This window comes from Scyliorhinus torazame, chromosome 2 (assembly GCF_047496885.1).
Source record: "Scyliorhinus torazame isolate Kashiwa2021f chromosome 2, sScyTor2.1, whole genome shotgun sequence".
NCBI lineage: Eukaryota > Metazoa > Chordata > Chondrichthyes > Carcharhiniformes > Scyliorhinidae > Scyliorhinus > Scyliorhinus torazame.
In genome coordinates, this window is record NC_092708.1 from 19,747,722 (window position 1) to 19,867,195 (window position 119,474).

The 119,474-nt window shown below is 49.7% G+C and overlaps 1 protein-coding gene across 1 annotated transcript; it reads right to left on the reverse strand.

The window, feature by feature from the left end:
- Nucleotides 1–28,394: 28,394 nt before the first annotated feature.
- On the reverse strand, nt 28,395–118,004 carry LOC140386686 (tubulin alpha-3 chain-like). The gene is made up of 4 exons (XM_072469248.1): nt 117,947–118,004; nt 74,715–74,937; nt 50,851–50,999; nt 28,395–29,428 (listed from the first exon to the last, which is right to left on the reverse strand). Exons 1-4 carry the CDS (start codon nt 117,947–117,949, stop codon nt 28,460–28,462), a joined length of 1,344 nt encoding a protein of 447 aa, XP_072325349.1. The 5' UTR covers nt 117,950–118,004; the 3' UTR covers nt 28,395–28,459.
- Nucleotides 118,005–119,474: the final 1,470 nt, after the last annotated feature.

The window sequence follows — 119,474 nt, forward strand, 5'->3', positions numbered from 1 at the left end:
AGCCTTTCCTCATAAGATCTTCCCTCCATACCAGGCAACATTCTGGTAAATCTCCTCTGCACCCTTTCCAAATCTTCCACATCCTTCCTATAATGCGGCGACCAGAATTGCATGCAATACTCCAAATGCGGCCGCACCAGAATGTTATATAGCTGCAACATGACCTCATGGCTCCGAAACTCAATCCCTCTACCAATAAAAGCTAACACACCGTACGCCTTCTTAACAACCCTCTCAACCTGGGTGGCACCTTTCAGGGATCTATGTACATGGACACCGAGATCTCTCTGCTCATCCACACTGCCAAGAATCTTACCTTTTGTACAATGTGCTAAGCCCCCTCGTTATTGAGGATGGGAATATTTGTGGAGTCTCCTCCTCCAATTAAGTGTTTAATTGCCCACCATTCACAACTGGTTGTGGCAGGACTGAAGAGCTTAGGTCTGATCTATTAGTTGTGGGATCACTAAACTCGATCTCTCGCTTGCTGCTTCCACTATTTGGCACATAAGAGGTCCTGTCTTGTAGCTTCACCAGGTTGATACCTAGACATGTCCCTAGCCAAGCTGTTCCAGTACAGCTACAACACTGACATCTACTCAGCAATGTGGAAAATTACCCAGGTGTGTCCTGTACACGAAAAGCAGGACAAATCCAATCTGGCCAATTACTACATCATCAGCAAAGTGATGGAAGGAGTCATTGACAGTGCTATCAAGTGGCACTTACCCAGTAATAACTCACTGATGGGCAGCATGTGGCACAGTGGTTAGCACTGGGACTGCGGCGCTGAGGACCCGGGTTCAAATCTCGGTCCTGGGTCACTGTCCGTATGGAGTTTGCACATTCTCCTCATGTCTGCGTGGGTTTCACCCTCACAACCCAAAGATGTGCAGGTTGGGTGGATTGGCCACGCTAAATTGCTCCTTAATTGGAAAAAAAAATAATTGGGGACTCTAAATTTATATATAAAAAAATAACTCACTGACGCTCAGCTTGGGTTCCGCCAGGGTCACTCAGCTCCTGACCTCATTACAGCCTTGGTTCAAACATGGACAAAAGAGCTGAATGCCAGAGGTGAGGTGAGAGTGACTGCACTTGACACCAAGGTAGCATTTGATCGAGTGTGGCATCAAGGAGCCCTCGCTAAACTGGAGTCAATGGGAATCAGGGGGAAAACTCTCCGCTGGTTGGAGTCATACCTGACACACAGGCAGATGGGTTGCGGCTGTTGGATGTCAATCATCTCAGCTCCAGGACATCACTGCAAGAGTTCCTCAGGGTAATGTTCTAGGCCTAACCATCTTTAGCTGCTTCATCAATGACCAATGTGTATATTCCTTGTACACACATGACTGCGTGGCAAAATTTGGTTCCAACTCCATCTACAAGTTTGCTGACAATACGACAATAGTGGGGGCTGGATCTCGAATAACTACGAGGCAGAATACAGGAGGGAGATAGAGAACCTAGTGGAGTGGTGTAGCGACACCAATCGCTCCCTCAATGCCAGCAAAACTAAAGAGCTGGTCATTGACTTCAGGAAGCAAAGTATTGTACACACCCCTGTCAGCATCAACGGGGCCGAGGTGGAGATGGTTAGCAGTTTCAAATTCCTAGGGGTACACATCTCCAAAAATCTGTCCTGATCCACCCACGTCGACGCTACCACCAAGAAAGCACAACAGCGCCTATACTTCCTCAGGAAACTAAGGAAATTCGGCATGCCCACATTAACTCTTACCAACTTTTACAGATGCACCATAGAAAGCATCCTATCTGGCTGCATCACAGCCTGGTATGGCAACTGCTCAGCCCAAGACCGCAAGAAACTTCGGAGAGTCGTGAACATAGCCCAGTCCATCACACAAACCTGCCTCCCATCCATTGACTCCATCTACACCTCCCGCTGCCTGGGGAAAGCGGGCAGCATAATCAAAGACCCCTCCCACCCGGTTTACTCACTCTTCCAACTTCTTCCATCGGGCAGGAGATAAAAAAGTCTGAGAACACGCACGAACAGACTCAAAAATAGCTTCTTCCCCGGTGCTTGATCAGGTGAAGCATACAGGGGTGAAGTGTTAATGAGGTCAGTCCATAGGAGGGTCTTCCCCGCTGTTACTAGACTCCTAAATGACCCTCTTATGGACTGACCTCATTAACACTACACCCTGTATGCTTCATCCGATGCCGGTGTTTATGTAGTTACATTGTGTACCTTGTGTTGTCCTATTATGTATTTCTTTTATTTCCTTTTCTTTCCATGTACTTAATGATCTGTTGAGCTGCTCGCAGAAAAATACTTTTCACTGTCCCTCGGTACACGTGACAATAAACAAATCCAATCCAATCCTTCCCTCAATAATAAGGTGAGCAGTGGGGATGGTCGCACAATGTTCAGCACTATTCACAACATCTCAAATACTAAAACAGTCCATGCCATATGCAGCAAGACCTGGACAACAATCAGGCTTGGGCCACACCGCCAACAACAGATCAACTCGATTCCATTGTGCTCAGAACTCCTTTGAACTTAACTTTTCCAAAATATCAAAATTGTTGATTTTTTTCCTACAGCCCCACTTTTGGGATCAAATAACATTTAATAACCTTCCCTTGTTTACTTATGAAACCTTTGCATGCCATAAAAGCCTTTTACTTCCCTTTGAAGTTTAACGACTGAAAAAAGCTCCTGCTGTATCTCTTAATGCAAATTTCTGAACCGATCCTATTTAATCATAGAATTTACAGTGCAGAAGGAGGCCATTCGGCCCATCGAGTCTGCACCGGCTCTTCGAAAGAGCACCCTACCCAAGTCCACACCTCCACCCTATCCCCATAACCCAGTAACCCCACCCAGCACTAAGGGCAATTTTGGACACTAAGGGCAATTTATCATGGCCAATCCACCTAACCTGCACATCTTTGGACTGTGGGAGGAAACCGGAGCACCCGGAGGAAACCCACGCAGACACGGGGAGAACGTGCAGACTCCGCACAGACAGTGACCCAGCGGGGAATCAAACTTGGGACCCTGGAGCTGTGAAGCAATTGTGCTAACACTTATAAATCACTTGACCGGGGAAGTCTTATTACAAATTCATGCATCTAGTACCTTTACTCGTTTTCCCTTAACTCTTCCCGTCAAAAATTTACCCCAGCTTAATTAAATAATTTATACACACCCACACAGCCTTCTTTACAGAACATAATATTCCCCAAAACATTTTTTAAAATCCATTCTCACATGACCAAATGCCTTTGAAAGTCACTATTAAATCTGACGCCTTTGCCTTTTCAAGTAGGTTCTTCCAGATCTTAAAAGGCCTTAAGTTTCCGCACTGCGCTTCCGGTTGCGGCGATGTGGAGCTAAGCCGCACATTTCGGCAGCTCCCGCTAGAACGGACTTTTGGGCTCTCCGGAGGAGCCCCAACGGAACTTTTTTGATCTAATCCCGTGTGGGAAGGTGAAGTAAGGTCCCCCTTCCGTCGTATATGGAGGGGACTAGCAGTGGAGGGACAAAGAAAGAGGCTTTGGAGCAGCGGCAGAAATGAGGGGGAGAAAACAAGATGGAGGAGGGCGGAGATCGAGCAGCATGGGGGCTGGACCAGCAGGAGTTTCTCAGGCGCTGCGTGGAGGAGCTTAAAAAGGAGGTGCTGGCGCCAATGCTATTGGCGATCGAGGGGCTGAAGGCAACCCAGAAGGCCCAGGCGATAGAGCTCCGAGAGGTGAAGGAAAAAACTAATGAGAACGAGGACAAGATCTTGGGCCTGGCGGTGAAGGTGGAGGTGCACGAGGCGCTGCACAAGCGGTGGGCCGAGAGATTCGAAGTCCTGGAGAACAGGTCGCGGAGGAAGAATCTCCGGATTCTGGGTCTCCCCGAAGGAGTGGAGGGGGCTGATGCCGGGACGTATGTGAGCACGATGCTCCATTCGCTGATGGGTGCGGAGGCCTCTCCGAGCCCCCTGGAGCTAGAAGGGGCTCACCGGGTCCTGGCGAGGAGACCCAAGGCTGGTGAGCCGCCAAGGGCGATAGTGGTGAGGTTCCATCGATTCGCGGACAGAGAGAGTGTCCTGAGATGGGCCAAGAAGGAGCGGAGCAGTAGATGGGAGAATGCGGTGATCCGAGTCTACCAGGATTGGAGCGCGGAGGTGGCAAAGAGGAGAGCTGGCTTCAACCGGGCCAAGGCGGTGCTGCATAAAAAAAGGGTGAGATTCGGAATGATGCAGCCAGCGCAACTGTGGGTCACGTATCAGGACCGACACCACTATTTTGAAACGCCAGAAGAGGCTTGGACCTTTATCAAAACGGAAAAATTGGACTCGAACTGAGGGGCTGTGGTAGTGGGGGAGATGTTGACTGTATACAGGGTTGTAAATATGGGTAAAGATATGGGTAAAGAATGTTCTACGGATGGGACGATGGATGGGGATGGGGGAAGAGTGTTTGAAGGGGGGACAGTGAGGAATGTGGGCGTCGGTGCTGGAGGGAGGTGAGACTCGGGGATGGGGGAATTAGGATAAGGCCGCAACAGGAGCTGCGCCACAGGGGGTGGGGCTGGCTCAGGAAAGCTCGGGCTTTTTCCCACACTCGGGAGGGGGGGGGGGGGGGGTGGAGGATCGCAAGGAGGAGGAGGGATTCCCACACGGGGGGGGGGGGTGTCAAAGGGAAGGCGGGGGAAGCCGGGGTCAGCAGGAGTCAGCTGACTTACGGAAGTATTATGGGGGGAGCAAAAGAGCTAGATTTGGATCTAGCGGGAAGGGGGGTGGGGAGTGGGGGAGAGGGGAGGACAATAGGGTTGCTGCTGCAATGGCCGAGGGGGAACTGAAAATGGAAGAGGTGGTCGGGGCGGGGGTTCCCCGTCTGGGGGACTGGAGGATGCGGGAGACGCGGGTACGGGACTGGTCTAAAATAGGAGATGGCTAGTCAGCAGGGGGAGGGGGGGTGAGTAGCCCCCAATCCGGCTGATCACGTGGAATGAGAGAGGCTTAAATGGGCCGGTTAAGAGGGCCCGAGTGTTCGCGCACTTAAAGGGACTGAAGGCAGACGTGGTCATTCTTCAGGAGACACATCTGAAGGTGGCAGATCAGGTCAGGTTAAGGAAAGGATGGGTAGGACAGGTGTTCCATTCGGGGCTGGATGCGAAGAATAGAGGGGTGGCAATACTGGTGGGGAAGCGGGTGTCGTTTGAAGCCAAGAACATAGTGGTGGACAATGGAGGCCGATACGTGATGGTGAGTGGTAGGTTGCAAGGGACAGGAGTGCCATTGGTAAATGTATACGCCCCGAATTGGGACGACGCTGGATTCATGAAACGTATGTTGGGGCGTATTCCGGACTTGGAGGTAGGAAGTTTGATAATGGGTGGGGACTTCAACACGGTATTTGACCCAGCACTGGATCGCTCCAGTTCCAGGACCGGAAAGAGGCCGGCTGCGGCCAAGGTGCTCAGGGGGTTTATGGACCAGATGGGGGGAGTAGATCCGTGGAGATTTGCCAGGCCTTTGGCTAGAGAATTCTCTTTTTTCTCCCATGTACACAAGGCCTACTCCCGGATAGATTTTTTTGTTCTGGGCAGGGCATTGATCTCGAAAGTGGAGGGGACGGAGTATTCGGCCATAGCCATTTCAGACCACGCCTCGCACTGGGTGGAATTAGAGCTGGGGGAGGAGAGGGACCAACGCCCGCTGTGGCGGTTGGATGTGGGACTGTTGGCAGACGAGGAAGTGTACGGGAGGGTGCGGGGGTGCATCGAAAGGTATCTGGAGGCCAACGACAACGGGGAGGTGCAGGTGGGAGTAGTATGGGAGGCGCTGAAGGCGGTGGTTAGGGGAGAGTTAATCTCCATCGGGGCTCATAGGGAGAAGAGAGAGGGCAGGGAAAGGGAGAGGTCAGTGGGGGAGATTTTAAGAGTGGACAGGAGATATGTAGAGGCTCCTGATGAGGGACTACTCAGGGAGAGATGAAGTCTCCAGACGGAGTTCGACCTGTTGACCACAGGGAAGGCAGAGGCACAGTGGAGGAAGGCACAGGGGGCGATGTATGAATATGGGGAGAAGGCGAGTCGGATGCTGGCACATCAGCTCCGTAAGAGGATGGCAGAGAGGGAAATAGGCGGAGTCAAGGATGGAAGGGGAACTACGATGCGGAGTGCGGTGAAAGTGAATGAGGCGTTCAAGGCCTTCTATGAGGAGCTGTATAGGTCCCAGCCCCTAGGGGGAAAAGAGGGGATGCGATGATTCTTGGACCAACTGAGGTTCCTGAGGGTGGAGGAGCAGGAGGTGGCTGGTTTGGGGATGCTAATTGGGGTGGAGGAGCTGGTTAAAGGACTGGGGAGCATGCAGACAGGGAAGGCCCCGGGACCGGATGGGTTCGCGGTTGAGTTCTATAGGAAGTACGTAGACCTGTTAGCCCCATTGCTGGTAAGGACTTTAAATGAGGCAAGGGAGGGGGGGACAATGTCGGAGGCAACGATCTCTTTGATCCTGAAGCGGGATAAGGACCCACTGCAATGCGGGTTGTATAGGCAGATATCGCTCCTCTACGTAGATGCTAAGTTGCTGGCAAAAGTGTTAGCTACGAGGATTGAGGACTGTGTCCCGGGGGTGATTCACGAGGACCAGACGGGTTTGTAAAGGGCAGGCAGCTAAATACCAATGTGCGGAGGCTACTGAATGTGATTATGATGTCATCGTTGAAGGGGGGGACGATGATAGTGGCAGCTATGGACGCGGAGAAGGCCTTTGACCGAATAGAGTGGGAGTATCTCTGGGAAGTGTTGAGGAGGTTTGGGTTCGGGGGAGGGTTTATTAGTTGGGTTAAGCTCCTGTATAAAGCCCCGGTGGCGAGTGTGGTCACGAACCGGCGGAGGTCGGAGTATTTCCGGCTGTATCGAGGGACGAGGCAGGGGTGCCCCCTGTACCCCCTGCTGTTTGCATTAGCAATTGAACCTTTGGCCATGGCGTTAAGGGAGTCGGGGAAATGGAGGGGGGTGGTCCGAGGGGGAGAGGAGCATCGAGTGTCGCTGTACGCAGACAACCTGTTGCTGTATGTGGCGGATCCAGTGGAGGGGATGGTTGAGGTCATGCAGATCCTAAGGGAGTTTGGGGACTTCTCGGGCTATAATCTCAATGTGGGAAAGAGTGAGCTCTTTGTGGTGCATCCGGGGGATCAGGGAAGAGGGATAGATGGCCTACCGTTGAGGAGGGCGGAGAGGAGCTTTCGATACTTGGGGATCCAGGGAGCTAGGAGCTGGGGGCACTGCACAAACTTAATTTGACGCGGCTGGAACAGATGGAGGAGGACTTTAAAAGGTGGGACATGTTGCCACTCTCGCTAGCGGGCAGGGTACAGTCGATTAAAATGGTGGTCCTCCCGAGGTTTCTTTTTGTATTCCAATGCCTCCCAATTGTGTTTACCAAGGCCTTTTTTAAAAGGGTACGCAGGAGCATTATGGGATTTGTGTGGGCGAGCAAGACCCCGAGGGTAAGGAGGGGATTCCTGGAGCGTAGTAGAGATAGAGGAGGGCTGGCGTTGCCAAATCTGGGTGGCTACTACTGGGCAGCCAACGTGGCGATGATCCGTAAGTGGGTGATGGAGGGAGAGGGGGCGGCATGGAAGAGGTTGGAGATGGCGTCCTGCAAAGGACCGAGCCTGGGGGTGCTGGTGACGGCACCACTGCCGCTCTCGCCGACAAGGTACACCACGTGTCCGGTGGTGGCGGCAACGCTAAAGATCTGGGGGCAGTGGAGACGACATAGGGGCGCGATGGGAGCCTCGGTGTGGTCCCCGATCAGAGATAACCATTGGTTTGTCCCAGGAACGATGGACGGGGGGTTTCAGAGCTGGTACCGGGCAGGGATTAGAAGAATGGGGGACCTGTTCATCGATGGGACGTTTGTGAGCTTAGGGGCACTGGAGGATAAATTTGGACTACCCCCGGGAAATGCCTTCAGGTACATGCAAGTGAGGGCGTTTGTGAGGCGGCAGGTGAGGGTATTCCCGCTGCTCCCGGCACAGGGGATTCAAGACAGGGTGATTTCGGGCGTATGGGTCAGAGAGGGCAAGGTGTCGGCGATATACCAGGAGATGAAAGAAGAGGGACTTTGGTAGAGGAGCTGAAGGGTAAATGGGAAGAGGAGCTGGGGGAGGAGATTGAGGAGGGTCTATGGGCTGATGCCCTAAGTAGGGTTAATTCCTCTTCCTCGTGTGCCAGGCTTAGCCTGATACAATTTAAGGTAGTTCACAGAGCGCGTATGACGGGGGCGAGGCTGAGTAGGTTCTTTGGGGTGGAGGACAGATGCGGAAGGCGCTCAGGAAGCCCGGCGAACCATGTCCATATGTTTTGGTCATGCCTGGCACTGGATGGGTTCTGGAGGGGAGTTGCAAGAACAGTATCTAAGGTGGTGAAAGTCCAGGTCAAGCCAAGCTGGGGGCTAGCACTATTTGGAGTAGCGGACGAGCTGGGAGTGCAGGAGGCGAAAGAGGCCGGAATTCTGGCCTTTGGGTCCCTGGTAGCCCGGTGAAGGATCTTGTTAGGGTGGAAAGATGCGAAGCCCCCAGCGTAGAAGCCTGGATAAATGATATGGCAGGGTTTCTCAGGTTGGAAAGGATAAAGTTTGCCTTGAGAGGGTCTGTGCAGGGGTTCTCCAGGCGGTGGCAACCGGTCCTAGACTATCTCGCGGAGCGTTAGATGGAGTTCAGTCGTCAGCAGCAGCAACACGGGGGGGAGGGAGAGGAGGGGAGGGGGACATCTCTTTCTGGGGGGGGGGGGGAAGAGGGAGGGATAGGGAAAGGGGGTTCTTCGGGGGGGGGGCATCTGAGCAAGAAAAACATAAATGATCCGGAAACTGATATGTCCGGGAGGAATCCAATGTACAAAGTTCTGTATCATATTGATTTGCCATGTTTATGACTTGCTATGCGAGTTTTTTTCTTCTTTTTGTTATGGGGGGGGGGGGGGTTTGTTTATATGGTTGAAAATTCTGTTGCAAATTCTTAATAAACATTTTTTTTTAAAAAAAAGTTTCCGCACTGTTTTGAAATAGGTTTCGTTATATGGAGACCAGAGGCAGGTACATACTCACAAGCAAGAACTAGCCAGGATTCTGGGTAAGTTTAATATTCATTTCTTTGAAACCAAACTTTTGCGGTGAGAGTACTACGGTATATGGGGCTTTGCCAAAACAGCAGTCTATAGATCTAGGATGGACAGGACTTTGCGGTTACTCTGGACCCCCTAGTCTCTTCTGCTGCCTTGCCTGTGACCACCTGGTCCATGCAATGCCCACCAGAAATCTCCAGGTATTCTGCCACTGTAGGGCAATGCAGTGAATAGAGTGTCTAATTGACACTTACAACGATATTATAATTTTAATGAAGGATGAGGAACTATTTATTTATTTAGTGTGGCCATAGTCAGAGATCCTGCCTTGAGAAACTGCAATTCATTTTCAATTGGACACTTTACAACCTTCCAGGCCTCAACATCGATTTCAATCATTTCAGATCACAGCCTGCTTTTCCAGACAGCGGCATGTGATTCTGGCTGTTGCAATTCACACCTCCTCCAGACCTCATGCCTTTAATTATTCAATCTGTCTTGCCTCTAGCCGATCACAGATGTTCCCCTTTGTTCTTTGCTCCCCTCCCCGGTTATGTTTGTAACCTTTTCCAGTTCTGAAGCAGGGTCGTGGATATGAAATACGGGCCGAGATTTTACCAGCCCACTGAGGATGGACTGGATGCAGGAGGGGGGGGGGGGGGGGGGGAGGTGTAGAATGACAGCGGAAGGTATTATCAGTGTGTCTGTAGGAAGGGGGAGTCATGGAATATTCCTAAAGACAAAAATGTCAGTGGCTTGGCTGTTCATATTGGAGGTGGGTGGTTAATAAAGGAAACTAACTGGCCTCTTAGCTGCCATTTGACAACTCTCCCATTGTACAGACATCGGAACCTCCTCCGCCATGTGGCCAGTCTGCTAATACACTGAGGGACTGTGGCTCCCAGAAAGGGGGTTGTCCTTCCTTTCCTGAGGCTCCGTGAGCCACAGAGGGGCTGCTCCCACAGCTCCGATGCCAGCACTGGAGTGTCTACCCTCTCCAATCATGAACATGTCCAAAACACTTACCGTTCTGTTGAGGGTGCCGTAACATGAAGTCACCCGCTCCTTCTCCTTGCAGTCTCAGCATTGGCCACCTCTATCAGTGGTGCTGTGGTGGCTGCAGAGTTGATGGCCTTCTGATTGGCCAGCAGATTGGGGGGGGGGGGGGGGGGGGGGAGTACCACCGGCCTTAATTGGGCAGTGGTCCCAAGGCAGCCCCTTAACTGGGCGGCACAGGTAAAATTGCCACTGCCGGGTCCCATCCTCCATCCGTATTGGCCCGGTACCCAAGGTGTCCTAGTAAAATCCTGGCCAGTAACTTCCTTTTCACAGATACTTTTTCCATCATTTTCCCATTTAAATTTATAGAAATGCATGAAATATATTTGCAAGCTGTTGCGGTAATAAACATAGCTATTATGGTAGTAGTTTTCTCAAGTACTTGTCCCTTTATGATTCTGTCTGGCTACACAGGCACAACTTGGAGTCATCCCAAACATTGTCCAAAAAGAGACATAACTGTGCAGGTACAAAATATTGTCTATTTCAGCAAATGTTAAGCATTGAAACTGGGACACTCCTGGTATTTTATGGAACTGAGTTCATCGACTGAACCCATCCAGAGAGACTCTGCAGCTCCATCTGTTTGAGCAGGTTTGTAATCTGTCACTTGTGAATGCAGCTATTATCAGATCAGTGGGGGTATAGCTGCCTTGGCAATTCTCCCTCTCATCACCCCCCCCCCCCCCCCCCCCCACCCCAACGCCCACATGAGTGCCGAAGATAACTCACCCAGCTCAGTGCCGTAAAAGGAGCAACTGAACAGGGGTCGGCCGGGCCTCGCTTTTGAGTCAGGAGACTGCGTCCCGATACCACCCCACAGACCAGAGGACAAAATGTAGACTGGCAGCCCTTGTGTGGTGCTGAGGGAGAGCTGCACCACCACAGATGACACATTTAAATAAAGGCCCCGTCTTTTTTTTTCTTTATTCGTTCTTGGGGTGTGGGCGTCGCAGGCAAGGCCAGGATTTGTTGTCCATTCCTAATTGCCCTTGAACCGACTGGCATTTTAAGAGTCATAGATATCATAGAATTTACAGTGCTGAAGGAGTCCATTCAGCCCATCGAGTCTACACCGGCCCCTGAAAGAACACCCTACCCAAGCCCACAATACCTCCACCCCTATCCCCGTAACCCAACAACCCCATCTAACCTTTGGACACTACGGGGCAATTTAGCCATGACCAATCCACCTAACCCGTATATCTTTGGACTGTGGGAGGAAACCGGAGCAAACCCACGCAGACACGGGGAGAACGTGCAGACTCCGCAAACGCAGTGACCCAAGCCTGGAATCAAACCCGGGTCCCTGGCGCTGTGAAGCAACAGTGCTAACCACTGTGCGTGTCGCCCTTTGCTGTGGATCTGGAGTCACATGTAGGCCAGACCAGGTAAGGACGGCAAATTTCCCTCCCTAAGGCACATTAGCAAACTAGATGGGTTTGTACGGTAATCGACAATGTTTTTTTTCTTTTCTAAAATAAATTTAGTGTACCCAATTCATTTTTCCAATTAAGGGGCAATGTAACGTGGCCAATCCACCCATGCTGCACATCTTTTGGGCTGTGGGGGCGAAACCCACACAAACACGGGGAGAATGTGCAAACTCCACATGGACAGTGACCCAGAGCGGGGATCGAACCTGGGACCTCAGCGCCGTGAGGCAGCAGTGCTAACCACTGCACCACCGTGCCACCCTGTAATCGACAATGGTTTCATGGTCATCTTTAGACTTTTAATTCCAGATTTTTTATTGAATTCAAATTTCACCATCTGCCGTGGGGAGATTAGAATGCGGGTCTCCAGGGCATTATCCTCGGTGCCTGGATTACTAGTCCAATGACATTACCACCGCCTCCCAGTCTGCCCTGTGCTGCAAGTTTCTGATGTTATGTTCAGTTCGAAGAGTTGCAGACTGGTTGAAAGCACAGGGTGAGAGAGGATCTTGGCTGGGAATGGGAAGAGATGAATAATATGTAGAATTTGCAGCATAAAACCTTGCCACTTGGCCCAACAGGTTTAAAATTCAGTTACGAACCAAATGACTAATTGTTAAAATCTAACTTGGTTGTATAATGGGAGAACTTAATGCGAGTGTAGAAAATATATTAAGGTATGGGGATTCTGGGAGTTTATGTTAAGTTTTGCTGCTCCAGCAACATAAAGCACAGACCTTGAAGGCTGCCTGTGAGAAATTATTTGTGTGAGAATGGAATGTAGATGATAAGAAGGTATGGTATGCAAAAGCATTGAGGTCACAAAATCACAGAATTGTTACAGCACAGAAGGAGGCCATTCGGCCCATCATGTCTGCACCAGCTCTTCGCAAGAGCGTTTTGCCCGGTGCCATTTTCTCGCCTTCTCCCCATAACCCTGCGCATTCTTTCCTTTCAAAAAACTATCTAATTCCCTCTTCCATCCCTCGATTGAAGCTGAGTCACTCACCTGAGGAAGGAGCTGCGCTCCGAAAGCTAATGATTCGAAACAAACCTGTTGGACTTTAACCTGGTGTTGTAAGACTCCTTACAGTGCTATGAACAGTGTGATTGATTCACCTTCTTGTTGGTTCTGTTTATGGAACCTGGACCTCTTGGCGATGACCAAAGGTTTAGGTGAGAAGTGGCCTTGCAATATCTGAACAATCTCATCATACGTTTTCGAGAATTTTTTGGGACTGCACCAGACTTTGTCATACAGCTCCACAAATTCCTGCCATTGTTACGATGGAAAGGGCTTGCGTGAGTGCGATGCGCCATGAAATATTTAGGACCACCTCGCTTCTTTTTCCAACAAGGAACCCCTGAGCTCAGTCTGATTCCTTCCATGTTTTGGAACACCCTCCAGCTCTAAACTATTGTGCAGGGTGCTCGCTACTCCACTCCCGGTATTGTTCCAGATCTTTCTGGGCAGAGCACGTGGTCAGCTTCTTTTTGATGCTGTTTCATAGAAACATACTGTTATAATCTGCCAGGATCCTATTGGCTGGGGACAATTGGTTACCCCATGTTCCTTGGGGAATACGAGCTCCCCCAATGAGGGGCGGCGGGGCAATTGTTAGCAGTGCAGCTGTATAAATAAGGTTAATAATCTTTATTGTCACAAGTAGGCTTACATTAACACTGCAATGAAGTTACTGTGAAAAGCCCCTCGTTGCCACACTCCAGCGCCTGTTCGGGTACACAGAGGGAGAATTCAAAATTCTCAGCTGGTACGGGAATTGAACCCGTGCTGCTGGCCTTGTTCTGCATCACAAACCAGCTGTCTAGCCCACTGAACTGAACCAGTAACTAAGAGCTGGCCAGTGTGGTACCTAGAGAGTAGTAAACTACTCCTGCTGTGTACATATGGGGCGAAATTCTCCCGAAACGGCGCGATGTCCGCCGACTGGCGCCCAAAACGGCGCCAATCAGACGGGCATCGCGCCGCCCCAAAGGTGCGGAATGCTCCGCATCTTTGGGGGCCGAGCCCCAACATTGCAGGGCTAGGCAGACGCCAGAGGAATTTCCGCCCCGCCAGCTGGCGGAAACGGCCTTTGTTGCCCCGCCAGCTGGCGCGGAAATGACATCTCTGGGCGGCGCATGTGCGGGAGCGTCAGCGGCCGCTGACAGTTTCCCACGCATGCGCAGTGGAGGGAGTCTCTTCCGCCTCCGCCATGGTGGAGACCATGGCGGAGGCGGAAGGGAAAGAGTGCCCCCACGGCACAGGCTCGCCCACGGATCGGTGGGCCCCGATCGCGGGCCAGGCCACCGTGGGGGCACCCCCCCGGGGCCAGATCGCCCCGCGCCCCCCCAAGGACCCCGGAGCCCGCCCACGCCGCCTTGTCCCGCCGTTCAAAAGGTGGTTTCATCCACGCCGGCGGGACAGGCAATTTATCGGCGAGACTTCGGCCCATTCGGGCCAGGGAATCGCGGGGGGTGGCCCGCCAACTGGCGCGCCGCGATTCCCGCCCCCGCCGAATATCCGGTGCCGGAGACTTCGGCAACCGGCGGGGGCGAGATTCACGCCAGCCCCCGGCGATTCTCTACCCGGTGGTTGGAAATAAAGTTACTTTCTGTTTGACTCTACAAACTCCTGCTGGATTCTTCGTGGCCCTCACAAACCATACATAGAAAATAGAAGCAGGAGGAGGCCATTCAGCCCTTCGTGTCTGCTCCACAATTCATACAATCATAGAATTTACAGTGCAGAAGGAGGCCGTTCGGCCCATCGAGTCTGCACCGGCTCTTGGAAAGAGCACCCTACTTAAGCCCACACCTCCACCCTATCCCAGCAACCCAAGATAACTGTTTTGGACACTAAGGACAATTTATCATTTCCAATCCACTTAACCTGCACATCTTTGGACTGTGGGAGGAAACCGGAGCACCCGGAGGAAACTCACGCAGACACGGGGAGAACGTGCAGACTCCGCATAGACAGTGAGCCAATCCGGGAATCGAACCTGGGACCTTGGAGCTGTGAAGCAACTGTGTTAACCACTGTGCTACCGAGCTGCCCAAATATGGCTGATCATCAAGTTCAATACCCTGATCCTCCCATATCTCTTGATTCTTTTAGCTCCAAGAGGTACATCTAATTCCTTCTTGAAATTACAGAATGTTTTGGCCTCAACTACTTTCTGTGGAAATAAATTCCACAGATTCACCACTCTCTGGGTGAATCCTCACCTCACTCCTAAAAGGTTTACCCCTTAGCCTCAAGCTATGACCCCTAATTTGGACTATCGTTAACATTATTTCTGAATCTACCCTGTCTAAACCTGTTAAAACTTTATGTTTATAAGTTTCTATGAGATCCCCCCTCACTCCTCCGAAATCTACATATACGTTTGGATCCTTCAATGACTGCTTCTGGTATTTGGCACCCAACGTCGCCAGCTTTGGTGTCGTGAAGTTTTTAACTTCTTAATCCTTTTCGGATGTCTGCGCGTGGATTGACGATTTTAATATGTTTTTTGTTACTTCTCCGGGGGCCAGCCAACATGATTGTGACGTCCTCGTCGCCAGTTTTCTTTGCGGTATTTTTAAAGGATAGGCTTGCAGACCGTGAAGGTGAAAACAAACAAGTGCTTTATTGGAAATGTCTTTATTCTATAGGCTGTTAGAATAGACCTCCCACTTTCCCACGCAAACGGCCGATGATATCATCAGTACATCACATGATCAGACTCTTAAAGCGACCTTGTTCCAACTACGAACAAACATGAATACAGACCGAATAGGGTCCCAGTTTTCTTCAATCTTTCCCGGTAGTTATAACAGTTTCATGAATGATCCCTGGAATGAAGAGCTTGTCATATGAGCAACAGTTGAGGACTCTGAGTCTGTACTCGTTGGGGTTTAGAAGGATGAAGGGGGATCTTATTGAAACTTACAGGATACTGCGAGGCCTGGATAGAGTTTTGATTTGATTTGATTTATTATTGTCACATGTATTCATATACAGTGAAGAGTGGACGAGGAGAGGATGTTTCCACTTGTCGGAAAAACTAGAAGCAGAGGACACAATCTCAGAGTAATGGGACGATGCTTTAAAACAGAGATGAGAAGGAATTTCTTCAGCCAGAGGGTGGTGAATCTGAGGAACTCTTTGCCGCAGAAGGCTGTGGAGGCCAAATCACTGAGTGTCTTTAAGACTGAGATAGATAGGCTCTTGTTTAAGGCCATAAGACCATAAGACATAGGAGCGGAAGTAAGACCATTCGGCCCATCGAGTCCACTCCACCATTCAATCATGGCTGATTTCAACTCCATTTACCCGCTCTCCATAGCCCTTAATTCCTCGAGAAATCAAGAATTTATCAACTTCTGTCTCAAAGACACTCAACGTCCCGGCCTCCACCGCCCTCTGTGGCAATGAATTCCAGACCCACCACTCTCTGGCTGAAGAAATTGCTCCTCATCTCTGTTCTAAAGTGACTCCCTTTTATTCTAAGGCTGTGCCCCCGGGTCCTAGTCTCCCCTGCTAATGGAAACAACTTCCCTACGTCCACCCTATCTAAGCCATTCATTATCTTGTAAGTTTCTATTAGATCTCCCCTCAACCTCCTAAACTCCAATGTATATAATCCCAGGGTCCTCAGACGTTCATCGTATGTTAGGCCTACCATTCCTGGGATCGTCTGTGTGAATCTCCGCTGGACCTGCTCCAGTGCCAGTATGTCCTTCCTGAGGTGTGGGGCCCAAAATTGCTCACAGTATTCTAAATGGGGCCTAACTAGTGCTTTATAAAGCTTCAGAAGTACATCCCTGCTTTTATATTCCAAGCCTCTTGAGATAAATGACAACATTGCATTTGTTTTCTTAATTACAGACTCAACCTGCAAGTTTACCTTTAGAGAATCCTGGACTCGGCTCCCAAGTCCCTTTGCACTTCAGCATTATGAATTTTGTCACCGTTTAGAAAATAGGCCATGCCTCTATTCTTTTTTCCAAAGTGCAAGACCTTGCACTTGCCCACGTTGAATTTCATCAGCCATTTCTTGGACCACTCTCCTAAACTGTCCAAATCTTTCTGCAGCCTCCCCACCTCCTCAATACTACCTGCCCCTCCACCTATCTTTGTATCATTGGCAAACGTAGCCAGAATGCCCCCAGTCCCGTCATCTAGATCGTTAATATATAAAGAGAACAGCTGTGGCCCCAACACTGAACCCTGCGAGACACCATTCGTCACCGGTTGCCATTCCGAAAAAGAACCTTTTATCCCAACTTTCTGCCTTCTGCCTGACAGCCAATCGTCAATCCATGTTAGTACCTTGCCTCGAATTCCATGGGCCCTTATTTTACTCAGCAGTCTCCCGTGAGGCAACTTATCAAAGGCCTTTTGGAAGTCAAGATAGATAACATCCATTGGCTTTCCTTGGTCTAACCTATTTGTTATCTCTTCAAAGAACTCTAACAGGTTTGTCAGGCATGACCTCCCCTTACTAAATCCATGCTGACTTGTCCTAATCTGACCCTGCTCTTCCAAGAATTTAGAAATCTCATCCTTAACGATGGATTCTAGAATCTTGCCAACAACTGAGGTTAGGCTAATTGGCCTATAATTTTCCATCTTGTTTCTTGTTCCCTTCTTGAACAGGGGGGTTACAACAGTGATTTTCCAATCCTCCAGTGACTTTTGAAAGATCATAACTAACGCCTCCACTATTTCTTCAGCTATCTCCTTTAGAACTCTAGGATGTAGCCCATCTGGGCCCGGAGATTTATCAATTTTTAGACCTCTTAGTTTCTCTTACACTTTCTCCTTTGTGATGGCTACTATATTCAACTCTGCCCCCTGACTCCCCTGAATTGTTGGGATATTATTCATGTCTTCTACTGTGAAGACTGACGCAAAGTACTTATTTAGTTCCTCAGCTATTTCCTTGTCTCCCATCACTAGATTACCAGTGTCATTTTGGAGCGGCCCAATGTCTACTTTTGCCTCCCGTTTGTTTTTAATGTATTTAAAGAAACTTTTACTATCATTCCTAATGTTACTGGCTAGCCTACCTTCATATTTGATCCTCTCTTTCCTTATTTCTCTCTTTGTTATCCTCTGTTTGTTTTTGTAGCCTTCCCAATCTTCTGACTTCCAACTACTCTTTGCCACATTATAGGCTTTCTCTTTTGCTTTGATGCATTCCTTTGTCAGCCATGGCTGCCTAATCCCCCCTCTGATAACCTTTCTTTTCTTTGGGATGAACCTCTGTACTGTGTCCTCAATTACTCCCAGAAACTCCTGCCATTGCTGTTCTACTGTCTTTCCCACTAGGCTCTGCTCCCAGTCGATTTTCATCAGTTCCTCCCTCATGCCCCTGTAGTTACCTTTATTTAACTGTAACACCTTTACATCTGATTCTACCTTCTTTCTTTCAAATTGCAGACTGAATTCTACCATATTATGATCACTGCCTCCTAAGTGTTCCCTTACTTTAAGATCTTTTATCAAGTCTGGCTCATTACATAACACTAAGTCCAGAATGGCCTGTTCCCTCGTGGGCTCCATCACAAGCTGTTCCATCACAAGCTGTTACCTGCCTGACTTGCAGTCACACCCTGCTGTCCCTGGCCACTGGCAGGATTTAAACTACTTACTCTGACAGGTGTGACTGCCCCCTGAAACACAGTGTCCAGGTAAGTCTCCCCTTCCCGGATGAATCTCAGTGTTTGAAGCTCAGACTCCAGCTCATCAACTCTGAGCCGGAGCTCTTCGAGCAGCCAACACTTACTGCTGATGTGGTCGATGCAGTCGCAATGGGACCTGCCAGCTCCCACATCAAGCGGCTCAAGCACATCACCTGTCCAGCCATCTCTAATTAATTAATTAGTTTAATTTAAGTTTACGAGTTTAGCTGTGTTTTAAAAAAAATTGGGGGCAGATTTTCTATCAACCAATCAGATCACAGCTTCCCTCTGACGTCACTTTTGGGAAAAAAAGTGGAAAACAGGAAGTTATCGTTTGGTTTTTATACTCACACAGAGACTGCTCCTCCTCCTCCGAACGGCTTCTGAAACTAGGTCTGAAGAAAGAGAGAGACCAAAACAGTCGGGAAAAAGCACCTTCTCCCACTCTGCACCAAATTACCTCACTGCACCAAATTACCAAGTTTCAAATTCCCACTCTGGATGTGTCTCACTCACTCAGGCTGTGTCTCTTTGACCTGCGCAACGCTTCTAATAAGGGGATTAATAAGGGGATCAGGGGTTATGGGGAGAAGGTAGGAGATTGAGGCTGAGAAAAATATCAGCCATGATTGAATGGTGGAGCAGAGTCAATGGGCCGAGTGGTCTAATTCTGCTGCTATGTCTTATGGTCTTCTGCTCTCATCCTTGTAAATCAATTTTTCACTTTTTGCATTGCCCCTATTATCCTTTTTAATGACATGCAGGCATGCACACTCTGGGCAGAGTGCTCAAAGTATGATCCAGTCAAGGTTCGTTTGAGGTCAGGACTGGCAGCCCAAGGTATTGAGCTCAGAGTTTCACCGCAGCAAGTTAGGAGTTTGCACACTAATCTCAGAAAATGACCATAAAAGTTTCATTTTGTTGCAAAAGCCCAAATGGTTCACCAATGGCGGTCGGAAATGGAAGCCAAGCAGTTGGGCTTGTGGCGCAACAGTAGTGCATCTGACTCCAGGGGCAGGATTCTCCCCTACCCGGTGGGGCGGGGGGTCCCGGCGGGATGGAGTGGCGTGAACCACTCCGGCGTCGGGCCGCCCCAAAGGTGTGGATTTCTCCGCACCTTTAGGGGCCAAGCCCTGACCTTTAGGGGCTAGGCCCGCGCCGGAGTGGTTGTCGTCCCGCCTTTGGCGCCACGCCAGCCGGGGCCGAAGGGACTCCGCTGGCCGGCGGAAGTCCGCGCATGCGCGGGAGCATCAGCGGCTGCTGACGTCATCCCCGTGCATGCGCAGTGGGGGGAGGGGGGTCACCTACGCGTCTGCCATCGCGGAGACCTACACGGCCGACACATAGTAAAAGAGTGCCCCCACAGCACTGGCCATCCCGCGGATTGGTGGGCCCCGATTGCGGGCCAGGCCACCGTGGGGGCCTCCCCAGGACCCGGAGCCCGCTCGCGCCGCCTGGTCCCGCCAGTGAGGGAGGTGGTTTAATTCACGCCGGCAGGACTGGCATTACAGCAGCAGGACTTTGGCCCATCGCGGGCCGGAGAATCGCCGGGCGGGGGCCCGGCGACTGGCGCGATTCCTGCCCCCACCGAATCTCCGGTGCCAGAGAATTCAGCGGCCGGCGGGGGCGGAATTCACACCGCCCCCCCCGGCGATTCTCCAACCCGGCGGGGGGTTGGAGAATCCCGCCCCAGATCACAAATGGAAGCCTGCCTGTCCCAAGCCATTTGGTTCCCCTTCATTTCCGGCAGCGGGAGAGAGAGAGGGAGCCGGAGTACAGCTTGGGAATCAGGTAGGTTCTTAAACGTATCCCCAGGTTCCAGCGGCCTTCATTTCCGGGAGCGGGAGAGAGGGAGCCGGAGTACAGCTTGGGAATCAGATAGGTTCTTAAACTTACCCCCAGGTTCCAGCGGCCTTCATTTCTGGGAGAGAGAGAGAGAGGGAGCTGGAGTACAGCTTGGGAATCAGGTAGATGCTTGAACTTACTCCCAGGTTCCAAAGGCCTTCATTTCCGGGAGCGGGAGAGAGTTGTTCCTTTAGTTGTTTTTGTAAGGGCCCCGAAGAATCCAGCACGAGTTTTAAGGATACAAAATAATAGTGTTTATTTACTATAACAATATATACATAACAGTAGCAGTAACTTCCCTTGCTACCTTCTCCTTCCTCCTGGTTCCTGGACTGGCCAGCTTATTTATAGTAGGAGTTTCTCCGCCCCCCTCATTGGGGAAGTTCATACTCCCCTAGGATTGTGGGATAGTCATTAGTCCCCAGCCAATCGTCAGTAGGCAGGTTATAACATCCCATCCTCGTCGCCAGTTTTGTAAGGGCCCCGAAGAATCCAGCACGAGTTTTAAGGATACAAAATAATAGCGTTTATTTACTATAACAATATATACATAACAGTAGCAGTAACTTCCCTTGCTACCTTCTCCTTCCTCCTGGTTCCTGGACTGGCCAGCTTATTTATAGTAGGAGTTTCTCCGCCCCCCTCATTGGGGAAGTTCATACTCCCATAGGATTGTGGGATAGTCATTAGTCCCCAGCCAATCGTCAGTAGGCAGGTTATAACAGTTGTTCAGCGGTAGCAGCGAGAGCAGTAACCAGGGGGCTGTCGGGAAGGTAAGTTTCCGTTTTTAAAAACTTACCTTACAGGAGCGGTGAGAGGGAGAAGCTGAGTGGGAGCGGTCGAATTGCGCTCTGGGAAGGTGAGTGAACTGATATATTTGGGCAGCGGCTGAACCCGAGACACTACACGTGTAGTGTCTCCCACCCGCCCTCCTCCTCTAACTAAAAAAAAGACTGTGGTGTGTTGATAAGGTAAGGTTTTTCTATTTCTATTTTTATCGTGTGATTGGTAACAACTTTTCTTTTTTTTTCCTTTTTCATTTATCTATTATTTGATATTATAGTTGGACTAAGTTAAGCTTAAGATTAAAAATGGTAGGAGATCTCAGACCCGTGTTATGTTCCTCCTGCTCAATGTGGGAGCTCAGGGACGCGGCCGATGCCCCTGACTCCTTCATGTGCGGGAAGTGTGTCCAGCTGCAGCTCCTGTTAGACCGCATGACGGCTCTGGAGCTGCGGATGGACTCACTTTGGAGCATCTGCGATGCTGAGGAGGTCATGGATAGCACGTTTAGCGAATTGGTCACACCACAGATTAGGATTGCTGAGGGAGAAAGGGAATGGGTGACCAAACAGCAGAGAAAAAGCAGGAAGGCAGTGCAGGTGTCCCCTCCGGTCATCTCCCTCCAAAACAGGTATACCGTTTTGGATACTGTTGGGGGAGATGGCTCACCAGGGGAAGGCAGCAGTAGCCAGGTTCATGGCACCATGGCTGGCTCTGCTGTACAGAAGGGCGGGAAAAAGAGTGGAAGGGCTATAGTCATAGGGGATTCAATTGTAAGGGGAGTAGATAGGCGGTTCTGTGGTCGAAAACGAGACTCCCGAATGGTATGTTGCCTCCCAGGTGCACGGGTCAGGGATGTCTCAGATCGGCTGCATGACATACTGAAGGGGGAGGGTGAACAGCCAGTTGTCGTAGTGCATAAAGGTACCAATGATATAGGTAAAAACGGGATGAGATTCTACAAGCAGAATTAAAGGAGTTAGGAGCCAAGTTAAAAAGTCGGACCTCAGAGGTAGTAATCTCAGGATTGCTACCAGTGCCACATGGTAGTCAGAGTAGAAATGAAAGAATAGGCAGGATGAATGCGTGGCTTGAGAGATGGTGCAGGAGGGAGGGGTTCAGATTTTTGGGACATTGGGACCAGTTCTGGGGGCTTGGGGAAAATTGATGTGCAGAGAGATCTGGGTGTTCAGGTCCATTGTACCCTGAAGGTGGCTGCGCAGGTCGATAGTGGTCAAGAAGGCATACGGCAAGCTTTCCTTCATCGGAAGGTGTATTGAGTACAAGAGTTGGCAGGTCACGTTACAGTTGTATAAGACTTTGGTTCGGCCACATTTGGAATACTGCGTGCAGTTCTGGTCGCCACATTATCAAAAGGATGTGGATGCTTTGGAGAGGGTGCAGAGGAGGTTCACCAGGATGTTGCCTGGTATGGAGGGTGCTAGCTGTGAAGAGAGGTTGAGTAGATTAGGATAATTTACATTAGAAAGACGCAGGTTGAGGGCTACAAAATCATGAGAGGTATAGACAGGGTGGGTAGCAAGAAGCTTTTCCCCAGAGTGGGTGACTCAATTACTAGGGGTCACGAGTTCAAGGTGAGAGGGGAAAAGTTTCAGGGAGATGTGCGTGGAAAGTTCTTTACGCAGAGGGTGGTGGATGCCTGGAGCGCATTGCCGGCGGAGGTGGTAGAGGCGGGCACGATAGCGTAATTTAAGATGTATCTAGACAGATACATGAATGGGCAGGGAGCAGAAGGATACAGATCCTTAGAAAATAGGCAACAGTTTTAGATAGAGGATCTGGATCGGTGCAGGCTTGGAGGGCCGAAGGGCCTGTTCCTGTGCTGTAATATTTCTTTGTTCTTTGAAACAATTGCTACAATATGGCACGACCACCTTCTCAGCAGAATTTGGGCAAGTTCTGCCAGCATTGTTCACCTCCTGGAAATGTGCTGAAAAGAAAAATGAATGAGAACTTAGTTATAAGACCATAAGACCATAAGGCATAGGAGCAGAATTAGGCCACTCAGCCCATCGAGTCTGCTCCGACGTTCAATCATGGCTGATATTTTCTCATCCCCATTCTCCTGCCTTCTCCCCATAACCCCTGATCCCTTATTAATCAAGAACCTATCTATCTCTGTCTTAAAGACACTCAGTGATTTGGCCTCCACAGCCTTCTGCGGCAAAGAGTTCCACAGATTCACCACCCGCTGGCTGAAAAAATTCCTCCTCATCTCTGTTTTAAAGGATTGTCCCTTTAGTCTGAGAGTGTGTCCTCTGGATCCCCTCTCATCCTTCTAAACTCCCAACGAGCACAGACCCAGAGTCCTCAACCGTTCCTCATACAACAAGCTCTTCATTCCAGGGATCATTCCTGTGAACCTCCTCTGGACCCTTTCCAATGCCAACACATCCTTCCTTAGATACGGGGCCCAAAACTGCTCACAATACTCCAAATGGCGGCTGACCAGAGCCTTATACAGCCTCAGAAGTACATCCCTCGCCCTCTTGACATGAATGCTAACATTGCATTTGCCTTCTTAACTGCCGACTGAATCTGCACGTTAGCCTTAAGAGAATCATGAACAAGGACTCCCAAGTCCCTTTGTGCTTCTGATTTCCTCAACATTTCCCCATTTAGAAAATAGTCTATGCTTCCATTGCTCCTTCCAAAGTGCATAACCACACACTTTTCCACATTGTATTCCATCTGCCACTTCTTTGCCCACTCTCCTAGCCTGTTCAAGTCCTTCTGCAGCCCGCCTGTTTCCTCAATACTACCTTTGAGAAGCAGTTTCGAAGTGTAGTTACCTTTGTAAGTTAAAAAGCACACAGCAGCTAATTTGTGCACCAATTCATATGAACAGCAGTGAAGTAAGGGCAGGTTTTTGGTGCTGTTGGTTGAGGGAGAGATGTTGGCCTGGACACCTAGGGCAAACTGGGATGGTGCCAACTTTATGAGGCGTATGTTAGGACGTATCCCAGACCTAGAGGTGGGGAAGTTGGTAATGGGTGGAGATTTTAATACGGTGCTGGACCCAGGGCTGGACAGATCGAGGTCCAGGACCAGAAGGAGGCCAGCTGCAGCTAGGGTGCTTAAGGACTTTATGGAGCAGATGGGAGGAGTAGACCCCTGGAGATTTAGTAGACCTAGGAGTAAGGAGTTTTCGTTTTTCTCCTATGTCCACAAAGTTTATTCACGGATAGACTTTTTTGTTTTGGGAAGGGCACTGATCCCGAAGGTGACGGGGACGGAGTACACGGCTATAGCTATTTCGGATCACGCTCCACATTGGGTGGACCTGAAGATAGGGGAGGAAAAAGAACAGCGTCCACCCTGGAGAATGGACATGGGATTATTGGCAGATGAGGGGGTGTGTTTAAGGGTGAGGGGGTGTATTGAAAGGTACATGAAACTCAATGATAATGGGGAGGTCCAGGTGGGAGTGGTCTGGGAGGCGCTGAACGCAGTGGTTAGAGGGGAGATGATATCTATTAAGGCACATAAAGGAAAGCAGGAGGGTAGGGAAAGGGAGCGGTTGTTGAAAGAACTTCTGAGGGTGGACAGACAATATGCGGAGGCACCGGAGGAGGGACTGTACAGGGAAAGGCAAAGGCTACATGTAGAATTTGACTTGTTGACTACGGGTAATGCAGAGGCACAATGGAGGAAGGCACAGGGTGTACAGTACGAATATGGGGAGAAGGCGAGCAGGTTGCTGGCCCACCAACTGAGGAAAAGGGGAGCAGCGAGGGAGATAGGGGGGGTGAGAGATGAGGAGGGAGAGATGGAGCAGGGAGCGGAGAGAGTGAATGGAGTGTTCAAGGCATTTTATGAAAGATTATATGAAGCTCAGCCCCCGGAGGGAAGGAGAGAATGATGTGCTTTCTGGATCGGCTGGAATTCCCTCAGGTGGAGGAGCAGGAGAGGGCGGGACTGGGAGCACAGATTGAGACGGAGGAAGTAGTGAAAGGGATTGGGAGCATGCAGGCGGGGAAGGCCCCGGGACCAGACGGATTCCCAGTTGAATTCTATAGGAAATATATGGACTTGCTGGCCCTGCTACTGATGAGAACCTTTAATGAGGCGAGGGAAAGGGGGCAGCTGCCCCCAACTATGTCAGAGGCAACGATATTGCTCCTCCTAAAGAAGGAAAAAGACCCGCTGCAATGCGGGTCCTATGGCCTATTTCCCTCCTGAATGTGGACGCTAAGATTCTGGCCAAGGTAATGGCAACGAGGATAGAGGATTGTGTCCCGGGGGTGGTTCATGAGGACCAAACTGGGTTTGTGAAGGGGAGACAGCTGAATACAAATGTACGGAGGCTGCTAGGGGTAATGATGATGCCCCCACCAGAGGGGGAAGCGGAGATAGTGGTGGCGATGGATGCCGAGAAAGCATTTGATAGAGTGGAGTGAGATTATTTGTGGGAGGTGCTGAGGAGATTTGGCTTTGGAGATGGGTATATCAGATGGGTACAGTTGCTGTAAAAGGCCCCGATGGCGAACGTGGTCACGAATGGACGGGGGTCTGATTATTTTCGGCTCCATAGAGGGACGAGGCAGGGATGTCCTCTGTCCCTGTTATTGTTTGCACTGGCGATTGAGTCCCTGGCCATAGCATTGAGGGGTTCCAGGAAGTGGAGGGGAGTACTCAGGGGAGGAGAAGAACACCGGGTATCTCTGTATGCGGATGATTTGTTGCTATATGTGGTGGACCCGGCGGAGGGGATGCCAGAGATAATGCGGATACTTGGGGAGTTTGGGGATTTTTCAGGGTATAAATTGAACATGGGGAAAAGTGAGTTGTTTGTGGTGCATCCAGGGGCGCAGAGCAGAGAAATAGAGGATTTACCGTTGAGGATGGTAACAAGGGACTTTCGGTACTTGGGGATCCAGATAGCCAAGAATTGGGGTACATTACATAGGCTTAATTTAACGCGGTTGGTGGAACAGATGGAGGAGGACTTTAAGAGATGGGACATGGTGTCCCTGTCACTGGCAGGTCGGGTGCAGGCGGTTAAAATGGTGGTCCTCCCGAGATTCCTTTTTATGTTTCAGTGCCTCCCGGTGGTGGTCACGAAGGCTTTTTTCAAAAGAATCGAGAAGAGTATTATGAGTTTTGTGTGGGCCAGGAAGACCCCGAGAGTGAGGAGGGGTTTTTTGCAGCGCAGTAGGGACAGGGGGGGGCTGGCACTACCGAGCCTAAGTGAGTACTACTGGGCCGCCAATATTTCAATGGTGTGTAAGTGGATGGGAGAAGAGGAGGGAGCGGCGTGGAAGAGATTGGAGAGGGCGTCCTGCAGGGGGACTAGCCTACAAGCTATGGTGACGGCACCATTGCCGTTCTCACCGAAGAAATACACCACAAGCCCGGTGGTGGTGGCTACATTGAAAATTTGGGGGCAGTGGAGACAGGAACCATATATATGGGAAGAAGAGCTGGGGGAGGAGATTGAGGAGGGGCTGTGGGCTGATGCCCTACGTAGGGTAAACTCATCGTCCTCGTGTGCCAGGCTAAGCCTGATACAATTTAAGGTGTTACACAGGGCGCATATGACTGGAGCACGGCTCAGTAAATTTTTTGGGGTAGAGGATAGGTGTGCGAGATGCTCGAGAAGCCCAGCGAATCACACCCACATGTTCTGGTCATGCCCGGCACTACAGGGGTTTTGGGTGGGGGTGGCAAAGGTGTTTTCGAAGGTGGTGGGGGTCCAGGTCGAACCAAGCTGGGGGTTGGCTATATTTGGGGTTGCAGAAGAGCCGGGAGTGCAGGAGGCGAGAGAGGCTGATGTTTTGGCCTTTGCGTCCCTAGTAGCCCGGCGCAGGATATTGTTAATGTGGAAGGAAGCCAAACCCCCGGGTGTGGAGACCTGGATAAACGACATGGCAGGGTTTATAAAGTTAGAACGGATTAAGTTCGTACTAAGGGGTTCGGCTCAAGGGTTCACCAGGCGGTGGCAACCGTTCGTCGACTACCTCACAGAAAGATAGAGGGAATGGAAAAGAAGAAGACAACAGCAGCAACCCAGGGGGAGGGGGGAGGGAGGAATCGGACGGACTCTCAGGGATGTTATTGTATATGTATAGGCACTTGTTTTAGGTAATGTATATTGGACTGTTGGATTGTATCTTTGGAGAGTATTTATTTTTGACAAGGCAGTTGCCATTTAGTTTGGTTTTTGTTTCTGTTCATATATTATTTATTTATTTGTTTAAAACTGGCCACTGTTATTTATATTGCTTTATTTCTAGTCGATTAAAGCCTTTAGTTATGTTACAACCTCGTCTTTGAGTTTAATTGATCGTGCATCACCAACGAAGGAGGTTGAATAGAGGAGAGCCAGTTTACCCCTTCTCACCTGGTCATACCAAAGGTGTTGTTACTGAGCCATCTGATACTGTTGAAAATAAGAACAGACAATGCTAGAAGCATACAGCGAATCAGGTAGCAACTGTGGAGATGGGGAAACAGGGTTAATGTTTCAGGAATAACCTTTTGTCCAAAGCCTCTTGTTAAAAAGAGTGAAAACATTTTTTGATGTGTTGCTTTAATGAATGGATGCATGCGTACTTTTCCACGAATGACTGACATATTACAAATAAAATCAATTACTTTATGTAAAAATTATTTTATTACAATGATAAAAAGACATACATGATTAAAAACAATGCATAATAGAAGACTCTTGTCCCCAAGGGATCAGGAAATAATTATTGCTCTGGCTTGATTTTAAGCTGAATGGTACAGAGGTACTTTTTGCTTCATAGAAAACTTTATAGTCAATCTCGTGGAAGTTGATTTATTTCCCAGTGCTATTACTGAAATAAAAACATTACAAGCGCATGAATCATGGTTTTTCTTTTCTCCTATAAACTTTCATTTCTCCTCCCAAAGGCACTGCCTGCTGACTGGGCTGTAATTCCAGAGGCCCCAAATGTTTTACTCACATGGAAGCTTTTGCAGTGATTGTCAACTGGCAAGTCAATCGCAAGATTCTTCAGAGCTGAGCTTTACCCTGCCCCGACCCGATGGGCACATTTCTGATGGAGAATCAGAAAAGGACACCCTTTATCATTCCACTCCAATTCTTTGTGGAGTGATTTGTTTAAACGAGTAGGACTACTTTTTAATTTGTTTTGTGCACGATGGTTCGTGCCTGGTGCTTTCAAGGGGCTGACCCATGTGTAGCCTGCATGAGGACTGTCGGATTGCCACGTGATTGTCCAGCTTAGAGACAACATTGATACCTTGATCAATTTGGCCAATCTGGTGTCACTGAGGTTAGTTGCAGAACACCTACTGATGCAGCACAAAGTGAACCAGGTGACTTCCTGGTCTTTTTCTCGCCCAGCTATACTCATGGTTTTAACCAGTAGGGCCATGAATATAGTCCTAGACAGCACCATTTTAACAAGTACAGTGTCAGTATTACCTCTATTTTTAAGTAAATAGTACAAGAAAAATGCTAGTGTGGAAAACCATAAAGACAAGGGAAACTAATCAGTTTATTAACCCCTGCTAATTTAATCTTTGGAACAAGGTTGCAGGTATTCTAATATTCCTCACGGTCAAGTTCGGCGCTGTCAATGCCAACCTCTTCATAATCTTTCTCCAAGGCTGCCAAATCATCACGGGCCTCTGAGAACTCCCCTTCCTCCATCCCCTCACCGACATACCAATGTACAAAGGCACGCTTGGCATACATCAGATCAAACTTGTGATTGAGACGAGCCCAGGCTTGAGCGATGGCCGTGCTGTTGCTCAGCATACACACAGCACGTAGCACCTTGGCCAAGTCCCCACCAGGCACCACAGTGGGAGGCTGGTAGTTGATGCCAACTTTGAAACCGGTTGGACACCAGTCAACAAATCTAATGGTGCGTTTGGTCTTAATGCTGGCGATAGAGGAATTTACATCTTTTGGCACCACATCACCACGATAAAGCATACTTACAGCCATGTACTTGCCGTTGCGAGGGTCACATTTGACCATTTGGTTGGCTGGCTCAAAGCAGGCACTGGTGAGCTGAGCCACTGAGAGCTGCTCATGATAAGCCTTCTCAGCTGAGATAATTGGTGCATAGGCAATCAAGGGAAAGTGGATGCGTGGATATGGAACCAAATTGGTCTGGAATTCTATCAGATCAACATTCAAAGCACCTTCAAATCGAAGGGAGCATGTAATGCAGGACACAACCTGGGCGAGAAGCCGGTTCAGGTTGGTGTAGGTTGGACGCTCAACGTCCAAGTTTCTGCGGCAGATATCATAAAGGGCTTCATTGTCTGCTATGAAGCAGCAGTCAGAATGCTCAAGGGTGGTGTGGGTAGTAAGGATGGCATTATAGGGTTCGACCACAGCTGTTGAGATTTGAGGAGCTGGATAGATGGTAAATTCAAACTTGGTTTTCTTGCCGTAGTCAACAGTGAGACACTGCATCAAAAGGGAAGTAAAACCAGAACCGGTGCCTCCACCAAAGCTGTGGAATATGAGGAAACCCTGGAGTCCTGTACAATCATCAACCTGTGAAAATAGAATATTTGCCAGATTAGCTAACCGTACTTTTATGTTCAGGATCAAAATTTTAAACAATTTTAAGTGTAAAGATAAGCATCTTGCTTAATTTCTTCTATTAGATAATGTTCTTAAAGAAGGCAGTAAATGTCAGGGGGAGAGGTCCATTGACAATATTTACCCTCAATTTTGAAAGGAAGAATGTCCTTGCCTTTCTACAGTATCGTTCTCCACCTCAGAATATCTCAGGTTTTTAGTTAATTAAGTGTTCTTTGACGTTTAGTTACCGTTGTGATGTGGGGAACACAGCAGCCAATTTGTGCACTGCAAGGGTAGGAATCCTACGGTGAGAAACTCACCTCCGGAACCCTCAAAGCTTGTCCACCAACTACAAGGCCACAAGTCAGGAGTGTGATGGAATATTCTCCACTTGCCTGGATGAGTGCAGCTCCAACAGCACTCAAGAAGCTTGACACTATCCAGGACATAGAACATAGAACAGTACAGCATAGAACAGGCCCTTCGGCCCTCGATGTTGTGCCGAGCATTGTCTGAAACCAAGATCAAGCTATCCCACTCCCTGTCATTCTGGTGTGCTCCATGTGCCTATCCAATAACCGCTTGAAAGTTCCTAAAGTGTTCGACTCCACTATCACAGCAGGCAGTCCATTCCACACCCTAACCACTCTCTGAGTAAAGAACCTACCTCGGACATCCCTCCTATATCTCCCACCCTGAATCTTATAGTTATGCCCCCTTGTAACAGCTACATCCACCCGAGGAAATAGTCTCTGATCGTCCACTCTATCTATCCCCCTCATCATCTTATAAACCTCTATTAAGTCGCCTCTCAACCTCCTCTGCTCCATAGAGAAAAGCCCTAGCTCCCTCAACCTTTCCTCATAAGAGCTATCCTGCAAACCAGGCAGAATCATGGTAAATCTCCTTTGCACCCTTTCCAATGCTTCCACATCCTTCCTATAGTGAGGTGACCAGAACTGCACACAATACTCCAAATGTGGTCTCACCAGGGTCCTGTACAGTTGCAGCATAACCCCGCGGCTCTTAAACTCAAGCCCCCTGTTAATAAACGCTAACACACCATAGGCCTTCTTCACGGCTCTATCCACTTGAGTGGCAACCTTCAGAGATTTGTGGACATGAACCCCAAGATCTCTCTGTTCCTCCACATTCCTCAGAACCCTGCCGTTGACCTTGTAATCCGCATTCAAATTTTTTCTACCAAAATGAATTGCCTCGCACTTATCAGGGTTAAACTCCATCTGCCATTTTTCGGCCCAGCTCTGCATCCTATCAATGTCTCTTTGCAGCCTACAACAGCCCTCCACCTCATCCACTACTCCACCAATCTTGGTGTCATCAGTAAATTTACTGACCCACCCTTCAGCCCCCTCCTCCAAGTCATTGATAAAAATCACAAATAGCGGAGGACCCAGCACTGATCCCTGTGGTACACCGCTGGTAACTGGTCTCCAGTCTGAAAATGTTCCATCCACCACCACCCTCTGTCTTCTATGTGATAGCCAGTTACTTATCCAATTGGCCAAATTTCTCTCTATCCCACACCTCCTTACTTTCTTCATAAGCCGACCATGGAAAATCTTATCAAACGCCTTACTAAAATCCATGTATACGACATCAACTGCTCTACCTTCATCTACACACTTAGTTACCTCCTCAAAGAATTCAATCAAATTTGTCAGGCAAGACTTACCCTTCACAAATCCATGTTGACTATCCCGGATTAAGCTGCATCTTTCCAAATGGTCATAAATCCTATCCTTCAGGACCTTTTCCATTAACTTACCGACCACCGAAGTAAGACTAACCGGCCTATAATTACCAGGGTCATTCCTATCCCCGTGGACAGTGAGGACCCAAAGATCAAAGCCAAAGGCTCTGCAATCTCATCCCTTGCCTCCCAAAGAATCCTTGGATATATCCCATCTGGCCCAGGGGACTTGTCGACCCTAAGGTTTTTCAAAATTGCTAATACATCCTTCCTCAGAACATCTACCTCCTCCAGCCTACCCGCCTGTATCACACTCTCATCCTCAAAAACATGGCTCCTCACCTTGGAGAACACTGAAGAAAAGTATTCATTCAATGCCTCTCTTATTTCTTCTGACTCCATGCACAAGTTCCCACTACTGTCCTTGACCGGCCCTAACCTCACCCTGGTCATTCTTTTATTTCTCACATAAGAGTAAAAAGCCTTGGAGTTTTCCTTGATCCGACCCGCCAAGGACTTCTCATGCCCCCTCCTAGCTCTCCTAAGCCCTTTTTTTTAGCTCATTCCTTGCTACCTTGTAACCCTCAAGCGACCTAACTGAACCTTGTTTTCTCATCCTTACATACGCTTCCTTTTTCCTCTTGACAAGACATTCAACCTCTTTTGTGAACCATGGTTCCCTCACACGGCCATTTCCTCCCTGCCTGACAGGGACATACCTATCAAGGACATGCAGTATTTGTTCCTTGAACAAGCTCCACTTTTCATTTGTGCCTTTCCCTGATAGTTTCTGTTCCCATCTTATGCTCCCTAATTCTTGCCTAATCGCATCATAATTACCCCTCCCCCAATTATAAACCTTGCCCTGCCGTATGGACCTATCACTCTCCATTGTAATAGTGAAAGACACCGAATTGTGGTCACTATCTCCAAAGTGCTCTCCCACAAACAAATCTAACACTTGGCCCGGTTCATTACCCAGTACCAAATCCAATGTGGCCCCCACTCTTATCGGCCTATCCACATATTGTGTCAGGAAACCCTCCTGCACACACTGTACAAAAACTGCCCCATCCAAACTGTTCGACCTGTAGAGGTTCCAATCAATATTTGGAAAGTTAAAGTCACCCATGACAACTACCCTGAGACCTCCACACCAATCCATAATCTGTTTTGCAATTTCTTCCTCCACATCTCTATTACTATTTGGGGGCCTATAGAAAACTCCTAACAACGTGACCGCACCTTTCCTATTTCTAACTTCGGCCCCTATTACCTCAGTAGGCAGATCCCCTTCGAGCTGCCTTTCTGCAGCCATTAAACTATCCTTGATTAACAATGCTACTCCTCCACCTCTTTTACCATCTTCCCTGCTCTTACTGAAACATCTATACCCCGGAACTTCCAACAACCATTCCTGTCCCTGTTCTAACCATGTCTCCGTAATGGCCACAACACCGTAGTCCCAGGTACCAATTCACGCTCCAAGTTCATCCACCTTATTCCGGATGCTCCTTGCATTGAAGTAGACACACTTCAACCCATCTTTCTGTCTGCCGGTACACTCCTGCGACTTGATACCCTCCTCAGTACCTCACTACTCTCAACGCTGGCTTCTAGACTACAGCTCGTTTTCCCATCCCCCTGACAAATTAGTTTAAACCCCCTCCCCCGAAGAGCCGTAGCAAATTTCCCTCCCAGGATATTGGTGCCCCTCTGGTTCAGGTGCAAACCTTCCTGTCTGTACAGGTCCCACCTTCCCCAGAATGTGCTCCAATTATCCACGTAACTGAAACCCTCCCTCTTACACCATCTCTGCAGCCACGTGTTAATCCACACTCTCTCCCTGTTCCTTACCTCGCTAGCACGTGGCACCGGCAACAAACCAGAGATGACAACATGGTTTGTCCTGGCTCTCAGCTTCCACCCTAGCTCCTTAAATTCCTGTTTTAAATCCCTGTTCCCTTCTCTTACCTATGTCGTTGGTACCGATGTGTACCATGACTTGTGACTGTTCCCCCTCCCTCTTAAGGATTCTGAAAACACGGTCCGAGACGTCACGGACACTGGCACCCGGGAGGCAACATACCATCCGAGTGTCTCTTTCGTTGCCACAGAACGGTCTATCTGACCCTCTGACTATCGAGTCCCCAATAACGATTGCTCTTAAGCTCTCCCTCCTTCCCTTCTGAGCCACAGGGACGGACTCAGTGCTGGAGATCCGTTCACCATGGCTTACCCCTGGTAGGTCGTCCCCCTCAACAGTATCCAAAGCGGTATACTTGTTACTGAGGGGAACGAACCCAGAGGATCCCTGCACTGACTGCTTCCTCCCAGCCCCTCTCACCTTCACCCATCTATCTTGATTCTTCGGAGTAACCGTCGATTTCGGCGGCGTGAGAGCAGCTGGTTAGTCAGTTTCAGCGGGAGCATTGCGGAAGGAGGTTGCTGGGAGGTAAGTCAACCTTTAAAAGCACTTCTCTTTGCAGGGGCAGGCCAGTCGATTTCGGTGGCGTGAGAGCAGCTGGTTAGTCAGTTTCAGCGGGAGCATTGCGGAAGGAGGTTGCTGGGAGGTAAGTCAACCTTTAAAAGCACTTCTCTTTGCAGGGGCAGGCCAGTCGATTTCGGCGGCGTGAGAGCAGCTGGTTAGTCAGTTTCAGCGGGAGCAATGCGGAAGGAGGTTGCTGGGAGGTAAGTCAACCTTTAAAAGCACTTCTCTTTGCAGGGGCAGGCCAGTCGATTTCGGCGGCGTGAGAGCAGCTGGTTAGTCAGTTTCAGCGGGAGCATTGCGGAAGGAGGTTGCTGGGAGGTAAGTCAACCTTTAAAAGCACTTCTCTTTGCAGGGGCAGGCCAGTCGATTTCGGTGGCGTGAGAGCAGCTGGTTAGTCAGTTTCAGCGGGAGCATTGCGGAAGGAGGTTGCTGGGAGGTAAGTCAACCTTTAAAAGCACTTCTCTTTGCAGGGGCAGGCCAGTCGATTTCGGTGGCGTGAGAGCAGCTGGTTAGTCAGTTTCAGCGGGAGCATTGCGGAAGGAGGTTGCTGGGAGGTAAGTCAACCTTTAAAAGCACTTCTCTTTGCAGGGGCAGGCCAGTCAATTTCGGCGGCGTGAGAGCAGCTGGTTAGTCAGTTTCAGCGGGAGCATTGCGGAAGGAGGTTGCTAGGAGGTAAGTCAACCTTTAAAAGCACTTCTCTTTGCAGGGGCAGGCCAGTCGATTTCGGTGGCGTGAGAGCAGCTGGTTAGTCAGTTTCAGCGGGAGCATTGCGGAAGGAGGTTGCTGGGAGGTAAGTCAACCTTTAAAAGCACTTCTCTTTGCAGGGGCAGGCCAGTCGATTTCGGTGGCGTGAGAGCAGCTGGTTAGTCAGTTTCAGCAGGAGCTGAGAATTTTTCTTTTTTTTTTTAAATTAGTTTTTTAGGCGGGAACAGGAAGTCGACCCGCGGACGTCTGGGAAGACCCTCACCAATAAATTCTGGTGGAGAGGAAACCCGAGACACTACACGTGTAGTGTCTCCCACCTGCCCTCCTCCTCTAACCTAATAATAAAACCCATTGGTCTGAGGTAAGTACCATATTTTTATTATATTATTATTATTTTTTATAAAAATTTAATTTAGTTGTTAGCCAGACCTTGGTAGAAAGTTAGAGGAATGGCAGGGAAGGGAGTGCAATGTTCCTCCTGCAGGATGTTTGAGGTGAGGGATGCAGTTAGTGTCCCTGCTGATTTTACCTGCAGGAAGTGCTGCCATCTCCAGCTCCTCCAAGACCGAGTTAGGGAACTGGAGCTGGAGTTGGAAGAACTTCGGATCATTCGGGAGGCAGAAGGGGTCATAGATAGCAGCTTCAGGGAATTAGTTACACCAAAGATTGGAGATAGGTGGGTAACTGTAAGAGGGACTGGGAAAAAACAGTCAGTGCAGGGATCCCCTGCGGTCGTTCCCCTGAGAAACAAGTATACCGCTTTGGATACTTGTGGGGGGGACGACTTACCAGGGGTAAGCCATGGGGTACGGGCCTCTGGCACGGAGTCTGTCCCTGTTGCTCAGAAGGGAAGGGGGGAGAGGAGCAGAGCATTAGTAATTGGGGACTCTATAGTCAGGGGCACAGATAGGAGATTTTGTGGGAGCGTGAGAGACTCACGTTTGGTATGTTGCCTCCCAGGTGCAAGGGTACGTGATGTCTCGGATCGTGTTTTCCGGGTCCTTAGGGGGAGGGGGAGCAGCCCCAAGTCGTGGTCCACATTGGCACCAACGACATAGGTAGGAAAGGGGACAAGGATGTCAGGCAGGCTTTCAGGGAGCTAGGATGGAAGCTCAGAACTAGAACAAACAGAGTTGTTATCTCTGGGTTGTTGCCCGTGCCACGTGATAGTGAGATGAGGAATAGGGAGAGAGAGCATTTAAACACGTGGCTACAGGGATGGTGCAGGCGGGAGGGTTTCAGATTTTTGGATAACTGGGGCTCTTTCTGGGGAAGGTGGGACCTCTACAGACAGGATGGTCTACATCTGAACCTGAGGGGCACAAATATCCTGGGGGGGAGATTTGTTAGTGCTCTTTGGGGGGGTTTAAACTAATGCAGCAGGGGCATGGGAACCTGGATTGTAGTTTTAGGGTAAGGGAGAATGAGAGTATAGAGGTCAGGAGCACAGATTTGACGTCGCAGGAGGGGGCCAGCGTTCAGGTAGGTGGTTTGAAGTGTGTCTACTTCAATGCCAGGAGTATACGAAACAAGGTAGGGGAACTGGCAGCGTGGGTTGGTACCTGGGACTTCGATGTTGTGGCCATTTCGGAGACATGGATAGAGCAGGGACAGGAATGGATGTTGCAGGTTCCGGGGTTTAGGTGTTTTAGTAAGCTCAGAGAAGGAGGCAAAAGAGGGGGAGGTGTGGCGCTGCTAGTCAAGAGCAGTATTACGGTGGCGGAGAGGATGCTAGATGGGGGCTTTGATTTTTATGTCATCATTGGCTACAGGAATAGTGCCAGAGGACTGGAGGACAGCAAATGTGGTCCCTTTGTTCAAAAAGGGGAGCAGAGACAACCCCGGCAACTATAGACCGGTGAGCCTCACGTCTGTAGTGGGTAAAGTCTTGGAGGGGATTATAAGGGACAAGATTTATAATCATCTAGATAGGAATAATATGATCAGGGATAGTCAGCATGGCTTTGTGAAGGGTAGGTCATGCCTCACAAACCTTATTGAGTTCTTTGAGAAGGTGACTGAACAGGTAGACGAGGGTAGAGCAGTTGATGTGGTGTATATGGATTTCAGCAAAGCGTTTGATAAGGTTCCCCACGGTAGGCTATTGCAAAAAATACGGAGGCTGGGGATTGAGGGTGTTTTAGAGATGTGGATCAGAAATTGGCTAGCTGAAAGAAGACAGAGGGTGGTGGTTGATGGGAAATGTTCAGAATGGAGTACAGTCACAAGTGGAGTACCACAAGGATCTGTTCTGGGGCCGTTGCTGTTTGTCATTTTTATCAATGACCTAGAGGAAGGCGCAGAAGGGTGGGTGAGTAAATTTGCAGACGATACTAAAGTCGGTGGTGTTGTCGATAGTGTGGAAGGATGTAGCAGGTTACAGAGGGATATAGATAAGCTGCAGAGCTGGGCTGAGAGGTGGCAAATGGAGTTTAATGTAGAGAAGTGTGAGGTGATTCACTTTGGAAGGAATAACAGGAATGCGGAATATTTGGCTAATGGTAAAGTTCTTGAAAGTGTGGATGAGCAGAGGGATCTAGGTGTCCATGTACATAGATCCCTGAAAGTTGCCACCCAGGTTGATAGGGTTGTGAAGAAGGCCTATGGAGTGTTGGCCTTTATTGGTAGAGGGATTGAGTTCCGGAGTCGGGAGGTCATGTTGCAGCTGTACAGAACTCTGGTACGGCCGCATTTGGAGTATTGCGTACAGTTCTGGTCACCGCATTATAGGAAGGACGTGGAGGCTTTGGAGCGGGTGCAGAGGAGATTTACCAGGATGTTGCCTGGTATGGAGGGAAAATCTTATGAGGAAAGGCTGACGGACTTGAGGTTGTTTTCGTTGGAGAGAAGAAGGTTAAGAGGAGACTTAATAGAGGCATACAAAATGATCAGGGGGTTGGATAGGGTGGACAGTGAGAGCCTTCTCCCGCGGATGGATATGGCTGGCACGAGGGGACATAACTTTAAACTGAGGGGTAATAGATATAGGACAGAGGTCAGAGGTAGGTTCTTTACGCAAAGAGTAGTGAGGCCGTGGAATGCCCTACCTGCAACAGTAGTGAACTCGCCAACATTGAGGGCTTTTAAAAGTTTATTGGATAAACATATGGATGATAATGGCATAGTGTAGGTTAGATGGCTTTTGTTTCGGTGCAACATCGTGGGCCGAAGGGCCTGTACTGCGCTGTATTGTTCTATGTTCTATGTTCTATGTAACCACATCCCTGAAGCTACTATCTATGACCACCTCTTCCTCCCGAATGATCGGAAGTTCATCCAGCTCCAGTTCCAGTTCCATAATACAGTTTCTGAGGAGCTGGAGATGGGTGCACTTCCCACAGGTGAAATCAGCAGGGACACTGACGGCGTCCCTCACCTCAAACATTCTGCAGGAGGAACATTGCACTGCCTTCCCTGTCATCCCCTCTAGATAAAACAAGAAAAAGAAAGAAAGAGCTTACCTGTTATTCACTCTACCCCTTAGGTTAGAGGAGGTGGAAGGGTGGGGGACACTAAAGTGTACTTTCTAGGGTTTAGGAACCGCAAACTTAAATACAGGTAAAAATAAAACTTAACCAGCAACCACTGCGCCCCGCATGAGAACAGCAATCAGCTGTTATGGGCCCACGCAAACAATTTAAATCTTTACTACTTACCCAGCAGTCACTCTGTCCTCACTCCGGCCAGATTCAGCTGGAAACTCCCAACAGTAAGTTTTTAAAAAATTTACTCCCCTTCTCAGCAAGCACTCACTCAGCAACCACTGCGCCCTGCATGAGAACAGCAATCAGCTGTTATGGGCCCGCGCAAACAATTTAAATCTTTACTACTTACCCAGCAGTCACTCTGTCCTCACCCGGACCGGATTCAGCTGGAAGCTCCCAACAGTAAGTTTAAAAAAAAATTTACTCCCCACATTTTGGATACAGTGACCGCAATGCATTGATGCAAATTTTCCCCGCAGCCCGCTTTATTGCTCCCCCTTCCACAAACATTCAAACCATCTATCACCGACAAACAGTGGCAACCATGTGTACCATCTACAAGATGTACTGCAGTAACTCACCATGTTTCCTCAGACACCACCTTCCAAACCCATGACCTCTACCATCTAGAAGGACAAGAGCAACAGAAACCTGCCAACCCCACCACCTGGAGGTTCCCCTCCAAATCACTCACCACCCTGACTTGGAAATATATCGCCGTTCCTTCACTGTCGCTGGGGCAACATCCTGGAACTCCCTTCCTAATAGCAGTGTGTGTACCTATACCTCAAGGACTGCAGTGGTTCAAGAAGGCAATTCATCACCACCATCTATCTGAAGGGCAACTCGGGATGGGCAATAAATACTGGCCTAACCAGCGACGCCCACATCCCGGAAATTAATTTTTTTTAAAGCTCCCAGAACTGACAATGACACAATGACCAGACCATTGGTTTTTTTTGAAGATATGTTTGTTCTATTCTAGATAGTCAGGTAGTGAAGGTAGAACTGGAGCCGAATCTTTACACACTTTTACTTATAGGTTTTTACTTGCAGAAAGACACATTACAAACATGCACCTCCAAAAACAACCACATTTTCAATCTGCTCCTATAAAAGTGAATCCCCAGCTAATGCTTATCACCTGACTACAATTAAACACTTAATTAATACACAATTTACAATATTAGCTAATGGATAAATATTGTTCACTTCTTAAAAAGAGTGACTGTGGAATATTCAGAGGAACATCATGTCCTCAGTTTAACGTATCATCTGAAAGACAACACCTCTGACAACGCAGCAGTCCCACTGCTTATGGGGCTGTTTAGCACAGGGCTAAATCGCTGGCTTTGAAAGCAGACCAAGGCAGGCCAGCAGCATGGTTCAATTCCCGTAACAGCCTCCCCGAACAGGCGCTGGAATGTGGCGACTAGGCGCTTTTCACAGTAACTTCATTTGAAGCCTACTCGTGACAATAAGCCATTTTCATTTCCATCAATACTGTGCCGAAGTGTCAGTGCTCATGTTTTTGGAGTGGGACTTGAATCCATGACCTGCTAACCCAGTGGTGAGAGCACTGTCACAAGCCAAGACTGAGAGCTTACACTGCCATCTCTGAAAATATTTGTGATTGAGGTAGTTCTTCGATTCCCAACGGAGACCAACTGTTTTAAGTACTTGGACTTTGTGCTCAGCTGACCTCAACTACATGACCATGAATCTCATAGACTGGTAGCCTTATCTGACCTGGATGTCAATCAGGAATCAGCCAAGCTGAATGCAATCAGTGAGGATGAGTTCAAATATTATTTTTAAATATAAATTTAGAGTACCTAATTATTTTTTTCCAATTAAGGGACAATTTAGCGTGGCCAATCCACGTGCATTGGCTAGGATAAGCTGGCAAAGAATACTTAAGGGTAGATAAGCAATGGCAGACATTTAAAGAACACATGGATGAACTTCAACAATTGTACATCCCAGTCTGGCACAAAAGTAAGACGGGGAAGGTGGCTCAACCATGACTAACAAGGGAAATCAGGGATAGTGTTAAAGCCAAAGAGGAGGCATATAAATTGGCCAGAAGCAAGCCTGAGGACAGGGAGAAATTTAAAATTCAGTAGAGGAGGACAAGGTTTAATTCTGAAGGGGAAAATAGAATACGAGAGTAAGCTTGCAGAAAACATAAAAACTGACGGCAAAAGCTTCTATAGATATGTAAAGAGGAAAAGACTGGTGAAGACAAATGTAGGTCCCTTACAGTTAAAATCAGGTGAATTCATAATGGGCAACAAAGAGACGGCAGACCAGTTGAATAATTACTTTGGATCTGTCTTCACTAAGGAGGACAGAAATAACCTTTCGGAAATACCAGGGGACAGAGGGTCTAGCATGAAGGAAGAACGAAAGGAAATCCTTATTAGTCAGGAAATTGTATTGGGGAAATTGATGGGATTAAAACCCGATAATTCCCCAGGACCTGATGCTCTGCATCCCAGAGTTAGAACATAGAACATAGAACGATACAGCGCAGTACAGGCCCTTCGGCCCACGATGTTGCACCGAAACAAAAGCCATCTAACCTACACTATGCCATTATCATCCATATGCTTATCCAATAAACTTTTAAATGCCCTCAATGTTGGCGAGTTCACTACTGTTGCAGGTACGGCATTCCACGGCCTCACCACTCTTTGCGTGAAGAACCTACCTCTGACCTCTGTCCTATATCTATTACCCCTCAGTTTGAAGCTATGTCCCCTCGTGCTAGCCATTTCCATCCGCGGGAGAAGGCTCTCATTGTCCACCCTATCTATTTTGTATGCCTCTATTAAGTCTCCTCTTAACCTTCTTCTCTCTAACGAAAACAACCTCAAGTCCATCAGCCTTTCCTCATAAGATTTTCCCTCCATACCCGGCAACATCCTGGTAAATCTCCTCTGCACCCGCTCCAAAGCTTCCACGTCCTTCCTATAATGCGGTGACCAGAACTGTACGCAATACTCCAAATGCGGCCGTACCAGAGTTTTGTACAGCTGCAACATGACCTCATGATTCCGGAACTCAATCCCTCTACCAATAAAGGCCAACACTCCGTAGGCCTTCTTCACAACCCTATCAACCTGGGTGGCAACTTTCAGGGATCTATGTACATGGACCCCTAGATCCCTCTGCTCATCCACACTTCCAAGAACTTTACCATTAGCCAAATATTCCGCATTCCTGTTATTCCTTCCAAAGTGAATCACCTCACACTTCTCTACATTAAACTCCATTTGCCACCTCTCAGCCCAGCTCTGCAGCTTATCTATGTCCCTCTGTAACCTGCTACATCCTTCCGCACTGTCGACAACACCACCGACTTTAGTGTCGTCTGCAAATTTACTCACCCACCCTTCTGCGCCCTCCTCTAGGTCATTTATAAAAATGACAAACAGCAACGGCCCCAGAACAGATCCTTGTGGTACGCCACTTGTAACTGAACTCCATTCTGAACATTTCCCATCAACCACCACCCTCTATCTTCTTTCAGCTAGCCAATTTCTGATCCACATCTCTAAATCACCCTCAATCCCCAGCCTCCGTATTTTCTGCAATAGCCTACCGTGGCGAACCTTATCAAACGCTTTGCTGAAATCCATATACACCACATCAACTGCTCTACCCTCGTCTACCTGTTCAGTCACCTTCTCAAAGAACTCGATAAGGTTTGTGAGGCATGACCTACCCTTCACAAAGCCATGCTGACTATCCCTGATCATATTATTCCTATCGAGATGATTATAAATCTTGTCTCTTATAATCCCCTCCAAGACGTTGCCCACAACAGACGTGAGGCTCAATTCTTAAGGAAGTGGTCCTAGAAATAGTAGATGAATTGGCGATCATTTTCCAGCATTCTATGGACTCTGGAAGAATTCCAATGGATTGGATGGTAGCTAATGGAACCCCACTTTTTTAAAAAGGAGAGAGAAAGTGGGGAATTATAGACCGGTTAGCCTAACACCAGTGGGGAAACTGCTGTAGCCAATTATTAAGGATGAAATAACTGAGCATTTGGAAAGTGGGGACAGGTTCGGTTCAAGTCGGGCAGCACGGTAGCATAGCGGTTAGCACAATTGCTTCACAGCTCCAGAGTCCCAGGTTCAATTCCCGGCTTGGGTCACGTTCTCCCCGTATGTGCGTGGGTTTCCTCTGGGTGCTCCGGTTTCCTCCCACAGTCCAAAGATGTGCAGATTAGGTGGATTGGCCATGCTAAATTGTCCTTAGTGTCCAAAATTGCCCTTAGTGTTGGATGGGGTCACTGGGTTATGGGGATAGGGTGGAGGTGTGGGCTTGGGTCGGGTGCTCTTTCAAAAAGAGCCGGTGCAGACTCGATGGGCCGAATAGCCTCCTTCTGCACTGTAAATTCTATGAAAGTCAGCATGGATTCACATGGGAATTCATGCTTGATAAATCTTGAATGAAATGAAATGAAAATCGCTTATTGTCACAAGTAGGCTTCAAATGAAGTTACTGTGAAAAGCCCCTAGAAATAGTGGATGGAAATCTTCTGGAGTTTTTTGAGGATATGACCAGTAGAGTGGACAAGGGTGAACCAGTGCTTGCTGTGTATCTGGACCTTCAAAAGGCTTTTGACAAGATCCCACGCAAGAGATTAGTGAGCAAAATTAAAGCTCGTGGTATTGGGGGGTAATGGGGCTGGTTTCGCACAGTGGGCTAAACAGTTGGCTTGTAATGCAGACAATGCCAGAAGTGCGGGTTCAATTCCCGTACCAGCCTCCCCGAACAGGCGCCGGAATGTGGCAACTAGGGGCTTTTCACAGTAACTTCATTGAAGCCTACTTGTGACAATAAGTGATTATTATTATTTTTTTTTTTTAATTAAATATTTTATTGAAAATTTTTGGTCAACCAACACAGTACAATGTGCATCCTTTACACAATATTATAACAACACAAATAACAATGACCTATTTTATAAACAAAAAATGAATAAATAATAAATAACAAAAATGAAAACTAGCCCTAATTGGCAACTGCCTTGTCACAAGTAACACTCTCCAAAAATATAATTTAACAGTCCAATATATAATTATCTGTAGCAACGACCTATACATACTATACAGTATATATTAACAACCCTGAGAGTCCTTCTGGTTCCTCCTCCCCCCCCCCCCCCCCCCCGCCCCACCCCTCCCCCCCCCCCCCGATCCTGGGCTGCTGCTGCTGCCTTCTTTTTCCCATTCCGTCTATCTTTCTGCGAGGTATTCGACGAACGGTTGCCACCGCCTGGTGAACCCTTGAGCCGACCCCCTTAGGACGAACTTAATCCGCTCTAGCTTTATAAACCCCGCCATGTCATTTATCCAGGTCTCCACCCCCGGGGGCTTGGCTTCTTTCCACATTAGCAATATCCTGCGCCGGGCTACTAGGGACGCAAAGGCCAAAACATCGGCCTCTCTCGCCTCCTGCACTCCCGGCTCTTGTGCAACCCCAAATATAGCCAACCCCCAGCTTGGTTCGACCCGGACTCCTACTACTTTTGAAAGCACCTTTGTCACCCCCATCCAAAACCCCTGTAGTGCCGGGCATGACCAAAACATATGGGTATGATTCGCTGGGCTTCTCGAGCACCTCGCACACCTATCCTCCACCCCAAAAAATTTACTGAGCCGTGCTCCAGTCATATGTGCCCTGTGTAATACCTTAAACTGAATCAGGCTTAGCCTGGCACACGAGGACAACGAGTTTACCCTGCTTAGGGCATCTGCCCACAGCCCCTCCTCGATCTCCTCCCCCAGCTCTTCTTCCCATTTCCCTTTTAGTCATCTACCATAGTCTCCCCTTCGTCCCTCATTTCCCTATATATATCTGACACCTTACCATCCCCCACCCATGTCTTTGAGATCACTCTGTCCTGCACCTCTTGTATCGGGAGCTGCGGGAATTCCCTCACCTGTTGCCTCGCAAAAGCCCTCAGTTGCATATACCTGAATGCATTCCCTTGGGGCAACCCATATTTCTCGGTCAGCGCTCCCAGACTCGCGAACTTCCCATCCACAAACAGATCTTTCAGTTGCGTTATTCCTGCTCTTTGCCACATTCCATATCCCCCATCCATTCCCCCCGGGGCAAACCTATGGTTGTTTCTTATCGGGGACCCCCCCAAGGCTCCAGTCTTTCCCCTATGCCGTCTCCACTGTCCCCAAATCTTCAGTGTAGCTACCACCACCGGGCTTGTGGTGTAGTTCCTCGGTGAGAACGGCAATGGGGCTGTCACCATAGCCTGCAGGCTAGTCCCCCTACAGGACGCCCTCTCTAATCTCTTCCACGCCGCTCCCTCCTCCTCTCCCATCCACTTACTCACCATTGAAATATTAGCGGCCCAATAATACTCACTTAGGCTCGGTAGTGCCAGCCCCCCCCTATCCCTGCTACGCTGTAAGAATCCCTTCCTCACTCTCGGGGTCTTCCCGGCCCACACAAAACCCAGGATGCTCTTTTCAATCCTTTTAAAAAAAGCCTTCGTGATCATCACCGGGAGGCACTGAAACACAAAGAGGAATCTCGGGAGGACCACCATCTTAACCGCCTGCACCCTCCTTGCCATTGACAGGGATACCATATCCCATCTCTTGAAATCCTCCTCCATCTGTTCCACCAACCGCGTTAAATTTAACCTATGCAATGTGCCCCAATTCTTAGCTATCTGGATCCCCAGGTAACGAAAGTCCCTTGTTACCTTCCTCAACGGTAGGTCCTCTATTTCTCTACTCTGCTCCCCTGGATGCACCACAAACAACTCACTTTTCCCCATGTTCAATTTATACCCTGAAAAATCCCCAAACTCCCCAAGTATCCGCATTATTTCTGGCATCCCCTTCGCCGGGTCCGCCACGTATAGTAGCAAATCGTCCGCATACAAAGATACCCGGTGCTCTTCTCCTCCCCTAAGTACTCCCCTCCACTTCTTGGAACCCCTCAACGCTATTGCCAGGGGCTCAATCGCCAGTGCAAACAATAATGGGGACAGAGGGCATCCCTGCCTTGTCCCTCTATGGAGCCGAAAATATGCAGATCCCCGTCCATTCGTGACCACGCTCGCCACTGGGGCCCTATACAACAGCTGCACCCATCTAACATACCCCTCTCCAAAACCAAATCTCCTCAACACCTCCCACAAATAATCCCACTCCACTCTATCAAATGCTTTCTCGGCATCCATCGCCACTACTATCTCCGTTTCTCCCTCTGGTGGGGCCATCATCATTACCCCTAACAACCTCCGTATATTCGTGTTCAGCTCTCTCCCCTTCACAAACCCAGTTTGGTCCTCGTGGACCACCCCCGGGACACATTCCTCTATTCTCATTGCCATTACCTTGGCCAGGACCTTGGCATCTACATTTAGGAGGGAAATAGGTCTATAGGGCCCGCATTGTAGCGGGTCCTTTTCCTTCTTTGAGATAAGCGATATCGTTGCTTCAGACATAGTCGGGGGCAGTTGTCCCCTTTCCTTTGCCTCATTAAAGGTCCTCGTCAGTACCGGGGCGAGCAAGTCCACATATTTTCTATAGAATTCGACTGGGAATCCATCCGGCCCCGGGGCCTTTCCCGCCTGCATGCTCCTAATTCCTTTCACCACTTCTTCTACCTCGATCTGTGCTCCCAGTCCCACCCTTTCCTGCTCTTCCACCTTGGGAAATTCCAGCCGACCCAAGAAGCCCATCATTCTCTCCCTCCCATCCGGGGATTGAGCTTCATATAATTTTTTATAAAATGTCTTGAACACTCCATTCACTCTCTCCGCTCCCCGCTCCATCTCTCCTTCCTCATCCCTCACTCCCCCTATTTCCCTCGCTGCTCCCCTTTTCCTCAATTGGTGTGCCAGCAACCTGCTCGCCTTCTCCCCATATTCGTACTGTACACCCTGTGCCTTCCTCCATTGTGCCTCTGCAGTGCCTGTAGTCAGCAAGTCAAATTCTACATGTAGCCTTTGCCTTTCCCTGTACAGTCCCTCCTCCGGTGCTTCCGCATATTGTCTGTCCACCCTCAAAAGTTCTTGCAGCAACCGCTCCCGTTCCTTACTCTCCTGCTTCCCTTTATGTGCCCTTATTGATATCAGCTCCCCTCTAACCACCGCCTTCAACGCCTCCCAGACCACTCCCACCTGGACCTCCCCATTATCATTGAGTTCCAAGTACTTTTCAATGCACCCCCTCACCCTTAGACACACACCCTCATCTGCCATTAGTCCCATGTCCATTCTCCAGGGTGGGCGCCCTCCTGTTTCCTCCCCTATCTCCAAGTCCACCCAGTGTGGAGCGTGATCCGAAATGGCTATAGCCGTATACTCCGTTCCCCTCACCTTCGGGATCAATGCCCTACCCAGCACAAAAAAGTCTATTCGCGAGTAGACTTTATGGACATAGGAGAAAAACGAGAACTCCTTACTCCGAGGTCTGCTAAATCTCCACGGGTCTACACCTCCCATCTGCTCCATAAAATCTTTAAGTACCTTGGCTGCTGCCGGCCTCCTTCCAGTCCTGGACTTCGACCTATCCAGCCCTGGTTCCAACACCGTATTAAAATCTCCCCCCATTATCAGCTTTCCCATCTCTAGGTCCGGAATGCGTCCTAGCATCCGCCTCATAAAATTGGCATCATCCCAGTTCGGGGCATATACGTTTACCAAAACCACCGTCTCCCCCTGTAGTTTGCCACTCACCATCACGTATCTGCCCCCGTTATCCGCCACTATAGTCTTTGCCTCAAACATTACCCGCTTCCCCACTAATATAGCCACCCCCCTGTTTTTCGCATCTAGCCCCGAATGGAACACCTGCCCCACCCATCCTTTGCGTAGCCTAACCTGGTCTATCAGTTTCAGGTGCGTTTCCTGTAACATAACCACATCTGCCTTAAGTTTCTTAAGGTGTGCGAGCACCCGTGCCCTCTTTATCGGCCCGTTCAGCCCTCTCACGTTCCACGTGATCAGCCGAGTTGGGGGGCTTCCTACGCCCCCCCCCCTTGTCGATTAGCCATCACCTTTTTCCAGCTCCTCACCCGGTTCCCACGCAGCTGTATCTCCCCCAGGCGGTGCACCCCCGCCCATCCTCTCCCATACCAGCTCCCCCCTCTCCCCAGCAGCAGCAACCCAGTAATTCCCCCCTCCCACCCCCCCCCCGCTAGATCCCCCGCTAGCGTAATTACTCCCCCCAAGTTGCTCCCAGAAGTCAGCAAACTCTGGCTGACCTCGGCTTCCCCCCGTGACCTCGGCTCGCACCGTGCGACGCCCCCTCCTTCCTGCTTCTCTATTCCTGCCATGATTATCATAGCGCGGGAACCAAGCCCGCGCTTCTCCCTTGGCCCCGCCCCCAATGGCCAACGCCCCATCACCTCCACCCCCCCTCCTCCCCCCATCACCACCTGTGGGAGAGAGAAAAGTTACCACATCGCAGGATTAGTACATAAAACCCCTCTTTGCCCCCCATATTCGCCCCACCACTTTGTTCGAACGTTCTTTTTAATAACCCGCTCATTCCAGTTTTTCTTCCACAATAAAAGTCCACGCTTCATCCGCCGTCTCAAAGTAGTGGTGCCTCCCTCGATATGTGACCCACAGTCTTGCCGGTTGCAGCATTCCAAATTTTATCTTCTTTTTATGAAGCACCGCCTTGGCCCGATTAAAGCTCGCCCTCCTTCTCGCCACCTCCGCATTCCAGTCTTGATAAACGCGGATCACCGCGTTCTCCCATTTAATGCTCCGAGTTTTCTTAGCCCATCTAAGGACCATTTCTCTATCCTTAAAACGGAGGAATCTCACCACTATGGCTCTGGGAATTTCTCCTGCTCTCGGTCCTCGCGCCATCACTCGGTATGCTCCCTCCACCTCCAACGGACCCGCCGGGGCCTCCGCTCCTATTAACGAGTGCAGCATCGTGCTCACATATGCCCCGACGTCCGCTCCCTCCACACCTTCAGGAAGACCAAGAATCCTCAGGTTGTTCCTCCTTGCGTTGTTTTCCAGTGCCTCCAACCTTTCCACACATCGTTTCTGATGTGCCTCCTGCGTCTCCGTCTTCACCACCAGGCCCTGTATATCGTCCTCATTCTCGGCTGCCTTTGCCTTCACGACCCGAAGCTCCCGCTCCTGGGTCTTTTGTTCCTCCTTTAGCCCTTCGATCGCCTGTAGTATCGGGGCCAACAGCTCTTTCTTCATTTCCTTTTTGATCTCTTCCACACAGCATTTCAAGAACTCTTGTTGTTCAGGGCCCCATGTTAAACTGCCACCTTCCGACGCCATCTTGGTTTTTGCTTGCCTTCCATGCCGCTGTTCTAAAGGATCCACTGCAATCTGGCCACTCTCTCCTCCTTTTTCCATCCGTATCCAGGGGGGATTCCCTTCTGGTTTACCGCACAGTGTTTTTAGCCGTCAAAATTGCCGTTGGCGCTCCTATCAAGAGCCCAAAAGTCCGTTTCACAGGGAGCTGCCGAAACGTGCGACTCAGCTGGTCATCGCCGCACCCGGAAGTCAGTGATTATTATTATGTATTGACATGGATTGGGAACTGGTTGACAGACAGGAAGCAGAGTGTGGGAATAAACAGGTCCTTTTCAGAGTGGCAGGAAGTGACGATATTGCAGGGTATTGCAGAGTTCAGTGCAGGGACCCCAGGTGTTCACAATATATACTAATGATTTGTCCAAAGGAATTGCAGGCAATGGGCGCGATCTTCCGGCCACGCTGCACCAGAAAAGCATCTCACTGCAGCGCAATGTGGCCGGTGAAAGCAGGGAGACCCGGCTCCCGGGATATGCCCGGCTCGCAACACCTCTTGAGATTCCATGCAATCTCGCGAGACGTTGCAAGGAGATACCCGCCTATCACTTTTTGGCAAATCTGCAAATTAGAGCGAGGCAGTAAGCCTTACTCTAATGTGCAGACTTCCAAGGTACTTGAGGCTTTGGGATTCAATCCCTTCACCTTGGGGACCTCAGGTGAGTGCCGTTTGGTGCTGGTCTCCACATATGGGAACCAGATGGAATGGCACGGCACTCATGGGGGTTCCCAAGGGGATCGGAGGCCCCCGGCTGCATGCCCTTTAGGCAGGACGGTGTCCTGGCACTGCTGGTGCCACCTGGGTACTTTGGCAGTGCCACCTGAGTGCCATCCTGACACTGCCAATGTGCCCAGGTGGTGCTGGCAGGGTGGTGCCAGGTTGGCATTTTATGTGTGTGTGTGATCAGGCCGGGTTTGCTGGGGGACCCTCCCATGGTGTGTTCGGGCTGGGGGGAGGGCAGGTTTTTTTTCGGGATGCCATTGGAGCACCCCGTTGTAAAAAACAAGTAGTGTTGAATAGACACGTGTTTCTCAGCACTGCGAGTGCCGGGAAACACGTGGCGCGCTCACTAGGTAACTTTGTTCCTTTTGGGAAGATCGTGCCCAATATCTCTAAATTTACAGACCACACTAAGCTGGGTAGCGGTGTGCGCTGTGAGCAGGATGCAAAGAGGTTGCAGGGTGTCTTGGACAGGCTGGCTGAGTGGGCAAATACTTGGCAAGTGCAATTAAATGTGAGGTTTCCACTTTGTGGCAAAAACAGGAAGGCAGATTATTATCTGAATGGTAGCTGTTTAGGAACAGAGGAAGTGCAACGAGACCTGGGTGTCACAGTGGAACAGGGGCTGGTTTAGCACAGCTAAATAGCTGGCTTACATTGCAGAACAATGTCAGCAGCGCGGGTTCAATTCCCGTAGCGGCGTTCCCGAGCAGGCGTCAGAATGTGGTGACTAGGGGCTTTTCACAGTAACTTCATTGAAGCCTACTTGTGACAATAAGCGATTATTATTATTATGCTGAAGGTTGGCATGCAGGTACAGCAGGCGGTGAAGAAAGCTAATGGAATGCTGGCCTTCAGAGTATAGGAGTAGGGCCTTGATGAGGCCACACCTTGAGTATTGTGTGCAGTTTTGGTCTCCTAGTTTGAGGAAGGACATTCTTGCTATTGAGGGTGTCCAGCGAAGGTTCACCAGACTAATTCCCGGGATGGCAGGACTGACATAGAAAGACTGGATCAACAGGGCTTGTACTCACTGGAGTTTAGAAGAATGAGAGGGGATTTCATAGAAACATATAAAATCCTATTCGGACTGGACAGGCGAGATGTGGGAAGAATGTTTCCGATGTTGGGGATGTCCAAAGCTAGAGGTCACAGCCTAAGAATTAGGGGTAAGGTATTCAGGACTGAGAGGAGGAAGAACTTCTTCTCTCAGAGAGTTGTGACCTTGTGTAATTCTCTCCCACAGAAAGCTGTTGGGGCCGGTTTGTTGGATATATTCAAGAGGGAGCTGGACGTGGCCCTTGCGGCTAAAGGGATTAAGGGGTATGGAGAGAAAGCGGGAGTCGGATAATGAACTTGCATGCTCAGCCACGATCATATTTAATGGTGGTGCAGACTCGAAGGGCCGAATGGCCTACTCCTGCACCTATTTTCTATGTTTCTAAGTAATTAGCTGTAATGGCTTTGGGATGTCCTGAGGTCATGAAAGGCTCTGTAGAAATTCAAGGTCCTTCATTCTCATCACAACCATCAAAGAGTTTAAATTATTTCACAAAATGATGGAGTTAGTCAGTTACTCAGTTGAACATTTGTACAATGCAACGGCAGCTGACATTCACACTAAAACATTTTAACAAATGTCTCCATTCTCTTGCCTCCTATCAGGCTGCTACAAACAGCAGCCTGACTGAGAAGTCTGTCAGTACTGTCAGGATCAGAGTCCATGACAACACCATGGGCTGGTTCACACATCAATATGTCCTTCTTCCCGAAGAAACTTCTTCGCCTCTGCTCTCTCTTCTCCCTTACCCAGTGTGGCAGAGAACTTGCCTCTCGAGGAGGAATACTCCAAGGCCATTTAATTAAATTAATCTAGCGAGGTTGAACTGGAAATTTTGGGCCTCTGAATTCCACTTAAAAAATCTTACCAGTTTGCGTATTCTGTCCAGAGCCAGATCAACAATCTCTCTGCCGATGGTGTAGTGCCCACGAGCATAGTTGTTGGCAGCATCTTCCTTCCCAGTGATGAGCTGCTCCGGATGGAATAGTTGGCGATAGGTGCCAGTACGGACCTCATCTAGAAAGCAGAGTGATAGGTTTTCAGGAGCCAGCTTATCTTCTGTATATGCTGGCCCGAAAGCCAAGCCAAAAGTCCAGTATAAACATAGAAAATACAGCACAGAACAGGCCCTTCGGCCCACGATGTTGTGCCGAACCTTTGTCCTAGATTAATCATAGATTATCATTGAATCTACAGTGCAGAAGGAGGCCATTCGGCCCCGAGTCTGCACCAGCTCTTGGAAAGAGCACCCTACCCAAACTCAACACCTCCACCCAACACCAAGGGCAATTTGGACATTAAGGGCAATTTATCATTGGCCAATTCACCTAACCCGCACATCTTTGGACTGTGGGAGGAAACCGGAGCACCCGGAGGAAACCCACGCAGACACGGGGAGGACGTGCAGACTCCGCACAGACAATGACCCAAGCCGAAATCGAACCTGGGACCATGGATCTGTGAAGCAATTGTGCTATCCACAATGCTACCGTGCTGCCCTTAAGAACAAATAAATCTACACTATATAATTTTCCCGTAATCCATGTACCTATCCAACAGCTGCTTGAAGGTCACTAATGTTTCCGACTCAACTACTTCCACAGGCAGTGCATTCCATGCCCCCACTACTCTCTGGGTAAAGAACCTACCTCTGATATCCCTCCTATATCTTCCACCTTTCACCTTAAATTTATGTCCCCTTGTAATGGTGTGTTCCACCTGGGGAAAAAGTCTCTGACTGTCTACTCTATCTATTCCCCTGATCATCTTATAAACCTCTATCAAGTCGCCCCTCATCCTTCTCCGCTCTAATGAGAAAAGGCCTAGCACCCTCAACCTTTCCTCGTAAGACTTACTCTCCATTCCAGGCAACATCCTGGTAAATCTTTTTTGCACCTTTTCCAGAGCTTCCACATCCTTCCTAAAATGAGGCGACCAGAACTGTACACAGTACTCCAAATGTGGCCTTACCAAAGTTTTGTACAGCTGCATCATCACCTCACGGCTCTTAAATTCAATCCCTCTGTTAATGAACGCGAGCACACCATAGGCCTTCTTCACAGCTCTATCCACTTGAGTGGCAACTTTCAAAGATGTATGAACATAGACCCCAAGGTCTCTCTGCTCCTCCACAATGCCAAGAACTCTACCGTTAACCCTGTATTCCGCATTCATATTTGTCCTTCCAAAATGGACAACCTCACACTTTTCAGGGTTAAACTCCATCTGCCACTTCTCAGCCCAGCTCTGCATCCTATCTATGTCTCTTTGCAGCCGACAACAGCCCTCCTTACTATCCACAACTCCACCAATCTTCGTATCGTCTGCAAATTTACTGACCCACCCTTCAACTCCCTCATCCAAGTCATTAATGAAAATCACAAACAGCAGAGGACCCAGAACTGATCCCTGCGGTACACCACTGGTAACTGGGATCCAGGCTGAATATTTGCCATCCACCACCACTCTCTGACTTCTATCGGTTAGCCAGTTCGTTATCCAACTGGCCAAATTTCCCACTATCCCATGCCTCCTTACTTTGTGCAGAAGCCTACCATGGGGAACTTTATCAAATGCCTTACTAAGTGGAAGGAAGCAAAATACCTAAAGTTGTGAGTACTACTATCACTGTCATTAAGTACAGGACTCTCACCTTCTTATTTGACATGGCGTTCACCCAGCTCTAAACCCCTGGGCCAGAAAGTTTAAAGACTACAAGGCAGGACATAGGCTTAACTTTAGGGAATTCAAACCTAATCTGAGGCAGGTGAGAAAATAACCTTCTATTGGACCAGCATATTTTGATAATTTTCCAGTTTTTTTGTACATGTGCTGCATGTACATAATCCTGAACAGACCTTTTGTGGTAGAGACCATCTTTGGATCATAAGGAGTAGCATTGGCCGTTTGTCCATCAAATCTGATCCATCATTCAGAAAAATCATGGCATGAACAGCATTTTTCTGTCTGTCCCTCATAACCCTTGACTCCCTTGTCAATCAAAAATCTGTCTAAATCAGCTTTGAATATATTCAATGCCTCAAGCTTCATTGCTCTCTGGGAACAAGAGTTCCATAGACGAATGACACTTTGAGAGAAGAAATTCGCCCCTCCCACCCATCTCCAGGTTTAATGGGAGACCTCTAATCTTTAAACTGTCCCCCCAGTACTAAATTCCACAACATGCTCTCAGCGACATCCTCAAGCCACCTTAGAATCTTGTACATTTCAATAAGATCACCTCTTATTCTTTTAAACTTCAATGACTATAGGCCCAACCTTTCTTCAGAATACAACCCCTTCATCGAAGAACAAGTCTAATGTACTTTCTCTGAACTGCTTCCAATGCAAGTATATTCATCCATAAATACTGCAGGTCTCTCCGATGTCCTATACATTTGTAGCAAGGCTTCCCTACATTATACTCCTACCCCCTTGCAATAAAGTCTGAGATATAGGGAAGATGTGTCCCCAATATTTTGCCTATTTGTTCCAATTTATTATGATGCTCAACAGTTTTTTAAAAGAAATTAAAACTTGAAGACATGGATTGGGATTCTGAATATTGAAGGATAAGGACAAGAAGTGAGGAAAAGGTGGAGACATAGAATCGCTACAATGCGGAAGGAGGCCATTTGGCCCATCAAGTCTACGCCGACCCTCTGAAACAGCACCCGACCCAAGGTCACTTCCCCACCTTATCCCAATAACCCCGTAACCTAACCTACACATCCTTGGACGTTAAGGGGCAATTTAGCATGCCACCGTGCCGTGGAAGAGTGGCTCTGTTAGTTAATGACAGTATTAGAACAGAGAGGGATGAGCTAATTTCAGAAAGCCAGGATATGTAAATAATTTGGGTATAGATGAGAAATAGTAACGGCAAGGAGTCACTTTTGAGAGTTATGGACAAGCCCACCAGCGTGAAAGCTGAGCTGGCTAAAGTGATTTGGCAAATTATGTTAAAGGATAGGTCAATAGAGATACAGTGGCAACATTTACATGCATAGAAAATAGAAGCAGGAGGAGGCCATTCGGCCTTTCAAGCCTGCACCGCCATTCATTATGATCATGGCAGATCATCAAGTTCAATACCCTGATCCCACCTTCCCCCCCATATCCCTTGATCCCTTTAGCCCCAAGAGCTATATCTAATTCCTTCTTGAAATGACACAACATTTTGGCCGCAACTACTTTCTGTGGCAGTGAATTCCACAGATTCACCACTCTCTGGGTGAAGAAATTTCTCCTCACCTCAGTCCTATCCTCAAAACTTATCCTCAAAACTATGACCCCTAGTTCTGGACACCCCCACCATCGGGAACATTCTTTCTGAATCTACTGTCTAATCTTGTTAGAATTTTATACGTTTCTATGCAATCTCCTCTCACTCTTCTAAACTCCAATGAATATAATCCAAACCGTCTTAGTCTCTCCTCATATGACAGTCCTGCCACCCCAGGAATCAGCCTGGTAAACCTTCACTGCACTCCCTCCATGGCAAGAACATCCTTCCTCGGAAAAGGACACCAAAACTGCTCACAATACTCCAGGTGCGGCCTCACCATTGCCCTATGCAATTGCAGTACAGCATCCCTATTCCTATACTCAAATACCAACATACCATTTGCCTTCTTTCCTGCCTGCTTTACCTGTACTTACTTTCAGCGACTGATGCACGAGGGCACCAAGATCTCGCTGAGTATCCACCTCTCTCAATTTTCACCCATTCAAATAATAATCTGCCTTCCCATTTTTGCTACCACAGCGAATATCCTCACATTTTTACTCATTATACGGCATCTGCCATGCATATTTGAGGGGATATTTCAGAATGCACAGAACAGATATGTTCCAATGAATAATAAAAAGACCAACCATCCATGTTTAACTAGAAAGGTTAAAGATAGGATCAAACTTGAAGAAAAAGCATATCGTTGAGCAAAGACAAGTGGAAGGGCAGAAGATTAGACGGAATGTAGAACAAAGGTTGACTAAACGATGAATAAGGAGAGAAAATCAGAGCATGATAGAAAGCTAGCCAGAAATATAGGAAGATAGTAAGAGTTTCTATAAGTAGTTAAAAAAGAAATGAGTTAAGAAAGTGAGCGTTGGTGCTATAGTAAGTGAATCTGGAGAATTGATAATGGAAAATAAGGAGATGGCAGATGAGTTGAACAGATATTTTGTATCGGCCTTCGGGAGGAGAGTGCACCGTACCGGGACAGCCTTCTCGAGGCTCAGGAGCTGTTCAAACAGCGTGCTGGGGTTCAAGAAATAAAATCAACAGGGACAGCACAGGAAAGCGGTGAGCGGATTGGTTGGTGAGTATCTGATATTAGGGACAGTGTATAAATAGCTGTAACTGAAAGAACTGAAAAAGAGCTGAGAGAATAAAGAAGAAGTGACTCTGAATGCAGAACCAGGAAATAAAAAAGAGCTAATTGGCTAGGCAATATGGGTAGAGCTAAGAAATAGGAAGGGTGCAGTAACATTGTTGGGACTTTACTACAGGCCTCCCAAAAGCGAGCGTGAAGTAGAGGTACAAATAGGTAGACAGATTATAGAAAAATGTAGGAGCAATAGGGTGGTCGTGATGGGAGATTTTAACTTCCCCAACATTGAATGGGACTCATGTAGTGCTGGAGGCCTAAATGGAGCAGAATTTGTAAGCAGCATCCAGGAGAGTTTTTAGAGCAGTATGTAAATAGTCCAACTCAGGAAGGGGCCATACTGGACCTGGTATTGGGGAATGATCCCGGCCAGGTGGTTGATGTTTCAGTCAGTGGTTACTTTGGGAATAGCGAACACAATTCCGTAAGTTTTAGAATACTCATGGACAAAGACGAGAGTGGTCCTAACGGAAGAGTGCTAAATTGGCGAAAGGCCAAGTATACCAAAATTCAGCAGGAGCTAGGGAATGTGGATTGATAGCAGCTGTTTAAGGGTAAATCCACATTTGAAATGTGGGAGTCTTTTAAGGAAAGGTTGATTAGAGTGCAGGACAGACTGTCCCTGTGAAAATGAGGGATAGAAATGGCAAGATTAGGGAACCATGGATGACGGGTAGAACTGTGAGACTAGCTAAGATGAAAAAGGAAGCACACATAAGATCTAGGCGACTTAAAACTGATGAAGCTTTGGAGGGATATCGGGAAAGTAGGACAAATCTCAAACGCACAATAAAGAGGGCTAAAAGGGGTCATGAAATATCTTTGGCTAACAGGGTTAAGGAAAATCCCAAAGCCTTTCATTTCTATATAAGGAGCAAAAGGGTAACTAGAGAAAGGATTGGCCCACTCAAAGACAAAAGAGGGAATTTATGCGTGGAGTCAGAGGAAATGGATGAGATTCTTAATGTGTACTTTGCATCGGTATTCACCTAGGAGAGGGACATGACGGATGTTGAGGTTAGGGATGGATGTTTAAATACGTGAGGTCAAGTTGGCATAAGGGGGACGTTTTGGGTATTCTAAAAGGCATTAAGGTGGACAAGTCCCCAGGTCCGGATGTGATCTATCCCAGGTTACTGAGGGAAGCGAGGGACGAAATAGCTGGGGCCTTAAGAGATATCTTTGCAGCATCCTTGAGCACGGGTGAGGTCCAGGAGGACTGGAGAATTGCTAATGTTGTCCCTTTGTTTAAGAAGGGTAGCAGGGATAATCCAGGGAATTATAGACCTGTGAACTTGACATCAGTGGTAGGCAAACTGTTGGAGAAGATACGGAGGGATAGGATCTATTCACATTTGGAAGAAAATAGATTTATCAGTGATAGACAGCATGGTTTTGTGCAGGGAAGGTCATGTCTTACAAACCTAATAGAATTCTTTGAGGCAGTGACAAAGTTAATTGATGAGAGAAGGGCTGTAGATGTCATATACATGGACTTCAGTAAGGCGTTTGATAAAGTTTCCCATGGCAGGTTGATGGAAAATGTGAAGTCGAATGGGGTTCAGGGTGTACTAGCTAGATGGATAAAGAACTGGCTGGGCAACAGGAGACAGAGAGTAGTGGTGGAAGGGAGTGTCTCAAAATGGAGAAGGGTGACTAGTGGTGTTCCACAGGGATCCGTGCTCGGACCACTGTTGTTTGTGATATACATAAATGATCTGTACGAAGGTATAGGTGGTCTGATTAGCAAGGTTGCAGATGATACTAAGATTGGTGGAGTTGCAGATAGCGAGGAAGACTGTCAGAGAATACAGCAAAATATAGACAGATTGGAGTTGGGCAGAGAAATGGTAGATGGAGTTCAATCCAAGCAATTGCGAGATGATGCATTTTGGAAGATCCAATTCAAGAGCGGACTATACGGTCAATGGAAGAGTCCTGGGGGAAATTGATATACAGAGAGATCTGGAAGTTCAGGTCCATTGTACCCTGAAGGTGGCAACGCAGGTCGATAGAGTGGTCAAGATGGCATACAGCATGCTTGCCTTCATCGGACTGGGTATTGAGTACAAGAGTCGGCAGGTCATGTTACAGTTGTATAGGACTTTGGTTCGGCCACATTTGGAATACTGCGTGCAGTTCTGGTCGCCACATTACCAGAAGGATGTGGATGCTTTAGAGAGGGTGCAGAGGAGGTTCATCAAATTCATCGCTTAAAATTTAGTTGGGACTAAAAATAATAAATAAATAAAAAGGAGTATTATAATAATAGCGTATTGTCACAAGTAGACTTCAATGAAGTTATTGTGAAAAGCCCGTAGTCGCCACATTCCGGCACCTGTTCGGGGAGGCCGGTACGGGAATTGAACCTACGCTGCTGTCTTGTTCTGCATTACAAGCCAGCTGCTAAGCCCACTGTGCTAAACCAGTATAGATTAGGACCGTAAAATCACAATAGAAGTGTCAAGTAAGAAACAAGGGGCTGGGTTCTCCCAAAATGGGGCTATATCCCCATGTCGGCGTAAAAACTTCCGAGTTTCCTCAAACAAATACAAGCTGATTCACTTACTTTCACGTGGCTAGCAGGGATCCGGAGTGCTTCACACAGCTTTTGCTTCTGAAGTAGGCCATTTTCCAAGACCATATTTTTATCTCATCTCATCAAACATTCTTCGTTTATGAAACTGTTTTATTGGACTGATTGGCACCGTTTAACATTTGTTGGACTGTTTTATTGGACTGATTGGCTCCGTTTATAATATAATGTGCCCACAATGCAGAAGGGGACACCCGGATGGACATTCGTTTAAATCCCCTTCTGCACTGATGGAAGACACTTGTTCTGCCCAGCAATAGCACGAAGCTGCATCTTAAAACGGCCCCATGGCCAGGAGATCGGGATGTCTGCGAGTCAAGACCCTGGCAGTGGGATATATGGCACAACTGTATGGCAAAGACTTATGAAAGAATGAAATAAGGCAGGCAAAGAAACCAGAATAGAAGGAATAAAAGAAATGTATAGATTCGATTAGCGTCCCCCACACACACAGCAGGACAAAAATGACATTAACACCTCATCTAGCAAAGACGGAAACAAAAGCATAGCACAGCCACAGACATCGGAGGTCGATTTAGTTAAGGAGACACATCAGCGAGATAATGGGAAACACATTAGAGAAGGGAAGGACACCGCAGCAAGCACAGATAATCTCATCAACACGAACACACTACATACAGATGCAAATTGACAAGGGAGGGACACCGGAGCGAGCACAGATAATCTCATCAACACGGACACACACCATACAGATGCAAATCGACAAAGATGCATATTCTCAGTTTAAACCTGTCTGAGAGATCTAAATCAAAACTACCCTTTAACTATTATGTATGAGCAAATGTTCCCGCTCGAATTTGGATTCCTATAAAAATCCAGAGCGAATGTGTAATTGTTTTTTTTTTTTAAATAATATTTTATTGAAAATTTTTGGTCAACCAACACAGTGCATTGTGCATCCTTTACACAACATTGTAACAATACAGATAATAATGACCTTTTTAAATTTAAACAAAAACAACAACAAATAAATATTAAATAACAAAAAATAAAAACTAGCCCTAATTGGCAACTGCCTTGTCTCAGGCCACACACCCCCATCCCTCCCCCCCCCCCCCCCCAAGTCCTGGGCCGCTGCTGCTGCCTTCTTTGTTCTCCCCTATCTATCTTTCCGCAAGATATTCGACGAACGGTTGCCACCGCCTCGTAAACCCTTGAGCCGACCCCCTTAGGACGAACTTAATCCGCTCTAACTTTATGAACCCCGCCATATCATTTATCCAGGTCTCCACCCCCGGGGGCTTGGCTTCTTTCCACATTAGCAATATTCTGCGCCGGGCTACTAGGGACGCAAAGGCCAAAACATCGGCCTCTTTCGCCTCTTGCACTCCCGGCTCTTGTGCAACCCCAAATATAGCCAACCCCCAGCTTGGTTCGACCCGGACTCCTACTACTTTCGAAAGCACCTTTGTCACCCCCATCCAAAACCCCTGTAGTGCCGGGCATGACCAAAACATATGGGTATGATTCGCTGGGCTTCTCGAGCACCTCGCACACCTATCCTCTACCCCAAAAAATTTACTGAGCCGTGTTCCAGTCATATGTGCCCTGTGTAATACCTTAAACTGAATCAGGCTTAGCCTGGCGCACGAGGACGACGAGTTTACCCTGTTTAGGGCATCTGCCCACATCCCCTCCTCAATCTCCTCCCCTAGCTCTTCTTCCCATTTCCCTTTTAGTTCGTCCTTCATAGTCTCCCCTTCGTCTCTCATTTCCCTATATATATCCGACACCTTACCGTCCCCCACCCATTTCTTTGAGATGACTCTGTCCTGCACCTCTTGTGTTGGGAGCTGCGGGAATTCCCTCACCTGTTGCCTCGCAAAAGCCCTCAATTGCATGTACCTGAATGCATTCCCTTGGGGCAACCCATATTTCTCGGTCAGCGCTCCCAGACTCGCAAACTTCCCATCCACAAATAGATCTTTCAATTGCGTTATACCTGCTCTTTGCCACATTCCATATCCCCCATCCATTCCCCCCGGGGCAAACCTATGGTTGTTTCTTATTGGGGACCCCCCCAGTGCTCCGGTCTTTCCCCTATGTCGTCTCCACTGTCCCCAAATCTTCAGTGTAGCTACCACCACCGGACTCGTGGTATAGTTCCTTGGTGAGAACGGCAATGGGGCTGTCACCATAGCCTGCAGGCTGGTCCCCCTACAGGACGCCCTCTCTAATCTCTTCCACGCCGCTCCTTCCTCCTCTCCCATCCACTTACTCACCATTGAAATATTAGCGGCCCAATAATACTCACTTAGGCTCGGTAGTGCCAGCCCCCCCCCTATCCCTACTACGCTGTAAGAATCCCTTCCTCACTTTCGGAGTCCTCCCGGCCCAAACAAAACCCACGATACTCTTTTCTATCCTTTTGAAAAAAGCCTTCGTGATCACCACCGGGAGACACCGAAACACAAAGAGGAATCTCGGGAGGACCACCATCTTAACCGCCTGCACCCTCCCTGCCATTGACAATGCTACCATATCCCATCTCTTGAAATCCTCCTCCATCCGCTCCACCAACCGCGTCAAATTTAGCCTGTGCAATGTGCCCCAATTCTTAGCTATCTGGATCCCCAGGTAACGAAAGTCTCTTGTTACCTTCCTCAACGGTAGGTCTTCTATTTCTCTACTCTGCTCCCCTGGATGCACCACAAACAGCTCACTCTTCCCCATGTTCAATTTATACCCTGAAAAATCCCCAAACTCCCCAAGTATCCGCATTATTTCTGGCATCCCCTCCGCTGGATCCGCCACATATAGTAGCAGATCATCCGCATATAAAGATACCCGGTGTTCTTCTCCTCCCCTAAGTATTCCCCTCCATCCCTTGGAACCTCTCAGCGCTATCGCCAGGGGCTCAATCGCCAGTGCAAACAGTAATGGGGACAGAGGACATCCCTGCCTTGTCCCTCTATGGAGCCGAAAATATGCCGATCCCCGTCCATTCGTGACCACACTCGCCACTGGGGCCCTATACAACAGCTGCACCCATCTAACATACCCCTCTCCGAACCCAAATCTCCTCAACACCTCCCACAGATAATCCCACTCCACTCTATCAAATGCTTTCTCGGCATCCATCGCCACTACTATCTCCGTTTCACCCTCTGGTGGGGCCATCATCATTACCCCTAACAACCTCCGTATGTTCGTGTTCAGCTGTCTCCCCTTCACAAACCCAGTTTGGTCCTCATGAACCACCCCCGGGGCACATTCCTCTATTCTCATTGCCATTACCTTGGCCAAGACCTTGGCATCTACATTGAGGAGGGAGATTGGTCTGTAGGACCCGCATTGTAGTGGATCCTTTTCCTTCTTTAAAAGAAGCGATATCGTTGCTTCTGACATAGTCGGGGGCAGTTGTCCCCTTTCCTTTGCCTCGTTAAAGGTCCTCGTCAGTAGCGGGGCGAGCAAGTCCAAATATTTTCTGTAAAATTCAACTGGGAATCCGTCCGGTCCCGGGGCCTTTCCCGTCTGCATGTTCCTAATTCCTTTCACCACTTCTTCTACCGTGATCTGTGCTCCCAATCCCATCCTTTCCTGCTCTTCCACCTTGGGAATTTCCAGCCGATCCAAAAACTCCATCATTCTCTCCCTCCCATCCGGGGGTTGAGCTTCATACAATTTTTTATAAAATGTCTTAAACACTTCATTCACTCTCTCCGCTCCCCGCTCCGTCTCTCCATCTTCGTCTCTCACCCCCCCTATTTCCCTCGCTGCTCCCCTTTTCCTCAATTGGAGTGCCAGCAATCTGCTCGCCTTCTCTCCATATTCATACTGTACACCCTGCGCCTTCCTCCATTGTGCCTCTGCAGTGCCTGTGGTCAGCAAGTCAAATTCCACATGCAGCCTTTGCCTTTCCCTATACAGTCCCTCCTCCGGTGCTTCCGCATACTGTCTGTCCACCCTCAAAAGTTCTTGCAACAGCCGCTCCCGTTCCTTACTCTCCTGCTTCCCTTTATGTGTCCTTATTGATATCAGCTCCCCCCTAACCACCGCCTTCAACGCCTCCCAGACCACTCCCACCTGAACCTCCCCATTGTCATTGAGTTCCAAGTACTTTTCAATGCATCCCCTCATCCTTAAGCACACCCCCTCATCCGCCATTAGTCCCATGTCCATTCTCCAGGGTGGACGCCCTCGTTTCCTCCCCTATCTCCAAGTCTACCCAGTGTGGGGCATGATCCGAAATGGCTATAGCCGTATATTCCGTTCCCCTCACCCTCGGGATCAATGCCCTACCCAACACAAAAAAGTCTATGCGTGAATAGACTTTATGGACATAGGAGAAAAACGAGAACTCCTTACTCCTAGGTCTACTGAATCTCCACGGGTCCACCCCTCCCATCTGCTCCATAAAATCCTTAAGCACCTTGGCTGCTGCCGGCCTCCTACCAGTCCTGGACTTCGACCTATCCAGCCTTGGTTCCAACACCGTGTTAAAGTCTCCCCCCATTATCAGCTTTCCGGTCTCTAGGTCTGGGATGCGTCCTAGCATTCGCCTCATAAAATTGGCATCGTCCCAATTCGGGGCATACACGTTTACCAACACCACCATCTCTCCCTGTAATTTGCCACTCACCATCACGTATCTGCCCCCGTTATCCGCCACTATAGTCTTTGCCTCGAACATTACCCGCTTCCCCACTAATATAGCCACCCCCCTGTTTTTCGCATCCAGCCCCGAATGGAACACCTGCCCTACCCATCCTTTGCGCAACCTAACCTGATCTATCAGTTTCAGGTGCGTTTCCTGTAACATGACCACATCTGCTTTAAGTTTCTGAAGGTGTGCGAGTACTCGTGCCCTCTTTATCGGCCCGTTAAGCCCCCTCACGTTCCACGTGATCAGCCGAGTTGGGGGGCTTCCCACCCCCCCCCCCCTTGCCGGTTAGCCATCATCTTTTTCCAGCTTCTCGCCCAGTTCCCACGCAGCTGTATTTCTCCCAGACGGTGCCCCCCCGCCCATCCTTTCCCGTACCCACTCCCCCCTTTCCCCAGCAGCAGCAACCCAGTAATTCCCCCCTCCCCCCCCCCCCCCCGCTAGCGTAATTACTCCCCCCATGTTGCTCCCAGAAGTCAGCAAACTCTGGCTGACCTCGGCTTCCCCCCGTGATCACGGCTCGCCCCGTGCGGCGCCCCCTCCTTCCTGCTTCTCTATTCCCGCCATAATTATCATAGCGCGGGAACCAAGCCCGCGCCTCTCCCTCGGCCCCGCCTCCCATGGCCAACGCCCCATCTCCTCTCCCTCCCCACCTCCCCCCATCACCACCTGTGGGAGAAAGAAAAGTTACCATACCGCAGGATTAATCATACAATCCCTCTTCGCCCCTCCCCCCCCCACTCGACCCACCACTTTGTCCAAACGTTCATTTTCGTAGTCCAATCATTCCAATTTTTCTTCTACAATAAAAGTCCACGCTTCATCCGCCGTCTCAAAGTAGTGGTGCCTCCCTTGATATGTGACCCACAGTCTTGCCGGTTGCAGCATTCCAAACTTTATCTTTTTTTTTTTTACTACACCGAGTTTTCTTCGCCCATCTAAGGACCATTTCTCTATCCTTAAAACGGAGAAATCTCACCACTATGGCTCTGGGAGCTTCTCCTGCTCTCGATCCTCGCACCATAACTCGGTATGCTCCCTCCACCTCCAACGGACCCGTCGGGGCCTCCACTCCCATTAACGAGTGCAGCATCGTGCTCACATATGCCCCGACGTCCGCCCCCTCCACACCTTCAGGAAGGCCAAGAATCCTCAAGTTGTTCCTCCTTGCGTTATTTTCCAGTGCCTCCAACCTCTCCACAGATCGTTTCTGGTGTGCCTCCTGTATCTCCGACTTCACCACCAGGCCCTGTATATCGTTTTCATTCTCTGCTGCTTTCGCCTTCACGACCCGAAGCTCCTGCTCCTGGGTCTTTTGTTCCTCTTTCAGCCCTTCAATCGCCTGTAATATCGGGGCCAACAACTCTTTCTTCATTTCCTTTTTTATCTCCTCCACGCAGCGTTTCAAAAACTCTTCTTGTTCAGGGCCCCATATGAAACTGCCACCTTCCGACGCCATCTTGGTTTCTGCTTGCCTTCCTTGCCGCTGCTCCAAAGGATCCGCTGCAATCCGGCCACTTTCCTCTCCTTTTTCCATCCGTGTCCAGGGGGAACACCCTTCTGGTTTACCGCACGGTGTTTTCAGCCGTTAAAATTGCCGTTGGGGCTCCTATCAAGAGCCCAAAAGTCCGTTTCACAGGGAGCTGCCGAAACGTGCGACTCAGCTGGTCATCGCCGCACCCGGAAGTCCCGCCCGAATGTGTAATTGTTGAGATCAACGTGGACCAAGCCACTGTTTCTGAGCTGGCTGAGTGGGTCTCCCTGAAGGCTTCAGTAATTGTACAATAAAGAACAACGCTTTGAACCTTGCCTTGAGCCTCGGCCTCTTGACTGCACTGATTACAAGGGATTTTTCCCTCCAACACTTCGGATACGGGCCCCTGCACTTCCGGTTTCGAGTCCGTGCATGCGCACGATGGCGCCCTCCAGCGGCCGAACCGAGCGCCATGGCGGTCCTAGACCGCGGAGGCAGCTCCATAATGTAGAGACCCCCTGATTAGCCACGTGCCCTTGCATCAGACCGGCCTGATCTGCGACCCGGCCCATAAGGCGGGCCTTATTCCCCGGTGCCCGATCCCCCCGTACCGGGCCTTATCCCCCGGTGCCTGATCCCCCCGTACCCCACCAGGATGGCCTCAGGCTGAGTCCGCAGCCGCCACGCGACCATCCCGACCGGCAGTACCGTATTAGTTCCACACCGTCGGGAGCTCAGCCGGTCGGGAGTGGAGGATTGCTGGGCGGGCCTCTGTTAATGGCCCCCCAGCTGCGCAGAGTAATTCGCGAATCCGCGGATTTGCGGGGCCTGGAGAATCGCCAGATCGCGCAGAGCCTGATTTCGTCGTGAAACTTGATTCTCCGCCCCTGCGCCAAACGCGATTTCGGCACGGGGCTGCAGAGAATCCAGCCCAAGGTTCCTAGCTAACATAAATACCCTAGCTAATGTCATTTTTCTTTTCAGGGAGTAACTAGCTTGGATAACAAGGACATCATGGCAGGAGACCTCAGACCCATGATATGTTCCTCGTGCACAATGTGGGAAATGAGGGACACTTCCAGCGTCCCAGGTGACCATGTGTGCAGAAGGTGTGTCCAAATGCAGCTTCTAGCTAACTGGATTTCAGAGCTGGAGCTGTGGGTGGACTCGTTGTGGAGCATCTGCGACACTCAGGAAGTCGTGGAAAGCATGTTTAGCGAGGTGGTCACGCCGTAGCAAGGTAATGGGTGACCATCAGGAACAGTAAAAGACTCAGGAAGGCAGTGCTAGTCTCAAACATATACCGTTGAAGGGGAGTAGCCTCTCAGGGGAAAGCAGCAGCAACCAAATCTACAGCACTGTGGGTGGCTCTGCTGCTCAGATGGGTGGGTGAAAAGTGGCAGGGCTATACTGATGGGGATTCGATAGTTCGGGGCTTAGACAGATGCTTCTGTGTCCGCAAACGTGCATCAAGGATGTTGCTTCCTGGGTGCCAGGGTTCGGGAAGTCATGGAATGGCTTCAGGGCATTCTAAATTGGGAAGGTGAACAGCCAGTGGTCGGGGTACACATTGGTACTAACAACGTTGGTAAATTAAGGAATGAGGAACTGGAAGCCGAGTACAGCAAGTTAGGAGATAAACTAAAATGCAGGAACTCAAATGTAGTAATCTCAAGATTACTACCGGTTCCACGCGCTAGAGAGCAGGAATAGGACGATCCTCACTGTCTTCAGGTGATGTCCCGGAGGACTGGAGAATAGCCAATGTTGTTCCTTTGTTTAAGGGTAGCAAGGATAATACAGGGAATTACAGGCCGGTGAGCCTTACGTCTGTGGTAGGGAAATTACTGGAGAGAATTCTTGGAAACAGGATCTACTCCCATTTGGAAGTAAGTGGACGTATTAGTGAGAGGCAGCACGGTTTTGTGAAGGGGAGGTTGTGTCTCACTAACTTGAGAGAGTTTTTCGAGGAGGTCACAAAGATGGCTGATGAAGGTAGGGCAGCGGATGTTGTCTATATGGACTTCAGTAAGGCCTTTGACAAGATCCCTCATGGTAGACTAGTACAAAAGGTGAAGTCACACGGGATCAGGGGTGAGCTGGCAAGGTGGATACAGAACTGGCTAGATCATAGAAGGCAGAGAGTAGCAATGGAAGGGTGCTTTTCTGATCGGAGGGCTGTGACTAGTGGTGTTCCGCAGGGATCAGTGCTGGGACCTTTGCTGTTCATAGAATATATAAATGATTTGGAGGAAAATATAACTGGTCTGATTAGTAAGTTTGCGGACGACACAAAGTTTGGTGGAATTGCGGATAGCGATGAGGACTGTCAGAGGATTTAGATTGTTTGGGGACTTGGGCGGAGAGATGGCAGATGGAGTTTAATCCGGACAAATGTGAAGTAATGCATTTTGGAAGGTCTAATACAGGTAGGGAATATACAGTGAATGGTAGAACCCTCAAGAGTATTGACAGTCAGAGAGTTCTAGGTGTAGAGGTCCACAGGTCACTGAAAGGGGCAACACAGGTGGAGAAGGTAGTCAAGAAGGCACACGGCATGCTTGCCTTCATTGGCCAGGGCATTGAGTACAAAAATTGGCAAGTCATGTTGCAGCTGTATAGAACCTTAGTTAGGCCACGAGGGAAAATGGTGATGTTACAGTTTAAACTTCAATGCAAGGAGTATCGCAAACAAGGTAGGTGAGTTAACAGCACAGGTAGACACATGGCAGTAGGATGTCATTGGCATCGCGGAAACCTGGCTAAAGGAGGGACAAAATTGGCAACTCAATATCCCTGGATACAGAATTTTCAGGCAGGACAGAGGGGGAGATAAAATAGGAGGGGGAGTAGCACTAATGGTTAAGGAAACAATTCCAGTTGCAAGAAGGGATGATATACTAAACGGGTCAACAACAAAGCTTTATGGGTTGAACTTTGAAATAAAAAAGGGGCAGTCATACTACTAGGAGTACACTACAGACCCTCAAATAGTGAAAGGGAGATAGAAGAGCAACTCTGTCGGCAAATTTCTGCCTGTAAAAACAAAAAGGCAATAATAGTAGGAGACTTTAACTATTCCAGTATCAACTGGGAATCAAATAATATAAGGGGAACCGAGGAAGAAAAATTCACGCAGTGTCTCCAGAAAAATTTCAACCAATTAGTGACAAACCCAATGAGAGGAGATGTAATTCTAGACCTAGTCTTGGGGAACGAAGAAGGGCAAGTGAGTGAAGTGACAATTGGCGACCAAATCGGGGATGGTGATCACAATTCAGTTAGATTCAGTATCACCATAGAAAAGGACAGAGGTAAAGCAGGAGTAAAAATTTTGAACTGGGGGGAAGGCAAATTTTGTAGAAATGAGAAGGGACTTGGTTGAGGTGGACTGGCCAGCATTGCTAGATGATAAATCCATTGAAAACCAGTGGGAAGCACTAAATGGAGAGACCCCAAATGTACAAGGAGACATGTACTGCCAAATCTAGACCCCCCTGGTTGTCTAGAGGAATACAGGGGACGATCAAACAGAAAAAGAAAGTGTATCATAGGCACAAAGAACTAAGCATTGCAGATAGCCTAGACCAGGCATTGTCAAACTCGGGGGTGCGACCCGCGGGTGGGTCGCGGGCAGATGTCGGGAGGGTCGCGGAGCCGTCCGTCGCTGCACTCCCGATCGCGCAAATCTGCGCGCAACTGCCACAGTGGCCGGCTGTTAAAAACGCCGACTGCAAGAGGCCTTCAAAATGGCCACAAACATGTAAACAAAAGGCGGCCGTACTGCACATGCGTGCCAGATCATCGGCGCACATGCGCAAAACTATGCGCATGCGCGCCGATGATCGGGCACGCATGCGCAGTGCAGCTGCTTTTTTTTTAAACGGTCGCAGCTTTTTGTTTTACAAGTTCGGAGAGATTTTATTCATTTATTTTATTCATTTAATTTTTTTTTTTTCATTTATTTTATTCATTTTATTTTTATTTATTTTTTACAAGTTCGGGGTGGGGGGGGGTCTATTTGATAAAATCTTACCAGAAAAAAATGCACAACTTTGGACAGATGGAGACTCCATACTTTCCAACACTGGAAAAATTCACCTTCATCCAACAGGTTCCATTGGAGGAGCGAGTACGAGGGCCAAAGGGACCCAAAACCATTTCCTCCATTTTTGTCAGCAGCAAACAAGGTAAAAGAAAATGGTGGGGCGCGCAGGTCAGCCGGCGTGGGTCGCGCAGGTCAGCCGGCGTGGGTCGCGTAGGTTGGCCGTGCAGGTCATGAAGGTCGGCGGGTTGGCTCCCGAAGGTTGGCCGGTCGGTAAAAATGGGTCCCCGGAAAAAAAGTTTGAAGAACACTGGCCTAGACGGGTATAGAAAATGCAGGGACAAAGTCAAAAAGGAAATAAGAAAATCAAAGAGAGGACATAAAAAATGATTAGCAAGTAAAGTTAAAGAAAACCCAAAGATGTTTTACCAATATATCAACGGTAAAAGATTAGTTCAAGAAAAAGTGGGAGATGAAGAGGGGAACTTGTGTGTACATGCAGAGGCTGTGGGAAGGGCTTTAAATGAATACTTTGCCTCGGTGTTCACAAAGGAAATGGATGATGCAGAAAAAGCAGTCCAGGCGGATCACTGTGAGATACTGAATGGGATAATTATAAAGAGAGAGGAAGTACTCGCAGGATTGAAATTCTTGAAAGTTGATAAGTCGTCAGGACCAGTGGATTGTTTCCGAGGCTACGGAAATGAAATGAAAATCGCTTATTGTCACAAGTAGGCTTCAAATTAAGTTATTGTGAAAAGCCCCCAGTCGCCACATTCCGCGGCCTGTTCAGGGAGGCTGGTACGGGAATTGAACCCGCACTGCTGGCCTTGTTCTGCTTTACAAGCCAGCTGTTTAGCCCACTGTGCTAAACCAGCCTGAAGGAGGTCAGGGAGGAGATAGTCGATGCTTTGAGTATGATTTTCCAATCCTCACTAGACACATGGAAGGTACTGAAGGACTGGAGAAATGTAAACATGGGACCATTGTTTAAAAAAGAATCAAAGGAAATCCTGAACAATTATAGGCCAGTTAGTCTTACGTCAGTAGTGGGCAAATTAGTAGAATCAATCCTGAGAGATAGGATTAACTGTCACATAGAAAGGCATGAACTAGTCAGGGATAGTCAGCATGGATTTGTTCAAGGAAGATCTTGCCTCACAAATTTGATCGAATACTTTCAGGAAATGACAAGAAGGGTTTGATGCACGATCAATTGCACAAAGACTAAAGTTGGGTACAACTGTGGCTTTATTACAGTCAGATGCGAGGCCTCCTGCTGCAGCTGGCGAAATGGCAGGGCACTGGAGGTCATGCATATTTATACAGTTCTCCATGGGCGGAGCCAGCCGGCAGGAGATACCGGCGAACCTGTAGTGCAGGTCCTACCTTACATCTCCTATTACAGTGGTTCACCACAGGGTTGATGAAGGTAGTGCAGTGGATGTGGTGTACATGGATTTTAGCAAGGCGTTTGACAAAGTCCCACGTGGCAGATTGGTCAAGAAAGTGAAAGCCCAACGGATACAGGGAAATGTGGCAAACTGATAAAAAGTTGGCTTAGTAACAGGAAACAAAGGGTAATGCCCTTGCAATTGGAAAGTTGTTTCAAGTGGTGTTCCACAGAGCTCGGTGTTGGCCCCTGACTGCTTGTGTTCTATACTAATGATTTGGACATGAACGTGGGGAGCACGATTGGGAAATTTGCAGATGACAAAGATTGGCCGAGTGGTGGACAGTGTAAAGGATAACTATAAACTTCAAAACGATATACATGGATTGGTGGAGTGGGCGATAAAGTGGCAGATGGAATTTAACACAGAGAAGTGTGAGGTCATGCATTTAGGGAGGTCAAACAGATGTTGGGAGTGTACAATAAATGGGAATTTACTAAGGGGTAGATGAAGGGCAGCACGGTGGCTAGCACTGTTGCTTCACAGTGCCAGGGCCCCAGGTACGATTCCCGGCTGTCTGTGGTGAGTCTGCATGGGTTTTCTCCGGGTGCTCCAGTTTCCTCCCACAAGTCCTGAAAGATGGGCTGTTAGGTCATTTGGACATTTTGAATCCTCCCTCTGCGTACCCGAACAGGCGCCGGAGTGTGGCGACTAGGGGCTTCTCACAGTAACTTCATTACAATGGTTTTTTAAAATAAATTTAGAGTACCCAATTCAGTTTTTTCCAATTAAGGGGCAATTTAGTGTGGTCAATCCACCTACCTGCACATCTTTGGGTTGTGGGGGTGAAACCCACGCAGGTATGGGGAGAATGTGCAAACTCCACATGGACAGTGACCCAGTCAAACCTGGGACCTCGGCAGCGTGAGGCAGCAGTGCTAACCACTGCGCCACCGTGCTGCCTGCCTTCATTACAGTGTTAAATGTAAGCCTACCTGCGACAAGATTATTATTAAAAAGATCTTGGTGTACAGGCCCCTATTGGCAGTGGTTCAAGTAGACAAGATTGTTAAGAATCCTCTCCTTCATTAGCAGAGGTATCAAATACAAAAGTAAGGACATAATGTTAGAATTGTATGAAACAGGATTTGGAACATGGCAAAGAGCAGGAGTAACACAATTGAGAGATCTGTTTGTAGATGGGATGTTTGCAAGTCTGGGAGCGCCGACCTTGCCCCAAGGGAATGCATTCCGGTATATGCAACTGAGGGCTTTAACGAGGCAACAGGTGAGGGAATTCCCGCAGCTCCCGACGCAGGAAGTGCAGGACAGAGTGATCTCAAAGACATGGGTGGGGGACGGTAAGGTGTCAGACATATATAGGGAGATGAGAGATGAGGGGGAGATTATGGTAGACGAGCTGAAAGGGAAATGGGAAGAAGAGCTGGGGGAGGAGATTGAGGAGGGGCTGTGGGCTGATGCCCTAAGTAGGGTAAACTCATCGTCCTCGTGTGCCAGGCTAAGCCCGATACAATTTAAGGTGTTACATAGGGCGCATATGACTGGAACACGGCTTAGCAAATTTTTTGGAGTAGAGGATAGGTGTGCGAGATGCTCGAAAAGTCCAGCGAATCACACCCACATGTTCTGGTCATGTCCGGCACTACAGGGGTTTTGGGTGGGGGTGACAAAGGTGCTTTCGAAGGTAGTGGGGGTCCAGGTCGAACCAAGCTGGGGGTTGGCTATATTTGGGGTTGCAGAAGAGCCGGGAGTGCAGGAGGCGAGAGAGGCTGATGTTTTGGCCTTTGCGTCCCTAGTAGCCCGGCGCAGGATACTGTTGATGTGGAAGGAAGCCAAGCCCCCGGGTGTGGAGACCTGGATAAATGACATGGCAGGGTTTATAAAGCTGGAACGGATTAAGTTCGTCCTAAGGGGATCGGCTCAAGGGTTCACCAGGCGGTGGCAACCGTTCGTCGAATACCTCACAGAAAGATAGAGGGAATGGGAATGGAAGAGAAGTAGACAGCAGCAGCAGCCCGGGGGGGGGGGGGGGGGGGGGGGGGGGAGGAACCAGAGGGATTCTCAGGAAGGTTAATATATAAGTATAATATATATAGGTTGTTGTTATAGATAATTGTATATTGGACTGTTAAAACATATTTTTGGAGAATATTTATCTGGGACAAGGCAGTTGCCATTTAGTTTTGTTTTTGTTTTTGTTTATATATTATTTATTTCTTGTTTATAAAACTGGCCATTGTTATTTATATTGTTATATTACTGTGTAAAGGATACACGATGTACTGTGATGGTTGGCCAAAAATTTTCAATAAAATATTAAAAAAAAAAAAAAAAGAATTGTATGAAACACAGGTGAGGCCACTGTATGCAGTTCTGGTCGCCACATTACAGGAAGGACGTTACTGCTCTGGAGAGTGCAGAGGAGGCTTACAAGAATGTTGCCAGGGCTAGAAAAGTGTGGCTACGAGGAGAGATTGGATAGATTGGGGTTATTTTCCTTGGAACAAAGAAGGCTGAGGGGTGACTTAAGTGAGGGGAAGAGATAGGGTGGACAGGATAAAATTTGTTCTCTTGGTGGAGAATTCTAGAACCAAGGGACGTAGATTCCAGGGGCGAAATTCTCCTACCCGCCCCGCCACATTTCTGCCCCGACCGGCCGGCGGGAGTCTCCGTAACACCGGCCGGTCAATGGGGTTTCCCATTGTGGGGCAGCCCCACGCCGTCGGGAAACCCCCGGGCGTTGGCAAAACGGAGACTCCCGCCGGCGGAGAATGACGCCCCAGATAAGTGGCAGAAGGTGTACAGCGACATGAGGAAAAACGTTTTTACGCAGAGGGTAGTGGGTGTCTGTAATTCGCTACCTGAGTTGATGGTGGAGGCAGAGACCCTAAACTCTATTAAAAGGTACCTAGATCTGACCTTAAGTGCTCTAATCTGCAGGGCTATGGACTGGGTGCAGGAAGGTGGCATTAGAAAGGGTGTCCTCAGGCTGGCATGGACAAGATGGGCTGCATGGCCTTCTTCTGTGCTGTACCTTTTCTATGATTCTAGTGTAAACAAGTATTATCCTAGGAGCAGCTATAAACAAGAAAATGGAAGGGAGGAAGGAAATCAGGAAAATTATAGTCACCAGAGAAGTGGGGCGGAATTCTCCCAGCCTTGGGCCAGGCCGGAGAATCCCGCGACCGGGCCACGCCGCCCCGATGCCGGCACGCGATTCTCCGATTGGCGGGCCGGCCTCTCTAGCTGGGGGCCTCCTTTCCTACGCGTTGGCCTCTGTAGTCCTGCGCTATGTTGCGTCGGGGCTGGGGCGTTGAAGGAGGCCACTGCGCATGCACACGTTGGTGCCGACGCCACTGGGCATGCGCGGATCCCGCGGCGCACAGTTCGCGCCGGGATTGGCAGCTGGAGCGGCGCAAACCGCTCCAGCGCCGTGCTGGCCCCCTGTAGGGGCCAAAATTAGACCATTTACGACGGCGTGGACACTCTGCCACGGGATGAGAGAATCCCGCCCGTGGTACTGAGGAAATTGTTGGAGCCTAGTGCCAACAAATGTCCGGGTCCTGATGGGCTTCATCCTAGGGTCTTAAAAGAAGTGAGTAGTTAGATAATTGATGCATTGGTTTTAATTTTCCAAAATTCCACAGATTTGGGGAAGGTCCCATGAGGTTGGAAGATAGCAAATGTAACTCCATTACTCAAAAAGGGAGGGAGACAGAAAATGGGAAACTAGCGGCCAGTTAACTTAACATCTGCTATCGGGAAAATGTTCGAACCTATTGTTAAAGAGGTTATAGCAGGGAGCTTGGATAAGCTCAAGGTAATCAGGCAGAGTCAACATGGTTTTGTGAAAGGAAATCATGTCTAACCAACTTACTGGAGTTCTTTGAGGAGGTAACCTATGCTGATAAAGGGGAACCTGTGGATGTACTGTACATAGATTTCCAGAAGGCATTTGATATGGTGCCACATCAAAAGTTATTGCGGAAAATAAATGTTCATGGTATAGTGGGTAACATGTTGACACGGATAGAAGATTGATGGGCTAACAAGAAGTAGAGAGCCTTTTTCAGATTGGCAAAATATAATGAGTGATGTGCCACACGGATCAGTGCTGGGCCCTCAACTGTTTACAATTTATACAAATGACCTGGATGAAGGGATTGAAGGATGGTTGTCAAATTTGCTGATGACACAACGATAGATAAGAGAATAAGTTGTTAAGAGAACATGGGAGGTTACAAGAAAATATAGATAGGTTAAGTGAGTGGGGAAAATCTGGCAAATGGAGTATAATGACACGGTCGCACAGTGGTTAGGACTGTTGCTTCACAGCACCAGAGACCCAGGTTAGATTCCCGGCTTGGGTTACTGTCTATGCGAGTCTGCACGTTCTCCCTGTGTCTGCGTGGGTTTCCTCCGGGTGCTCCGGTTTCCTCCCACAAGTCCCGAAAGACAGGCTGTTAGGTAATTTCGACATTCTGAATTCTCCCTTGGTGTACCCAGACAGGCGCTGAGTGACGACTACGGGAATTTCACATAAACTCCATTGCAGTGTTAATGCAAGCCTACTTGTGACACTAATAAAGATTATTATTATTATTCACTGTAGCTTAGAAGAGTAAGAGGTGAATTAATCAAAACTTTTAAGATCCTGAGGGGTGTTGACAGGATGGCACGGTGACACAGTGGTTAGCACTGTTGCCTCATAGCACCAAGGACCAGGGTTTAATTCTGGGCTCCGGTGACTGTGTGGAGTTTCCTCTGGGTGCTCCGGTTTCCTCCCAGTCCAAAGATGCTTAGGTGGATTGGCCATGATAAATTGCCCCTTTATGTCCAAAAATGCACAGGTTAGGTGGGGTTACAGGGATAGGGTGGAGAAGTGGTCCTAGTTAGGGTGCACTTCCAGATGGTTGTTGCAGTCTCGATGGGCTGAATGGCCTCCTTCTGCACTGTAAGATTGTATGTGTAGAGGATGTTTCCTCTTGTGGGACAGATTCTTGGTAAGCAAAATGGTGATAGGTTATCGGGGGTAGGCAGGATGCAGATGAAATGAAAAATGATTTGAGGTTACTATCAGATCGGTTAAATGGCTGAGCAGGCTCAAGGGATTGAATGGTCTACTCCTGCTCCTTGTTCATATAAAATTAAAGAGACGATGAAGGACCAGTTTCTGTTGGCTTACCAATCACAGTTGGCTCTAAGTCAATGAACATAGCTCGTGGGACAAGTTTTCCAGCACCAGTCTCGCTAAAGAAGGTGTTGTAGGAGTTATCTGCAGCTCCATAAGTCCAGTCCCTGGGCATAATACCATCAGGCTGGATGCCATGTTCCAAACAGTACAGCTCCCAGCAGGCATTGCCTATCTGCACACCAGCCTGGCCAATATGGATGGAAATACATTCATGCTGTGGGACAAAAAGCACAAAAACTAATATAAAACGGGTCAGGTTAAGGCAGTAACACAAGTCGCAAAAACACTAACTAATTGAATGAAGTTTGTATTCCAAAAACATATTGAATCTCTAATGTAAGAAACACACCCCGGTACTTCACTGTAAAATTTGATCATGGGATGTGGGCATCAGTGGCAAGGCCAGTATTTGTTGCCCATCTCTAATTTCCCCTGAACTGAGTGTTTCGCTCGGCCGTTTCAGAGGGAGGTTAAGAGTCAACCACATTGCTGTGAGTCTGGAGTCACATGTAGGCCAGACCGGGTAAGGAGGGCAGATTCCCTTCCCTAAAGGACATTAGTGAGCCAGATGGGTTTTTAAAACAATCGATGATAGTTTCATGATCAATGTTACAGAGGCTAACTTTGTATTCCAGGGGCTGGATTCTCCACCCGCCATATTTCTGTTTCACCCGTTACACCGGCTGGTCAATGGGGTTTTCCATTGTGGGGCAGCCCCACGCCGTCGGGAAACCCCCGGGCTGCCGGCAAAACTGAGCATCCTGCTGGCAGAGAATCCAACACCCAATGTTTTAATTGAATTCAAATTCCACTTGCTGCTGTGATGGGATTTAAACCATGTGCCCAGGGCCTCTAGGGCTGGAACTCTAGATGACTGTTCAGGATATTACCACTATACTACCATATCCCGCTCCACGGGGGGGGGGGGATATTTTCAGTCCGGGTTAACAATCAGTGAGAACGGCAACGTGGGTTCAAAATACCCACCTCTCGCCAGTGAGATTCAGATGGCGTAACAAGAATCCTACCGCGCAAGGTCAGGAACCTCATTCAAATACATTCGCATCTTATTAGTGAGCCCTCCCACCTCATTGAATATTCATCTGTCGCTGGCGTGACATCACTCCAGCGCCATTTACAACAGCTCTATAAAAACGAGAACCTGGAGACCTCACCTCCAAAGGGGATACTGGAGGTGAGCGCTCAGGTCGCCATCACCCTCCAGGGTGCCAATTGCAGAGGGGACACCGGAGAGGACGCGGGGGACCCAGAGAAATGCAATGCGGGGTGGGGGGTTTTCAGTCTCCGCATCTCGGGGGTGGGGTCGCTCGCAGGCCTTAACAGCCCTTCATGGGTGTGAGCCTCGTGGCTGGTCTGCAGACATTGCCTCCTTTTTTCCCCATGCTGGGCTTGTGGCAATATCACCACTGAGGGATTGCCCTTCTAGAGTGACAGCTGGAAAGTGGGTGGGAGCAGGTGAATCCACAACGACTGCACGGGGGCGACTGTGAAGTCACTGGGTGGGTCCCCTGAGATGCCAAGCTGCATGGGCAGAATGGGGAACTCTGACCCGGAGTGGTTTCCATCCTCATGAGGGCTGAAGACCCTTACACAGTGGGGAGGACAAATGGAGTCAGAATGAACCCCCACACTCAGGCTGCACTGAGATGGGCTACTGTGGTGAAAGAGGCTATCGTGTGAGGGGAGTGAGGCTCAATGGAAAGGCGCTCACATAGGGGACGCGCATGGATTGATGTGCCAGATCCTGAGAGGGGTGTGGGTCAGGGCATTGTCAGGACTCCTCATCGTTCATTTTGATGTTCTTTGTTTGTTTCTGATTCGGGAGAACCATGGAGCCAATGGAGCTGGCAATTCTTTTGATTGCGATTGAGCAGCATCAGCGACATCAACGTGTTGTTGCACGTTGGCAGGAATGGCGCCCTCCAGAGGAAGAGGAGGCAGGGCTCATTGATCTTCCAGTAGCAGGGTCACAGCTGGCGGAGCCTCACAGGAGGCACTACTGGCCACGAGTACTCCGCCATAGAATTTCCTACCTCCAGATGTCAGAGATCCAGTGCCAGAGAAGACTGCATCTGTCCCGGGGACAGTGGACCACCTGTGCCAGGTGATGCAAGAGTTGGCACCACATGTACTAGGAGGTCACCCATTGCCTGCGGCCTTAAAAGTCACTGCCGCTCTGAACTTCTATACCAGTGACTCGTTTCAGGGCTGCATGGGTGACCTGTGTGAATCTCCCAGTCAGCCGTGCACAAGTGCGGAAGTCACAGATGCGCTATTTGCAAGAGCCCAAACATACATCAACTTGTACCGGGTCCAGGTGAGCCACGATACGTGGGCCATGGGCTTCGCCCACATAGCAGGCATGCCCCAGGTGCAAGGTATCATCGACTGCGCCCATGTGGCTCTGCACCGTGGCATCGTGGGACACCATTTGTGAACTGCAGGGGATCCACTCCCTCAATGTGCAGATCATCTGTGACCACGCAATACTCCCAGGGGACATCCTTGAAAGTTACATCTTGGGATGCTCAAAGAGCCCAGTCGTCTTTGAGGGAGAGCAGTAGCTGGGTGGCTCCTTGGGAACAAAGGGTACCCACTCAGGAAATAGCTGATGATGCCAGTGCGGTGGCCACTAACACCCGCCGAGACTCGCTACAATGAGGCTCATGTGTCAACACATGCACAGGTCGAACAGCCGATTGGACTGCTCAAGATGCGGTTCTGGTGCCTGGACCATTTGAGGGGAGCCCTCTAATACAGCTCTCTGAGGGTGTCCCACAACATAGTGATATAATGCATTCTGAACAACCTGGCGCTGCAGCAGGGTGAGCAGTTGGACTCGGAGATGGAAGACCGCCACATCTCGGAGGAGGAGGAAGGTGGCAAGGGGCAACCTGCCGAGGAGGAGAAGGGCCTTGGGTGATGGGCAGTTCCTATCACAACCCAAAGATGTGGAGGGTAGGTGGATTGGCCGCTCTAAATTGCCCCTTATTTGGATTTGTTTTTAAACGGCAGTGTGCCAGGCGCTGATTGAGAATGATGATGATTTGCAGTGAGGACAGAGCTCTGCTCCTCTTATCCTCTGCAAAATGTCTGACTCTTGTCTGACAGAGGGCTGAACACGACCTGCCAATGAACAGGCCTACCTCGGGGCACAGAGAGGCTGAATGACACATCTCAGCTGTTACTGCCTCCTCCAAGGTCAGGAATCCTGGTGTTTTTCTCTTATTGACGAGATGGACAGACTCTCAACACATGTTAAGCCCTTGGCACCCTCATAACTAGATAATACTGGCAGGCATGAGAGGCCTGAGCGCTGATGTTGGGGGGTACGAAGGTGAAACTCCCATGGATGGGGGATTGCGGGGGGTGCTGGCCCATGCAAGCAGCGGCACGGCTTTACTGTGTAGTTAGTGTGGGAGAGACATAGTGCTGCCAAGCTCGCTATTACAATGGTGACTTACCTCTACTAGTGCCTAGGTTCATCCGTGCCCACTAGGTGCTTATTGTTTCCTACTCTTCCTCACCCTCCCGCTACAGCTAGGCATATCCTCAGGATCCAAAGCTGAGGTGGAGGCGGCTTGCTGACTTCCACGCCCTATTGCCCAAGGGCCCCTCCATGGGATTGAAAGACAGCTGGAGTGAGATCCAAAGCCCCAGCGTCCTCTGGCTCTGACGCTTGTGGATTCCCACTAGTGCCTGCACCATTGCGGATGCCACCCTCGCAGTATTGGCCTAATCGCATAGGAGGGACGGCACCATCTCCTCGGACAAAAGGTGATGGGATTCTGCCAGTCGGCCTTACAGTCCGAGGAAGGATGCTGTCATCCCTTCCTGATGCTCGCGACTCTGCCTTTGCAGCTCCAGAAGCTCTGGGACGGCCGGAGGCAGGGGCCGTCATGGGCCTGGGCTCAGCGAGTCCTGGGCTCTGGCATCTCTCCGAGTGCCGGATCCCTGGGTCATTCCTTCCTCTGCCTGCTGTGGCGCTTCAGATCTGGGATGCTCACCAGTGAGTGACCCAGAAGCCTGCCTACTAGTTCATCCCAGCGAGCTGTGAGTATCTGCACTGGTGGAGGGTGCAGGTGACAGTCGTGATGCTCCATGATGTCTCCCACGGAACTGCTCAGATCTGTGATCTCCAGAGGGCGCGAGGATGGTCCGCGTTGGTCGAATGATTGACCTGCAAAGGAACGGCGATGGCATTAGTGCATTACTGGGGCAGGCTGATGGAAGAAAGTTAACTCACATGAGGCTTGCACCATGGCTGGATGTGTTCAGGGTTCTCACTTTTGTCTGGTGCCCCCACCTCACATCTATATAGGTGCCGTTCTGCTCCTCGCCAGCCATCTCAAGAGCTCCATCCTCAAAGGGTGTTAAGGTTCGCAGGTCGGGCATGACTCCGGCAGGCCGTGCCCGCTCACGCCAGTTGTGCTTGTGCTTGAGTTTGTCCACACACGACTGCGTGGCAAAACTTGGTTCCAACTCCATCTACAAGTTTGCTGACGATACGACCATAGTGGGCCGGATCTCGAATAACGACGAGTCCGAATACAGGAGGGAGATAGAGAATCTAGTGGAGTGGTGTAGCGACAACAATCTCTCCTTCAATGCCAGCAAAACTAAAGAGCTGGTAATTGACTTCAGGAAGCAAAGTACTGTACACACCCCTGTCAGCATCAACGGGACCGAGGTGGAGATGGTTAGCAGTTTCAAATTCCTCGGGGTGCACATCTCCAAAAATCTGTCCTGGTCCACCCACGTCGACGCTACCACCAAAAAAGCACAACAGCGCCTATACTTCCTCAGGAAACTAAGGAAGTTTGGCATGTCCACATTAACCCTTACCAACTTTTACAGATGCACCATAGAAAGCATCCTATCGGGCTGCATCACAGCCTGGTATGGCAACTGCTCGGCCCAGGACCGCAAGAAACTTCAGAGAGTCGTGAACACCGCCCAGTCCATCACACAAACCTGCCTCCCATCCATTGACTCCATCTACACCTCCCGCTGCCTGGGGAAAGCGGGCGGCATAATCAAAAATCCCTCCCACCCAGCTTACTCACTCTTCCAACTTCTTCCATCGGGCAGGAGATACAGAAGTCTGAGAACACGCACGAACAGACTCAAAAACAGCTTCTTCCCCACTGTCACCAGACTCCTAAATTACCCTCTTATGGACTGACTTCATTAACACTCTACCCGGTATGCTTCATCCGATGCCAGTGCTTATGTAGTTACATTGTATATGTTGTGTTGCCCTATTATGTATTTTCTTTTACTCCCTTTTCTTCCCGTACCAGCCTCCCCGAACAGGCGCCGGAATGTGGCGACTAGGGGCTTTTCACAGTAACTTCATTTGAAGCCTACTTGTGACAATAAGCAATTTTCATTTCACTTTTTTCATTTCATTTCATGTACTTAATGATCTGTTGAGCTGCTCGCAGAAAAATACTTTTCACTGTACCTCGGTACACGTGACAATAAACAAATCCAATCCAATGAGACAGATGGGGAGAGTGTAGGCAAGAGTACTGCCAGGTCAGATGGTGATGAAGTCTAACATATGTGGGAGGTGAGTGGGAACAGGGAGTTGAGGAGCAGATTATCCACTGGGGAGAACCATAAGTAGTAGCAGGAGGGTCGGGAGGGCGGGGGGGGGGGGGGGGGGGGGGGGGGGAGGGTATGGTGTTGGGAACCCATGCGGTGGCTGGGAGAGAGATCACCCTGGAGGTGTGATGGGTGTATGAAGGGGTGCAGAGGGAGACATGAGGAGGCAGACAAACCCTGGCTGCACAAAGAAGGTAAACAATCTTCTTGCGGCACTCTAGCCCCGTCCTCTTATGGAGCAAGCTGGCACTCTCTATTGGAGCCACAGCCTCCAAGGTGGGGTTGGTGACCTTGCTTGCTTGCTGGACGTCTGGCCGATCGCAGGACGTCTTGCCTCTGCTTGACACCATCCACAAGTTTGGTGAAGGCTCCTTCCGTGAAACGTGACGGACTTCCTGGCGGCTATCCCCCCGACTGATTGGAACAAGTGCTGTGGAGATGTTTGAAAGGAGCGCCCCACTGATTACAGAGATTAGGTTTTCCCAGGGCAAGTGTATTAGAGACAAGTCACCCCGAGCATAGCGTGAATCACGTGGAAAAAAGAATTGTTAAAGAGGCTGAATATAGGATAATTTTTCCTGCCACCGGCGGCATTCTCCTCAGTTTTCTCGCCGGAATCGACATCCCTCCATTCAATGGCCATGGCCCCACTCCCATTTTTCCCAGCCAAGAACTCAAGGACCCCAGTGGTAGTGGTTACTCTGAGGACATGGAATCAACTCGGGCACCATTTCCATCTGGGTGCAATGTCCACTATGGTCCCCATTTTCAGAAACCATAAATTCACCTCTGCAACAGTAGATGCCTCCATAAAAAGGTGGAGACAGGACAAAGGGGGTACTGATAGTAGGGGACCTAAAGGTAGACATCAGAATAGTGGACCTGGGGGAACTAATGGACAAGCTCCCGAAAGAAAACAAGCTCCAGTACATGCAATTAAGGAACTTCCTTCGCAATGAGATCACAAGGTTCCCCCAGCGACCCAGACACACCATACTGGACAGTCTTCTGACATTGGACGAACTAGGGGACAGTAGCTGCAACAACATGTACAGACAACTACTAGAGGAGGTAAGGGCACCGCTGGATGAGACACGGTAAAAATGGGAGGAAGAGCTATGCACGGAGATAGGGGGAGCACTCTGGATCAAAGCACTGCATAAGGCGAACTCCACCTCCTTGTGAGCAGGGCTGAGCTTAAAGCAGATAAAGGTAGTGAACAGGGTGCACTTGAGTGGAACACGTATGAACTGGTTCTTCCAGGAGGTGGAGGACAAATGTGAACGGTGTCAGGGAGGCCTGGCCAACCGTACCCACATGTTCTGGTCTTGTCCCAGACTTATCGGGTACTGGACCGGCTTTTTCGAGACCATGTCCAAAGTTGTGGGGATGGAGTCATGCCATTAGGGACTCTGGAGGAGTATTAGAATTGTACTGAAATAAATCGTCTCCGTAATTTCTACTATTGTAAATGCGTTCTACTTAGTGTGGATTCAACATTGGCGACAAGGATTTAGTGGAGCTGCCATCGACACCGATTGCCACGCATCAGGTCCACCTCATCTAGGCTTAGGAGGCCCCACTACTAATCGCCGAAATGCCACACAAAGGACATCTGGAACCTTTTAATGCAGGTACAGACGATTAGGGACAATATGTAGAACGCATGAACTATTTTTATCGAACAAATGTGATTATCTGCGATGAAAGACAAACTGTGATATTACTAACGGTTTTTGGAGGGCCCACCTACAGCGTGATTAAGAGGCTGACTCACCCGGACCCTCCAGATACCTGGTCGTTCGCCACCCTGGTAGCCCTAGTGGGGGAGCATTTCGACCTGAAACTACCGCTCATCGTACACCGTTTCCGGTTCCACATGGCTGCTCAGACCCTGGGCGGGTCGATGAGTGACTTCCTGGCCCGCCAGGCAGTACTCAGTCTGGGATGCCAAACAAGCGCCAATCACAAGCGGCTTGAACTGAGGAGACAGCCCCCCCCGCCCCCCCCCCCCCCCGACAACGGGACACCCACCGGAGGAACACAGGCTGCCGGGAATGTTGCCGGACGTTCTCCTCCGACCAGGAGGAACTGGAGTACAGCCACCAGCCAGCGGGGACCAAAACAAGCCGCAGAAACCAGGGAAACAGGAGGCCCCACAAAGATCTGCCCACCCGTCGACCCGCTTAGAGCTACCGCCCCCACATGACAGCGCTTACTATGTGGAAGGCCACGACAGCACCTACCAGTGTGCAGCCGCACCAAGGATGGCGTCCATCCGGATCTCCCTGCAAATTAATCTGCATGGAACTCGACACTGGGACAGCAGTGTCGATAGTCAGTCGCCATACGTTCGACCGCACCCGGTCTGGCCTTCTATCACTAACCCTATCGGATACCAGCGCAAGGCTGGCCACTTATACGGGTGAACCACTGACAATAGTGTGCACGTCAACTGCTCTGGTCGATTATGGTCAATAATCTGCAAACCTTCCTCTGGCGGTGGTCTACGGAAGCGGTCCGAGCTTATTAGGGGGAGGCGGGGTGACTGATAACGCCACCTATGGTTAGAATGCAGCGGGTGTGCCGCATGCACCCACATGGCCCTGAAGGGATTCTGACAGGGTTTCCTTCAGTTTTCCAGGAAGGCCTGGGCACCATAAAACGGATTGTGGCCCAAATACGTTTGGACCCAATGGCTCAACTGTGTTATTTCCACTCCCGGCCTGTCCTGTACGCCTTACAACCCAAGGTGGACGCTAAATTGGACCGGATGGAGAATCTGGGCATCACATGCCTGGTACAGTTCTCCAACTGGGCGGCCCCGGTCGACCCGGTCATGAAACCGGATGCATCAGTACGTTTGTTTGGCGACTATAAACTGTGCAGCCATGTTCAACATGTCAACCATGTGCCTCGACTGGACCGTTATCCGGTCTCTAGGATCTGGACACAAAACTCAGCGGAGGTCGCACTTTACAAAACCCGACATGAGTCATGCTTACCTCCATTTGACATGGCCCCTGAGTCCACACACTTTGTAACCGTGCACACACAGAGGGGGCTATATGAATACACCCGCCTGCCCTTTGGGGTTTCCTCTGCGTGTGCAGTATTTCAACACATAATGGAGAATATCCTGTGAGGCCTACCTTGCGTGGCAATCTATCTAGACGATGTCCTGATCGTGGGCTCGTCCAACCAGGAGCACCTACAAAAGCTGAGGTGCGGAGGTGTTTTGAGGAAGCCGGCGTCCTCCTGTCGGGAGAAATGTGTCTTCAACGCTGCAAAAGTAACGTACCTCCGCTACCGCATAGACCGCCATGGCTTACTCCCAGTTGATGAAAAGGTACAGGCAATTCGGCAGGCTCCCGTACCAGGTGGCCCAACAGAACTCCGATCATTCCTGGGCCTGGTGAATTACTGTGGCAAGTTCCTCCCAAACCCGGCCACGACTTTAGCACCCTCCACAATCTGTTAAAGAAGGGACAACATTAGGAGTAGGCCCAAGAGCAGCAGGTGGCTTTTGTCATGGTAAGCCAAGAACTCGCCTCATCAAGACTGCTACCCACTTCGATCCATCCCATCCACTCCTGTTGACCTGCAACACTTCTCCGTATGGTGTTGAGGCCGTGCTGGCCTACAACATAGACGATGGATCCGAATGTCCCTTCGCCTTTGCCTCAAGGACGCTGGCCAATGCGGTGAAGTGATATGCTCAGATTGAGAAGGAGGGTTTGGCTGTTGTGTTCGGGATCATGGAATTTCATCAATATATCTATGGGCATCGCTTCAACGTTCTCACAGACCACAAGCCCCTCCTAGGGCTCTTCGAGAAAGATCAAGCGATTATCCCCCCGTCCATTGCTCCGCCTGCATCCAGCGATGGGCATTTCAGCATATGACTATGTTTTGGAGCACCACTCTGGGACCAAGATTCCCCATGCCGACATGTTAAGCCGTCTGCCCCTGCCGACCAGGCCACCCACCAGCGGGGGTGGATCTGAACGTGGATGCGGCTCGCTCCTGATGGACCTCCACAATGGACACCCAGGCATGTCCAAGATGAAAATGTTCGCTCAAAGCCAAGTCTGGTGGCCCGACATCGATACAGAAATTGAGCAGGAGGTCCAGTGCTGCGTCCAGTGTCAGGCACATCAGAAGTTGCCTCCTGCAGCCTCACACCACCCGTGGGAATTGCCTCGTCGTCTGTGGTCTCACCTCCATATAGACTTTGCGGGCCCCTGTCAGGGGGCAATGTTCCTCATCTTCGTTGATGCCCGCTCCGAGCCACTATGGAGTAATTCCAGCACATTTCAGCATGCATAGCATACCTGAGGTGCTGGTATCAGACAATGGTACAGTGTTTACGAGTGCAGAATTTGAGTATTCATGTCCGCCAATGGGATCTGTCATATGAGGACCACCCCATACCACCCAGCTTCGAAAGGGTTGGCCGAGCGAGCGGTGCAAACCTTTTAAGCTCGGAATGTAAAAGTAAACATAGGAATCCTGGGAGAGCCGCTTGGCAAGGTTCTTATTCTGTTACCGGACAACCCTGCATGCCACGACGGGCATTGTGCCAGCTGAGATGTTGATGGGTTGCCGCCTCCCCACCTGTTTGAGTCTCCTCTGTCCGGATATCTGTGGGAAAATCTGCATCGCTCAGGTCCTCATCGAGGGGGAGACAGGCTGCCGGAGGCCACTATATGGGTTCACCCTGGGAGACATGGTACTCGTCTGGAACTTCGGCAATGGGGCCGCTTGGACCCCGGGCGTGGTGTTTGCGAAAACGGGCCGCTAGCTTAATCGCCACATGGACCATCTCCAAAACCACATGCTGGATACGCCAGCCGCACCGGCCAGATTTCATCGCAGCCCCATTACCTCTGCCGTTCCTGTCTCCACATGTTGTCAAGGATCCAGAGGTCAATTTGAGGACGCCAAAACGCTGGATGAAGAACCGCCTAGCTCCGATTCGGAAACCGAGATGGACATTCTGCCACCGCCGAAGGTGTCCGTGCCAATTCTCGTGACCGCACCAGCAATGCCGCTGCCGCCCAGACACCTATTACGTAATCGCCACTCCCCGGTCCAATATACGCCTCCTGACACCTCAAGGACTGTGCCTGAATGCCGTCCACAGGCGAAACGATCAAAAGGCTCGGCACCCTTGTCCATGGATGTTGCCCCGGTCTTGGGGGGTGGAAGGACTGTTGTAACGACAATGAAGATCCTGGGAACAGGAAATACGATTTCCCATGACCTCCCCGGGATATGAACTTCCCAATTAAGGGGAGGCGAACTTCCACTTTAAGGGGTGGGGCTTCCCCTCTGAACGTTGAGCCTCAGCTGTATAAAAACCCTAGCCACGGTGCAGGTTGGGGCGCGGCATGGTGGAGCAGTGGTTAGCACTGCTGCCTACGGCGCTGAGGACCTGGGATCTATCCCGACCCCGGGTCACTGTGTGGAGATTGCACATTCTGTCCATGTCCGCGTGAGTTTCACCCCCACAACCCAAAGATGTGCAGGATAGGTGGATTGGCCACACTAAATTGCCCCATAATTGGAAAAAAATAATTGGGTACTCTAAATTTTTTTTTTAAAGAAATCGTCCATGCGTTCTACTTATCGTGGATTCAACTATATTCCTCTGCAATTTCTTTGTATTGTCCTACAATTTGCTGTTCTATCGATATTTGCATCATTAGCAAATTTGGCTACAATACAGTCTGTTCCTTCATCCAAGTCATTGATATAGATCGTAAACATTTGAAGGTCCACCACTGAGCCATGTGGCACTCCACTTGTTCACCAATCTGAGAATGATGCCTTTATCCCAACTCTCAGTTTCCTATTTGGAAGCCAATCCTTTATCCATGCTAAAATATAATTCCTTAGATCAACAGTGGAGGCAGTGGCGTAGTGATATTGGACTAGTAATCCAGAGACCCATGGCAATGCTCTAGGTCTTGGCTTTGAATCTCATCACAGTAGATGGTGGAATTTGATTTCAATAAAAATCTGGAATTAAAAGTCGAATGACCATGAACCATTGTCAATTTTTGTTAAAAAACCACTCTGTTTCGCTAATGCCCTTAAGGAAGGAATTCTGCCGCACTTTCATGTAACTCCCGATCTGCAGCAATTAGGGGTGGTCAATAAATGCTGGATGGACCGACATCCCCTGAATGAATATTTTTAAAAACACACACCATGATTTGGTGCAGTAATTTTTTGTGGCACAATTGGATGCCTTTTGGGAATTTTCAACTCCCGTTTTCAGGATGCAAGAACGGCGGTGGTAAATCCTGCACGAGTCCAAAAACACCGGTGGGATCTCCCCAATCCATCTCAATTAGAGCCCGCCCCTCCAGAGTGACATTGTGGCACCCGCCACAAGAGGCTCGCAATTCCACCCTTCATTCCCCCTTATTCAAAGAACTCTAAGAAAATCAGACATCAAATGATTTTCCTATCTTAGAACTATGATTGTGTAATGATTTTATAAATGTCCCACTACTACTTCCTTAATAATGGATTCTAGAATTTTTAAATGACAGATGTTAGACTAACTGGTCCATAGTTTCCTGTTTTTTGTCTCGCTTCTTTCTTGAATAGTGGTGTTATATTTGCTATTTTCCAAACTGCTGGAACCTTTCCAGGATTTAGGAAATTTTGGAAGATTACAACCAATGCATCCACTGTCCTTGCAGCCAGAGAAGGGGTGGTATATTACCGTACATCCATCCTTGTACATGAATCACAGAAAGTTAGCGTGCAGGTACAGCAAGTAATTAGGGGAAGCAAATGGAATGTTGGCATTTACTGCAAGGGGATGAAATACAATAGGGAAGTTTTGATACAACTGTACAGGGAGACTGCACCTGGAACACTGTGTGGTGTTTTGGTGTTCTTAAGAATGGATATACTGGAATTGAAAGCAGTTCAGAGAAGGATCATTCGGCTGATTCCTAGTATGAATGGGGTTGTCTTATGAGGAAAGGTTGAGCAGGTTGGGTGTGGACTCATTGGAGTTTCGAAGAATGAGAGGTGATTTTATTGAAACATTTTAGATTGTAATGGGGCTGACAGGGTGAATTCTGGGAAGATGTTCCCTCTCGTGAGGGATCTAGAGGGCACAATTCAAAATCAGGCTCTGCCATTTAAGAGAGATGAGGAGGAATTTCTTCTCTCTGAGGGTGGTTAGTATAGGCAATTCTGTCATGATATCTATATTAACATATCATGGTGCAATCACACACACACTGTTGGACAGGTAGATGGACCAACCAACACACACACATCACAGCCAATCACCAGTGAGAGCATATGCACTATAAAACAGGGAACACCACAGTTCACGCTCATTCTACCAGAAGATAGCTCAGAGCACAGAGCTCACAGCGTGCCACTCAGATATACACCATGTGCTGAGTGCCTCACTAAGATAGTGCTAGGGCTGGGTCCACAGGTTAGCTGGTGAAGTACGAACCACAGCCAGAAGTTAATAGTTATTATTGTACAGAATAATAAAACTGAGTTGTACCATCTACAACCGTGTTGGTTCGTTTGTGTATCGGAACACCCAACACGACATGGTACCAGGAGTGGAGTCTCGCCAGCGACTGTGAGACCTACCTGCACCTCTTCAGAGATCCGCCATCCTGCGCTATGGACACCATCAGCCCACCACAGCCGCTCCAAATCGCTGGAAATCTCGGCATCAACTGGAAGCTGTTTAAACAGCGCTTCCAGCTCTTCCTAGAAGCCACAGACAGGGAGAATGCATCGGACACCAGGAAGATCGCCCTCCTCCTCTCCACAGCGGGGCAACACGCCATCCACATCTACAACTCCCTGGCATTCGCGGAAGGCGAGGACAAGACGAAGTACAAGACGGTCCTTCTAAAATTTGAGGAACACTTCAGCGTGGAAGTTAATGAGAGCTTCGAGAGGTACCTCTTCCAGCAGCGCCTGCAGGGTAAGGATGAACCTTTTCAATCTTATTTGACACAGTCCTGCGACTATGAGGCCACCTCCGACTCCATGATTCGGGATCAGATAGTTCTTGGGGTCACCTTGGACACCCTACGCCAGCAGCTCCTCAAAGTAAAGCGCCTCACCCTAGCCACTACCATCGAAACCTGCGTCCTCCACGAAAACGCGACCAGCCGGTACTCCCAAATCCAGGTGGCCGAATCAGCACGGCAGGGGTCCGACGAGGCCGAGCGTGTCCAGTCGATCGGGTTCCTCCCAGCCCACGGCCCGGACGAGGGCGGCCATTTTGCCCGCTTTCCGAGGCTTCCCGCGCTTGTACGTGCCAAAAGAGGGGACGTTGACGCAGGGGGACGTGATGCGCAGGCGCGCTCTACGCAGGACCGCACCGCGCATGCGCGGTGGCGCAACGAACGCCATGACATCACGACGTGCGGCAACTGCGGATCCGCACACTTAAGGCGGCAATGTCCAGCCAAAACGTGACAATGCCTCCGCTGTGGCAGGATGGGCCACTACGCTGCCTGCTGTCGAGCAGCTCAACCTGCCAACTCTCTGCAATTCCGCCAGCCTCGCAAGGACGTGCGGGCCATTCAGCCCCCATACACCGAGTCATACCCTGACGACGTGCAGACCGGTGATACCGACGACTGGGAATCCTTCCGCGTTGCGGTCATAGACAGGAACCGGATGTCGCCAAGTAGGACCCACCAGCCGATGCCAGTGCACAGCATTAATCCAGGCGATGAATGGTGTGCCACCCTAACGGTCAACCGATCACCAATCACATTCCACTTAGACACTGGTGCCTCCGCCAATCAGCCTTCCACACCTTGAAGGTTAAACCACCGATTCGGCCATCCCACTGTCAGCTGGTTGATTACAACGGGAACATTATCCCGGCCATGGGGTCCTGCCAGCTCGAGGTTGCACACTATTCATACACAGCCACACTGCCTTTTGAGATAGTTGGATCCTCAAAGAACTCTCTGTTAGGCGCACAGGCGTGCAACATCCTCCACCTCGTTCAGCGGGTACACACTCTGTCTCCAGAAGGCACGTCCGATTTCCCGGATGCAGACTTTAGGGCGCAGCTCCACTCGCTCCTCGCCCACAACCAGGTGGTTTTCGAGGGCATGGGTACACTGCCCTACACTTACAGAATACGGCTCAAACCGGACGCCACCCCGGTCATTCACGCACCTTGCAGAAACCCAGCACCACTCAAGGACCGCCTCAAGCAGCAGCTGCAGGATCTGCAGGACCAAGGAGTGCTTTCCCGGGTCACGGAGCCAATGCCATGGGTCAGCTCCATGGTGTGCATAAAAAAAGCCCTCCGGTGAGCTCCGGATCTGCATCGACCCGAAAGACCTGAACAATAACATCATGAGGGAACACTATCCCATACCCAAACGGGAAGAAATCACGAGCAAAATGGCCCGGGCTAAAATTTTCACCAAGATTGATGCCTCAAAGGGTTTTGGGCAGATTCAACTGGATCAGTCCAGCAGGAAGATGTGCACTTTCAACACTCCCTTTGGCAGATTCTGCTACAATAGGATGCCGTTTGCATCATCTCGGCATCCAAGGTGTTTCATCGCATCATGGAACAGATGATGGAGGGCATCGAAGGGGTGCGCGTCTATGTTGACGACGTCATCATCTGGTCCACCACACCACAGGAGCACATCACTCATCTCCAGCGTGTCTTCGTGTCTTTGCACGGATACGAGATCACGGCCTGCGTCTCAACCGAGCCAAGTGCTCTTTTGGCCAAACTGAGCTAAAGTTTCTGGGGACTGCATATCCTGGTCAGGGGTGCATCCGGATGCCGACAAAGTGGCAGCTATTGCAGCCATGCCGCAGCCGGCAGACAAGAAGGCAGTGCTACGCTTTCTCGGGATGGTCAACTTCCTGGGAAAGTTTATTCCCAACCTTGCCTCGCACACATCGGCTCTTCGCCACCTGGTCAAGAAGACAACGGAGTTCCAGTGGCTGCCCGCACACCAGAAGGAATGGGAGGAGCTCAAGATCAAGCTCACCACTGCCCCGGTATTGGCGTTCTTCGACACTACTCGGGACACAAAGATCTCGACTGATGCCAGCCAGTCCGGCATTGGGGCGGTACTCCTGCAACGGGACGACACTGCATCATGGGCCCAAGTCGCCTATGCCTCGCGGGCCATGACCCCCACAGAACAGCGCTATGCGCAGATTGAAAAGGAGTGCCTGGGTTTGTTGACCGGCATCGACAAATTCCACGACTATGTGCATGGTCTTCCACAGTTCACTGTGGAGACCGACCATCGTCCCCTGGTTGGCATCATTCAGAAGGACCTCAATGAGATAACCCCTCGCCTCCAGCGCATTCTGCTCAGGTTCCGGAGGTACGACTTCCAACTTGTCTACACCCCGGGAAAGGACCTCATCATCGCGGATGCCCTGTCCAGAGCAGTGAGCACACCACCCGAATCGGAGGGGTTCGTTTGTCAGGTCGACGCACAAGTAGCCTTCACATCGGCCAATCTGCCGGCTACTGATGCACGTCTGGCCCACATTCGCCGTGCGACTGCGGGCTGACCCCCTTCTACAACGTGTGATGTGCCACATGACGGAAGGGTGGCTCAAGGGGTAGTGCCCACAATTCTACAATGTCCGGGACGACTTGGCTGTCATTGATGGTGTCCTCCTAAAGTTGGACCGGATTGTGATCCCACACAGCATGCACCGGCTTGTCCTCGAACAATTGCATGAAGGCCATCTCGGGGTTGAAAAGTGCAGGCGGAGGGCCCGAGAAGCTGTGTACTGGCCGGGCATCAGCGACGACATCGCCAACATGGTGCTCAACTGCCCCACCTGCCAAAGGTTTCAACCGGCGCAACCCCCTGAGACACTTCAGCCCCATGAGTTGGTGACGTCCCCCTGGGCAAAGGTGGGTGTGGACCTCTTTCATGCGCTCGGCAGGGACTACGTCATTATAATTGACTTTTTCCAATTATCCGGAGGTCATGCGCCTGCACGACTTGACATCATCAGCTGTCATCAGAGTATGCAAAGAAACTTTTGCTCGCCATGGAATTCCGCTCACCATCATGTCTGACAACGGGCCCTGTTTTGCGAGCCAAGAATGGTCTTCTTTTGCCGCTTCATACGGCTTCACACACGTGACGTCCAGCCCTTTGCATCCCCAGTCGAATGGCAAGGCGGAAAAGGGCATCCATATCATGAAGCAGCTCCTCTGCAAGACTGCTGATGCCGGATCTGACTTCTGTTTAGCCGTGCTGGCCTCTCGCTCGGCCCCACTGTCCACAGGCCTCTCGCCAGCCCAGCTGTTGATGGGTCGCGCCCTCAGGACCACTGTGCCGTCCATTCATGTTCCTAAACCCGACCATGCTCCAGTACTGCAAAGGATGCGACAGCAGCGTGCTCAGCAGAAGGTGGCACATGACGCTCGGGTAACTGATCTTCCTGCCCTGGCGCCTGGAGACAACATACGCATACACCTACCGGAGGGTGGCTGGGCGGCAACCGCCGAGGTTCTCCGCCGCATGGCTCCCCGCTCGTTCGCATGCCTGATGGCTCCATTCGCCGGCGTAATCGGCGGGCCCTTCGGCTGCTTCCGTGCTCGCTACGTGATCATGTATCAGTGCCACGCCCTCCTGTTGTCCCTGATGCCGACTTTGTGGAGCTTCCTGCCACTCTGCCTATTCCTCTCTCGCCTGTGGCCAGGCCCATTCCTCAGCCAGTGGATCCTGACTCAGCCTTGAGGCGGTCAACCCAAATTCGTCGCCCACCTAATAGACTGGACTTATGAGCCTGTTTGCACATTGGACTCACTGAATTGTTGTGCAATAATGTGCAATTTGATGATTGCACTTGTATTGTTTGTGGTACAACCTCGTTGCTCTGTTGCACCTGACACCTTCCTATGTATATAGTTTAGTCTCATGTACATGTTGTAAATATTGCACACACATAATCAGTACACACCAATATTTATTACCATGTAGGCACATATCCTTGTGAAAAGGGATGTCATGATATCCATATTAACATATCATGGTGCAATCACACACACACACTGATGGACAGGTAGATGGACCAACCAACACACACATCACTGCCAATCACCAGTGAGAGCACATGCACTATAAAACAGGGAAAAGCACAGTTCACGCTCATTCTACCAGGAGATAGTTCAGAGCACAGAGCTCACAGCTTGCCACTCAGACATACACCATGTGCTGAGTGCCTCACTAAGATAGTGCTAGGGCTGGGTCCACAGGTTAGCTGGTGAAGTACGAACCACACCCAGAAGTTAATAGTTATTATTGTGCAGAATAATAAAACAGAGTTGTACCATCTACAACCCTGCTGGTTCGTTTGTGTATCGGAACACCCAACACGACTAATTCTTTCCCCCAGAGAGCAGTGGGGGCTAGGTCATTGTATTTATTTAAACCTGAGTTAAATAGATTTTTGATTGGCAAGGGAGTTAAGGGTTATGGGAGGAGGGGCAGGCAGGACTGTGCAGTTAAGGCCACAATCAAATCAGCCATGATCTTAGCAAATGGCAGAGCAGACCCAATAGGCCGAATGTTCCTTTTTCTTATTTATTCTTAATAAATTCAGAGTAGCCAATAATTTTTTTTACCAATTATGAGGCAATTTAGAGTGGCCAAACCACCCACCTACCCTGCACATCTTTTTGGATTGAGGGGGTGGGACCCACGCTGACATGGGGAGAATGGGCAAACTCCACACAGACAGGGACCCAGGATCGAACCCGGGTCCTCGGTGCCGTGAGGCAGCAGTGCTAACCACTGCATCACCAGGCTACCCTGCTCCTTTTTCTTATGATCTTATAATATGATTCATTGTTAAAAAAAGCATACTTTGAATTTAAAATACTATCCTTTGGAACAACAATATTTAAAAACATACAACATTTTTAGGAGTGTACACTTACAGGATAGTGACAAAAGAATGAACCAATCAGCAACTGTTCCCTTTACCCAGTAAACCAACATAAACTCACCACAGACAAGCGGTTAGTACCTTTATGCAATAAACCACTGTTGACTCAGCACAAATAACAGTTGTGTCAATAAATCTACATCAGATACTTAAGACAAAGGTCAGTTTATGTTGAACTGGTGAGTTTGGAGTGCTTTAGTGTTTGATGAGGTTACCGATGCACCATTTTATTTTCCCCCCACCACCACCATAAGAATTTTCCTGCTCACTTGCAGGTACTCCATTGGAAACCTTACTGTGTTTTCTTCCTGTCCTTTACTGGAACGGATGATGATACCTTGTTCTCACACTGCACCTTCCCACATGGTGTTACACCTGTCACACTCACGTCTCTCCAATTAATCCCTGACATCTGCTCCTTTATAAAATTATACTCCTACTTTTAAAAATCTTGGGCTGGGTTCTCTGCTGTCAGGATTCTCCGTTGTGCCGGCAGCCCGGGGGTTTCCCAACGACGTGGGGCTGCCCACAATGGGAAACCCCATTGGCCGGCTGGTGAGACGGAGAATCCCGCACCTTCTGAACCCATGAATCTCACTGCTTTTCTACCCCTGTAGGGTTAAACTACATTTCTCTTATTTTATTCCCTAAACCTTGCAAATCTGGGCATTTAATTTTTTAAAATATATAATTCCAAACTAAATAAATCCAAATTTAGCGTGGCCAATCCACCTACCCTGCACATCTTTGGGTTGTGGGAGTGAGACTCACGCAAACACGGAGAGAATGTGCAAACTCCACACGGAGTGACCCAGAGCCGGGATCCAGCATGGGTCCTCAACGCCGTAAGGCAGCAGTGCTCACCAGTGCCACTGTGCTGTTCTGTCTATGTACTTACATTGTGTATTTATGTATGTCCTATGTTTTTCATGTATGGCACGATCTGTCTGGACCGTATGCAGAATACTTTTCATTGTATCTCGGTACACGTGACATTAAACCCAAAGTCGAGGATCCAGTTGCAGAGTGAGGAGCCAAGTCCTAGGTTTTGGAGTTTTGATATGAGCTTGGCTGGGATTATGGTGTTGAAGGTGGAGCTGTAGTCAATAAATAGGAGTCTGATGTGGGAGTCCTTGTTGTCGAGATGCTCCAGGGTTGAGTGTAGGGGAGATGGCGTCTGCTGTGGACCGGTTGCGGCGGTGTGCGAATTGCAGTGGATCAAGGCGTTCTGGAAGTAGGGAGGTGATGCGCTTCATGACCAACCTCTCGAAGCACTTCATTACGACTGAAGTCAGGGCCACGGGACAGTAGTCATTGAGGCACGTTGCCTGGTTCTTCTTTGGCACCGGGATAATGGTGGTCTTCTTGAAGCAGGAGGGGACCGCGGAGTGGAATAGGGACAGGTTAAAGATGTCCACGAACACATCTGCCAGCTGGTCCACGCAGGCTCTGAGTGCACAACCAGGGATCACGTCCGGACCAGTCAGCTTCCGAGGGTTCATTTTCAGGAAAGCTGATCTAACTTTGGAAGCTGTGATGGTGGGTATGGGCATGTTATAGGTTGCTGGAGCACTCAACAGCGGATGGTTGGTTTCCTGCTCGAACCCAGTATAGCATGCATTGAGTTCATCGGGGAGGGGTGCGCTGCTGCTGGAGATACTGCTCGGCTTCGCTTTGTAGCCCGTTATGCTGTTTAGGCCTTGCCACAACCGCCGAGTCTGTAACACTCGTCTGTGACTCTAGCTTGGTCTGATATTCTCTCTTGGCATCGCCGATGGCTTTGCGGAGGTCGTACCTGGATTTCTTGTATACGTCAGGGTCGCCTGACTTGAACGCCTCAGACCTGTCCTTCAGTAGGGAGTTAATCTTGCGATTGAGCCATGGTTTCCGGTTGGGAAACGTATGAGTTCCTTGTAGGGGCTGGTTTAGCACAGGGCTAAATAGCTGGCTTTTAAAGCAGATCAAGGCAGGCCAGCAGCACAGTTCAATTCCCGTACCAGCCTCCCCAAACAGGTGACGGAATGTGGCGACTAGGGGCTTTTCACAGTAACTTCATTTGAAGCTGACTTGTGACAACAAGCAGTTTTCATTTCATTTTCATGTACTGCTTTCTTTGGCACACAATCGTCCACACATTTGCTGATGAAGTCTGTGACGGTGGTGGCATACTCATTTAAGTTGGTTGCTGAGTTCTTAAATATGGACCAGTCCACTGTCTCTAAGCAGTCACGAAGGGGGATGGAACGATAGGCGCCCTTGATTTTTGAGTAGCAGTGGTCAAGAATGTTGTCGACTCTTGTGGGACAGGAGAAGTGCTGGTGGATATTTTGGCAGCACACTCTTGAGGTTGGCCTTGTTGAAGTTCCCGGCCATGATGAACAAGGCCTCCGGATGTTCTGTTTCGTAGTTGAAATGAAAAGAAAATCGCTTATTGTCACAAGTAGGCTTCAAATGAAATTACTGTGAAAAGCTCCTAGTCGCCACATTCCGGCGCCTGTTCGGGGAGGCTGGTACAGGAATTGAACCATGCTGCTTGCCTGCCTTGGTCTGCTTTAAAAGCCAGCTCTTTAGCCCTGTGTTAAATCAGCCCCTAAGTTGTGAGGTGAGGTGTTAATGAGGTCAGTCCATAAGAGGGTCATTTAGCAGTCTGGTAACGGCGGGGAAGCAGCTGTTTTTGAGTCTGTTCGTGCATGTTCTCAGACTTTTGTAGCTCCTGCCCGATGGAAGAAGTTTGAAGCGTGAGTAAGCCGGGTGGGAGGGGTCACTGATTATGCTGCCCGCTTTCCCCAGGCAGTGGGAGGTGTAGATGGAGTCAATGGATGGGAGGCAGGTTCGTGTGATGGACTGGGCTGTGTTCATGACTCTCTGAAGTTTCTTGCGGTCTTGGGCCGAGCAGTTGCCATACCAGGCTGTGATGCAGCCAGATAGGATGCTTTCTATGGTGCATCTATAAAGGTTGGTAAGAGTTAATGTGGACATGCCGAATTTCCTTAGTTTCCTGAGGAAGTATAGGCGCTGTTGTGCTTTCTTCATGTCAGACTTGACTTGTCTAAAATTGATCTGTGTTGGCTGTATTTAATAGTTTGTGTTTTTTTCTAAATTGCCATTGTTATTCCAAATCCACATTATGACTTCAGAAAGATAGCCCAACAGGGCTGCTAAGGTCTATATTCTGCAGTTTATCTTGTTGCCTCTTCTTAATGAGGTGCACACTGGCATTCTTCCAGTCACCTGGTACAACTATACATCAAAAGGATTGCAGGCTAGAGTCTTTGCCCTGCCCTCCCTCATTCGTGGTCCAGTGCTTTCTCTGTCTTGAATTCCACCCACTTCATTTTCTTATCTGTAGTGACTTTATGTCATCACTCAGCTTCTTTCTCTCATATCTTCCCAATCAAAACTGGAGAGACAATGAATTTTTCTTGTTCCCGGCAAAACAGAATCAGTTCCCAATAGAGAGCTGTGAATTGTTTTCAAGTATTTGGGGGTGATGGGGAAGTATTTGGGAAGGGGTGATGGGGTAGTATTTGGGGGGTGACGTGTGAGGCACGGTGGTGCAATGTTTAGCACTGCTGCCTCCTGGAATGAAGAATTGTCGTATGAGGAATGTTTGAGGACTCTGGGTCTGTACTCGTTGCAGTTTAGAACGATGAGAGGGGATCTTGTTGAAACTTACAAGATACTGCGAGGCCTGGATAGGGTGGACGTGGAGAGGATGTTTCCACTTGTAGGAAATACTAGAACCAGGGGACACCATCTCAGACTAAAGGGATGATCCTTTAAAACAGAGATGAGGAGTAATTTCTTCAGCCAGAGGGTGGTGAATCTGTGGAACTCTTTGCCGCAGAAGGCTGTGGAGGCCAATTCACTGAGTGTCTTTAAGACAGAGATAGATAGGTTCTTGATTAATTTTTTTAAAAATATGTTTTTATTAAGAATTTTTCAACAATATTTTCCACCATACAAACAACCCCCGCCCCCACCCCCGCAACAAAGAAAAGAAAGAAAGCTCGCGTGGCAAGACATGAACATGGCAAGTCAATAAGATACAGAACTTTGTACATTGGATTCTTCCCGTACATGTCAGTTTCCGGATCATTCATGTGTTTTCTTGCTCAAAATGCCCCCCAGAGAAACCCCCCTCCCCCTCCCTCCCCCCCCCCCCCCCCCCCCCCCCGCCCGAACGATGTCCACCACCCCCCCCGGTTGCTGTTGCTGCTGTCCGACCTTCATCTAACACTCCGCGAGATGGTCTAGGAACAGTTGCCACCGCCTGTAGAACCCCTGCGCAGACCCTCTCAAGGCGAACTTTATCCTCTCCAACTTGATAAACCCTGCCATAATGTTTATCCAGGCCTCCACGCTGGGGGGCTTCGCCTCCTTCCACATTAGCAAGATCCTTCGCCGGGCTACTAGGGACGCAAAGATCAGAATGCCGGCCTCTTTCGCCTCCTGCACTCCCGGCTCATCCACTACTCCAAATAGTGCTAGCCCCCAGCTTGGCTTGACCCGGACTTTCACCACCTTAGGTACTGTTCCCGCAACTCCCCTCCAGAACCCCTCCAGTGCCGGGCATGACCAAAACATATGGACATGGTTCGCCGGACTTCCTGAGCACCTCCCACATCTGTCCTCCACCCCAAAGAACCTACTCAGCCTCGCCCCCGTCATATGCGCTCTATGAGCCACCTTAAATTGTATCAGGCTAAGCCTGGCACACGAGGAAGAGGAATTAACCCTACTTAGGGCATCATCCCATAGCCCCTCCTCAATCTCCTCCCCCAACTCCTCCTCCCATTTACCCTTCAGCTCCTCTACCAAAGCCTCCCCCTCTTCTTTCATTTCCTGGTATATCGCCGACACCTTGCCCTCTCCGACCCATACGCTCGAAATCACCATATCTTGAATCCCCTGTGCCGGGAGTAGCGGAAATTCCCTCACCTGCCGCCTCACAAACGCCCTCACTTGCATGTACCTGAAAGCGTTTGCCGGGGGTAGCCCAAACTTCTCCTCCAGCGCCCCTAAGCTCGCAAACGTCCCGTCAATGAACAGGTCCCCCATTCTTCTAATCCCTGCCCGATGCCAGCTCTGAAACCCCCCGTCCATCCTTCCTGGGACAAACCGATGGTTGTCTCTGATCGGGGACCACACCGAGGCTCCTGTCGCACCCCTGTGCCGTCTCCACTGCCCCCAGATCTTTAGCGTTGCCGCCACCACCGGGCTCGTGGTGTACCTTGTTGGTGAGAGCGGTAGCGGTGCCGTCACCAGCGCCCCCAGGCTCGTTCCTTTGCAGGACGCCATCTCCAACCTCTTCCACGCCGCCCCCTCTCCCTCCATCACCCACTTACGGATCATTGCCACGTTGGCTGCCCAATAGTAACCACCCAGATTCGGAAACGCCAACCCTCCTCGATCTCTGCTACGCTCCAGGAACCCCCTCCTTACCCTCGGGGTCTTGCTCGCCCACACAAATCCCATAATGCTCCTGCTTACCCTCTTAAAGAAGGCCTTAGTAATCACAATTGGGAGGCATTGGAATACAAAAAGAAATCTCGGGAGGACCACCATTTTAACCGACTGTACCCTACCCGCCAGCGAGAGTGGCAACATGTCCCACCTTTTAAAATCCTCCTCCATCTGTTCCACCAGCCGCGTCAAATTAAGTTTGTGCAGTGTCCCCCAGCTCCTATCTACCTGAATCCCCAAGTATCGAAAGCTCCTTTCCGCCCTCCTCAACGGTAGGTCGTCTATCCCTCTTCCTTGGTCCCCCGGATGGATCACAAAGAGCTCACTCTTTCCCACATTGAGCTTATAGCCCGAAAAGTCTCCAAACACCCGTAGGATTTGCATTACCTCAACCATCCCCTCCACTGGATCCGCCACATACAGCAACAGGTCGTCTGCGTACAGCGACACTCGATGTTCCTCTCCCCCTCGAACCACTCCCTTCCATTTCCCCAACTCCCTTAACGCCATGGCCAAAGGTTCAATTGCTAATGCAAACAGCAGAGGGGACAGGGGGCACCCCTGCCTTCTCCCTCGATAGACGGAAATACTCCGACCTCCGCCGGTTCGTGACCACACTCGCCACCGGGGCTTTATACAGGAGCTTAACCCAACTAATAAACCCTCCCCCGAGCCCAAACCTCCTCAACACTTCCCAGAGATACTCCCACTCTACCCGATCAAAGGCCTTCTCCGCGTCCATGGCTGTCACGATCTCCGCTTCTCCCTCCGCCGATGGCATCAGTATCACATTTAGGAGCCTTCGCACATTAGTATTTAACTGCCTACCCTTTACGAATCCCGTCTGGTCCTCGTGAATCACCCCCGGGACACAGTCCTCAATCCTCGTGGCCAACATTTTTGCCAGCAACTTAGCATCTACGTTAAGGAGCGAGATCGGTCTATACGACCCACATTGCAGTGGGTCCTTATCCCGCTTCAAGATCAAAGAGATCGTCGCCTCCGACATTGTCGGGGGCAGGGTCCCCCCCTCCCTTGCTTCATTGAAGGTCCTTACCAGCAACGGGGCTAACAGGTCTACATACTTCCTATAAAACTGCACCGGGAACCCATCCGGCCCCGGGGCCTTCCCTGCCTGCATGCTCCCCAGTCCTTTAACCAGCTCCTCCACCCCAATTGGCGCCCCCAAACCAGCCATCTCCTGCTCCTCCACCCTTGGGAACCTCAATTGGTCCCAGAATCGCCGCATCCCCTCTTTTCCCCCTGGGGGCTGGGACCTATACAGCTCCTCGTAAAAGGCCTTAACAGCCTCATTCACTTTCCCCGCACTCCACACCGTAGTTCCCCTGCCATCTTTGACTCCGCCTATTTCCCTCGCTGCCATTCTCTTATGGAGCTGATGTGCCAGCATCCGACTCGCCTTCTCCCCATATTCATATATCGCCCCCCTGTGCCTTCCTCCACTGTGCCTCTGCCTTCCCTGTGGTCAACAGGTCGAACTCCGTCTGGAGACTTCGTCTCTCCCTGAGTAGTCCCTCATCAGGAGCCTCTGCATAGCTCCTGTCCACCCTTAAAATCTCCCCCACTAACCCTTCCCTTTCCCTGCCCTCTCTCTTCACCCTATGAGCACTGATGGAGATTAACTCTCCCCTGACCACCGCCTTCAGCGCCTCCCATACTACTCCCACCTGCACCTCCCCATTGTCGTTGGCCTCCAGATACCTTTCGATGCACCCCCGCACCCTCCCGCACACTTCCTCGTCTGCCAGCAGTCCCACATCCAACCTCCACAATGGGCGTTGGTCCCTCTCCTCCTCCAGCTCTAGCTCCACCCAATGCGGGGCATGGTCTGAAATGGCTATGGCCGAATACTCCGTTCCCTCCACTTTCGGGATCAGTGCCCTGCCCAGAACAAAAAAATCTATCCGGGAGTAGGCCTCATGTACATGGGAGAAAAAAGAAAATTCTCTGGCCAAAGGCCTGGAAAATCTCCACGGATCTACGCCCCCCATCTGGTCCATAAACCCCCTCAGCACCTTGGCCGCAGCCGGCCTCTTCCCCGTCCTAGATCTTCCACATTGAATTCCACACCTAAAATCCCCCCTTCCCTCCCAACCCCCCCGCTAGATCCACATCTAGCTCTTTTGCTCCCCCCATATTACTTCCGTGAGTCAGCTGACTTCTGCTGACCCCTGCTTCCCCCGCCTTCCCGTTGATCTCCCCCGTGTGGGAGTCTCTCCTCCTCCTTACCTTCCTCCATCCCCCCGCTTTTTTGCGCGGGAAAAAGCCCGCGCTTTCCTGAACCAGCCCCGCCCCTTGTGGCGCAGCTCCTGTTGCGGCCATTATCCCAGTTCCCTCACCCCGAATCTCACCTCCCTCCAGCACCGACGCCCACATTCCCCATCATCATCATCTCGTCTACAGAAAAGAAAAAAGGAATTTTAACCAGAACTACCCACATCCCCATCCATCATCCCACCCATGAAGTATTCTTTACCCCTATTACAACCCCATATACAACCAACATCTCCCCCCACAACCACATTATCTCAGTTCGAGTCCAGTTTTTCCGTCTGAATAAAGGTCCAAACGTCTTCTGGCGTTTCAAAATAATGGTGTCGGTCCTGATAAGTGACCCACAGTCGCGCAGGCTGCAGCATGCCGAACCTGACTCTTTTTTTATGCAGCACCGCCTTTGCCCGGTTGAAGCCAGCTCTCCTCCTTGCCACCTCCGCGCTCCAATCCTGGTAAACTCGGATCACCGCGTTCTCCCATCTACTGCTCCGCACCTTCTTGGCCCATCTCAGCACACTTTGTCCGCGAAGCGATGGAACCTTGCCACTATCGCCCTTGGCGGCTCATCAGCCTTGGGGCTCCTCGCCAGGACCCGGTGAGCCCCTTCCAACTCCAGGGGGGTCGGAGAGGCCTCCGCTCCCATCAGCGAATGGAGCATCGTACTCACATACGCCCCGGCATCAGCTCCCTCCATTCCTTCAGGAAGACCCAGAATCCGGAGGTTCTTCCTCCTCGACCTGTTCTCCAGGACCTCGATTCTCTCGGCCCACCTCCTGTGCACCGCCTCGTGCGCCTCCATTTTTACCGCCAGGCCCAGGATCTCGTCCTCGTTATCATTCATTTTATCTTTCACCTCACGAAGCTCCACCGCTTGGGTCTTCTGGGTCTCCTTCAGCCCCTCGATTGCCAACAGCATTGGCACCAGCACCTCCTTTTTAAGCTCCTCCACACAGCGCTTAAGGAACTCCTGCTGGTCCGGCCCCCATGCTGCTCGATCTCTGCCCCCCGCCATCTTGCTTTTTCCCCCTCGTTTTTGCCACTGCTCCAGAGCCTCTTTTCTCGCCGCTTCACCGCTGATCTCGGCCATATACCGTAAGGGGGGACCTTACTGCACCTTCCCACATGGGATCAAATCAAAAAAGTTCCGTTGGGGCTCCTCTGGAGAGCCCGAAAGTCCGTTATCGCGGGAGCTGCCGAAACGTGCAGCTTAGCTCCGCATCGCCGCAACCAGAAGTCGGTTCTTGATTAATAAGGGGATCAGGGGTTATGGGGAGAAGGCAGGAGAATGGGGATGAGAAAATATCAGCCATGATTGAATTGCGGAGGAGACTCGATGGGCCAAGTGGCCTAATTCTGTTCCTATGTCTTATGGTCTTATGGCGCTGAGGTCCCAGGTTCGATCCCGGCCGCAGGTCACTGTCCGTGTGGAGTTTGCACATTCTCCATGTATTTATGTTTGTTTCACCCCCACAACCCAAAGATGTGCAGGGTAGGTGGATTGGATACGCTAAATTGCCCCTTAATTGGAAAAAATGAATTGCGTTCTCTAACGTTATGATAAAAAAAGGTTTGGGAAGTGATGGGGAGGTATTTGCAGGGGATAATGAGGAAACATCCGGAGGTGGTGGGGCAGTATTTGGGGAGAGGGAGATGGGTTAGTATTTGGGGAGGATTTAGGGTAGTATTTGGGAAGGGGTGATGGGGTAATATTTGGGAAGGGGGTGATGGGGTAGTATTTTGGGGGTGCTGGGGTAGTATTTGGGAAGGGGGAGATGGGTAGTATTTGGGAAGGGGGTGATGGGGTAGTATTTGGGAAGGGGGAGATGGGTAGTATTTGGGAAGGGGTGGTGGGGCAGCACGGTAGCCTTGTGGATAGCACAATTGCTTCACAGCTCCAGGGTCCCAGGTTTGATTCCAGCTTGGGTCACTGTCTGTGCGGAGTCTGCACATCCTCCCCGTGTGTGCGTGGGTTTCCTCCGGGTGCTCCGGTTTCCTCCCACAGTCCAAAGATGTGCAGGTTAGGTGGATTGGCCATGATAAATTACCCTTAGTGTCCAAAATTGCCCTTAGTGTTGGGTGGGGTTACTGGGTTATGGTGATAGGGTGACGGTGTTGACCTTGGGTAGGGTGCTCTTTCCAAGAGCCAGTGCAGACTCGATGGGCCGAATGGCTCCTTCTGCACTGTAAATTCTATGATAAATTCTATGATGGGGTAGTATTTGGGGGGTGATGGGGCAGTTTCAGAGCGGGGTTAGAACATAGAACATAGAACAATACAGCGCAGTACAGGCCCTTCGGCCCACGATGTTGCACCAAAACAAAAGCCATCTAACCTACACTATGCCATTATAGAACATAGAACATAGAACAATACAGCGCAGTACAGGCCCTTCGGCCCACGATGTTGCACCGAAACAAAAGCCATCTAACCTACACTATGCCATTATCATCCATATGTTTATCCAATAAACTTTTAAATGCCCTTAATGTTGGCGAGTTCACTACTGTAGCAGGTAGGGCATTCCACGGCCTCACTACTCTTTGCGTAAAGAACCTACCTCTGACCTCTGTCCTATATCTATTACCCCTCAGTTTAAAGTTATGTCCCCTCGTGCCAGCCATTTCCATCCGCGGGAGAAGGCTCTCACTGTCCACCCTATCCAACCCCCTGATCATTTTGTATGCGTCTATTAAGTCTCCTCTTAACCTTCTTCTCTCCAACGAAAACAACCTCAAGTCCATCAGCCTTTCCTCATAAGATTTTCCCTCCATACCAGGCAACATCCTGGTAAATCTCCTCTGCACCCGCTCCAAAGCCTCCACATCCTTCCTGTAATGCGGTGACCAGAACTGTACGCAATACTCCAAATGCGGCCGTACCAGAGTTCTGTACAGCTGCAACATGACCTCCCGACTCCGGAACTCAATCCCTCTACCAATAAAGGCCAACACTCCATAGGCCTTCTTCACAACCCTATCAACCTGGGTGGCAACTTTCAGGGATCTATGTACATGGACACCTAGATCCCTCTGCTCATCCACACTTTCAAGAACTTTACCATTAGCCAAATATTCCGCATTCCTGTTATTCCTTCCAAAATGAATCACCTCACACTTCTCTACATTAAACTCCATTTGCCACCTCTCAGCCCAGCTCTGCAGCTTATCTATATCCCTCTGTAACCCGCTACATCCTTCCACACTATCGACAACACCACCGACTTTAGTATCGTCTGCAAATTTACTCACCCACCCTTCTGCGCCTTCCTCTAGGTCATTGATAAAAATGACAAACAGCAACGGCCCCAGAACAGATCCTTGTGGTACTCCACTTGTGACTGTACTCCATTCTGAACATTTCCCATCAACCACCACCCTCTGATTTCTTTCAGCTAGCCAATTTCTGATCCACATCTCTAAATCACCCTCAATCCCCAGCCTCCGTATTTTCTGCAATAGCCTACCGTGGGGAACCTTATCAAACGCTTTGCTGAAATCCATATACACCACATCATCTGCTCTACCCTCATCTACCTGTTCAGTCACCTTCTCAAAGAACTCAATAAGGTTTGTGAGGCATGACCTACCCTTCACAAAGCCATGCTGACTATCCCTGATCATATTATTCCTATCTAGATGATTATAAATCTTGTCTCTTATAATCCCCTCCAAGACTTTACCCACTACAGACGTGAGGCTCACCAGTCTATAGTTGCCGGGGTTGTCTCTGCTCCCCTTTTTGAACAAAGGGACCACATTTGCTGTCCTCCAGTCCTCTGGCACTATTCCTGTAGCCAATGATGACATAAAAATCAAAGCCAAAGGTCCAGCAATCTCTTCCCTGGCCTCCCAGGGAATCCTAGGATAAATCCCATCAGGTCCCAGGGACTTATCTATTTTCAGCCTGTCCAGAATTGCCAACACCTCTTCCCTACGTACCTCAATGCCATCTATTCTATTAGCCTGGGGCTCAGCATTCTCCTCCACAACATTATCTTTTTCCTGAGTGAATACTGACGAAAAATATTCATTTAGTATCTCGCCTATCCCTTCAGACTCCACACACAATTTCCCATCCCTGTCCTTGACTGGTCCTACTCGTTCCCTAGTCATTCGCTTATTCCTGACATACCTATAGAAAGCTTTTGGGTTTTCCTTGATCCTTCCTGCCAAATACTTCTCATGTCCCCTCCTTGCTCGTCTTAGCTCTCTCTTTAGATCCTTCCTCGCTACCTTGTAACTCTCCATCGCCCCAACCGAAACTTCACACCTCATCTTCACATAGGCCTCCTTCTTCCTCTTAACAAGAGATTCCACTTCCTTGGTAAACCACGGTTCCCTCGCTCGACGCCTTCCTCCCTGCCTGACCGGTACATACTTATCAAGAACACGCAGTAGCTGATCCTTGAACAAGCCCCACTTGTCCAGTGTGCCCAACACTTGCAGCCTACTTCTCCACCTTATCCCCCCCAAGTCACGTCTAATGGCATCATAATTGCCCTTCCCCCAGCTATAACTCTTGCCCTGCGGTGTATACTTATCCCTTTCCATCATTAACGTAAACGTCACCGAATTGTGGTCACTGTCCCCAAAGTGCTCTCCTACCTCCAAATCCAACACCTGGCCTGGTTCATTACCCAAAACCAAATCCAACGTGGCCTCGCCTCTTGTTGGCCTGTCAACATATTGTTTCAGGAAACCCTCCTGCACACACTGTACAAAAAACGACCCATCTATTGTACTCGAACTATATCTTTTCCAGTCAATATTTGGAAAGTTAAAGTCTCCCATAATAACTACCCTGTTACTTTCGCTCTTATCCAGAATCATCTTCGCCATCCTTTCCTCTACATCCCTAGAACTATTAGGAGGCCTATAAAAAACTCCCAACAGGGTGACCTCTCCTTTCCTGTTTCTAACTTCAGCCCATACTACCTCGGAAGAAGAGTCCCCATCTAGCATCCTCTCCGCCACCGTAATACTGCTCTTGACTAGCAGCGCCACACCTCCCCCTCTTTTGCCTCCTTCTCTAAGCTTACTAAAACACCTAAACCCCGGAACCTGCAACATCCATTCCTGTCCCTGCTCTATCCATGTCTCCGAAATGGCCACAACATCGAAGTCCCAGGTACCAACCCATGCTGCCAGTTCCCCTACCTTGTTTCGTATACTCCTGGCATGAAGTAGACACACTTCAAACCACCTACCTGAACACTGGCCCCCTCCTGCGACGTCAAATCTGTGCTCCTGACCTCTCTACTCTCATTCTCTTACCCTAAAACTATAATCCAGGTTCCCATGCCCCTGCTGCATTAGTTTAAACCCACCCAAAGAGCACTAACAAATCTCCCCCCCAGGATATTTGTGCCCCTCAGGTTCAGATGTAGACCATCCTGTCTGTAGAGGTCCCACCTTCCCCAGAAAGAGCCCCAGTTATCCAGAAATCTGAATCCCTCCCGCCTGCACCATCCCTGTAGCCACGTGTTTAAATGCTCTCTCTCCCTATTCCTCATCTCACTATCACGTGGCACGGGCAACAACCCAGAGATAGCAACTCTGTTTGTTCTAGTTCTGAGCTTCCATCCTAGCTCCCTGAAAGCCTGCCTGACATCCTTGTCCCCTTTCCTACCTCTGTCGTTAGTGCCAATGTGGACCACGACTTGGGGCTGCTCCCCCTCGCCCTAAGGACCCGGAAAACACGATCCGAGACATCACGTACCCTTGCACCTGGGAGGCAACATACCAAACGTGAGTCTCTCACGCTCCCACAAAATCTCCTATCTGTGCCCCTGACTATAGAGTCCCCAATTACTAATGCTCTGCTCCTCTCCCCCCTTCCCTTCTGAGCAACAGGGACAGACTCCGTGCCAGAGGCCCGTACCCCATGGCTTACCCCTGGTAAGTCGTCCCCCCCACAAGTATCCAAAGCGGTATACTTGTTTCTCAGGGGAACGACCGCAGGGGATCCCTGCACTGACTGCTTTTTCCCAGTCCCTCTTACAGTTACCCACCTATCTCCAATCTTTGGTGTAACTAATTCCCTGAAGCTGCTATCTATGACCCCCTTCTGCCTCCCGAATGATCCGAAGTTCTTCCAACTCCAGCTCCAGTTCCCTAACTCGGTCTTGGAGGAGCTGGAGATGGCAGCACTTCCTGCAGGTAAAATCAGCAGGGACACTAACTGCATCCCTCACCTCAAACATCCTGCAGGAGGAACATTGCACTCCCTTCCCTGCCATTCCTCTAACTTTCTACCAAGATCTGGCTAACAACTAAATTAAATTTTTTATAAAAAATAATAATATAATAAAATATGGTACTTACCTCAGACCAATGGGTTTTATTATTAGGTTAGAGGAGGAGGGCGGGTGGGAGACACTACACGTGTAGTGTCTCGGGTTTCCTCTCCACCAGAATTTATTGGTGAGGGTCTTCCCAGACGTCCGCGGGTCGACTTCCTGTTCCCGCCTAAAACACTAATTTAAAAAAAAGAAAAATTCTCAGCTCCTGCTGAAATTGACTAACCAGCCAGCTCCAGTCCCGCCGAAATCGACTGGCCTGCCCCTGCAAAGACAAGTGATTTTAAAGGACAGACTTACCTCCCAGCAGCCACTTCCGCACTGCTCCCGCTGAAACTGACTCACCAGCTGTTCTCACGCCGAAATCGACTGGCCTGCCCCTGCAAAGACAAGTGCTTTTAAAGGACAGACTTACCTCCCAGCAGCCACTTCCGCACTGCTCCCGCTGAAACTGACTCACCAGCTGTTCTCCCGCCAAAATCGACTGGCCTGCCCCTGCAAAGACAAGTGCTTTTAAAGGACAGACTTACCTCCCAGCAGCCACTTCCGCACTGCTCCCGCTGAAACTGACTCACCAGCTGTTCTCACGCCGAAATCGACTGGCCTACCCCTGCAAAGACAAGTGCTTTTAAAGGACAGACGTACCTCCCAGCAGCCACTTCCGCACTGCTCCCGCTGAAACTGACTCACCAGCTGTTCTCACGCCGAAATCGACTGGCCTGCCCCTGCAAAGACAAGTGCTTTTAAAGGACAGACTTACCTCCCAGCAGCCACTTCCGCACTGCTCCCGCTGAAACTGACTCACCAGCTGTTCTCACGCCGAAATCGACTGGCCTGCCCCTGCAAAGACAAGTGCTTTTAAAGGACAGACTTACCTCCCAGCAGCCACTTCCGCACTGCTCCCGCTGAAACTGACTCACCAGCTGTTCTCACGCCGAAATCGACTGGCCTGCCCCTGCAAAGACAAATGCTTTTAAAGGACAGACTTACCTCCCAGCAGCCACTTCCGCACTGCTCCCGCTGAAACTGACTCACCAGCTGTTCTCACGCCGAAATCGACTGGCCTGCCCCTGCAAAGACAAGTGCTTTTAAAGGACAGACTTACCTCCCAGCAGCCACTTCCGCACTGCTCCCGCTGAAACTGACTCACCAGCTGTTCTCACGCCGAAATCGACTGGCCTGCCCCTGCAAAGACAAGTGCTTTTAAAGGACAGACTTACCTCCCAGCAGCCACTTCCGCACTGCTCCCGCTGAAACTGACTCACCAGCTGTTCTCACGCCGAAATCGACTGGCCTGCCCCTGCAAAGACAAGTGCTTTTAAAGGACAGACTTACCTCCCAGCAGCCACTTCCGCACTGCTCCCGCTGAAACTGACTCACCAACTGTTCTCACGCCGAAATCGACTGGCCTGCCCCTGCAAAGACAAATGCTTTCAAAGGACAGACTTACCTCCCAGCAGCCACTCCCGCACTGCTCCCGCTGAAACTGACTCACCAGCTGTTCTCACGCCGAAATCGACTGGTCTGCCACTGCAAAGACAAGTGCTTTTAAAGGACAGACTTACCTCCCAGCAGCCACTTCCGCACTGCTCCCGCTGAAACGGACTCACCAGCTGTTCTCACGCCGAAATCGACTGGCCTGCCCCTGCAAAGACAAGTGCTTTTAAAGGACAGACTTACCTCCCAGCAGCCACTTCCGCACTGCTCCCGCTGAAACTGACTCACCAGCTGTTCTCACGCCGAAATCGACTGGCCTGCCCCTGCAAAGACAAGTGCTTTTAAAGGACAGACTTACCTCCCAGCAGCCACTTCCGCACTGCTCCCGCTGAAACTGACTCACCAGCTGTTCTCACAGATAATGATTTCTCGAAATCATTATCATCCATATGTTTATCCAATAAACTTTTAAATGCCCTCAATGTTGGCGAGTTCACTACTGTAGCAGGTAGGGCATTCCACGGCCTCACTACTCTTTGCGTAAAGAACCTACCTCTGACCTCTGTCCTATATCTATTACCCCTCAGTTTAAAGTTATGTCCCCTCGTGCCAGCCATATCCATCCGCGGGAGAAGGCTCTCACTGTCCACCCTATCCAACCCCCTGATCATTTTGTATGCCTCTATTAAGTCTCATCTTAACCTTCTTCTCTCCAGCGAAAACAACCTCAAGTCCATCAGCCTTTCCTCATAAGATTTTCCCTCCATACCAGGCAACATCCTGGTAAATCTCCTCTGCACCCGCTCCAAAGCCTCCACGTCCTTCCTATAATGCGGTGACCAGAACTGTACGCAATACTCCAAATGCGGCCGTACCAGAGTTCTGTACAGCTGCAACATGACCTCCCGACTCCGGAACTCAATCCCTCTACCAATAAAGGCCAACACTCCATAGGCCTTCTTCACAACCCTATCAACCTGGGTGGCAACTTTCAGGGATCTATGTACATGGACACCTAGATCCCTCTGCTCATCCACACTTTCAAGAACTTTACCATTAGCCAAATATTCCGCATTCCTGTTATTCCTTCCAAAGTGAATCACCTCACACTTCTCTACATTAAACTCCATTTGCCACCTCTCAGCCCAGCTCTGCAGCTTATCTATATCCCTCTGTAACCTGCTACATCCTTCCACACTATCGACAACACCACCGACTTTAGTATCGTCTGCAAATTTACTCACCCACCCATCTGCGCCTTCCTCTAGGTCATTGATAAAAATGACAAACAGCAACGGTCCCAGAACAGATCCTTGTGGTCCTCCACTTGTGACTGTACTCCATTCTGAACATTTCCCATCAACCACCACCCTCTGTCTTCTTTCAGCTAGCCAATTTCTGATCCACATCTCGAAATCACCCTCAATCCCCAGCCTCCGTATTTTCTGCAATAGCCTACCGTGGGGAACCTTATCAAACGCTTTGCTGAAATCCATATACACCACATCAACTGCTCTACCCTCGTCTACCTGTTCAGTCACCTTCTCAAAGAACTCAATAAGGTTTGTGAGGCATGACCTACCCTTCACAAAGCCATGCTGACTATCCCTGATCATATTATTCCTATCTAGATGATTATAAATCTTGTCCCTTATAATCCCCTCCAAGACTTTACCCACTACAGACGTGAGGCTCACCGGTCTATAGTTGCTGGGGTTGTCTCTGCTCCCCTTTTTGAACAAAGGGACCACATTTACTGTCCTCCAGTCCTCTGGCACTATTCCTGTAGCCAATGATGACATAAAAATCAAAGCCAAAGGTCCAGCAATCTCTTCCCTGGCCTCCCAGAGAATCCTAGGATAAATCCCATCAGGTCCCGGGGACTTATCTGTTTTCAGCCTGTCCAGAATTGCCAACACCTCTTCCCTACGTACCTCAATGCCATCTATTCTATTAGCCTGGGGCTCAGCATTCTCCTCCACAACATTATCTTTTTCCTGAGTGAATACTGACGAAAAATATTCATTTAGTATCTCGCCTATCTCTTCAGACTCCACACACAATTTCCCATCCCTGTCCTTGACTGGTCCTACTCTTTCCCTAGTCATTCGCTTATTCCTGACATACCTATAGAAAGCTTTTGGGTTTTCCTTGATCCTTCCTGCCAAATACTTCTCATGTCCCCTCCTTGCTCGTCTTAGCTCTCACTTTAGATCCTTCCTCGCTACCTTGTAACTATCCATCGCCTATCGATAGTATTTGGGATGATGAGGCTGTATTTCAGGAGGTGGGGTTAAGGGGTCAGTATTTGGGGTGGGTTCAGTATTTGGGGTGGGTGTTAGGGGGCAGTGCTTGGGGTGGGGTTTAGGGGGACAATATTTGGGTTGGCGGTCAGTATTTGTGGTGGGGTTAGGGGTCAGTATTTCGAGTGGATGTCAATAATTGGGGTGGGGGTCAGTTTTGGAGAGGGGGTAGCGGTCTGTATTTGGGGTGGGGGTCAGTATTTGGGGTAGGGATCAGTGTTTGGGGGTGGGTGTCAGTATTTGAGGTGGGGGTAGGGGGTCAGTATTTGGGGTGGGTGTCAGTATTTGGGGTGGGGGTCAGTATTTGGTGTGGGGGATCAGTATTCAGGGTGGCAATATTTGTGGGGGGTCAGTATTTGTGCTAGGTGGTCAGTATTTGGGGTGGGTGGTCAGTATTTGTGCTAGGGGATCAGTATTTGGGGTGGGGGGTCAGTTTATGGGGTGGGGTGTCAGTATTGTGGGGGGTCAGTATTTGGGGTGGGGTCAGTATTTGGTGTGGGGGTCAGTATTTGTGGGTGGTCAGTATTTGGGATAGGGGTCAGTATTTGGGGTGGGGTCAGTATTTAGGGTGGGGGTGGTATTCAGGCTGTGGGTCAGTATTTGGGCTGGGGGTCAGTATTTGGGGTGGGGGGGTTAGTATTTGGGATGGGAGGTCAGTATTTGGGGTGGGGGTCAGTATTTGCGATGGGAGGGTCAGTATTTTGGGTGTGTCAGCATTTGGCATGGGGGATCAGTATTTGGGGTGGGGTCAGTATTAAGGTGGGGTGGCAGTATTTGTGGGGGGGTCAGTATTTGTGCTGGGTGGTCAGTATTTGGGGTGGGAGTCAGTATTTAGTGAAGGTCAGTATTTGGGGTAGGGGTCAGGATTTGTGGGGGTCAGTATTTGGGGTAGCGGTCAGTATTTCAGGTGGGGGGTCAGTATTTAGGGTGGGGGGTCAGTATTTGGTGTAGGGGGTCGGTATTTGGGGTGGGCAGGGTCAGTATGTGGGGTGCGTGTCAGTATTTGGGTTGGGGGTCAGTATTTGGGGTGGGGTCAGTGTTTGGGGTGGGAGGCTAGTATTTGGGGTAGGGGGCAATATTTGGGTTGGGTGTCAGTATTTGGGGTGGGGGCAGTATTTAGGGTGGGGGTCAGTATTTATGTTGGGTGTATCAGTATTTGGGCCCGGGTCAATCTTTGGGGTGGGGCGGCAGTATTTGGGGTGGGTGTCAATATTTGGGGTGGGAGAGTCAGTATTTGGGGTGGGAGTCAGTATTTGGGGTAGGGTGAGGGGGTCAGTATTTGGGGTGGTCAGTATTTAGGGTAGGTGTCAGTATTTGCAGTGTGGTCAGTATTTGGGGTGTGGGGGGGTCAATATTTAGGGTTGGAGTCAGTATTTGGGGTGTGAGGGTCAGTATTTGGGGTGTGGGGGTCAGTATTTGGGGTGTGGGGGGTCAGTATTTGGGGTGTGGGGTCAGTATTTAGGGTGGGGTTCAGTATTTGGGGTGTGGTGTCAGTATTTGGGGTGTGGGGGTCAGTATTTGGGGTGTGGGGGTCAGTATATAGGGTGGAGGTCAGTATTTAGGGTGGGGGTCAGTATTTGGTGTGTGGGGTCAGTATTTAAGGTAGGGGTCAGTATTTGGGGTGTGGGGGTCAGCATATAAGGTAGGGGTCAGTATTTGGGGTGTGGGGTCAGTATTTAAGGTAGGGGTCAGTATTTGAGGTGCGGGGGTCAGTATTTGGTGTGGGTGTCAGTATTTGTGGTGAGGGGGATCAGTATTTGGGGTGGGGGGTCAGTATTTGGGGTGGGGGTCAGTATTTAGGGTGAGCGGTCAATATTTGGGGTGGGGGTTGAGCGAGGGGTCAGTATTTAGGGTGGGTGTCAGTATTTGGGGTGGGAGTCAGTATTTGGGGTGAGGGGGGTCAGTATTTGGGGTGGGAGTCAGTATTTGGGGTGGGTGTCAATATTTGGGGTGGGAGTCAGTATTTGGGGTGAGGGGGGGTCAGTATTTGGGGTGGGAGTAAGTATTTGGGGTGGGGGTGTCAGTATTTGGGGTGGGGTGAGGGGTCAATATTTGGGTTGGTCAGTATTTAAGGTAGGGGACAGTATTTGCAGTGTGGAGGTCAGTATTTGGGGTGTGAGGATCAGTACTTGGGGTGTGGGGGGTCAGTATTTGGGGTGTGGGGGGTCAGTATTTGGGGTCTGGGGGTCAGTATACAGGGTGGGGGTCAGTATTTAGGGTGGGGGTCAGTATTTGGGGTGTGGGGTCAGTATTTAAGGTAGGGATCAGTATTTGGGGTGTGGGGTCAGTATTTAAGGTAGGGGTCAGTATTTGGGGTGTGTGGTCAGTATTTAATGTAGGGGTCAGTATTTGGGGTGTGGGGTCAGTATTTAAGGTACGGGTCAGTATTTGGGGTGTGGGGTCAGTATTTAGGGTGGGGTCAGTATTTGGGGTCAGTATTTGGGGTGTGGGGGTCAGTATTTGGGGTCTGGCGGTCAGTATACAGGGTGGGGGTCTGTATTTAGGGTATGGGTCAATATTTGGGGTGTGGGGTCAGTATTTAAGGTAGGGGTCAGTATTTGGGGTGTGGGGTCAGTATTTAAGGTAGGGGTCAGTATTTGGGGTGTGGGTGTCTGTCTTTAGGGTGGGGCATCAGTATTTATGGTGGGTTCAGTATTTGTGGTGGGGGTCTGTATTTGGGGTGGGGGTGTCAGTATTTGGGGTGGGAGCCAGTATTTGGGGTGGGGGTCAGTATTAGGGGTGGGGATCAGTATTTGGGGAAGGGTGAGGGGTCAGTATTTGATGTGGGGGTCCGTATTTGGGGTGTGGGGTCAGTATTTGGGGTGTGGGGGTCAGTATTTAGGGTGGTGGTCAGTATTTAGGGTGGAGGTCAGTATTTGGGGTGTGGGGTCAGTATTTAGGGTGTGGGGTCAGTATTTAGGGTGGGGTCAGTATTTGGGGTGTGGGGGTCAGTATTTAGGGTGGTTATCAGTATTTAGGGTGGGGGTCAGTATTTAGGGTGTGGGGGTCAGTATTTAGGATGGGGTCAGTATTCGGGGTGTGGGGGTCAGTATTTAGGGTGGTGGTCAGTATTTAGGGTGTGGGGTCAGTATTTAGGGTGGTGGTCAGTGTTTGGGGTGTGGGGGTCAGTATTTAGGGTGGTGGTCATTATTTAATGTGGGGGTCAATATTTAGGCTGTGGGGTCAGTATTTAGGGTGGGGTCAGTATTTGGGGTGTGGGGTCAGTGTTTAGGGTGTGGGTCAGTATTTGGGGTGTGGGGGTCAGTATTTAAGGTGGTGGTCAGTATCTAGGGTGTGGGGTCAGTATTTAGGCTGTGGGACAGTATTACGGGTGTGGGGGTCAGTATTTAGGGTGGTGGTCAGTATTTAGGGTGGGGTCAGTATTTAGGGTGTGGGGTCAGTATTTAGGGTGGTGGTCAGTATTTGGTGTGGGGGTCCGTATTTGGGGTGTGGGGTCAGTATTTGGGGTGTGGGGGTCAGTATTTAGGGTGGTGGTCAGTATTTAGGGTGGAGGTCAGTATTTGGGGTGTGGGGTCAGTATTTAGGGTGTGGGGTCAGTATTTAGGGTGGGGTCAGTATTTGGGGTGTGGGGGTCAGTATTTAGGGTGGTTATCAGTATTTAGGGTGGGGGTCAGTATTTAGGGTGTGGGGGTCAGTATTTAGGATGGGGTCAGTATTCGGGGTGTGGGGGTCAGTATTTAGGGTGGTGGTCAGTATTTAGGGTGTGGGGTCAGTATTTAGGGTGGTGGTCAGTGTTTGGGGTGTGGGGGTCAGTATTTAGGGTGGTGGTCATTATTTAATGTGGGGGTCAATATTTAGGCTGTGGGGTCAGTATTTAGGGTGGGGTCAGTATTTGGGGTGTGGGGTCAGTGTTTAGGGTGTGGGTCAGTATTTGGGGTGTGGGGGTCAGTATTTAAGGTGGTGGTCAGTATCTAGGGTGTGGGGTCAGTATTTAGGCTGGGGGACAGTATTACGGGTGTGGGGGTCAGTATTTAGGGTGGTGGTCAGTATTTAGGGTGGGGTCAGTATTTAGGGTGTGGGGTCAGTATTTAGGGTGGTGGTCAGTATTTAGGGTGGGGTCAGTATTTTGGGTGTGGGGGTCAGTATTTGGGGTGTGGGGGTCAGTATTTAGGGTGGGGTCAGTATTTGGTGTCTGGGGGTCAGTATTTAGGGTGATGGTCAGTATTTAGGGTGGGGTCAGTATTTGGGGTGTGGGGGTCAGTATTTAGGGTGGTGGTCAGTATTTAGGGTGGGGGTCAGTATTTAGGGTGTGGGGTCAGTATTTAGGGTGAGGGGTCAGTTTTTGGGGTGTGGGGGTCAGTATTTAGGGTGGGGGTCAGTATTTAGGGTGGGGGCAGTATTTAGGGTGGGGGTCAGTATTTGGGGTGTGGGGGTCAGTATTTGGGGTGTGGGGTCAGTATTTAGGGTGATGGTCAGTATTTAGGGTGGGGGTCAGTATTTGGGGTGTGGGGGTCAGTATTTGGGGTGTGGGGTCAGTATTTAGGGTGGGTGTCAGTGTTTAGGGTGGGGGTATTTGGGGTGTGGGGTCAGTATTTAGGGTGGGGTCAGTATTTGGGGTATGGGGGGGTCAGTATTTAGGGTGGTGGTCAGTATTTAGGGTGGGGGCCAGTATTTAGGGTGTGGGGTCAGTATTTAGGGTGGGGTCAGTATTTGGGGCGTGGGGGTCAGTATTTAGGGTGGGGGTCAGTATTTAGGGTGTGGGGTCAGTATTTAGGGTGGGGGTCAGTATTTGGGGTGTGGGGGTCAGTATTTGGAGTATGGGGGGTCAGTATTTAGGGTGGGGGTCAGTTTTTAGGGTGGGGGCAGTATGTAGGGTGTGGGGTTAGTATTTAGGGTGGGGGTCAGTATTTGGGGTGTGGGGGTCAGTATTTAGGGTGGGGGCCAGTATTTAGGGTGTGGGGTCAGTATTTAGGGTGGGGTCAGTATTCGGGGTGTGGGGGTCAGTATACAGGGTGGTGGTCAGTATTTAGGGTGGGGGTCAGTATTTAGGGTGTGGGGTCAGTATTTAGGGTGGGGGTCAGTATTTGGGGTGTGGGGGTCAGTATTTGGAGTATGGGGGGTCAGTATTTAGGGTGGGGGTCAGTTTTTAGGGTGGGGGCAGTATGTAGGGTGTGGGGTTAGTATTTAGGGTGGGGGTCAGTATTTGGGGTGTGGGGGTCAGTATTTAGGGTGGGGGCCAGTATTTAGGGTGTGGGGTCAGTATTTAGGGTGGGGTCAGTATTCGGGGTGTGGGGGTCAGTATACAGGGTGGTAGTCAGTATTTAGGGTGGGGGTCAGTATTTAGGGTGTGGGGTCAGTATTTAGGGTGGGGTCAGTATTTGGGGTGTGGGGGTCAGTATTTAGGGTGGTGGTCAGTATTTAGGGTGGGGGTCAGCATTTAGGGTGTGGGGTCAGTATTTAGGGTGGGTGTCAGTGTTTAGGGTGGGGGTATTTGGGGTGTGGGGTCAGTATTTAGGATGGGGTCAGTATTTGGGGTATGGGGGGGTCAGTATTTAGGGTGGTGGTCAGTATTTAGGGTGGGGGCCAGTATTTAGGGTGTGGGTCAGTATTTAGGGTGGGGGCAGTATTTAGGGTGTGGGATCAGTATTTAGGGTGGTGGTCAGTATTTAGGGTGGGGGTCAGTATTTGGGGTGTGGGGGTCAGTATTTGGGGTGTGGGGTCAGTATTTAGGGTGGGTGTCAGTGTTTAGGGTGGGGGTATTTGGGGTGTGGGGTCAGTATTTAGGGTGGGGTCAGTATTTGGGGTATGGGGGGGTCAGTATTTAGGGTGGTGGTATTTAGGGTGGGGGCCAGTATTTAGGGTGTGGGGTCAGTATTTAGGGTGGGGTCAGTATTTGGGGCGTGGGGGTCAGTATTTAGGGTGGGGGTCAGTATTTAGGGTGTGGGGTCAGTATTTAGGGTGGGGGTCAGTATTTGGGGTGTGGGGGTCAGTATTTGGAGTATGGGGGGGTCAGTATTTAGGGTGGGGTCAGTATTTAGGGTGGGGGCAGTATGTAGGGTGTGGGGTTAGTATTTAGGGTGGGGGTCAGTATTTGGGGTGTGGGGGTCAGTATTTAGGGTGGTGGTCAGTATTTAGGGTGGGGGTCAGCATTTAGGGTGTGGGGTCAGTATTTAGGGTGGGGGTCAGTATTTAGGGTGGGGTCAGTATTTAGGGTGAGGGTCAGTATTTAGGGTGTGGGGTCAGCATTTAGGGTGGGGGTCAGTATTTGGGGTGTGGGGGTCAGTATTTAGGGTGGGGGTCAGTATTTAGGGTGGGGGTCAGTATTTAGGGTGTGGGGTCAGTATTTGGATGTGGGGGTCAGTATTTAGGGTGGGGGTCAGTATTTAGGGTGTGGGGTCAGCATTTAGGGTGGGGGTCAGTATTTAGGGTGTGGGGTCAGCATTTAGGGTGGGGGTCAGTATTTGGGGTGTGGGGGTCAGTATTTGGGGTGTGGGGGTCAGTATTTAGGGTGGGGGTCAGTATTTAGGGTGGGGGTCAGTATTTAGGGTGTGGGGTCAGTATTTGGGGTGTGGGGGTCAGTATTTAGGGTGGGGGTCAGTATTTAGGGTGGGGGTCAGTATTTCGGGTGTGGGGTCAGTATTTAGGGTGGGGGTCAGTATTTAGGGTGGGGGTCAGTATTTGGGGTGTGGGGGTCAGTATTTAGGGTGGTTGTTGTTCCCCCTCCCCCACTGCTCTTTGCTAAAATATCCCCGCAGGGAAAGTAAACAAAACATATTTCTGATATTAAAACCAAATCCACTTTGTGCGCGGAAATTTGCCCATCTCCCGCTGCCTTATTTCAAACATTCACCCATACCATGTTTCCCCTCGACGCCCCGATCGAGGAACCTTCTAGAACTGCGTTCCCGCCAAAAGCTTCAGCGCCCCCCTCTGCGCATGCGTTGTCCTTCAGGCGCGCATGCCCGTCTGGCCAAACAGTCGCATTGACTACGCATGCGCATTGTAGTCCGCTACGCATGCGCCTGAGCGCTGAGGCGGCTGGCTGACCACGCATGCGCTGGGGGAGTGGGGCTGGGGTGGCTGATAACTATGCATGCGCCTCTGGCCTGAGGCAGCTGGTTGACCCACCCACATAAAATAAAAATATTGTGGGGATGCTGGAGGTCTGAAAATAGAAAGTTTTGAAAAAACTCAACAGGTCTGGCAACATCAGGGAGTGGTTGCAGCTACTTGAGGCTCTTTTGACAGCGTCGGCCGCTGCCACCTAGAATGGCAAGGCCGGCAGATGCATGAGGACACTGTCACCTGCAAATTCCCCTCACACAGCAACCTGATTTGGAAATACATCGACATTCCTTCACTGTCATGGGATCAAAATCCTTGAATTCCCTCCCTAACAGCACTGTGGGTGTTATCCACACCACATAATAATATAACTGCAGGGGTTGAAGAAGATGACTCACCACCACCTTCTCAAGGGCTCTTTGGGATGGGCAACAAATGCCAGCGACGCCACAGCCAGTGAAAGAATTTTAAAAAACAGTTGAGCTATTTCTCTCCAGATGCTCCCTGACCTCAGAGTCACCTCAGAGTCATGGAATTGTGGCAGCGTAGGAGGTCATTTATCCCAATGTCACATACATCCACAAAAGGTTTTTATTCATTTATAATAATCTTTTAGTGTCACAAGTGGGCTTGCATTGACACTGCAATGAGGTTACTGTGAAAAGCCCCTAGTCGCTGTGTTACGTTGAGTAACATCAGCCGCTACTTGGTGTAGGCATTGCTGAAGGATACTCTAGACCTTGAGGTAAGTTGAACATATTTATTGAGCGATTAACAAAGCTCCTAAATGAGTTCGACACTCTACTAATCTGAATCTAGTAACACAGTACACTCTACTAACTATATGAACTTGCTCTAGACCACGTGCTATGGTGTGACGGTGCTGCTAACCACACACGTCTTGCTCTCTAGGTTTCAGCCGGTGGAAGGGGCAGGGTCTGTGTGCCTTGTCCTTTTTATAGTGGTCGTGTGGTGCCCTCTTGTGGTGATGCCATCACTGGGTGTTCTGATTACCCATTGATTGTCTCTTGTTCTGATGACCCATTGGTTACATATCTGCATATCATTACAGTCGCCTGTAGGGCGCAGAGGTTGCTGAATGAGTGCTTGCTGAGAAGGGGAGTGAATAACGGGTAAGCTCTTTTTCTTTTTTTTATCTAGAGGGGATGGCAGGGAAGGGTGTGCAATGTTCCTCCTGCAGAATGTTTGAGGTGAGGGACGCCGTCAGTGTCCCTGATGATTTCATCTGTGGAAGTGCACCCATCTCCAGCTCCTCAGAAACCGCGTTAGGGAACTGGAGCTGGAGCTGGATGAACTTC

What these genes read in the sequence shown, in the direction of transcription:
- LOC140386686 (XM_072469248.1), bottom strand. An exon ending in CTTAGAGCCAACTGTGATTG is followed by an intron (nt 51,000 to 74,714) that starts GTAAGCCAACAG and finishes TCTGCTTTCTAG; the next exon opens with ATGAGGTCCGTACTGGCACC. An exon ending in TGGACAGAATACGCAAACTG is followed by an intron (nt 29,429 to 50,850) that starts GTAAGATTTTTT and finishes CTATTTTCACAG; the next exon opens with GTTGATGATTGTACAGGACT.